General features: G+C 37.3%; 16 protein-coding genes, 1 long non-coding RNA gene and 2 pseudogenes across 26 annotated transcripts; 6 read left to right on the top strand and 13 right to left on the bottom strand.

The window, feature by feature from the left end:
* Positions 1–955: 955 nt before the first annotated feature.
* Positions 956–2,045, bottom strand: LOC137709275 (uncharacterized; annotated as a pseudogene).
* Positions 2,046–5,962: 3,917 nt separating this feature from the next.
* On the bottom strand, positions 5,963–7,168 carry LOC137709351 (metalloendoproteinase 2-MMP pseudogene; annotated as a pseudogene).
* Positions 7,169–11,179: 4,011 nt separating this feature from the next.
* On the bottom strand, positions 11,180–12,867 carry LOC137709276 (uncharacterized). The gene has a single exon (XM_068448365.2). The coding sequence runs from the start codon at positions 12,599–12,601 to the stop codon at positions 11,609–11,611; it is 993 nt and encodes a 330-aa protein (XP_068304466.2). The 5' UTR covers positions 12,602–12,867; the 3' UTR covers positions 11,180–11,608.
* A 1,426-nt stretch (positions 12,868–14,293) lies between these two features.
* LOC137708281 (uncharacterized) lies at positions 14,294–17,006 on the top strand. 2 transcript variants are annotated; one of them, XM_068447325.2, is made up of 6 exons: positions 14,294–14,698; positions 15,445–15,480; positions 15,933–16,134; positions 16,236–16,308; positions 16,427–16,544; positions 16,702–17,006. In XM_068447325.2, the coding sequence occupies exons 1-6, from the start codon at positions 14,514–14,516 to the stop codon at positions 16,739–16,741; spliced, it is 654 nt and encodes a 217-aa protein (XP_068303426.2). In that variant the 5' UTR covers positions 14,294–14,513; the 3' UTR covers positions 16,742–17,006. The 2 variants fall into 2 exon arrangements, with proteins under 2 accessions (XP_068303426.2, XP_088544787.1); XM_088688661.1 differs by lacking the exon at positions 16,702–17,006 and having other exon boundaries at positions 14,384–14,698; positions 16,427–16,548.
* A 443-nt stretch (positions 17,007–17,449) lies between these two features.
* On the top strand, positions 17,450–23,547 carry CFM2 (CRM family member 2). The gene is made up of 13 exons (XM_068446998.2): positions 17,450–18,224; positions 18,721–19,252; positions 19,338–19,468; positions 19,652–19,939; positions 20,027–20,183; positions 20,336–20,628; positions 21,058–21,117; positions 21,229–21,285; positions 21,592–21,906; positions 22,008–22,253; positions 22,339–22,573; positions 22,695–22,825; positions 22,924–23,547. The coding sequence occupies exons 1-13, from the start codon at positions 17,520–17,522 to the stop codon at positions 23,128–23,130; spliced, it is 3,357 nt and encodes a 1,118-aa protein (XP_068303099.2). The 5' UTR covers positions 17,450–17,519; the 3' UTR covers positions 23,131–23,547.
* A 7,330-nt stretch (positions 23,548–30,877) lies between these two features.
* LOC137707459 (ferredoxin-thioredoxin reductase catalytic chain, chloroplastic) lies at positions 30,878–33,246 on the top strand. Its single transcript, XM_068446335.2, has 6 exons — positions 30,878–31,212; positions 31,611–31,723; positions 32,165–32,214; positions 32,364–32,435; positions 32,937–32,997; positions 33,101–33,246. Exons 1-6 carry the CDS (start codon positions 31,113–31,115, stop codon positions 33,143–33,145), a joined length of 441 nt encoding a protein of 146 aa, XP_068302436.2. The 5' UTR covers positions 30,878–31,112; the 3' UTR covers positions 33,146–33,246.
* Positions 33,247–34,249: 1,003 nt separating this feature from the next.
* On the top strand, positions 34,250–37,091 carry LOC137707597 (uncharacterized). Its single transcript, XM_068446504.2, has 7 exons — positions 34,250–34,496; positions 34,839–34,972; positions 35,494–35,543; positions 35,647–36,140; positions 36,243–36,323; positions 36,573–36,635; positions 36,728–37,091. The coding sequence occupies exons 1-7, from the start codon at positions 34,452–34,454 to the stop codon at positions 36,785–36,787; spliced, it is 927 nt and encodes a 308-aa protein (XP_068302605.2). The 5' UTR covers positions 34,250–34,451; the 3' UTR covers positions 36,788–37,091.
* Positions 37,092–37,156: 65 nt separating this feature from the next.
* LOC137707598 (zinc finger AN1 domain-containing stress-associated protein 12) lies at positions 37,157–38,118 on the bottom strand. Its single transcript, XM_068446505.2, has 2 exons — positions 37,821–38,118; positions 37,157–37,740 (listed from the first exon to the last, which is right to left on the bottom strand). Exons 1-2 carry the CDS (start codon positions 37,923–37,925, stop codon positions 37,267–37,269), a joined length of 579 nt encoding a protein of 192 aa, XP_068302606.2. The 5' UTR covers positions 37,926–38,118; the 3' UTR covers positions 37,157–37,266.
* A 5,168-nt stretch (positions 38,119–43,286) lies between these two features.
* LOC137708422 (U-box domain-containing protein 40-like) lies at positions 43,287–45,663 on the top strand. Its single transcript, XM_068447500.2, has one exon. The coding sequence runs from the start codon at positions 43,832–43,834 to the stop codon at positions 45,503–45,505; it is 1,674 nt and encodes a 557-aa protein (XP_068303601.2). The 5' UTR covers positions 43,287–43,831; the 3' UTR covers positions 45,506–45,663.
* A 2,821-nt stretch (positions 45,664–48,484) lies between these two features.
* LOC137708500 (peroxidase 31) lies at positions 48,485–50,095 on the bottom strand. Its single transcript, XM_068447592.2, has one exon. The coding sequence runs from the start codon at positions 49,772–49,774 to the stop codon at positions 48,791–48,793; it is 984 nt and encodes a 327-aa protein (XP_068303693.1). The 5' UTR covers positions 49,775–50,095; the 3' UTR covers positions 48,485–48,790.
* Positions 50,096–52,811: 2,716 nt separating this feature from the next.
* LOC137708173 (senescence-associated carboxylesterase 101-like) lies at positions 52,812–68,755 on the bottom strand. Of its 2 annotated transcripts, none has more exons than XM_088689119.1 (5): positions 68,675–68,755; positions 62,996–63,036; positions 61,489–61,843; positions 54,148–54,711; positions 52,812–53,916 (listed from the first exon to the last, which is right to left on the bottom strand). In XM_088689119.1, the coding sequence occupies exons 2-5, from the start codon at positions 63,004–63,006 to the stop codon at positions 53,047–53,049; spliced, it is 1,800 nt and encodes a 599-aa protein (XP_088545245.1). In that variant the 5' UTR covers positions 63,007–63,036; positions 68,675–68,755; the 3' UTR covers positions 52,812–53,046. The 2 variants fall into 2 exon arrangements, with proteins under 2 accessions (XP_088545245.1, XP_088545246.1); XM_088689120.1 differs by having other exon boundaries at positions 62,996–63,043; positions 68,675–68,744.
* Positions 63,885–68,815, bottom strand: LOC137708172 (senescence-associated carboxylesterase 101). 3 transcript variants are annotated; one of them, XM_068447182.2, is made up of 5 exons: positions 68,675–68,815; positions 67,731–67,771; positions 66,342–66,696; positions 64,968–65,531; positions 63,885–64,748 (listed from the first exon to the last, which is right to left on the bottom strand). In XM_068447182.2, the coding sequence occupies exons 2-5, from the start codon at positions 67,739–67,741 to the stop codon at positions 64,011–64,013; spliced, it is 1,668 nt and encodes a 555-aa protein (XP_068303283.2). In that variant the 5' UTR covers positions 67,742–67,771; positions 68,675–68,815; the 3' UTR covers positions 63,885–64,010. The 3 variants fall into 3 exon arrangements, with proteins under 3 accessions (XP_068303283.2, XP_088545248.1, XP_088545247.1); XM_088689122.1 differs by having other exon boundaries at positions 67,731–68,056; positions 68,675–68,814; XM_088689121.1 differs by having other exon boundaries at positions 67,731–67,778; positions 68,675–68,761.
* Positions 68,816–70,415: 1,600 nt separating this feature from the next.
* Positions 70,416–71,501, top strand: LOC148689235 (uncharacterized). The gene is made up of 3 exons (XR_015958836.1): positions 70,416–70,813; positions 71,048–71,193; positions 71,286–71,501. It is a non-coding gene; the product is annotated as an uncharacterized LOC148689235 (long non-coding RNA).
* A 780-nt stretch (positions 71,502–72,281) lies between these two features.
* On the bottom strand, positions 72,282–78,030 carry LOC137708844 (senescence-associated carboxylesterase 101-like). Of its 2 annotated transcripts, none has more exons than XM_068448000.2 (4): positions 77,895–78,030; positions 74,643–74,997; positions 73,746–74,309; positions 72,282–73,560 (listed from the first exon to the last, which is right to left on the bottom strand). In XM_068448000.2, the coding sequence occupies exons 1-4, from the start codon at positions 77,996–77,998 to the stop codon at positions 72,694–72,696; spliced, it is 1,890 nt and encodes a 629-aa protein (XP_068304101.2). In that variant the 5' UTR covers positions 77,999–78,030; the 3' UTR covers positions 72,282–72,693. The 2 variants fall into 2 exon arrangements, with proteins under 2 accessions (XP_068304101.2, XP_088544754.1); XM_088688628.1 differs by having other exon boundaries at positions 72,369–73,551.
* Positions 78,031–79,575: 1,545 nt separating this feature from the next.
* LOC137708482 (uncharacterized) lies at positions 79,576–85,718 on the bottom strand. The gene is made up of 18 exons (XM_068447568.2): positions 85,416–85,718; positions 85,145–85,336; positions 84,906–85,061; positions 84,446–84,739; positions 84,100–84,311; positions 83,937–84,011; positions 83,711–83,777; positions 83,151–83,476; positions 82,712–82,945; positions 82,433–82,620; positions 81,848–81,986; positions 81,620–81,728; positions 81,373–81,475; positions 81,063–81,246; positions 80,815–80,913; positions 80,675–80,733; positions 80,368–80,473; positions 79,576–80,139 (listed from the first exon to the last, which is right to left on the bottom strand). The coding sequence occupies exons 1-18, from the start codon at positions 85,648–85,650 to the stop codon at positions 79,975–79,977; spliced, it is 2,943 nt and encodes a 980-aa protein (XP_068303669.2). The 5' UTR covers positions 85,651–85,718; the 3' UTR covers positions 79,576–79,974.
* Positions 85,719–92,009: 6,291 nt separating this feature from the next.
* Positions 92,010–93,481, bottom strand: LOC137749325 (uncharacterized). Its single transcript, XM_068489424.2, has 4 exons — positions 93,259–93,481; positions 93,078–93,116; positions 92,751–92,991; positions 92,010–92,453 (listed from the first exon to the last, which is right to left on the bottom strand). Exons 1-4 carry the CDS (start codon positions 93,313–93,315, stop codon positions 92,269–92,271), a joined length of 522 nt encoding a protein of 173 aa, XP_068345525.2. The 5' UTR covers positions 93,316–93,481; the 3' UTR covers positions 92,010–92,268.
* A 4,276-nt stretch (positions 93,482–97,757) lies between these two features.
* LOC137707915 (Heavy metal transport/detoxification superfamily protein) lies at positions 97,758–100,205 on the bottom strand. Its single transcript, XM_068446859.2, has 5 exons — positions 99,808–100,205; positions 99,335–99,388; positions 99,176–99,235; positions 98,621–98,792; positions 97,758–98,003 (listed from the first exon to the last, which is right to left on the bottom strand). The coding sequence occupies exons 1-4, from the start codon at positions 100,093–100,095 to the stop codon at positions 98,661–98,663; spliced, it is 534 nt and encodes a 177-aa protein (XP_068302960.2). The 5' UTR covers positions 100,096–100,205; the 3' UTR covers positions 97,758–98,003; positions 98,621–98,660.
* A 229-nt stretch (positions 100,206–100,434) lies between these two features.
* On the bottom strand, positions 100,435–103,935 carry LOC137708539 (uncharacterized). 5 transcript variants are annotated; one of them, XM_068447639.2, is made up of 10 exons: positions 103,578–103,935; positions 103,091–103,252; positions 102,829–102,972; positions 102,589–102,681; positions 102,405–102,497; positions 102,173–102,316; positions 102,009–102,084; positions 101,029–101,060; positions 100,831–100,882; positions 100,435–100,736 (listed from the first exon to the last, which is right to left on the bottom strand). In XM_068447639.2, the coding sequence occupies exons 1-10, from the start codon at positions 103,674–103,676 to the stop codon at positions 100,702–100,704; spliced, it is 930 nt and encodes a 309-aa protein (XP_068303740.2). In that variant the 5' UTR covers positions 103,677–103,935; the 3' UTR covers positions 100,435–100,701. The 5 variants fall into 5 exon arrangements, with proteins under 5 accessions (XP_068303740.2, XP_088545139.1, XP_068303741.2 ...); XM_088689013.1 differs by having other exon boundaries at positions 102,589–102,741; positions 102,829–102,969; positions 103,578–103,912; XM_068447640.2 differs by having other exon boundaries at positions 102,829–102,969; positions 103,578–103,912.
* Positions 103,936–105,896: 1,961 nt separating this feature from the next.
* Positions 105,897–109,286, bottom strand: LOC137708229 (xyloglucan glycosyltransferase 4-like). Its single transcript, XM_068447261.2, has 4 exons — positions 108,251–109,286; positions 107,397–107,705; positions 106,906–107,310; positions 105,897–106,799 (listed from the first exon to the last, which is right to left on the bottom strand). The coding sequence occupies exons 1-4, from the start codon at positions 108,884–108,886 to the stop codon at positions 106,158–106,160; spliced, it is 1,992 nt and encodes a 663-aa protein (XP_068303362.2). The 5' UTR covers positions 108,887–109,286; the 3' UTR covers positions 105,897–106,157.
* Between the last annotated feature and the right edge of the window lie 7,095 nt (positions 109,287–116,381).

Genomic DNA, 116,381 nt, shown 5'->3' with positions numbered 1-116,381 from the left:
TGCACACAACATGTGGGGTAAATAGGGTATGAAAGATTTGTATTTACACATGTCTTGAAGCAATTTGTCATCCCTCATTATATTCATAAGCCACATGTTATAAAATTTCTCTAACGCACACCCTCTTTTGTGTGGAGATTTTTCTAGTCTAATACATAGTCAATACAAATCGGGTGACTTGGAGCATATGCGGTCATTGGGTTTCACATGTAAGACAACATGTTCTTATGCCATTAAAAAATTGAATATCCATCGTAAAATCAGTTGACAATATAAGTTCACACATTATCGTAATTAACGTATCATATTCAAGTTGCCCTTTTGTTTGCCGTTTAATAAGAAACAAATGGTGGAAATGACTTGGGTTTTCCATGCATAATTTTCTTGGGAAATTGCAGGATACATACAGAATGGACTGTAAATACAAATCAAATTGACTATACATTAGATGCAGTGGAGTTTCACAAAGATTTACTACTGAATTTTTTTTTTTTTTTAAATTGTAGAGATGGATTAGGCGAGATTAGCTCTTCGTCAACAATCCTGTGCGAGGCACCAAGCCTTTCCCGAAGGAGAAAGGACCGTTGCACCCAGAAACCCCCCGCCCGTCCCCTCTCTACTAGATTTTATTAAGAAGAAAAAAGGAAAAGAAATACAAGCGGGAGAACTAGGTCAATACCCGCTACAAACAACTTTTGAAGCCAAATCCTAACAAGAAGTAGAAAACTGCTTGAGACAAGAAAACCCAATTAAAATCCAACCTAACAAAATCGATAATTGGGGCGAAGAGAAAGATTATGATGATACGCAGCAATAGCACAAGGAGGACAAGAGTCCCACTAATAAACCCCAGGATGGTCCACTCCAAAATTTGCCAAACGGTCAGCCACCTTATTCCCTTCGAGAAAAATATGTGTAACTCTTATGCACATAGAAGAGAGCAACGCTCTACAATTCAACCAACGAACCCACAAACGCCAAGGAACACGATTATGAGAAGCAGAAGTGAAAAGAACAGCCAAGGATGAATCACACTCAATCCAAAGGGAACGCCAACCTTCTCCCAAGCTAAGTTTACCGCATGAATTACAGCATGCAAGCTGACAACATGCAATTCAGCTTCAGCAGAGTTGGCCATCCCTAAAGAAGTAGCAAAACACCCTACACATGAACCAAAATGATCACGAAAGATACCGCCAGTACCAGCCAATCCTGGTGATCCACGAGCTGCACCATCGGTATTCACTTTGACCCAATGTAGAGAAGGTGGTCTCCATAAAACTTCAATAACACAAGGTGACTTGGCACGATGACCAGACAGGGAAGCCGTGATTTTCTCTCTCAACCATGATTGAAGCAGGTAAATCGCCAGAGAGATCAACATCAACCAAAATTCGAGCATAGTACCCATACAGACGTTCACGAATGGCCTTGTCAAGCTGCAGAGGGGTGCCAATGCCACGAGCAATTTCCATTAAATGACGTGGGTGCCATTACTCTTGGCTTAAGCCATATATTTTAACCCAAACCTGGGCATGCGATTGTGGGAGCACATTACCAGGTTTAAAATCTGGTTGCCATTGAGATAGACGAAAAATTCCTTGTGCTAACGTACAAGTGCCTCCACCCCAAACTCGTCTCATGTCGTCTTCAGTAGAAAAATGAATATCATAATAACCTTTGCCTAATGGAACAAGCCGCCATGACATGTTAAGAGACCACAGTGAGACAAGAGATGCTTTGAGATCAGCCGTCTTCAACGCTGCGGTTCCCTTCTTCAATAGCAAGCGATCCAAAAGATTGGTGCGGCATGATTTAATTTGTTCCTGATAGATGTCTTCACTGATCTTAACATAGGTAACATCTCCCCTAATCGTTGGAGTTGGTAATTGGCTAAGCGTGACAGAATTTTCTAAACCATCAGTCAAAATCGCAGCAAAGGTTTTGGGTTTGGGAACCGAAACCTGAGCGATGGGAGCAGGAATTGGAGAATTTGAATCAAGGAAAAACCATGGGCATACAACAGGAGGGGATGAGACAGCCATGGGCGCCGCCCCAGAGATCCGTCGACGTCCCAAAAAATATAGGAATTGGGAAAGTTGTTCAGCAGAACATGATTGGTTGCATAATATAGTCGTGTTCCTTAAACATCAAAGTTAAGTTCAACAAATAGAAGGCTAGACATCCACATACTTCTTAAAAAGTATCTATTGATGCACAAAATCTGGTGGATCTTAGGTCAACGTAAAGTGTGATGTAGTGATCTTTGCGAGAGTGATCCGGTCACTAAGTGATGAAGATATGTAAAAAGATAATAGTACAGAAGTAGATACAAAATATACGTTGTTCACCAAAAATTGAGCTACGTCCACAAAGTTAGAAGAATCTCATTGATAATTTGTACATGTTTGGGGAAAAACTCAGTAGGTAATAGACAAATATCAATGAAATTGAAAGCGATATAGCAATAGATATATTACTATAACAAAATTTGCAGAGTTATAATTAATGATAAAACTCTCGTTAATTAACTAATCGCCAATTAAATCGAGATTGAGTTGGGTCTTCCATTGTCATATGATGATAACTTTGACTGTAACAAGGTCTTTTGAGGTTCGAGAAACGATGGCCGTGAAGAAAAAACTAAGAACAAGACAAGTAAAATTTTAAAATGTAGACCCACTATTATAAGTTAGGTGTGTAAACTAATCATTCTGGGAGAGTGATTGGTGGAAGACTAGAGCAAGATCTAAAAACCAACGTCAAAGTTTGTTTTTTCTAGTCAAAGTTAATGTTCCGTATATATGTATAACAAAAATTAAAACATAATTTTTTTTTTTTTTTTTTTTTTTTTTTTTTTTTTTTTTTTTTGTGTTGGCATTTTAAACATGAGAAATGCTAAAAAGACTATCTCAAATTAGGTGGGAGACTCTTCATGGACTCTCTGTCACCTCATGTTTTTTACACAATGTTTTATAATGTTGATACGACAATTAACGTTAAACTGTGAGATGAAAGATAGTCCATAAAGAGTGCTAATTTGCGAGAATCTTCTTAGCATTGTTTTAAAACATTCGTAATGCATCTTCCACTTTCTCAATTAGAGAATAGAGATGGTTTTGAGTGCAAGCTAAAACGTCGTTTTGGGCACGTTTCTTACAAATCCATGCAATTTTCTCTTTTACAAATCCATGCACTTGAATTTGGAATATGCTCATGCGTGACATGCAGGTGTAACCACATCAGATTTCTAAAATTACCTAAAATAATCATTTTTAAAAGACCAAATGTAATTTTTTTTATTATTTGTTTTAAGAAGAGACTAGCTAGTGGCAAAGCCACAACTATCCATTGTTTCGGGACTGAAAGGACGTACAAAGGCATTTCAACCACCTCGTAGCGACCATCGAGTATTTCACTAGTACTAGGAATCAAATCCAGAATGAGCTGTATGAAATACAGTCCTGAAAGCTGCTCCAACCACTAGGCCATCACGTGATAGTTATAAAAAAGAAAGGGCTGACATCTTATATCATCTGTGATTATTCTCTATGTCGTCAATAATTAATGTTGATATATATATTTTTTTTTAAACTGTTACTAGTATTCCAAAAATTTCATTTTACACTCCTTACAAGTGTATTGTTTTTTAATTATAGAAAGTTTGGATGCAAAATTATATTTCTGCAGTACCAATAACTTTTTTTTTTTTTTTGATCGAGAATAATTTGACGAGTTTAACAATTAAGATTTATTAATATATATTCAATTTAGCCAATTTTTTTTCTGGTTAGTAGGAAACAAACGTTGAGAATGGCTTCAATTTGCCACTTTTCTGGGAACTTGCAGCTTGCAAGTATTCAACCCAGATATGTACAAAAGATTACCTCATACCAGTGGCCGATGCATTGAGGAGCTGACCCCCGGAACTTCAGTGAACGTCCATGAATACTTTAGATGTTGATCTTTCGAACTTCGGTGAATGTCCATGGATATCTTGGGTGCTGCCCTTTTGAGGATTAGAGTTGGCTTCATACATGCCCTACAACATCATCGTTTTTGGGCAAACATATTAATCTGAAATCATAACAACAAGACATTAGGATCACAAATAAATCAAATCAATATATATGAAATAGAGATCGACTAATTATATTGAACTTATCTGTAGAATTCAGAAGACATGGTTATGAAGATTAAGCCATTGATGAACTCTAGGTTGTCTTCTCCTTCCAATACTCCAAAATATCCCTCTACTATATGAATAGGTTTTAGTATTATGAGGAATTTAACATATGGAAGTAGGGACTTAACCTAGTATTTATATACCATTAGGGTTCCTTATTAGCCGGCCTATTAACAACTAAGAAGGTCAACCCTATCACCTTGATTGAGTCCTATCATGATGCAATATCTTTGTATTTGAACCTCTAGATGATCCTCCTAGATAGCTGCAATGATTTAAGACTCCACAGTTCTTACCTAATTAGGACTCTTAATTTACTCGAATTGCACATCACTGAATAATCAAATGATTTGTTCCTCAAGTAAACCAATTGTCACACATTGCCATTCACATAACTTTACACGATTCACTTTCAAAATCTCAGTTTATCAAGGATTGAAGAACTGTTACATCATTTTCCAAATCCCTACTCATTATCCATATAAGCTGAGATCATCCATAAAGAATATCTAGCTATAGAGAAGTTACAAAGAACTACTTTAACATTCAGTATTTCACCTGCCAACAACGATAATAGAGTTCAGGAAGTTGGTTGAAACTGAATGCATAAATGCAGCACGAAACCAGAAGAAGAGTCTTCCAACTCGCTTATAAGTTATAAGGGTAAAAAAAAATTGGAGTTCTACATTCAACATATCAAAATTTGGTAAGATATACCTCACTTATGAGAACCATAACCGTTGACACCCAATTCCACTTCGCCGGCTATATGCATTGCCAAATTCCCCTCCTCTTTGATCTCATCATCCCCTTCATCATAATCCAAAGTAAATTGGCTCTGATTATCAAGCTGATGTATTTCTGCGCTAAGCGGCTTAAGTCCAATTCAATTCAATCCTAGACGCTAAATAGACCTAAAATATTAAAAGCCTAAAACTAACTGATGCTTCGATAGCAAAAGAAATATATAAGCCAAATTACGCTTTGGTCTCTGTAATTTGAGCAATTTTTTCTTATTTCAGTTTTGGCAAATTAAGTCCTATTGTGTGCTTTTGCAATTTTGGTCACAATAGCTTTTTCTGTTAAAACTGAGACGAAAATTATTTGCATGGCGGCATGTAATATCTTGTGTGTTAGTTATTTTGAATTTATTTTCAAGGACTAATTTGTACTTATCACATTTTTCATATAACACTTCTACCACATTTCTAATATAGATAGGGCCCACCAATGTATGCGGGTACTATCTCTATTGGAGAAATGATAAAAATGTCATATGAAAAATGTGATAAGAGTAGTATTTTTTAATTTCAAGTGCGTAGACTTTGTAAGAATGCTTGCATCTGGAGGGAGAAGGGATTATGAGCGTTGAATTTGGCATTTGACCAAAAATACTACTTTCATTACATTTTTTATACCACATTTGTATCACCTCTTCTGTATTATCATTTTTTGTTTGTTTTAAAATTTATATCTACACGTGTGGACCGGCTTCATCTACTTTAGGACCAATTACGCTTTACAGTTTGCATCCATAGTTTGGGTAGTAAAATGGAAATAACACTAAAGTAAAATATTGAACCTGCTCTTATATAATCTTTCAACTTAATCATCAAAGTTGCTACGGTCTTGAATATTTCACTACACTTGTAAGTGACGCATCTTAAGTTTGAATCTGGTAAATGATGAATTCAATACTAATTTATTCTTCAAACCATAACAAATCTATGGTTTACTAAAAAAATTAAAAGTTATTAAAACTATCAAACATTAAAATACATAAAAAGAAAATTCATAACTTTGATAAAGAAATCAAATTTTCAGCATATATATTTATATGCTATTACAACTTTATTGATGCAATAATGTATTGCAAATCTCAGTACACTCCAGGTGAGGCACCATAATTATCTGATAAAGGAAAGAAAAAGTATGAAAAGTTGACTTTTGCTGAACTTTAATTATTTATCCTCTTGTACTTTTGATTATCTGATCATCAGGTGTTATATAAAGCTTTAATTCCTTGAATATCATCCGCATGCAAACTTTGGGTAAATCCAGTACGAACACCGGAAGACATGACAGCTCCTTCAACAGAGCTATGTCCTAGCCCAAGCAGATGCCCGATTTCATGCAAAGCCACGGTTTCCAAGTCATAAGCACCCTCCACAGCCCCCACAGCCCACGGCTCATCGGCGTCGTAGTGGAATCTCCCATTGGTTGGTGGAAATGCATGAGCAAGAGTCCCACCTCGGCCGTCAAATGGGCTCCCATCTCCATGATTTCCCCTGCCAAAACTGATCTTCAGATCCGCGTTTTCGTAGCTTTGGGCTTGACTGAACGAGAAGTGTGTGTTTCCTGCCCATGTTGCAAAAGCTCGTGCAACTGCGGCCTGAGCCTCAGCTGGGGTGCTTTGATCAAAAGCATAGGTGAGTTGGTACTTAGACGAAGGCCATTTAGGGTTTCCGTTTAAGAAAGAAAAATGAGCAACTGTGTGAGTCGAACCATTTCCGCCACGGTGATGAGGTTGCCTTTTCTTTCCCGATCGCATGGAGGTGGTACCATTAATGATATCTGGGACACCACACCGTGGCATCGTCATTCTCGACACTGTTTTGGCATCCAAGGTTCCGGTAGCCTTGAGGTGGTAATTGACTTGGTAGGTTTTGATCGCCGACTCCAAGATGTCGTCGAAGTCATCATTATCGGAATAGCTATTCAAATATCCAAATTTTTCAAGGTACTTTTTTAGGTCTTGGATGCCTTGGACTTTGTCACCCTTGTGACAGCCCTTGAGATGGTTAAGGAACTCGAATGGTGAAGTTGTTTGGTTGTGTGTTTCTGACGATGTTGCTTGGGAGAGGAGAGAAAGGAGGACGAGGAGAGTGACTGTGAAGAGAGAAAGGGTGTTTTGTGATGCCATTGATTATACTAGTAAAGCACTTATGATTAAGCAGATTCAGGATGTTGCAAAAGCTTTGCATTTGGAGGTCTATTTATAGGTCTAATGAGCACCCATAAGTCCTCATTATTAATGTCGAAATTGAGATTGAGCTGGGGTTTCATAGCTATATGATCATGACTTTGACTGTGCCCAAGTCTTGAGGTTCGAGATGATGACCCTGGAAAAAATATCCGAGGAAAAAAATTTGGAGACTTATTCTTATTAGATCGTATAAAACTAGTCACTACAAAGAGAGACTGTTGGAAGGTGAGACCTAAATTATAACTAGAGAACATATTAATATCGAGAAGGATAATGGTAGAGATACCAAATTTTTAAACTAAATTCTTAATTAATAATTCAAACATCAACATTCACATCCTTTGGTTTACAAAATTTTGTTTCCCTAGCATATTACCCTATGGATATATTTAACCTCAAGGCATGAGAGAGAAAAGGCCCCCACATATGCAGCAAATTAGGATTTTCTGGTCAAGTCTATGGAAGTATCATAGAAAAAATGGAGGTACATATTGTCATATGTCATTATACAAGTGGAATGACACTTGAAAAAAAAAACTTCTCTCCACTTGCATCGCGACATATGACGCACCACCCAGTGTTCCAATCACAATAAAAAAACTCTTCTAGAAATTGTGGCAAAATAAAAGATTTAAATGAAATAGAGCTTCTTTGGTTTACGGTGGTATGAAGTTTGGGGTTGGCGTTTAGGATATGCTTTGGTTGGATGAATTGCTAGCTACGAAGAAATGGATAGTAATTTTTATATTTTGTTCAAATTAAAGGAAGAACAATTTACTTCATAATTAAAAATAAATAAAAAAGTAGAATGGGGAGAACTAATACATTTTTAACCTAAAAACTTGGACAAGGTTTTTACTTGGCTGTCTAATTTTCTTTCAACATAGATTGACAAGTTTAGTGACAATTCTATTTCAATCAATTCAATCCTAGACATTGTACAAGACTTAAGATATTAAAAGCAAAAGAAAAAAAAATATGTATATCAATTGTAACAAGCATATTCCTATATACCCTCTGCACACTACATGTGCGGTAAATAGAGTAAGAAACATTTGTATTTACACGTGTCTTGAAGCACTCTGTCATCCTTTATTATATTCATAACCCATATGTTATCAAATTTCTCTAACACACACCCTCTCTTGTGTGGAGATTTTTCAAGCTTAATACATAGCCAATGCTAATTGGATGACTTGGAGCATGTGCGGTTATTGGGTTTCACATGTAAGACAACATGCTCCTATACCATAAAAAAAATTGAACATCCATCGTAAAATCAGTTGACAATATAAGTTCACAGATTATCGTAATTAACGTATCATATTCAAGTTGCCCTTTTGTTTGCTGTTTAATAAGAAACAAATGGTGGAAATGACTTGGGTTTTCCATGCATAATTTTCTTGGGAAATTGCAGGATATATACAGAATTGACTGTAAATACAAAACAAATTGACTATACATTAGATGCAGTGGAGTTTCACAAAGATTTACTACCGAATTAGGAATTGGGAAAGTTGTTCAGCAGAACATGATCGTTGCATAATATAGTCGTGTTCCTTAAACATCAAAGTTAACACGTTCAACAAATAGAAGGCTAGACATGTTAACACGTTCAACAAATAGAAGGCTGGACATCCACATATTTCTTAAAAAGTATCTATTGATGCACAAAATCTAGTGGATTTTTTGGTCAACGTAAAGTGTGGTGTAGTGACCTTCGCGAGGGTGATTCGGTCACTAAGTGATGATGATATGTAAAAAGATAACAGTATAGAAGTAGATACAAAATGTACGTAGCTCACCATAAATTAGGCTACATTCAGGAAGTTAGAAGAATCTCATTGGTAATTTGTATATGTTGGGGGAAAAACTCAGTAGGTAATAGAAAAATATCAATGAAATTGAAAGCGATATAGTAATACTACGTATATATATATATATATGTATATATATGTATATATATATATGTATATGTATATATATATTTTGTCAAAATAGTAATACTTATATTACTATAACAAAATTGCAGAGTTATAATTAATGATAAAACTCTCGTTAATTAATTGCTAATTAAATCAAGATTGAGTTGGGTCTTCCATTGTAATATGATAATGACTTTGACTGTAACGAGGTCTTTTGAGGTTCGAGAAACGATGACCTTAAAGAAAAAACTAAGAACAAGACAAGTACAATTTTAAGATGTAGACCCACTCTTATAAGTTAGGTATATAAACTAATCATTCTGGGGGAGTGATTGGTGGAAGATTAAAGCAAGGTCTAACCTTTAAAATTTAAAAAAAAAAAAAAAATTAAAAGGTATTAACTATTTTGGAGCAGAATGTCCACCTGTAAACACAAAAGACGAAGGGTCATACACTCTACAAGAATAAGGCGTATAAGTACCACAACGGATGAGAAAGATGAGACTCTTTTAAAAGTGTAACTCTTTATGAATTCTTTGCCACATCATATTTTTTTATAATAAAATAATTTTGACACTAGAATTGACGTTAAACTGTAAAATGAAAGAGAGTTCATAAAAAATGCGACTTTACGTGAATATCCTTAGCATTTCCCTTTAAACATTTCTAATGTGTCTTCCAATTTCTCAATTAGAGCTCAGAGATGATTTTGGGTGCGAGTTAAAACGCCGTTTTGGGCACATTTCTTACAAATACATTCAATTTTCTTTTTGACAAATCCATGCACTTGAATTTGGAATATGTTCACGAGTGACATGCAGGTGTAACCACATTAGATTTCTAAAATTACCGAAAATAATCATTTTTAAAAAGACCAATTTTTTTTTTAATGAAAAAAAGGGACCAGCTGAGCTACCATCTCGTAGCTACCATCGTGTGTTTCAGTAGCACCAGGAATCGAATCCAATATGAGCCTGGTGATATCCAAACCTGAAATTCGCTCCAACCACCAGACCACCGCGTGATAGTTATAAAAACAAGCGCCGACATCATATAGTTATGTCATGTTTGTTCTCTATGTTGCCAATAATTAATGTTGACATTTTTTTTAACTGTTATTAACACTCTAAAAACCTCATTCTACATTCTTCACAATGATTTTTTTTTTCTAATTATAGAAAGTTTAGCTGCAAAATATTATTTTTGCAGTGCCGATAATATTTTTTTTACGAGTTTAACAATTAATTTATTAATTTATATTCATTTAAGCCAATTTTGTTTTCTGGTTAGTAAGAAACAAACGGTGGGAACGGCTTCAATTTGCCACTTTTCTGGGAACTTGCAGCTTTCAAGCAGTAAACCCAGATATGCACAGGAGTACCTCATACCTTGTTTGTTTCTGTTGTACAACTACAAAACAAGTAACAAATTGACTGTACCCTTATGCAAGTTTGGTCAGTGTTCGTTATATAGGAAGAAGGATTCTCTCCCCTCTTTTTTTCCCTCTCCTTCCCTCCCCTTCCATTTAAACGGTTAAGCTACGTCAACATCTTATATTAAATTTTTATAGAAAGGGAAAGACAAAATAGAGAGTGAGAGCAGGGGATGGACAGGGATGGAAAGAGGAGGGGATAGAATCCTAATCCGTTATATAGGGGCACAAAGCATGAATGACTTAACATCGTCTCAGAGAAAATTTGCCTTCGTAGATCCATACGGAATGGACTACCAAACCCAACCATGTTTACGCTACTCCGATCACAGAGTAGAGTAGGCAAGAAGTCATGAAGAAAATCCAGGAAATTGAAGAAAACCAAACAAAAAGGTGGAGTTTCGTAAGGTCCTTCTGAATCCGCAATTCGGAAACTTGTTAGCTAACCATGAAAGTTAAATACTGAACCTGGTCCTGTGCAATCTTGCAGCTTAAACACCAAAAATACTACTTATATACTAACAAATATTCCTATATGTCCTTCGTACGAAGAACTTATGTCGATTCCAAGAGAATGTACATAAGATGCAACTGAACTCAGCAGCGAAATCGAATTGAGTTACATGATAAAAGATTACCAACACAACTACTGAAGAAAATTAAATTGGCAATCCATATTGCTTAACATTTTACAAAACTGATGAAACTTGGAACGCTAAATAAAAAAACCCGACATCGATTCACTTTCACGATCTCAATTTAGAAAAGATTTATGAAACTTAATGCCATTTGAGATCAAAGATTGAAGAACTGCTACATCATTTTCCAAATCCCTACTCATCAACCATACAAGCTGAGCTCACCCATAAAGACTATCTATCTATATGAATGTTACAAAGAACTACTTATCAGTATTTCACCCTGCCAACAACGCTAATCAAGTTCAGGAAGTCTGTTGAAACTGAATGCATAAATGCAGCACGAAACCGGAAGAAGAGTCTTCCAACTCGCTTATAAATTCTAAGGGTTCAAAAAATGAAGTTCTAGATTCAGCAGATCAAAATTTGGTAAGATATACCTCACTTATGAGAACCATAACCGTTGACACCCAATTCCACTTCGCCGGCTTTCTGCATTGCCGAATTCCCCTCCTCTTTAATCTCATCATCGCCATCATCAGAATCCAAAGTAAATTGGCTCTGATTATCAAACTGATGTATCTCTGCGCCAAGCGGTTTATAGTGCGAAACATCACCCCGAAATCCACCACACTTCCTAGCAATAATCGAGTACACTCCCACAACCACAACCACCATAAAAGCAAGATGGCAGTTAAACTGAAGCGTGACGATGGCTCTAGCCCTGTGATACTCAGGGTGCCCCTTGCATTTCACAGTGTAATTCCCTCTACTCTTTTCGTGCAACGAGCATCCGTGCGCCACGAAGTTGGTGTACAAAGAAATACCCATTTGCAGAAACCACATTCCCTGCAGAACCAGCCCAACCCCACGAGCCAATTTCGGATAATTCGATTTGGGGTTGTTGAATTCAAGCATTGTAGAAAATATACACACAGCAATCGGCACAAGCAGCAGATCAAAGTACCGATTTTCGATTCCGAAAGTGTCTTTTCTTTGCATGTAAAACATTAAAAATTCTTCAACAAAAGCGAAAAGACCGACCAAACTAAGCAACGAACAAGGTAGGGCTGAATTCGTGAAATTTACCACAAGACCCGTAATTGCGTAGAGCAAGAACAGCGACGCGATCGCCAGCACTTGCAATTGCATAGCTGAGCCGACTGGATCCGCTGAGTCCAGCGCGTCAAAGAACGAAACCAAAGAGTTCAAGATGAACAGCAACGAAATAACGGCGGCGGCCAGGTAATAAATCGACGACGACAGAGACTGGGTTTTCGCTTTCGACTGCGCCATCGGGGGACGAATCGGAGGTTGAGGCGGCGACGGCGGAGATGAATCTGAATCTTGGTTTTGGATTGAGGAGGAAATGGCTTCGTACGCGCCTATCAAGATCAGGCCGCCGCCTGCGGCGGCGAAGGTGAGAAACCCCATGTGCTTGATCTTCGGATTGGTGTTTTTTTTTTTACCTTGTCAGTGCAGAGACGTTGAGGGGCTCCAATTCCAACGGAGGGTTCGGATTTCTGAGGCGGTCGGGTGGTTGGTGTTGCTGGCGTGCGTCGACATGTCGGACTCTTTCGGAATTGTTTAATCGATGATGATGTTTCCGCTGACAATTCTCGGAGGAATCTGACTTTTCGGTTAGACTATTTGCATTTCGGAATGTGCTCTCCGCTGCTTCCGCGAACCTGTGGACTAGCTGGGTGGGCTTCCGTTAGTCCAACTGTTTTGCGGTCAAGTCCAGTTGTGAAGCCCAGCACTTATGGGCTTCTTGATTTGTTGTTGGCCCATTCTGAACTCGACAAATATTTGTGTGTTTTGTTGAATATAAGTCTCAGATCGGAAAATTAAGAAACAGACCTTTTATGTAAAGGGATTCTCATTTTTTTCAAAACATGGAGATTAGGTATGAGGCTCACTTCACATCAAATTTCAATGATTTGAACCGTCTATTTTTTAAGTTTCGATCCATAGATCATCCTTGCAAAAATTTAATTCAATCTGAAACTATTTGCCTATTTAATGATCAAGATAAAATTTCAATGTTTCTTATATAACAAAGTGTTCGTTAATTTCTAATGAACTTAATTAGATGTCTTAAACATTTATGATTTAGCTAATATTTTACAAAGATGATCTATGAGGTGCAACTTGAAAAATATACAGTTCGGATCGTTAAAGTTTGATATGATATGAACCCCACAACTAATCCTCATTTTTATAAAAATATGGGGATCCCTTCCTTAAAGTCAACACCTATCAATAAGTCTTTAATCTGGGATGATACCGGTGATGTTAGGAGTGAACAAGTGACCTGTCTCTCTGATTGCTTGACACGCTTATGGTTGTGGGTCCTTGACCTGTTAGTGTTGTATAAGTTCCAAGTGGACAATTGATGTGAATTTCTCCAAAAATAAATAAAGTGAATAAAAATGGATAAGAAAACAAAAAGCCAGATGAGAAAAAACGTGGGCCGGATAAGGTAGATAGAGGCATTATTCAGAATTAAAGTGATAACGGATAAGGCCCAAAACCATGCTGGGGGACCCACTCACGGGCCAGGAAGAAGCTACAATCAAGCGCATGCAAACTCTTCGGTCATCCTTGCAACTTTTTTTCTTAATTTTAATTTTCCACTTTTTTTTTTCCATTTTTTAGAATATTTCTGAAGACATCTCATTTTTTTAATAAATTTGAAGATTTATTTGCATCTATTTATTTAGAGCTAGCAATTTCTTAGACAACCAGTTATCTGACGTAAAATGAAATGCCATAAAAATAACGAGTTTCAGGTCAATTAGTTAATGAGTTGGGTCATTAACGGGTAATCCATTAAAACTCATTAACATGTAAGGTCATTATCGAATCACCTGTTAAGAACTCAATAAAATACTGTATGTCAGACCTAGACATTAAGCATAGCAATATCCTGCATAACTCGTTAACTCGACATGAAACAACACAACTAGTTAACTTTTCGAGTCGTCATTGGGTTACATATTAAGACCCATTTAGATAATAGGTTCAATACAACACAACTCGTTAAGATAATGAATATGATACGAAAACAACAAGATCAGATTTTCAAACCTATCTATACTGTTTATGAGGAAAATAAGAAATTTTGACAAAAACAGAAAAGAAGAAAAAGAGAGACCGGCGGTTATATCCGCTACACCCGCTTGCAGAGGATACACCTCCCTGTATGGCGAGCCCTCACAACTGGTAGTTGGGGGGTCGGTCAGCCCGTAAGATTACGGGTATAAATTGCACATGCCCGTACAGTATTATCTCCTTCTTTTCCTCTCTCTGCACAAAGACCGCAACAAAAAACAGACAGTGCCCGATGACGATGACGTCGATGATCAAAGGGCTTGTTCACTTCGTGTTCGCAGTCTACTTGGTTTCTCTACTGTCGGGTATCCAACTGCCTGTGGATGGGCGGGTTCTCTTGCTGAAGAAACCCGACCCGGAAAATGCTGCCGCCACTGCTCGTTGGTTGGTCGCTCAGAATTCCTGGGGCGTCTTGAAGTAAGAATCTCTTTACTTTCTTCTCGTAATTTCGTGTTGTTTCTGTTGGTTTTTTAACTTTTTACTGTCGTGGGAAGATTGCTTTCGGTTAATTTGGGGGCTTTTTGGCTATGATTATGTTTGCTGATTAGAGAACCAAATTAGTGTGATTTTAATTTGGTTCTTATTGGTCAAATTGGAGATCTGATTTCGAAGCTCATGTGTTTGTGATGAAATTCAAACATGTTTGGGTGTTGTAGAATTTTACTTGCTTGTAAATTGGTTCTTAGAAAGTGCTTTTAGCGACAGTAAGAATTAAAAGTGCTTCTGGTTACGGAAGCACTTGTTGGGGTCGTTTATGATTGCTTATCTAAGAAGCACTTTAGTTCATAAGTGTTTATAAACTCTTTTAGAATTCAATTTCAAATGACTGAAAGCCAGAAATGTTTTTGAGTTCCAAAAGTAGTTTCTGGGTTCCAGTTATGTGATTCTTGTAGGAAGCATTTCAAGTTCTTTTGCAGGATTCACATGCATTTTTCCTAAAGATTGGTTCCAAAAACATTTTCACAAAAACCGTTTTCTGTTATTTTAAAAGCAGTTCCAAACGAGCCGTATGTTAGAAGTGTTTTCATTAGAAAGTAGTTGATATTTTCTTTAAAATCCCAAGTGCTCCTTGAAAAATATCGACTAAGTTTTTGTAAGAAAAATATTTTTGTTTGGAAGCTTAGACATTTGATGCTTGCTTGTGATTTGTTTTTCTTTCACAGTACTATCTCAAGTGAATTGGGAGGAGCACCCTTCGGGTAAGATTTCTTATTTTTTCTTGTTATATATATGATCGCGTTAGATATACTACCGAATGCTAATGCTAGTATTTATGTCTAGTTTCCGCCCTCATAAGTACAAGTTTAGGTACAACTGCAAAAGCGAAATATTTTGCAGGGTTCACTTGAGGCAAGACATACAATCCTAATGTTTAGTTTCCTTTCTTTGTCTTAGTACTTGTGCCCTGTAGGAGGATCGAGTTTACATAAAGAAGAAAATTACCACCAGTAGGACAGTGTGCGTATTGCATAATGAAGTTTTCTTCGCTCTGCGATTCTTGTTTGAAAAGATCCATTTGTTATGCCTTTCCACACAATAGCGCTCTATGTTTGCCTCAAACTCTTGTATCTCAAATGGTTAATGAAACCTCCATATCACTACAACAACTATGATGTTTCTCGGATAAAATAATTTTGAAAATACGATGCAGGAATGTGGTTTCATTTAGCGATGGAGAACCTGGAAACGGCCGTGGTATCCCTTACTTCTACTTGACAACTCTTGATCCGACTGCAAGAAACGCATTGAATGATCCAAGAGCTTCGTTGACAATTAGTGAGCATCCTATTGGAACCTGCGGCAAGAGAGACCCAGAGAATCCCACTTGTGCAAAGCTTACACTTAACGGGAAGGTGTGTTGCACCATAGAATTTATTTATTATCCATATTATCCCGAGGAGGAGGATAAATCGCATTAATTATCGCTAACCTGGGATGCATGATATATTTGCAGCTGAAGCTTGCGGATCCCAAAGAAACAGAATTTGCTATAAGTGCCTTGTTCACAAAGCATCCGGAGATGAAGGGTAATACTAAATACACAAATATCACACACCACCTGCGGTTCTTTCGTAATTTCAGTTTTTCGTTTTATCTCTTGCTCAGCTAATTAAGTGATTTTTGTTTTGGTTGGATGGTTAACAGACTGGCCCAAGGATCACAACTTCCAGTTCTTCAAATTAGACATCGAGAATATCTTTCTGATCGATTGGTTTGGCGGTCCAAAACCTCTCACAGTCGATCAGTACCTTCATCTCAAAACGTGAGTGTTAAAGCATATCTCGTTCGCAATAGCTAAAACGTAGCCTCATGCTATCATATCTGAATGAAAAAACTTACTTTCACGTCTTCAAGTCTTCAATTTAAAAGTTTTATGTTTGCTTTTCGACTTACTGAAAACGAATCTCTGCAATCTACAGGACAGAGAACGCCTTGATTCGAGGATTACTCGTGTTCTAACTGTAATTCCTCTTGTATGTTTATGAGCTGGATGGATCTGCATTCAAATTGTGCATAATAACTCTGTTGTAAATCACAGGAGACAATTGTAATTATATATAATCATCCATGTAAGTTCTGTAAATCGTTCACGCAAATGCGCATAATTTGTCTGTACAAGGAACTGTTTTTTTCTTTCTGCTTTCTGTGGTTTAAGCTTAAAATGCAACTCGCTCTTTGTAATGATGATTTGTGGTTGATTTAAAATGAGTAGTCCAGATTTCTCTATCCTTCAGCTCTCGACTGCGAGATTTGGAGAGGATCTCGATTCGATTCACGCAATGACCTGTATGAATTTTCACAGATTTTTGAAGGCGTTCACTTAGTAACCCTTAGCAAACACAGCATTATCTAAAATTGTTTTACCCTCGTTCTAACAAAAAGATTATTGGAATAATTGTTGATCTTGGCCTTTCTTACTAGATATAGAAAAGTCATATGGCTTTGATTTAGGGAGAAATTTTGCAATGCCGGAAATGTAACTTGATATATTAAGTGTCATAATACAATTGATTAGAAACTTGAAATAAAAAAATTTCAATAAATTGTATTGTTAGTCTTGATGTACCGGACCGTGTTACCTGCAGACGGATGGTCTCAATTCTTTCCTTTTCGTGGGATTTCACGCGCGTGTCACGTGATTTGAGGATAGAGATAGATGGTCGTTAAAAATTGGCTCGTAAACGTTCACCCGCTTGAAACTTGATACCCTGCAACCGTCGGAGAGCTGAGCAACGAAATGTCGCCGCCGATGAGTCTCTCTGCAACTCACCTTACCACTTCACGCTTCCCGCCAAAAACCATAACCGACCACCCATCACTCTCTCCCTTCTTTTCCTTTCCCAGAGCCCTCCCCTCCCAAAATCCTAAATCCTCTAAATTCACAATTCGGAGCTCCGCCGCCGACACCAAAACACTTGCGCCCAAGTCTGCCATTCAGAGAATCGCCGAGAAGCTCCAAAGCCTCGGGTTCACCGAGAGCACCCAAAATCCCGACAGGCAGCCCGATACGAAGTCTGCCGGGAAAATCTTTGTTCCGATTCCGGAGAAATTGCCCAAGTACCGGGTCGGGCACACGCTCGATGCAAGCTGGAGCACGCCCGAGAACCCGGTCCCAGAACCGGGTACCGGCGGAGCGATTGCGAGGTTTCATGAGTTGAGGCGGGAGGTGAAGAAGCAGAAGGAATTAGAGAGGGAGGAGAGGAAGGGGAAGGGGGAGAGGAGGGTTCCGACATTGGCGGAGCTGAGCTTGGGGAAGGGTGAGTTGAGGCGGCTGACGACGGTTGGGCTTGGGCTGAGGAAGAAGCTGAAGATTGGGAAGGCTGGGATTACTGAAGGGATTGTGAATGGGATTCACGAGAACTGGCGGCGGTCGGAGGTTGTGAAGATTGTGTGTGAGGATTTGTGTAGGTTGAACATGAAGAGGACTCATGACTTGTTGGAGGTTAGGCTTCAATTTTCACTAGTTATTTGAATCACTCAATGTTTTTGTTTTTGACTTGTGCAATGATTGTTTATACTTGCTATCGATTTGAGTGACTTGACATTGCCCATTTGGGACTGCTTGCTCTTCTGGTTATAAGTGCTTTTACTAGAAGTGCTTTAATTAGAAACACTTTCTTGGAAAGGCACTTCGTAGTGCTTTCCCAGAAGCACTTTCTATGACCCATAAACAGTTACATTTTTTATCCAATATTACCAGAAGCGCTTTTGATGAAATTATTTTTGGAACCAATCCTTAGTAAAACGCAAGTGAATCCTGAAAAAGCATTTGAAGTTGCAGAAAGCACTTCAAGTGATTTTTGAACCCAAAAACATTTTCTCTAAAAGCGCATTTAGTTATTTTAAAATCACTTCCAAACGAACGCATAATCTAGTACAAAAGCAACACTCTGGTTGGATTAACAGGTTGGTAATATCCCTTGTCCTGACATTCTCAGAGAAAAACTGGAGGGCTGGTTGTCTGGAGGGCTGGAAGTAAGATAATTTTGTATAGGGGGGTGAACTATAAGTATCCATACTTTTTGCGTGACAATGTTTGCGAAGATTCAATGAGTGAGGCTAACTCTAATGCACTACCTGATACACACATCAATGATGGAGGAAATGAGAGTGGTACATCCAGCAAAAATGATGTAAACTCTGCTATAGTACCAAGTACAAGCTATGAACAAGCTCAACCAGCATTAGTACAAGGTGTTGGTTTGCCAGGTAGAGTTCGGTTTCAACTTCCAGGCGAGGCACAACTTTCAGAAGAAAATGACAGCATGTTAGAGGGACTGGGGCCGCGGTTTACTGATTGGTGGGGTTACGAACCTCTTCCCGTTGATGCTGACCTTCTACCAGCCATTGTTCCTGGATACAGGAAACCTTTCCGCCTTCTTCCCTATGGTCTGAAGCCTAAACTAACAGATGATGAAATGACCACAATAAGAAGACTCGGCCGACCCTTACCATGTCATTTTGCATTGGGTGAGTTTGGCTTAAGCTTTTATAACTCTTGTTTTCTGGCCAGTGTTTATTTACTATAATTTTTTAAATTTTTTCTTGTTTACAGGCAGAAATAGAAATCTTCAGGGTTTGGCTGCTTCCATTGTCAAACTCTGGGAAAAATGTGAGATTGCCAAAATAGCTGTTAAAAGAGGGGTACAGAACACTAACAGCGAGATGATGGCTGAAGAGTTAAAGGTTGAAGATAAGCTAGGAATTTCTCTTCAGTCTTACTTTTCTATTATAACTAGAATAAACTGCTTGTCCAGTCAATTTACATTTAAATTGATTTGAATGGGGACTTCTTCTTTAATTATCATACATTCATGTTGGAAGACTTTGTGACGATTGCTACTTTTAATTAAATGTACTCTGTTGCAGAGGCTGACTGGCGGAACTCTGCTTGCTCGGGACAGGGAATTTATAGTTTTGTATAGGGGAAAGGATTTTCTGCCACCTGCAGTTTCGTCTGCAATAGAAGAGCGGAGGAGGCTTGCAATACGTGTTGAGCGTAGTACCTCAGTTCCATCTAGACAGGATCTTGAACCCAGTACCGAGCCAGAAAATAAACATGTCTGGATCGATGATCATAAAATGGGGCTTCCATCCGCAAGAAAGCTAAAGTCTACCGAGGCAGCTGTCGATAGGACTAGCATTAAATTGTCCATGGTATGATTTCATTGAGATGCTACAGTTAGGTGAATTCTCTGCTTTGGCTGTTTTGTGTGTTACAAATGGCATATCTGTAATCAACAGGCTTTAGAAAAGAGAGTAAAGGCAGAAAAACTTCTAGCGGATCTGGAGAACGCAGCGAACCCCCAACAACCGGAAATAGATAAAGAAGGTATTACTAAAGAAGAAAGATATATGCTAAGGAAGGTTGGCTTGAGAATGAAGCCTTTCCTACTGATGGGTGAGTTGCCATCTTCTCTCTCTTGAACTCACTATTTTTTGCTTGTTACCTGATTATTTTGTTCTTTTGAATTAACTCATAGGTCATATTGGAAATCTATCAAAATATCTAGTTCCTTTAGAAGTGGTTTTAACTTATATTTTGATGCTCAGGAAGGCGAGGAGTATTTGATGGAACAATTGAAAACATGCATCTTCATTGGAAGTACAGGGAACTCGTTAAGATAATATCTAATGAGAAAAGCATCGAAGCTGTTCACCAAGTAGCACAAACCTTAGAGGCAGAAAGTGGTGGGATACTAGTGGCAGTGGAGAGAGTGAGTAAGGGTTATGCAATTATTGTGTATCGCGGAAAAAATTATAGCAGGCCTGCTTCTTTGAGACCTCAGACACTTCTGACTAAAAGAGAAGCAATGAAACGTTCTATTGAGGCACAGCGTCGTGAGGTAAAATTGGATTTTCTATCTGCTCACGTGCATTTAAGCTATTTGTCATTACCAACCAGCCTCCTGCAACCCAAAACGCTGCATTTGGAAAAGGAATCCGCCTAGTTCAAAGAGACTGGATTAATGACATAGTGATCTTATTCCATCATATACTATCAAGTACTTTTAACATACAAAGTCATCTCCCCTGAAACCTGATGATAAAGGTGCTTTTGGTTGGAAATATGTTAATAAAGTATACACCTATAGTTTCACTGCTATGGAATCCCTTATTCAAGGATCTTGGCTCAATCTACTTTCTTTCTTTTTATTTTATTTTTTTATCTATAACTAAACTAATTTGTCTATTTTCCGTTTTAAAATTTCCCCATCGTCATAACTACTTCATCATCTGATTCCTTTTTGTTTGTTTCCTGCTTTGACGTGCAGTCTTTGAAACTTCATGTTTTAAAGCTTAACGAAAACATAGCTGAATTGAAGCTTCAATTGGTGAGTTGTCCTGGGTATTTATAATTCTGTTTTATCAGTTTCTATCAAAATTTTATGTCCGTTGTTCCCATTCAAAGTGAGGCAAATTGTGCTATGTTTTTCTTGAAATAGAATAAAGACAAGGAATCAGACAATACGCACTCGGTTAACGAATCAAGAACTCAATTGGTGAGTTATCTCATGTTTATATACTTCCATGGGCTTCAAACCAAATTAAGTAATAAACTGAGCTAAAGTTAATAGTTTTGAAGAGGCAAACGTTGTAAAGTCCGAATAACGTTTGAGATCAAATACTGAATTTAACATGGTTCTCTCTCATTCTGTAAAACCTGCTTGTCATGAAGTGAATGTCAATCTACATAGTAAATACTATGCTAATTTGTCAGATGTTTTCATTCTATTTAAATATTTACCACCTCCTTAGTACCTTCTTCCGAAGTGCGGTCTGAAATAGTGCATTTTGTATCATTCAAGGCTAGAGACAAACAAGAAGCTCATGTGATTCCCATAAGTTTGAATGATGGAGTGGCACCTGTTGTGAACGGTCAATTAGCCACGCAACAAGACAATATGACGAGTTTCTCTCCGACCTGTGACGAGGATGAATCTGGGAAAGTTGAGCCAGGATCTTCAAATGAATCAGTTACAAATGAAGAGGATGACACTAGTACAGTTGAGACAGGATCTTCAAATGAATCAGTTACATATGAAAGTCGTGCAAATTCACTCAAGGATATAAATGGAGAAGTTGAAGACTTCCCATCTACGTGTTGTCCCGAAGATGTTCTGGTAATATCTACATCTATGCGTGTTTATATTTAGTAACTCCTTAGTATCTTCTGCAGCTTCGAAGAGCGGTATCTGAAACAGTGTACATCGTATTTGTTAAGGCTAGAAACAAACAAGAAGTTAATGTGACTCCCATGAAATTGGAAGATAGAACGGGCACTGTAGTAAACGGTCAGGTAGCCACACAACAGGATAAAGTCCTTACTTTCTCTTCGATCTGGGGTGAGGATGAAAATGGTAAAGCTGAGCCAGTATCTTCCAGTGAACCAACTAGAAATGAAGTGCATGCAAATTTGCTCAAGGATGTAAATGGAGAGGAGGGAGTCCCCGTCTCTAAATCTTTCTCGGTAAATATCAATTGTCATGAATTTCTATGCATGTTTATATTCTAGGTTGGAAACTTCTTATGTTGTATGATTTATGTGGTTTCAGACAAACCGTTTGAGCAGTTCAGCAACTGTGGTCAAACATCGTCGCATTTCTGATAATGAGGCCAGGGACTCATCACGCAGACCTGGCAATAGTGAATCAGAACCATCAGACCCAGTACTGGTAAGAAAGAATTTTAATGAGAGGCCCTCGAAGGTGGTTCATCTTTCCAACAATGAGAGGCTGCTTCTGCGAAAACAAGCCCTCAAGATGAAAAACCGCCCTGTGATAGCAGTTGGTAATTTTATAACCACTTTATGTTTTCCGGTTTACCTCTTCGTGTTCATCTATAATTTGCTAAAACGGTTGTTTTCTTGGTAAGAAACTTTAAGTACTTAGCTTCTGTTATCACCTTTTAGGAAGGAGCAACATTGTAACTGGTGTTGCTAAAACAATCAAGGCGCACTTTGAGAAGCACCCTCTTGCGATAGTGAACGTCAAGGGCAGAGCAAAAGGAACTTCGGTCAGGGAAGTTGTTTTCAAACTGGAGGTGTGCGCGCCCAAGTTCCTCCTATTTCTCTTATCCCCCTCGTTTTTCTTTGCTTACATTATAAATTGCTGATCTCTCTCTTTTTGCCTCTCTCATAGCAAGCAACAGGTGCGGTTTTAGTCTCCCAGGAGCCTAGCAAAGTTATACTTTACAGGGGCTGGGGCGCAGGGGAAAATCCTCGCCGTAATGGAAGTAACACAGGGAAAATTGCTTCTTCTCAGGGTGCCGTGTCTCCCGAACTCCTGGCGGCAATAAGACTCGAGTGCGGCTTTAAATCTCGCGAAGGCGAAGATGCAGCTGCTTAGGTTGGAGTCTTAGCTGGTGCCAGAAGGTACCGCTGGATCATCTATCCCTTGATCATTGCCTACGGTAGAAAGCTTGCACCTACACACACTGTCACCGAAGCCGATGATCATCTTAAGAGCGTGAGTAGACTCCGAAACTCATCTGTTCTTACCTCTTTTGGCATCTCAAATTCCAGGAATTGTGGAGATGATAACTTTGGAATGGTTAATAACCTTCGTACATAGATTGATTTAGTGCTTCAAGAAGAGAAATGCAGGCATTCCGTCGACACTTGACATCCAATGACCGGAAGTTTAACGCTAGAAGTCCAGAGAGCTGGTTGAGTTGAGGTTCAGATTAGGTTTAGTCAAATTGTAAACTCAGAAGCCACCCTCTGTATCTGTGAATTTTCGAAACATTTATAAACATTCATCAAATTTTGATTTTTTTTTTTTTTTTTTTTTTTTTTTTTTTTTTTAGGAATAAAGAGAAAAGAAAAAAGGTTAAAAGTAAATGTATGAAATGATCTTGTGTGTACATTGTAATGGTATTGACTCTAAAAATTACAATGTTTACGCAGAGCACATGTCGAGTAATTATAAGTTAATTATTTTCTTTTTGTGAATTCGAGCGTGCCAACTCGCAACCGAGCTCAGTCGAGAGAGTAGAATAGAGTTGGTACTGGTGTCGAATGCGCTGTTGATTTCTGTATTTGAGCGATTAAGGCTGAGGAAGGAACATATTTCAACCTTGGGTTTTAGAATTTTGAAAACTTTGCATAAAACAGGGACGCTAGGGTTGCGATGTTCTCAGCAAACTCAACTTATATCCCCATATAGGAGAATGACATTGCATTATTAACCCAAGATGTTACTCGTTTCACATAAATTTTTCTCGCACGTGCAAGTCCTTTTCTATATTTCAGCTTGTGTGAAACCCAGGAGCCTTTATATAGAGAATGACAAGACACTGCATGCCCCATCCGGCATATGCCGAAGCATGCGTTTTGTAACTTTGTTTCTCTGTCGACGTTGAAGAAATAATGTTACGTAGCCAGTCGAAGTCAAAATTACGTGGCTTCAAATGGTCCACCCGTCCGTCCGGAGGATGAGGAAAGAGGATAATAATCAAAGATTAGTGATATTTTCATCCAACTTTTGCTTTTTAGCTTTTGGATAAGCCTAGGCTAATATGACATCCAGGTGACCCTACTCGGATTTGTCACCCTACTCGGATCCGAATCCAACGGTGGGAAGCAGAGATTCCAATTCCATTTTCCATTTTCCCTTAATTTCTCTTGTACAAGAAGAATAAAACCATAATTTGTACCAAAGAAAACAAAAACTTTTTAGCTTGAGATCAACATAATTTTTTACCTTGTCCCTGAGATTTCAAGTCCATAGAATTAGTTCTTAAGTTTGTCCATCCTTAATTATTTTCGTCCTTTCATGAAAAATTTAAGTTAAATTAGCAAAAATGACAAAAAATGCCCCCAAATTTTATAAAAATTATTTTTGCCCATTGTTTATTAAATTGAGGATATTTTTATTATTTTGGTTCTTATTCAACAGAGATTTTCTACATAATGACCAAAATAATTGACGATGGACAAACTCATTGACCACTTTTATCAATTTCAAATATCAGAGACCAAAGTGAGGAGTTATGTCAATCTCAGAGACTATTTTGACTAAAATGTCCAAAACAAAAAAAAATAGAAATCCTCTCTCAGTACCGGTTTGATAATTACTTAGTTTTTAATTTTGTGTTAGATTGGAGGAGGGGATGAGGTATAAGACTGGAGGAATAATGGTGGAAGATAGATGTAGAAACAAAAAAAGTAAAAACAAAATAGTTATCAAAAGGTCTCTAAGTATTTCGAAAAATTCAATTGCTAATAAGAAAGATAAATTATTAGACTTTATTTGATAACCATTTTATTTTTATTTATTTTTAATAAAAAATTCATGTGATAACAATTTTTAGTTTCAATTAATTAAAAGGTGAAAATAAAAAATTAAACCAAAAAAGTTCAAACGAAAACTAAAAGTTAAAAATTAAGGGAATTTTAACGAAAAGCTCCCGGTACTGTTTACTTTAACGAAAAACCATATTTTTACACAAAAAAGTCAATCATAGTACTATTCACTTTACCCTTTATTTTGTCATTTTTGTTAAAACTCAAATTTTTCAAACCCTTTTCATTAGTTTTCCCAAAAATTAAAGGTTTGTTTTATTAACACATCACATTTTGTTGACTACACTCCACATTTACTTTTTAAATTAAAAATTTTCTTAACACACCCCACATATTTTCCAATACTACCCTCACACCTCACACCTCACACACCTCACACATCCCACAATCATCAACTAATTAACCACACATCAAACTCTTCATCTCTTTCAAACAAAAGAATAACCACATTTTAAAGACAAGGAAGAAGAATTAAATTGTGGTATAAAATCTCCATCTTGCCGTTTGATTTATAAACATCCGTCAAATTTTCTTGAACAATCACGTTGGATTCTAAAAAGCTTGATGGACAAATGGTAGGAACGGTTCTTATAAGGTCATGTCTCAGTTCCAACCAGCCAAAAAAACATTGATTTTCTTCATCATCAAACAACCACAAGAATATTACATTTAATTACATCTTAAAATTTTACAACATTCTCTAGTTTTCTTCCTATTTCTTGGATTCCAATTAGAACAAAGCTTTGCAAAAAGTCAAAATTTTATTCTATTATTTAAATAATTTCTTGAATGTGAAAACCAACGAATGAATGAGGAGCAAAACTCCATTTTTTGTTGTGTTCATCAAAAGATATTTTTTCATCAAAGTGTTTTGTGTTTTTAGAGTCTTGTTCTACAATGGAGAGTAAAAGTAGCTATAAGGGCTCGAATAGTCATTTCATATTAGAATTACAAATTGTTTAGTATTGCATTTTTAAGTGGGGTGTATTCAACAATATGTGGGGTGTTAATAAAAAAAGAAGAAGGAAAACTAACAAAAAGTTGTAGTTAAAAATAAAAAAATAAAAAAAAACTTTCGTTTTAATGAAAAATGACAAATAAAGGTGTAGTAAATAGTACCAGAGAAAGGTAAAAATGTGGTTTTTCGTTAAAAGTGAACAATACCGGGAGTGTTTTATTAAAACTCCCATAAAAAACCCAAAATTCAATAAGTTATCAAACGAGCCCAAACTAAAGGAAAATGATAGTTGTTCATCATACATTGTGCGGTTAGAAATCATTTGAAATTTAAAATTAAATATAAATAGTACTTAACGAAAACTGATGATCACACAATGTATGATGAATGACCACATGATCCCCAGGAAAAGAGATCATCTTCGGATCCCTTCCACATAATTCTCCTAATCAAACAATCCGGACCCTTGAAATTTGATCCAACGATTAAAGTTATTATAACTTTTAAAGTGAGCCCATGTTTGTAGCCGTTAGATCAAATTTTAAAAATCCGAATTATTTGACGAGGAGGATTAGATGGAATGGATCAGGATCTCTTTCCCTTTTCCCAAACTAATGAGATGAAACTGTGGGTTTTATTTGACACGTACGAGCCTTGAATTCAGATGAAGAGTAGCTAGGGTTTGGCTTGATGAATGGATGTCATCATCACTCACACACTCTCTCTACTCTCTCTCTCTCTCTCTCTCTCTCTCTCTCTCTCTCTCTCTGCATATGTGTCAGAAGAAAGAGGACACAAAAAACCTAGACATTTTCTTTGCCTTTCCTTCAACGCCAGAAGCCAAACAGCAATCATCATGTCCTCTCCTTACCTTCTTTATCGCCATCATTGCTCCCACACCATCCCCTCCTGCAACTTCACCACCTCCTTCAACCACCCCACCACAAACCCCAAGACCAAAGCATCATCATCACTGTCTTTGAAGTTACCACCAAGAAAAAAGAAGAAAAAGAAGAAGTGACGACCCAAAACGAAAAGAAAACTTTCTCATCATGATTTCTAGCGGCCGGCTGAAACCCTAGCTCAGCTCAGCTATAGCTATCACCTTTCTTACTCCTTGGTGGTGAGAGAAAGTGAAGAGTCTGATGAGTCTCTCTCCTCTTCTTACTGTATTTCAAAGCTTTTGTGTAAGTCTTTGTGCTTTTGGGGAATCAAGCATCTTGGTCCGACGACGACGATTTGCTATCAAAGCAAGCAAATCTGGAGTTTTCAAGTTATTGTTTCTTTACGTACTTTATTTTGTGTGAAGAAGTTTAGATCTTGTGTATTAGCAGGGATTTCTGCTCTGGTTTTGTTTGTTAGGTTATCAAGAGAGTACTCGCTATTTTGGAAAGAAACTCTTCGCTCTCTCTCTCTCTCTCTCTCTCTCTGCCCCTCCCCCCCCCCCCCCCCAAATCTCTCCCTTTATGTGTACGAATTATTTTGCTTAAATGATCAGAATTATTATCTGTGCAACTTAATACTAGCTTAAGCTTGAAGACATATGTGGATCAATTTAATTTATTATATATGGTTCAAATTTCATCATGCATGGAATGCAAGTGTATTATTAATATATATGTACTGCTGAAAGAATTGATTTATTTATGTTAATTAATCAGGTAACTTAATTGCTTGAAACTTGACTCTTGTCCATTTAGATCTTTATTAGGGTTTGCACTGACGGATTTTCATATTTGAACAAATAGATTGAGTTTAATCCATTATCTTTCACCAAATATACATGATACAGTTTGATGATTAAGGCAAATGCCATATCTTGTTATGTGGCTTTGATGTTCCGGGAATACTGAATAATCTCTTGTTTGATATTTTTCATATTTGTTCATTTTGTTTGTGGGATATTATTCATTTCATGACTACACGTGATAAATATAGAAAAATGTTATTCATCCATATATTTTTACTTCTCACACGTTTGTTAATTTTTTGTTATTTTTGTTCTTCAATTCATTCGATTTGATGGTCAAAATTTGAGAGATGAGTGAGTCGCAAAATAGGTGTGTAGATAACACTCTCCTAAATAAAAAGGCAGGAAAACTTGATTCTTACATAAGGGTGTAATAATAATAATAATTTAGAACAGCTAGCAAGAAGCTATACTATTACTAGGAAATGAGGAGTAATTAACTAATACACTTGTATAATATGTACTGGTTTTGCAAAATCCAAGTAATTTTTTTTTTATCTAAAAATTGAAATTAATTTATGAAATATATTTGCTTGTGGTCTAGTGTATCAAAAAATTGAAATTAATTAAAGAAATATATTTGCTTGTGGTCTAGGTAGCTACTAAGTTCATCCCTTAAGCAGCGAATCTCATCTGTCCAGGTTGTGCAGTCATTCGACCGTTTTGAAATGAATATTGTTGAATGTTGGGTACAATTTGTCTGGATAGGATTTGGTTAAGTTGGCTTGCCATATGTATATGGATGATGTACTCCTGGGCTTCATGTCTATATATATCCTGCACTTGAGGAGTTTATTAGTATAACTAATGAATTTGAATCTTGTCTATAATACGCTGGAGGTCCCAAGCTCGGATAAAGGAGGAGGGAAGGGCGTTATGTAGTCGATAGTCGGTACTTCGCTTTCACGTCGAATTCCTATAAATACATACCTTAAGTTTACAAAATACACACACATACACAGAGATGAAAGGGAAGAAAGTGCTCTATCTACAGGGCTGCTTCTCTGAGTTCTCTCAAGAATAATTTATCCATGAAATGATGCCTTGCCCTAGTTAGGTTCTATTACCAAGGGATAGGTACTCATTCCCGGCCGCTTTCAGCTAGTGTTCCTTGTTGAGTAAGCTCACTATTTGGCTGGAAAAGGTGGTCTGGAAGCTTTCTCTCTCCCATCAAGCAAGACAAGATCACCACTTCTCTCATTAATGAACTTCCTTGAATTCTTGCTTAGCTAGTGATGGGGACAACACTTTTTCTGGCCTTGTTTGATAGCCTGGACTAGACAACTAAGACTATTTGAACTAAATAATTAGTGTGATGTGTTCATGTGTGATCTCTTAATAATACAAATTAAGAAAACTCCACTCGTTAAATTGGGCAACAACATCACATTTTAGAGAAAAACAAGTCCCAAACTCGCTTGTAGATAGTCTTCGTATTATGTAGATGTGGTTGATGCATCTCTCTTGTATTTATACTGTTGGATGAGAATTGAAGTAATCTACATCGAGACTAATACACGAGTACCTCCTGTTAATTTAGTGATAGTTCTCTTTCCAATATCAAAATTTTGATGTAGCAAATTCAATTCAGATGAATTATTATTATTATTATTATTATTATTTAGGGTAGGTTCTTACGCGTTACTCACCCGTCCATCATTGAAAACACCACTTTCCATCCGACTTGCATGTGTGAAGCATTCCCCAGCGTTCATCTTGAACCAGGATCAAACTCTTCACGAGATTCATAGTTGCATTACTTATAGCTTATATCCATACAACTTCATATTCCAAGGCATAACTTATATCCATACAACTTCATATTTGCCTAGAGTTCGCTCCTAGAAATATAGTCATCCTACCTAGGGATGGGCAACAGTTATGGCGGACGGGTAACCGCGGTTATTTACCCATAACCGTTTATGTTCATACCCGCATAACCGTTTATCCATTGGGTAATTGCATAAACGGTTATATCCATACTCATAACCGTTTATAAACGGTTAACCATACTCATAACCGTGTACCCATTTAACCATAACCATTTACCCGTTTAGCTGTTTTTGAAGCCGTTTATCCTTTTTTTACCCATTTATCCCTTTTTCACCCGTCTACATGTTTTTTTTTTTTTTAACAACTTGAAAATTATAAAAGAAAAATTTGTCATAATTTTCGTTTTCTGACAATTAAACACCATTATAGGTACATTTTAGCATGCATTTCCCTATTTTAATAATTTAAGTCCTCATACAATCCAATAATTGAAATAATAGTTAACGAACGATATTTTTCTGCTACACCTCAGCAAGTCTTTAATTATAATCCATATGATTACAAAGTAAAGCTTCTAAAAATAAAAAGTAGTCATTATCTTGAATACTAGATGATTCAAAACTCCAAAATATTCTGATGGATACTCATTATAACTGCCACCTCCAGGCTTTGGAACATCAGTTAGTACTCCCTTATAAGCATTTTCAGAAGCTGAAACATGATTCGTAAACACACAATAACAATTTCATTCCCCGTTCCTAATAGCATCAATGGCAACTGAAACATGATTTAAGAAAACCATTTCATTTCATTAGTCCGAACACACAATAATCATGTGCGCACCGATTATTTTGTAAATGGATACCCGTTATAACCGTGGAAAATTCAAAGCTCTAAAATGTTACATATATTAAATTAAATGGGTAAATGGATACCCGTTATAACTGCGGGTAATACTCATAACCGATGGATACCCGTTATAACCGCAGATAACACCCATAACCGTCCATTTAAATTTCACAGATAAACGGTTGTACCCATAACCGTTTGTTTGTCTAAACGGTTACCCAAAACCCTAACCGTAAACTTTAAATGAACGAATAATCTCAGTTACCCAAACTCATACGTATCTTACCCATCCCTAATCCAACCCCTCGCGATTTAGGGACTGTCTTTTAGGTCAAAATTGAATTATATCCAGATATAAATGGGCTGGGCTCATAGCTAACCCAGAAAGCAAAAGTCCCAAGGCCTTATAACAAGGAAGGAAGGGTTCAGAAGGAAGGGGGTTAGATTCGTTGGTATAGCGGTGAGCGGACCGAGTGGTTGGTGTGTTTCCTTAACCGATATTCTCAACGTGTGGCGGGCAACGGCTTTTACTTCCACAACTTTATTAAATGCCAATTACCAAATTAAATCATAAAATCCCCAAACTTCCAGGATTAAATTCCTCAAAAATTATATAAACGAACGGATTATTACCCAGAAAGTATAATTTAATTTCACAGTGCTCCACTCCACACTCTCATCAGTCTCAGAGGCCATGACTCTGCAACTCCAAGCTCCGTCGTTCGGCGCCAGCATTGCGTCCTTCGTTTCTCCTCTCAACCGCTCCACGCGCCGCCCTGTAATCATAGCTAATGGTTAGCAATTCTCCAACTTCTTCATCTTCTTCTTTTTTTTCAAATTTTTTATTTTTTGAGTTTATAATTATTGAGCTTTCAGATTTATAGGACCAGCTGAACGTTGTTAGATTATATGCGATTCCAAATTGTAAAAATTTAAACTTGCTTGATTAGTAGACTCGAACTCTGTGGGAACATTGGGATTTCATAATTTTGTTGTTTGATTAAAAAAAAAAATTAAACTTGCTTGATTAATATACATTTTTCAGCTTGAATTAGAATTAGAAGTTGGGATTTCATAATTTTGTTATTTGATTGCAAAGATCGTGAACTTTTGACATTTTTGAGCTTCGGTCAGAATTTTGCTCGTGAATGTTGCACTAATGGATGCTTTAAATTTTGAATGTTTCTGGCAGCGGAGCCGTCAGATAAATCTGTTGAAATCATGAGGAAGTTCTCTGAGCAGTATGCTCGCAAGTCCGGAACATATTTCTGTGTCGATAAGGGAGTTACTTCTGTTGTTATCAAGGTGTGTATTAATTTACTTATGTTGTATGCTTAATTAGAACTGTCTGAAGTATTTTCGTTATCATTGTATACTGGAAGGACTCAAATCGACTTCAAAGCCGATTACTTTATGATCTTCCGGCCTTCCACCAGGGGTTGGAACGGTAAAGAACATGTACCCCTGACCCCCTAGATCCTATAGACTATCAAACACCTTTGAATTGTTCTCTTAAATCGACCCCTATATGCGTAGTTCTTTGATTCAGTATCTTGCTGCTGTAGTTCTTAGTCTTTTGCATCACAATTCACAAGAGAATTCGTTTGGGGCAAAAAGATCCCTTACAAATGGATATGGCATCCTGAGATTATATATACTTGGATCCTTCATTATCGTAATTCGGTTTACTAAACTGTATTTGTTGGATAGTCTATGTGAAAGAAACTCATCCTGGTATCTCAACAGGGATTGGCAGACCATAAAGATTCATTGGGAGCTCCGCTCTGCCCTTGTCGGTAAGCATCTGTTCTTTGGTATTTTTTTCTTGACTAGGAGTCTATGGTGTTCTTACTTTGCCCTCTGCCTCAAACACCTTAGCAGTGTCAAAGTCGATTCATGTTCATGTCATGTCATGCTTTCCAAGTCTGAATCTATTGTGTTGCAGGCATTATGATGATAAACCTGCCGAGGCAGGCCAAGGCTTTTGGAACTGCCCATGTGTTCCTATGAGAGAGAGGTGATATATTTTAGTATTTTGTGAAATTAGTATACGAACCAGTTTTTCTCTACATTTTTCATTCCGTTAGATTATAGATTTGTATACCTGATATGGAAACGTAGTGTCAAAGGCTTTGAAGTACTAGATTACGATTGGGATATATCGGTAAATCATTGTGGGCAAAATATTTTTGGTACTCGGTCTGAAATCAAAGATAAGTAGGCTTAGTGTTATATTTGCTAGCTAGCTAAAAACATAATAAGGAACAAAAGCTACTTAGAAGTTTCTGGTGAAACGCCGATAGTTCTTGCAAATTTCAACCAGATGGCCGTTGGAATACCAAAACCAAAATTGTATTCTTTGCTGTTGAGGTTCTTGTGTTTATGTTTTCCTAATCTGAATTTTCTGCTCAAAGCCAGCTTTAACTCTCAACATTTGCATTCAAGCGATCGTCATACGAAAATGATGTCTGTATATGTAAACCTGGTTCTTACGAAAACTGTGAATCTGTGTTGGCAGGAAGGAATGCCACTGCATGCTCTTTCTCACTCCGGACAATGATTTTGCCGGACCGGAACAGGTACTTCATACATCATTCTTTGAGAAAATCTCACGTAGTCCCGTTCATCCGTTACGGTTTTAATAACCTAATTGCTTACCTTCACAACTGTTGTGCAATGCAGGCAATCTCCCTGGAAGAGATCAAAGAATCAACAGCAAACATGTAATAAGCTTTAGTGCGTATTAACAAGTATGTGTAAACAGTCCACTTCTGTATTTGTAAAAGAAAAAAGAAAAAAAGAAAAAAAAAGCTCATATTTTGAATCTCTCCGTTATCTCCTTTTACGGACCTCCGTTTGTTTCTGTCTCTTGACGTTCCTTTCATTTACTCAATCTAGAGGTCAAAATTAACCCGGGAATGGGATGCGTAGAGAGAGAAAAGAAGTGTACGGAAATTACTTCTCTTTTATGGTGACGTACTAATCCTTTTAATGCAATTATTCAAGAATTATGGTGCAGCCCCTGGACTTTGCCATATTCTCAAGATTTTCTTTTAATTTAAATTTAACTGATCTCCTTATCCGCAAACCCAAATGAATCTTTGCCACCTGGCTTTTGTGCTCCAAAGTCCAAACGAAATTCCCATGGAATGATGCCTTTTGGATTTGTTCATCTGACACGTGGACGGTTACAATTAAGAAAAGAATTATATGCTCTTTAAAACTGGGAATGAGATTCACTTTAGATCTCTTTTTTCGCAGCCTGCAGATTAAGAGATCCAAGTCATTCAAAAGAGAGACAAAGAGATTCGGGTTGTTTAAGTTTTTGAGTTTTTGAGATTCGAGTCGTTTAAAATTGGGAATGAGATCCACTCCGGATCTGTGTCCGAAGCTGTGGACCAAAAGACTCGAACTGTCTAATGAAGGTCGTAGGATAGGATAATGAAGGTCGTAGGATTGAAAATGAGTGATTTGTATCTCTCAGTCTGCGAGCTCCAAACACAGGATTCAGACATTAACAAGAGGTATGTGAGAAGTAAAACGTGGTGTATAAAGAGAATACCTTTCTTTTTTTAGTACCTCGATATTTTTACACTAAGGGGGGGGGAGTTCGACTAACCCACATAATGGACAGCTTAATTTGGTATCGAATTCACCATCCATGAGATTCAAACCTAAGACCTCTCACTTCCAAGTGAAGAAGAATATCACTATACCATAGTACTGAGTGGCAGAGGGCATACCCCTTGGATATTCGGTAAAATTAATTAAAAATCAGGCTAATGGGCCTCAACGTTTCTAATATCTAAAGAAGTGGGCTTTGAAGGCTGTGGGGCCGCTGGAAAAACATAGGCCTCCATTCCATCGGATTGACCTGACCGGGTGGCGACTGCCAACTCCGCAGCATGGATGGCATCAATGGATTATACCCTTCTTCTTTCTGCAAATCGCAGCATCTGCACTGCACAGAGAGAGAGAGAGAGAGAGATTAGGGTTTCGCTCTGAAATCAATTGGGGATTTTGACTTCTAAGTATGTCGAATTCGAGGGTTACCATCACCCTCGGTCGCTCTGGCCAGGTAACTTTTCTTCTCTGCATTCGTTCTTGTTTCTGTGTTTTTCTTCGCCAATTGAATCTGTGAGGAGGAAGGGGATGGTTGCAATTATCCAAATTGTGTAATTTTCCACATTAATCAGCTTCAAAGGGAAAGGGATCAATTTTATCTTACGTTTGCTAAATTAGATTCAATTTCTTGAGCTTCAAATTCATCCTATTTAGCTATTTGGAATGCTTTGACGAACTTTTGGGTTGTGCTGGACTTGGCTGAATGGCTCATAATATCCTGTGCTGAAGAATCGTCTTGAATGTGAATTCGGGTTGATTTGTGTGTTTGGTTGCTTATTTGTTGAAATATTTGTAGGTTGTGGAGAGAGGAGGATTTGTATCCAACTCTGGGAAAATGCGTGGTGATAGTGGGATGGTTTCTGGAAGTAAACGAATGGCAGACAGACTTGGGAGTAATGCTCATGGTTTTTCGTTTTCTTCGGGCAAGCGGTACATTGTTCTATCTCGTTTATGTCCATAACTTTTGCCTGGCATATCAGCATACTACTTGTTTCAGTAGTTCTTCAGATGCTGTGTGTTGAGGATGCTTGTGATTCTCCAATAGTTTGTTTCCTTCTTATGGTTGTTATTAGTTATTACTGAGAACTCGTGGTATCCAATGCCCAGAATTGTTTTAACATCTTCTACCGTGCAAGCCACCGCCAATGCTAGAACTAGCTCTTGAAGCATTTTCATGTTGAGAACGGTCTGAGTTAGGAGTAGGCTGGTGCATTTTGTTCATTAATTAGAAGGGTAGTTTGAAAAATGTGAAAATAATTTATTTGTTTTCGCCTCTCTTTTTAAGTTTGTTTGGCGACAATCAGAGATCTACGTTTCTCAGTTTACAGAAGTTTGATAATGATGGCAGTAATGTTTTTATGGTTGTCCCATTTCGAGAATTGGTATTTCAGGCAGTAACATGGCAGATGCGTCTTTAGTCCTATCATGATGTGTTCAATATCAATTTTCAGGCAACGAGGAGATGGCATAAAATGGAATGAGGGTGATAGAACACTGCAAGGTAAACTATCTTATCTGATATCACTGATATTACCATGATGTATCGTTTATTGTTCTTTATATGGTTTCCTTGTATTGACTCTGGTGCATTAAACCAAGTGAAGATTCACGAATCAGTCGAAATGACCTCAGATTGAAATTGTTGCGTAAAAGATTATTTAAGAAGCAAATTGGCGGAGTTGTTGAAGAGCACAAGCAGATGGACCCTCGTGCAAAGCTTTCAAAACCTGTTCATCCTTCACTGAAATACCAGGTGTTGCAGCATAATTCAGAAACAAATGGAAGTAACACCATGAGGCAGGTTCCTCCCAGAGAAAGTCCCGCTGATCTATACCAGGTAAATTCTCGAAGAAACTTCTACTCTTCTCCAACTACAGATGGATTCAGAGGTAGATCCCCACCAAGAGAGCTGCACCCACCATCATCATTTAGGCCAGTTGACGCTTCTAGAGCTGGCCAGTTCCCGAGAAATGGTATGGTTGGTTCTTCTCAGCCAACAGACTCCTTTATTTTCACAATGAAAGCTAACCCTCAAGCTGCCAGGCCAATAGCACAGTTTGCACCACCAAGAGCCAGTGTGCAGAGAAGTTCACAAATGGTACTACCTTTTGGCGATTGTACCATTTTAGCTTCAATTTTAGGAAATCTGGTCTTGTATTGCTACTTCAAATTTGATGAGTTTATCTCTGCGTTTGTACAGGTGGATGAAACTCTAACTGTTGCTGGCTTGTTGCATAGCCTTGGTTTGGGAAAATATGCCATTATTTTCCAGGCTGAAGAAGTAAGTTACCTGGCCGTTTTGAAATTTTCATTTAAATTTGCTTTCCTTAATTTGGATGAAGACTATAGGCCGTCGTTGTCTGATTTTTGACACAGCATCTAAAATAGGGAATAATATCTGTGTTTTTAAAGGGGAAATCTGATCAATCCAACGAGAAATACTAATATAACTGAAGACGAATTTAGGTTCTATGTTTCGTCTTTGGTTGTGGACGTCAGGTTTCTCAATGCTCGGTTGTTGGGTTTGCAGGTGGACATGACTGCTTTGAAGCAGATGGGGGATAAGGATCTCAAAGAGCTGGGCATACCGATGGTAAGTTTCATTCACTCTAAGCTTCCTCTTTTATCCGCATGCTCGTTGCAATGGAACTTGACCCGTTCTCACAGAGGTTGCTTAATATTCAGGGACCAAGAAAAAAAATCCTTCTTGCACTTTTGCCCCGTACTAAACGGCAACCACCATAATCTTTACTTTTAAACGATGCAACAAAAGATCTTATTAAGAACGAAGGATAGAAGATTGCCGCTGTGCCACTGTACCGCTGTGCCAATCGCATTTCATTTGTTTGTACTTTCACCCGTTGTATCCGAAATATAGTTGAAGTTGAGGTTCGAGAGGGGTTGATTAGTTTGAATAATTCCTCCTCCTCTATAGGTGTCGTGTTGTCGATTTGAAAGATAGGGTTTGTGCTGTTGTATTTTATACATAGAACTAAGACATGAACAAATGAATGTATGAATTTAATGTTTAGTTACTTTGTACATTGCACGTCGGTTTCTCGTTTTGTTCATGCATTTGTGTCCGTATAATTCTCAGAATACTGTGATTTGCGGTTAAGGATGAATCAAACGTTTATTCGTGTACTATAATTGAATCAAAGAATTACAACGTAACGATGTCGTTTCGGACAAACATCAAATTGTGGAAGCAGATGAACAATCTCTCAATAAGCTCGAACAGAAGGCGCTCTCGAAGCCGAAGACTTGGAATCCCGCGCACTCTTCCCACATTCTTTCCCTTCCCTCGAAGCAAAAGCAGCCATGAACTTGTCGTTCCAGCTCACAGCCTTCCCCGCCAACGACGGCTGTGCCGCCGTCTGCTTCCTGCAAACATGGTCGGCCGGGAACCGGTGCTTGAGGCAAACCTTGATCTGGCAAGTCTTGCAGGTGCTGGTATTCGAAAACGTGAGAATCTCCTTACACCGCCGAACCGGGCAGGTTGGTTTCTTCTTCTTTCTGGGGTCGCAATTTCCGGACTTGGCGTGCTTCTCCAACAGCAATTTCTGGTCCTGTTCGCCGTCGCGGCCGGTGGTTTCTATGGAGGCCGAGCAGATTTCGCAAACCACCACCTTTCTGCTGTTGTGGTCCGATTTCGGGCACTCGTGGGACTTGTAGGACCGATGCTCAACGCAGAAAACCTGCACATTCGTAAATTCAAGGCAATCAAAAAATGCAAAACGCTTGATTTTCCGAATCGAATCCACGAAGCCCAACGTACCTTACTACAACCGTCACATTGGAAGGGGAGGAAATCGAGCTGGTGGCAATCGGAGAGCTGGCAGTGTCTTCCCAAATCCGGGAAAGCTTCTGTTCCTCCTGTCATCTTGTTCGTAATCTGAATTCAATTCCCTTGGAATCTCTAGTCTTGGATTGGCAGCCGGCCCCTCTTGGAAGGTTAATATATAGAGGGAGAGACAAGGTCGGTAGGTAGGTCTGGGGTTGGCTTGGGGCGGAAGCCAAAACCAGGTTTGACGCGGATTGCAGGAGACGCAAGTTTCTAGTTTCGCACGACCCCCTCTTTCCTTTCCTCCTTTACGGCATATATCCCTCCAAAAAATACAAGATAGATAGACCCACAAAAATTAGAATTTTTTTGAAGTCCGTCGATGGTTAATCTAACATATAATCTAATAAAATCTATCGGTCGACAAAAAAAAGAAATAAAAAAATAGAGCATGACAATTGAAATTATAAAAAGTTTTTATCCAATTAAACTCTTGAAGGTTTTCCACAAAAGTTAATAGTTATTGTTTTTTTTTTTTGAACAAAAAAAAATAGGGTAAATTGAATAGTATCATGATTGATTTTTTAGTATAAAAATATGATTTTTTGTTAAAATAAATAGTATCGGAAGTTTTTCATTAAAATTCCTAAAAAAATAAAAACCATTGATTATTCAAGGACAATAAAAAATGGACATGGATGTGAAGTCTGACAGCCTCTCAGAATATCTGTGTCTGGAGTCCAAATACGTGAAGATGTGGACCGTTAGAAAGGGAAAAGAGAGAGATCCAAATACTTGTTTTGTGTAATTCGAGCAAACGGAATGGGTTACCACCTAATTTAAAACTCGGATTTTAAACTTGGCATTTGCCAGTGACCAATTAATCCTCAGTAGCCCACTCACAAAAAATAGAACGCCAACTTTGCAGCCCATTCTTAAGGTTGTATATGTTTTGGATCCTTGTATAGATGATAAAGATCAAGAACGAATACTAGCTACAAGTTTCATAAACATCTAAAATAGTGTATGATTTGTTGACGTTGCATAATATCATATGACTTATGTACTCGTGTTTCGAAGACATTTGAAAATCTCTCCACATTTGTAAGGATGAATGGCTCTCCTATATGCACCTGTGTTCAAATTTCTCTAAATACAAATGTAGATTAATTTAAAATAAAATATCGCTTGTATAAATCGAAATGGCATTTGAGAGAGGTTGGTGGAGCCAAAGGCGTTTCCTTTTTTTCTTTCGGTTTCAAATTGCCCGCGAGAATCCAATGCCCCAAGAGAAAATCCCCTTCTTTTCTTTATGTAAATTACGTTCGAATTACCCTGTTTCCCCTACTCTTCATTCCTTGAAGCTCATAGCAGGAATGTTCACAAGTGAAAATACTTCCCTTTCCCGTGGCAGTATCGCTCGCTCTCTGTCTCTATCTACCATGATTGATCACGTCACGTAAGGAGAGAGATAAAGAAAAAACACACTGTGACGGAGATAGATAAGTCCATCTCCGTTGACAAGACATGAAGGATTAGACAAAAGCTAAACATAATGCGCTTTTTACATGAAGATGGTCACCTACCTGGGAAAGGGACTCCGGATCCCTTCCTCCCAATCCACCAAATCAGGGAATTCATGTCATTGAAATTTGATTCAACGGCTACAAACAGGGGTCCACTTTAAAAGTTAAAATAACTTTAGCCGTTGGATCAAATTTCAATGGTACGGATCCACTGATTTGGTAGATTAGGGATCCGGAGAGGACCCCTTTCCGACCTACCTAACAGCAATATTATAAGAGTAATGTTATTCATATCATGTTTTTATACCACATTTCTATACCACCTTAGGTGACATTTGATGTGGACAACCACATCATTTGAAAAATTTGCAAAACCCAAGGAAAGGAAGGAGAAAGACTCCTCCTCGTACACCACAATCATCATTTAATTAACTAATTTTTCTTAATTATTGGTTTATTAAATAATGAACTGAATTTAAAAATCTGATTAATTCAAATGATGTGGCTGTCCATATCAAATGCCACCTAAATATGAAAATATGGTACAAAAATATGGTATGAATAGTATTACTCATATTTTAAGGAAACACAAAGGTCCATGCCAAATTGTAAAGTTGGAAAACACTCTTTCTTTCCATAAAGCTTAAACCACATCAACATTCTCTAATTCTATGGGCACACATAAATGTATATATTTATATATCAAAAGGGGACGAAAGAATCAAAATTCTTCATGTCCAATATCCAATATTATATAGTACTAGTACACACAATAATATATATATATATATATGAGCAGATTTGTAGCATCACTTTTTTTACATAATTTTTAGCACACATTTTTATGGGACTCACTACTTAATGTATTTTAACGATCCAAATCGTTTGTCTTTTAGAACATCATTCATATATCATATTTGCAAACAATTAGACAAATCCAAAATCATTAAGGCATTCATTTGTAGTGAAGAAAATGGACGAATACGATTCTACAAAGAAACCGTAAACCCTTAATCCCACAGTCCTACTGTTTCAAGGATGAGTGATTTTTGATAGACGTGATATTTGAGAGAAAACCTAAAAGATAACGGTTCAAATATATACATATCCGTCCCCACATATATATTGGGAAAGGGATCCTCTCCGGATCCCTTCCTCCTAATCCACCAAGTTTGGGGATCTGGACTATTAAAATTTGATCAAACGGCTACAAACAAAGGCCCACTTTAAAAATTATAATAACTTTAGTCGTTTGATCAAATTTCAATGATTCGGATTCCCAAACTTGGCAGGATCCCTTTCCTATATATTGGATTAGACTCCTTGCTGCCAGTGTCAGAAAGATATATATGCTGCCTCTATGATTGGATCTTAATGGAAAGATTATTAGAGCTAATTAAGGACACAGTTAGAACCCGCTCTTCGTTAAAGTGTTGGTACTACTAACTAAATCATGCAATCATGCGTTGCTTATTGGGTGCCAGTGAAAACCACAAACTCTAAATATTCATCTTCTTCAGCTGTTTTCAGGTCATAGCTTCAAATATTAGTGGCATACCTCACGTGAAAAGTGCATGTAAAATACAACCAAGATTTTTGATAACCTAGAAAGATGGGGCATTTACTCCAAGTCCAAGGTGAACAAGAATTTAACGGTTAAAATCTCGACGTAGATGTCAAATAATTAAGAAGATGATTAGTTTTCTTAAGTGTGTTTTAGAAGAAAACCATTTTGGAAGCAAAATATTCATATATGTGTGTGTGTGTGTTTAATTAAAAACTTGCAACTCCAACCTTAATTAGATTAAGAAGGACAACAACCAAATCATGGATCAGAATCTGATCTCCCCATGAAAACATGAAAGCAGTGTTCAACCAAAATAAATGGAAAGATTACCTCTCTTAACTAACTAAAATTATTAACATAAACTAATCTCAAATCTTGGAACTAATTAAGCACTTGGTTTAATCTAACAAAAGAAAAGTGAGAAGAAAGAAAAAACCCTAGTTTATGTGAAGGGTGGGTGGGCCATGTATTGAATAGAAAAAAGGAATCAATCACTTTGGTAAAGAGGGAAAGGGATATGTTATCCAGCCTAGAACAATGATATAAAGGAAGTAGGTATTTCTAATTTTATATGGCTACACAAACTTAACTAATAAGTATATGTAATAAGAGAAACGTAAAGGGGCCTCAAAAGTGAGATATTTTTCGTGAATTATCTGATACCTCACAGTTTAACGTTAATTTTCATATCAATATTATTAAAGGGAATTATTATTGGCACTCCAAACTTTCTAGAATTAGAAAGAAAATAACACTTGTGAGGAATGTATAAAATTTTTTTTTGGAATGCTAATAACAATTCCCTTATAAAATATTGTGCATAAAATATGAGATGACAGAAAGTTTATGAAGGATTCTACTTTAAGAGAATTCCATTAGTATTTCTTATGCAATAATGATCAGTGGTGCTCTTCTTCTTTGTGACTTAGTTGTACATCTCCTCCATGCATAGCAAGTCAAGAGACATATACTGCCCACAAAAACAACACTTTTGAAGAAAAAGGAGGACGTGAGAGAGCGTGAGAGAGCGTGAGAGAGCACCTTCTTCTTTAAACTTTCTCAGAGGTGGAATCAAACGGCTGTAGCAGCATGTATTTGTCTGCAAAAGTGGTCAATGAGATGGTGTTAATGTATGAGATGGATGGTCCAGAAATTTCCACATCATCCCTTCTCTAAGCTTCTGTTAATTCACGGATCAACATCTGTTTAGAATGGGGTTCTTGTGTACAACCGATGTACATCATACTGTCAGTATTTATCTCGTCACAAATTACCACATAATATCAAAATGATTTACAACCAGTTATATACTCTATTGATATCTCTCTCGTTACGTAATGTGATTGATTATAAAGAGGAAATATACACCCAGTAACGTGTTAGAATCCATCATGTTTAGACCCAACAAAATATACTTCCAAAACCAAACATGTTATTCATAGCAGAATATTGTCATATATCCTCTGAGCAGCATCAATCATTTACTTGACATTAGAGAGCAGAAGTAAAACAAATCGCCCATAAATTTCGTCTAAACTTAGAAAGGTGTTTTTAACTTTTAGACTTTCCATGCTACAAAATGATGCGTGGAAAATTGGTAAAAAATAAATTAAAGAATAAGCTTCACGGATATTCTTCTCCACAGTTTTATTTAATGAAACCTGTAAGAAATTAGTCAAAAAATTTGACCGCTAAGCTTCATTTCATGGATAAAGCAATAGAGTCGTGTCTAATGCCTATCACAATCAGTGGATGCAATCCTTGAAGTTGAGTAAAATTATAAACTTTCAATCTTTCTTGTCAATCATAGAAACCAACAAAGATTCTTACTTAGTTAAGGTTTTAAAATACGCTAAGGGCTGATTAGGTGGTAGGCAGAGACCTAGGTGTTTAGACGGGACCTATGCGGTTTTTTTAAGTTTTAATTAAATTTATTACATACCATACAAGCAAATGTCTTATTATACTTAAAAAATACATAATTGTATAGAAATGCACAAATTGTAAAATGAAATGATATATAAATTATAAATTATTAAAACATATTGAAAATATGGCAAACAAGTATATATCGAGTGTTCATTCAATTATTCAACAAGTCTCTTACAATTTATTGAAAAAATAAAATGCAAAATGAAAGTTATCAATTTTCTGTCTAAGTGATAGTCACGATCCAGGCGGGTCGAGGGCATAGTAAGCGAGCATTTAGGCAGGTCTAAACATTATTTCTTATTTTTTAAACACTTAAAAATTAATCGAATGAGTGATCAGTAACCTAACGCCTAAGCAGTGATTTTTAGAACAATCTATAGTCGACATGCTTACACAATTAACCAAAAAAGTTCGAAAAGTCCACTAAATTTTAAACAGTGTCAAAACTTTCGGAAATTTAACCACTCGCGAGAGGCTCGAGCACACTATAGAAGGGAATTCATACAAATTTTAGTATCCAATTATTGAAGGTGAAAAATGAAGGGGAAATGAGTTACTTACAACACAAGTGAAGCCGTTGGAGAAGAACAAGAGATTGTGTTGTTGATACACCTCCAGCTTTTGTTTTCTGATTGCGGCTAATTTTTCCAAACCAGAGGAATCGGAATCCCAGTCCTTTTCCCAATCTCCTCCATCAGACAAATAACACCAATCTCTCTCTCTCTCTCTCTCTCTCTCTCTCTCCGTATCCCCACCAAACTCTACCTTCAAATGTTAGCAACCTCCATATCTCTGCTCAAATTATCCAAACCATAATCCCATCTGATTAGCCTCGCAAAATCCGATTAAATTTGAATTAAGGATCATGGGGTTTAGGCATAATCCTTACTTGAGCTTAAAGCTCAGAACTTTTACTAAGATGATACGGAATTGAAGAAAGTAACTTGCTTTTTTCGGGTGTGGAGTTTCAACAAGCTTTGATGAAGCTGATGGTCCACAAATCAAAAGAGAACGAATGGGCTTTCGCGACGCCGGAGAGAGCTGCGGAGATGATCAGCAGTGCAAGCACGAGTCCCCGGCGGAGATGGAAGCTTTTTCAGAGGTCGTCGTCGGCAATTCCGTCGAAAACCTCAAAGCCGCAAGCTCCCAAAGAGTTCGTTTGTCCAATCTCCGGTTCTCTCATGGCGGACCCGGTCATCGTTTCGTCCGGCCACACCTTCGAGCGCGCCTGCGTCCAAGCCTGCAAGTCCCTCAGCTTCACGCCTGCTCTCCCGGACTATCCGCCGCCAGATTTCTCCTCCGTAATCTCCAACCTCGCCCTCAGGTCCGCCATTCTCAGCTGGTGCCACAAGTCCTTCGTCGATCCTCCCAAGCCCCTCGATTTCGCCTCCGCCGAGAAGATCGTCCGCGCCTCCATTGGTTCCCGGAACGAAACCAAGCCCCAGAACGTCGTAGTTTCGGATAATCAGCTGTTGATCAACGGTGTTAAGGACACCCCTAGAGTGAATTTCACTATCGCGGCCACCGAGCTGACTCGGCGCCCAACTCACTTCCCCTCGAGCTCCGACGAATCGGTCACCGCGGCTCCGCCTCTCCCGTTCTCAACTCCACCGAGTTGCTACTCTTCCCCGTCGTCTTCATCCTCGGAAATTGAAACTTTAAATCCTAATTGCAACAGCAATCCCTCCCTCTCTGTAGAAGACGAAATCTCGATCAAGCTCAGAAGCTGCCACGCATTCGAAATCGAGGAGGCCCTGGCCTCGCTCAGGAAGATCACGAGGACGAGAGAGGACGCCCGGGCCCGTCTCTGCACCCCGCGGTTGCTCTCCGCCCTCCGCCCTCTGATTATATCCAGGTACACCGCCGTTCAGGTGGACTCCGTCGCAGCCTTGGTCAATCTGTCGCTGGAAAAGTCAAACAAGATTAAGATCGTACGGTCAGGAGTCCTCCCTCCTCTGATCGACGTGCTCAAGGCCGGAACCCCTGAGGCGCAGGAACACGCTTCCAGTGCGCTCTTCAGCTTGGCACTTGACGACGACTGCAAGACCGCCATTGGCGTTTTGGGCGCGTTGCCGCCATTGCTGCACTTACTCCGGTCCGAGAGCGAGCGGACTCGGCATGACTCGGCACTCGCTTTGTACCACCTCTCGCTCGTTCAGAGTAACCGGTCCAAGTTGGTCAAGCTCGGCTCGGTTCCGGTTCTTTTGAGAATGGTGAAGTCGGGTCACATGACGGGTCGGGTATTGCTCATATTGTGTAATTTGAGTTTATGTGCCGACGGGCGGGCCGCATTGTTGGATTCGGGTGGGGTGGAGTGTTTGGTGGGTGTGTTAAGGGGAAACGAGTTTGACTCGAAGGCGACACAAGAGAGCTGTGTGGCCACATTGTATGGGTTGAGCTACGGCGGTTTGAGGTTCCAAGGGCTGGCGAAGACGGCGGGCGTGGTGGAGGTGTTAAGAGAGGTGGAGAAAAAGGGAAGCGAACGGGCGAGGGAGAAGGCGAGGCGGATGTCGGAGATGATGAGAGGGAAGGAGAAGGAAGAAGAAGATGAAGTGGATTGGGAGGAAGTGCTCAACTCGGGGTTTGGGAGCCGAACTCGGTGTCAACCCGGTGGTGAACTGGAGGGGTCGAGTGTCAACTCATTGGACTTCTGAGTACATAATTTGGCGGTTTTTTTCGAGTACAGGTTTTTGTTCATGATAATTTTTTGAGTGTTTTCAATTTAGTTCATGCGTTTTCAATTTGAACAAATATAATTGCATAGTTTTTAATTTATACCAAAAGCATAATGAAATTCCATTTTCTTCACAAATTTGAAAATTGCATAGCCAAAAAATTAATTACCTAATTAACATTTGTAGTGTCGACATATGTTCAATGGACGCAGTCGTTCTCACTCAACTCTTTTTGTCATTAAAAATGCTCAAATTAAAACAATAAATTATCTATATACTTAAAAATGAAGTCTCTGTTCAAACACTCAACTAAAAAACCCTCTCATGTTCTACATTTTTTCCACCCTCTCACCCTTCCGAGCCATGTGATTTTTCCATTAGCTAATGGTTTACAATTTTACTGTTCTAAACATTAGTTACCCAAAATCATGTTGGACAATAAGTCAATAGCATTGCATTAAAAATTTAATTTATTTCATCATTCAAAATTGTCCCAACTAAAAGATGTTTCTAGCTCAGTCCATGCGTGTACCAAATCGTAATATTTTAAAATGTAGTTTTTGTCAGGAGAATTTATGTTTAAATGTTGTGTACCATTTAAAGTAGTTAGGGTTTTTGGGTTTTGCTTGTGTGTGTTGGGTAGAATCGAACATAAGTCCTCTCAATCACAAATAAAGAGAAATGCCCTTAAATTATAGTACTAAATAGCAATTTATGTAGGTGGTGAACTTAACATTATGCATTTAGTGATTTAGGGCTTGAGCTTGTGACCTTTTCCGCCTTAAGTTTGTGGGTTGACATAAAGTGCAAGTAAAAGAGCTTTTTGGAGAGGGAAAGAACATTTAACCAAGCCCTGGGCCATCTGAACCATCCAACCAGCCTCATAGTAGTGGCCCCAATCTTCAGCTTAGCTTTGGATGCCACATCTATCGCCATCTAAACGTCCGTTGAATTTCGAGTTTCAACATCCAATGGTGTTCTGCTGAAAATTTGCATTTAAAAAAGAGCATTTGATGGAGCACACGGTGAAAAATAGTCATTTACTTGTGAGTAATGCTATACTTATCATCTAATTGTACCATCATTTGTATCATCTTTCTAATAGAAATAAGGTCCGCCAACGTATCTAAGTCTCATCTCTATTAGAGAGATGGTACAATTAAATGGTAAGAGTAGCATTTTTGCTTACTTTAACTCAATTGCAGCAAACTAGCAACCACAACTGGGTGGCCAGTGGTTGTGACGAATTCCAAGCTCGTATTTCACATGGTTCGTTTTAGGTTCGATTCTTGACATCGGTGAATCACATGATGGTGCCCAAATGAAGGCTGAAATGCCTCTATGAGTCTTCTGGGTTCAATTCCTAGCGCTAATAAATTGTGAACTGACGTGACTTCGCCTCTAGCTGGTCCTTTTTTCAGAAAAAAAAAATAAAAATAAAAATTGCAACAACTGTTCACTTTTAACGAAAAATCACATTTATACCTTTTCCTGGTACTATTCACTATACCTTTAAAAAACGTTTTTCGTTAAAAGGAAAGTTTTTTTGAACTTTTCGTTAACTTTCCTTTATTTTTTATATGGTAGTTTGTAATCTAGGGTTACCAAAGAACTCTTAAACCATTTTAACTTTCAAGATATAACAATTTTCCGATGTCAACAATTTAGGCCCTAACATTTCATTACGCTTCCGTGGTCAACGTCCTCTTGGCCACTCTATCAACACTCCTGTAGGTCTCCCGTTTTAATTGTATTGTGAAACCAACTTTTATACCAATTGTTAAGAGCTATAAGAGTTTGGTTTATGAGTATAACTTATCATAAAAATCGGCTTCTAAGGAATGGAGGTCCAAAAGCTCTTATAAAGATGTGACATTATTTGATGGGGGACTTGCCCTAACACTATTTTTGAGCTTCGTGACAAGTAAGAAACTCACATGGAAATAAATTCTCGATTACGATGAAGCTTTCTTATAGTTTTAATTTCTTTTTCTCTTATTCTATTTATTTTTTTTTATAGAGATTCAATCGATATTTTAATATACGCGCCAACACTGTTCTAATTAGCATGACCGACTGTTAGATGTTTAACTGTAACCTTCTCCTCCTCAAGAGAAATTTTTAGAATGTCAAGATTAAGGTCCGGTCAACTAAGTATCATAATATAATTGATTAAGATTTTTTTTTCTTTTTCTAAAGCTTCCAATCAGTTACATTATTAAACTTAATGTATCGGTACGTGTTCATAGCACATTTAAAATTCTCTCCGCCTAAAGACGAGAATCTGTTTTCCCAAATTTAAAAATGCAAGTTTTGGAACATCAATTACGAAATGCACATGCAAATTTGCAAGCAGATTTTAAATCAAATTCTTCTTGTTTTTGAAAACACCTTAAATAAATAAGTTCTTGAATAAAGACGTAAAGAAGAGACAAAATTCAACTTAATACAATAAAATGATCCGTTCAAAATTAAAAAGCTTTGCCCTAATTTGTTCATCATTAAATTATAATCTTGTTTAATGGAAGCTACAACCCTAGTTAATTAGTTAATTGTATTCAACAATGCCATATGCTGACATCGTGTTTTCACAAACGGAAAGGGATCTGTCTTCGGATCCCTTCCACCAAATACATTCCGTTAATAAATTCAGATCCTTGAAATTTAATCCAAAGGTTAAAAATAAAAAATCTCCACAAATAACGTAGTTGAAATGTCCGTGCTCAAGTTTTTGTTCGCTTCACACTTCAGTTTGAATGCCACAATTGTAATTAGATTATATTATGGTATCGATTGAACAAAAACAAATCTTGAAGTAGTGTATTACAATAAACAAGACAAACACTTCCCCATTACCTTAATTAAACCACACAATTTCCAAAATCAATACACACAATACGAGGATTTATCTTAAAACCAAGACTAAAGAGAAAATTGAACACAAAATTTTTACAAATATTACAAAAGAAAGATGTAGTGTATATTTCAGCTCAACAAATATCCCGATACAATAACAATAAATATTTCTCTTATCTTGTATAAATCCTAAAACATTATTATGTTCGATTTTACGCAAAATCAGAACATATATCCCAGTAACAAAAAAAATTAAACGTGTATACATATTATCAGCTCTTCTCACAAATATTGGATCTCACAACAAAATGCACTTAAAAAGCGCCAAAAATAAAATAAAATAAAATAAAAACAACAACAAAGAAATTAAAACGAAGTCTAATTTTTTCTTTTGAAATGATTAATTAACTAATAATTAGACTCGTCGCATCTGTGCCTAATCTCTCCGCGTCTTCCGGTCTGAATCCCTAACACGCCGAGCTTCTCCATCGCCTTGGCAAAATCCCGAAAAAAGCGGTTCTGGTCGTTGGCGTACATCTCGACAAACGGCCGCGTCCTGGCGTCGTTAAACAGCGCGTGGTCCGATTTCAAAACCCCCAGACCCTTTGGCAAGTTCTGGTAGTAGACATTGTCGAATTTGTTGGGCGTCATAACGTCGTTAAAGACGGAGAGCGTCGGGTTTTTCTTGATATCCGCGCAGGCCTGCTGCAACCCGGATGCGAATCTCGGGTTGTAATTCGGGTCGGACTGCGCCGACTTGCTGTAGTTGTAGATCGCCGAGCTGAACTCGCTGCAGTGGGAGAACCCGATGGTGTGGGCCCCGCTGAGGGCGACCATTTCCTGGACGGAGAAGCCCCTGGACCCGAAGATCTCGATGAGCTGGGAGATGGACATGGCGGGGCGGGGGAGGGTGCCTTCGACGGCGGAGGCTTTTGAGGAGCGGCCATCGCGGCGGCCGAGGGGGACGTTGTAGAAGGGGCCACCCATCATGGTTACGAGATCGCGGGTGGCGACGGCGAGGATGTCGGCGCAGGAGACGGTGTTGGGGCAGGCGAGCTCGAGGGCGGTCTTGGCGCGGACAACGACGTCGAAGGCGTCTCCGGGGAGGGAGAGGTTGATGTCGGCGTCGCGCTCGGCCTTGTTGAAGGGGGTGGAGGAGAGGAGAATGGAGCCGTCGCAGCCGTTGTGAAGGCAGTCGTGGAAGAAGAGGCGGAGGGTGCCGGCGGCGGTGGTGGGGTTCGTTATCTGCTTGTTGGTGACGGTGTCTTGGACGATTTGGGCGAATCTCGGGCACGACTTTTGGTAGTAGTTGGTGTAGAGTCGGGATTCGGCGGCGGGGAGAGTGGGGAGAGCTAGTAGATATGTGAGGAGGACAATGAGGAATGCCGCCATACTTAGCTTCTCTCTGCGGCGGCTGTTGCTTCTGCAACTACTTCAGCTGGCGGGCGGTGGATGTTTAACTAGCTCGGAGGAAGAACTGAGCTCTTTGGATTTCAGCTCAGAGGAGGAGGAAGAGAACAGAGAGAGAGAGTGAACTAAATGAGAAGGATCTACGGGGACGGGGGGAGAGAGAGTGGGGGGAAGCGAGTGACCACGCGGCACTCTATCCACCGTCAATCACGGGAATCGTGGTCAGGAACAATGGACGGCCCACTTAAATTATGGGCTGGACTTCGGTTCGAGGTTTATGGAATGACGGAAATGCCCCTATTCCATGGCAAAAGATTGTAGATGATAAGTCATTAAATGGAGGCTTGGTTAGGTGGATACTGGGGAGAAAGGGGCAAGGGCAACGTTGTATTTGCCGCTTATATCGTCGGTCACGTGATACATCACTGTCGCCAATCAAACGGTCCAACATCAACGTGGACTGGCGATTTCCATCCCATCCCATCCCAGCTCAGCTCTTTCGTGTTGTTATTGAATCATGTAATCGTCGGTGATCCAGTTGTATTTTCAATTCCAAGGGCTAAACATGAGTTCTATTGTTAATTAACACTTATTAATAAATTTAATTTTTTGTAACTTTTTTGTTATAAATTTATAACTCGTTACTAGGACGAGTAACTTAACTTTTTATAAGTTCATGCAAAGTTCATTCTCTTATCAATATGTGACTCATTCTCAACACGTCTCCTCACATGTAACGAATTTTCGAACCTAACATATGAACAATACAACGGGATGACACATAGCACATGTAGCCGTTTGGCTTCACACGTGGAATAATCTGGCTTTATTACCTTTGTTTGGATCTAAATTTACACCATTGACCTGTGCAATCAAGACCGTTGAGTGAGTATAGCTCTCAATTGTCGGATGAAAAAGTAGAGATAATTTTTATCATTATTAAAGAATAATATTATAATTTTTATCATAATAATTATGTTTTAATGTGAATTATCCTAACATCTTCTTCCAGATAAATATGATGTAAATTATATTCCAAGCGAGCAGAAGAATTCGAGTTGATTTGGAATATCTGCCGGCACATGAAAGTTAAAAATGAATTTGAAATGCATTCAAACAGGGTTAGGATGCATGGCACAATAAAGGTGATGGCTTTGGATGATGGGACAAGCCTAGAAAAGCTAGGTTTGTAATGATGACATAGGAAATCTAGGTAGGCTAGGTTTTTATTTTTGCATGGTGATGGAAGTGATCGAATGGTTTTAAAAAGGCTTCTGATGGCAGTTTTTTTTATGTGATCAGAACCCTAGGTGTGCTAGGTTTCTGGTGTGATATGGAAGCTTAGATAGGCTTTATTTTAGAAGTCACGAACTACATTCTGAGGATATGCTTGGCTTTTGACACGGATAAACTTCAAGGATTAGAGCTGCAATTAAACTCTGCAATATTATCTGACCGTGCAAAGTAAATACTTCAGTCCTATAAATACAAATGCAATGGCAGTGGGAAAAAGCATATCCAATTCAGACATCTTGAGAATTTTTATTTTCTTTTTCCGCCAACACACCTTCAGTTTGGATAAACAGTATTGTGAAGACAACCAGCGAATATCTTAAGTTTGGATAAACAACACCGTTGCCGTAGAATCAGCCGACCGAGGATCACGTTCAGTTTGGATAAACAGCACTGTGTCGAGGCTGACTGGTTACCTATCCAAATCTCGGTCGAGAAGGGTTTTCGAATCCTTATTGGCAGAGGTCGTCTCATTAGCCTTCTCGGCGAAGTGAGATGTTATAAATTACTACATTTGGCACATTGAAAGCTAAATTTGATATTGAAATTCGCAGAACTAACAACCTTGTCTTCAGGCTCTAGAACCTGAAGACCGAGACGTGTTCCTTCCTCGGCCGCAGTCGCAATATCAAGAAGTCAGTAGCGCGCTCAACGCAACATCAACAAATTGTACTCCTCGGCCAAACTCGGCTGACGAGTTGGCACACCCCGCATCAACCGAATGACGTAGTTAGCTCATTAGTTACTCGGCCTGCACGCCACGTAGGCTTTGTAATTTTTAGGGTCAACAACCATGAAGAAAGTTGAGATTCCACCATAAAACTAATTGACAATATGGAGAGTAACCCAACATGTTACAAGTTTTTCTTATAGCTTGTTTTACACCATTTCTAATTTTTTGTCTCTTAATTTTCTTTCGATCATTTAATCGATTAAACTAGAAGGAAAATATAATGGAGAGTCTATAAAGTTGAACGAGAAGTTGAAAAATAAAGACCGGAAAACATATATTTTATCGGGAAATTTTAAAATAGGTCCAATTTTATAGGCCACCTTTTGAAATATGCTCAATTTTTAATGACTTTTAAAATAGATCCAATTTTTAATTACTTTAGATCTATATAAAAAAAACCCCTATTTTTTATTGGGCAGTTAAACTTAAAAAGAAAATGGCCCTTGCCCTTTGAGCAGAAAGCACGAAAGCACATTTACAGTAGGACCGGAAGATCAAAAGTGGAAAACTGTCTGAACCAAAACAAAAGGGTTTGTTGAAAATTACAGAGATTACTTGTACAGATGAGAAACAGATGCGATGAGAACTGCATTTTTGCATGTGCATGTGCATGCCGGTCCCATCTAAGCTGGGTTTTGTTCCCATGTTTAGTTATTTTCCAAATATTTGGCAGTGATGGCAATGTCTTCGGATCTCTTTCACCAAGTTCACCCAATCAATCAATTCGGGTTTTTGAAATTTGATCAAACGGCTAAAGTTATTTAAACTTTTAAAGGGCCCTCTGTTTTTAACCGTTGGATCAAATTTCAAGAACCCGAATTGATTGATTGGGTAAATTTGGTGAAAGGGATCCGGAGAGGAGCCCTTCCCATCTAAATCAACGGCTCATCCAAAACATTCATATATGTAGTTGTCATATAAGTACTGTGTCCCCAGGCCTATCTATCTTGACGTATATATCTTTTTGTTCCGTTATAACATATTACGTATTGTGTGAAAATTACAACATCATAATTAAACAATACCCCACGCATTCTTTTTCTTTGTACAAGAGAGCTAGAGCCCAAAACAAAATGAAACCACAACAAAAAAAACATTCGAAAGTAGTAGCACCAACAAGCCCTGCAAGTACTGCACATCTTTCTCCATGAAGATCATGAGTAATACAGCATAACTAATCTTGCTTTATCTGATTTAATTACTTGCTTAAAACTTAAATTTTCTTGGATTATATATCGGCAAGAACCGAGATCCCCTCCGCATACTTGGTATAAGTGTGACGCTTCATGACCTTGGCGAGTGGTGAGGAATAGTCATTTCCCACCCTTTCTTCGTACTCGTTCCACCATTGCATGTAGCTGCTTTGGGCCAAGAAAATATCAGGTGTCACTGCAAACTTCTCGAGATTTTTCAGCACGTACTGCTCAAATTCGATCAGCATTTGCTTGGCATTTGGATTACTCGCTTGTTCATTGCATAAGATACGCGCTTCCTCGACATGCACCCAAAAACAAGAATCATCATTCAGACTTGAAGCCACATTCTTCGCTTTTGAGTTTGACTTGCTTTCGCTACGCAGTTGGGGGTTCTCCTTTTCTTTCTGCTCCCTCTCTGGCTTCTTCTTTTCCGCGTCTTCATTGAACCATTGCTCCAACAGAACGAAATGTCGAGGCCTTTCCTTTATGTAATCTTTTCCACCTTCCTGGTAGTACTCTGCAATGTGAAGCGGTTCGATCATCCTTCTGTAATTCGTTCCACCAAATAGGAAACGAGTACGCATTGCGGCTCCTTCTTTCTGGGGATTGCCCTCAACTTCTGCAACCGTGTCCTCCCAGTAATTCGAGAGCTTCTTCTTGTACTCTGCGGCATTAATCTCACCCGAGTAACGCTTGTTTCTGTAACTGTCATAGTATCCAATTCCTATCTCTTTGGACTCCTTCTTGTACCCTTCCATGTAGACCATGTACTTTTTAATCTCATTCAATTTCCAGAAAGAACTGTAAACCTGTGTCTTCTCGATCACGTGGTTACGTTCTTGAGTTTCCATCTTTTGTATCAGATTGCCGAAATTTATGTCGGGTTGTTGCTGCTGCAATGACTTTTACAAAATGATTTGCGAAAAAAGTTAGTAGAAGCAAAAAAAAATATATATATATATATAGGTCGAAAAAAACATGGGATGTGATTGTCCCCAGCACACCCGTGTTTATTTCCGATCTTCGGATTAAATAAAGTAAAAGAAAATCAAGAGACAAAAATAAACAGGTTTGTGCAGAAACCATTCTCTGAATCATCATCAAATCAAACATTTGTGTGGAAAGTTGGATACCTGTGAGCTATCAACTCCAAATATTGCTGCCAATTGTGTTTTAATTCCAGCTTTAAGTGGAACTGTATCCTCTTCAACCAACTCAAAGACATCTCTAGAAAATGCCTTGAGCTTGAGATCACTCAAAATCTGTCCGTAATCGAAGTACTGAAACCCCAAATTCGGACCTTGAATTTGAGCACTCTGAGAGCTGGTTTCCACCAACAGTTGCAAAATGGCATCAGGGTCCTCAAAGCAAGAACCACCCGAAGCGGAGCACAATAGGAATGTTCCGAAGGGCTTGTAATCACTCGCTTGCGAAGCGGTTAGGAAGGCTTTAGGTACAGGATCATTGATAGAGGCTACATTCAAGAAGCAAGAACTCCATGTTGAGAATTGCAACACACATTGTCGGAGTTGTTCGTTACCGGTCAAGGGTGAACCGAAAGTGATGCAAAGGGGACGCTTCGCTTTCGACAAGTTGAGGCTTTGTAGCAGCCATAAGGTGAAAAGGATAGCCACACAACCTCCAAAAGAATGTCCAGTGATAAGTATCGATGAGTTGGAATTGCTGCTTTCTACCAGCTGAAATATTACATTAAGTTAGTCAATTACTGAACCGCTATATAATTAATTCGGAGACATCTTTACAAATAAGTTCCCCAAAATACATTCGTGGTGAAAAAATAAACATTCAACTCCATTTTGAACAACAACAAAACAAAATAGAATCGACTTTACAACATTCGGTTCTTATTACACTAATAATGAGGTGTTTGTAAGTGTTTCTCGCTAATATTAAGAGTTGTCAAAGAAGCCAAACTAATTAAGTAGAAAGTAATCTAACATTATAAATATAATTTATAACTGTTTCTTGTTAGACTACGTGTGAATGACAATGAGATAACAACTAGATTTCTTGAATTACACGTAAACTCATTATGCGAGTTGTGTGGTTGAAGAAATTTGAGATCCTTGATATAATAGGAGTTGTGGAGTTTAATTATTGTGCAACCAATCTAAAGGGAGTACTTATCAAGTATTTATTAAGAGATAAGAATCACGATGGGACTTGAATTTGTTATGAGGATAGAGTTTATCACTCCTACTCATAATAGGCCGGTATTAGTGGAACTCTGATAGAATAATTTGGTATATATATATATATATATATACATATTGAAGAAGTCCCTGCTTCCACACAATAAGACTCTCGAGAACTAAACCCTATTTACTAGTAGAGGTCATCGCTGTGTGCTGGAATTAGAAGACTGATTCACTTGTTCATTCAATGGCAGCAACATCATGTAAGTCGCTTTTGCAGATTGCATATAGGGTTATGTACTGAGGTTGTTCATGGATGTAATCCTATCACTACGTTGATTATGTTGATGGCTTGTGTGTGTATATTAATTCTTACATGTGGTATCAGAGCCACTCAACATGGCTAGGGTTCTTCACTCTCATTTAAGACTATGATATAGTTTTGATAAATACAAAACCATGTATGATCCTAGAAAAATATCGCTTCCACCTTATGTTCTTGCGTTATCAATTTGTGACTTAACTATCAATTAAAATATGATGATAGGCTACCTGGTTTTCCTCGAGTTGTTTGCTATGTTTTGCAGGTAACCTATTTTCATGCAGATGAGGACAACGTTGGAAAAACCAGCAATAACAGAAGACCTTCTGGGTTCATAATATGCTTGTCAATACTGAACTGACAAACATAATATGAATTATAAACAAGGATTATGACATCTAATCTGCTCAAAAGTGTTTGGATTGTTGTTTTTGGCTTGTTGATCAACTAAATGTGGATACGTGGTTTATTTGTATTAAGTGAATAATAATCTGCTCAAAAGTGTTTATTTATTCAAGTCAAACAAGTCAATCAATGTATAATGAGTCATTAAACTAACAAGATTGCATTCTTCATCTGCTCGAAAGTGTTGAAGTTGTGTAAATTGCCCTTGTGTTAAATGACTCAGTTATACAAACATAATATAAGTGGTTTCTGTCTAGAGATGATACCATGTTTATATGACTTTGGATTAGGAAATATTGTAACAATAGTTGTCCATGTTTGATAAATTAGCTACTGAATAATATTGTTTTCGTGATCTTCTTCAGCACCTCACATGACGTCTCTCAACTTCAATAATATAGAGACTTTGATTGGCTCCAACTTCAAGAAATGGAAGGAGGATGTCGAGATTGTGCTCAGTTTCATGGATCTTGATCTGGCACTAAGGGAAGAAAATCCTGAAGCCATCACTGTCGAGAGTATTGCAGATGAAAAGATAAAGTTTGAAACATAGGAGACGGCGAATCGAATATCCATGATGATCATGAAGAAAGCAATGGCTCAGTCAGTCAAAGGGGGAATTCCTAAGACTGACAATGCAAGGGAATTCTTGGCTGCAGTAGGGGATAAGTTCAAGGAGTCAGAAAAGGCAGAAACTAGGACCTTCCTTACACAAATAACATCAATGAAGTACGATGGTGTGGGAAGTGTCAGAGAGCACATATTGAAGATGGTCGATCTTGCCCAGAAACTGAAGGATCTTGAGGTACCTATGACTGTCCAATTTTTAGTCCACATGGCTTTAAATTCCTTACCTCTTAAATATGGGCAACTCAAAGTCTCATACAACATTCAAAAGGATAAATGGGGTATCGATGAACTGATTTCGATGTGTGCTCAAGAAGAAGATCGGCTCAAAAAGGACAAGGGTGTGGATGTGAATTTTGTGCAAGCTGAAAAATGCAAAAGAGACTATACTTTTGGTTCAACCATACTTGCTGGTAAGAAGAAGAAGAAAGAAAAATTTTCTTCATTTAAAAGTACTAACCCCTTTAAAGGATCTCACAAAATTAAGCCTGTTAATGCCGAGATTGAGAAAGAAAAAGAATGTTATTTTTGCAAAGAGACAAGTCACTTAAGAAAGAATTGCAGTGGATTCAAAAATTGGCTTGTCACTAAAGGTAAAATCATAAATTTTTTTGCATGTGTTGAGTCAAATTTAGTTTTTATTCCCCTCAAAGTTGGTGGTTTGACACTGGGTGCTCCATTCATATAACTAATTCCTTGCAGGGATTCTCCAAAAACAAGGGAGATAAACAATGAAGTCTACAAGGAGCAAAGTTGCTATTGAATCCATAGGGAGAGTCGAATTAGTCATTTCATCTGGTTTTGTTTTAGAATTGAGTCCAGTACTTTATGTACCTTCCATGAGAAGGAATTTGATTTCTGCATCTAAGCTAGTTAAGTCAGGTTTTATCTTTGTTAGTGACAATCATTGTGTGAAGTTTTACCATTTGCATGATATTAATAAATTGCTTGGGAAAGCTTATCTTGAAATCGATATGTGGCAACTAGACTGTTCATATAAAAATGAATGCTTTTGTGTTCAAGCTGTTGGTTCAAAATTATCGTCCACTTCTGAAAAATCCTCAATGCTTTGGCATAAAAGGTTGGGACACATATCTAAAGAAAGAATCATCACCTTGTCAAAACAAAACATGTTGCCACAACTTGATTTTAGTGATTTCAAAGAATGTGTCGATTGTTTTAAAGGAAAACTCACCAACACTGGAAAGTTAGGTTCAAATCGTAGTAAATTCGTGCTAGAAATCATACATACTGACATAAGTGGACCTCTTCCAAACAAAACCATTTGTGGAAAATCTTATTTCATATCCTTTATTGATGATTTTTCATGTTATGAATAAGTTTATCTCATCTCGGAAAAATCTGAAGCTTAGGAGTGTTTTAAATCTTTTCATTTAGAGGTCGAAAAACAAATTAAAATTGTGAGATCCGATAGAGGTGGTAAGTATTTTGGCAGGTACACTGGGGTTGGACAACACAAGGGGCCTTTTGCAACTTATCTTGAACAAAATGGCATCGTAGCACAATATACCATTCCAGGGACCCCTCAACAGAACGGGGTGGCAGAAAGAAGAAATCGTACTCTCAAGGATATGATAAGGTCTGTGTTTGCACACTCACATCTTCCTATTTTTCTGTGGGGAGAGGCATTGAAAACCGCAACATATATTTTGAAACGAGTGCGGAGCAAGTCGGTTAGCTTGGTGCCATTTGAAGCATGTACTGCAAGAAAACCGAGTTTCAACCATTTCTATGTTTGGGGATGTAAAGCCAAGGCAAGATTCTACAATCCAATGGAAAAGAAGCTTGATTTAAGAACTACAAGTTGTAGGTTTATTGGATACTCTGAAAAATCAAAAGGGTTTAAGTTTTATTGCCCTAACAATCATTCCAGAATTATGGAGACACACAATGCTAAGTTTCTCGAGCATTTGGATGGAGATGGTGACAACTCTTCACATTTAATACTATCATATTTTGAATAATTGCCACAAGAAGGTGAGTTGCTTGAGCAACAAGCAATTGCCGTGTGCATTCCTTTCGAGCCACAAACATTTCCTACACCTGATAGTCTCCCTGAGCAGCAAGTAGATGGAATGATGAATGATCACCAAATTCCCCATGATGAAGAGCAAGGTCCTAACATTGCAGACGTAGAAGATAATAATATTAATGATCATATACACGGCATAGCTGCTGCATCGATTCAGGCACTAGTCAGAAAGTCACAGTGAGTTCGCAAGGCTGTTACGTTACCAGATTTTGTATATCTTAATGAGGCAGAATATAACGTAGGGGATGATGATGATCCTACATCCTATCATCAAGCAATCTCAAGTACAAGATCAAGGTTATGGAATGAAGCCATGCATGAAGAATTACAATCTACGGAAAAGAATAGAGTGTGGACCTTAGTACCAAAACCGACAGGGGTTCACAAACTCGTAGGTTGCAAGTGGGTCTTTAAAACAAAGAGAGACTCAGAGGTAAAATTGACAAACATAAAGCGAGACTAGTGGCAAAAGGCTTTACATAAAAAGAAAGAGTCGATTACAACGAGAAATTTTCTCCTGTCTCAACCAAAGACTCCATGAGAATAATACTAGCCCTCACAACTCATTTTGATTTAGAGCTTCATCAGATGGACGTTAAAACAACCTTTCTTAATGGGGATCTTGAAGAAGACATATACATGAGCCAACCACTAGGATTTGTTGAAAGGGGGAAATAATTAATGGTTTGTAAGCTGAACAAATCGATCTATAGGCTGAAACAGGCTTCGGGGCAATGGAACAAAAAGTTTGATAGTGTGATGGAGAAGTCAGGTTTTCAAGAGAATAAACTGGATGAGTGTGTGTACTTTAAAGTCTGTGGTACCATGGTAATATTCTTGGTATTGTATGTAGATGACATATTAATGACGAGCTCGGATATGTTTTTCTTGCAGTCGACCAAGGGCATGTTAGCTCAGAACTTCGATATGAAAGACTTGGGAGAGGCTCGGTTTGTTTTGGGGATAGAAATCATTAGGGATCGTGCCAAGAGATCCCTTGGTCTTTCACAAAGACAATATATTGATAGGGTGACTAAAAGATTTAACATGGACAAATGTTCAAATGGAGAGCTACCTATTGGAAAAAGAGACAAGTTGACTTGCGAGCAGTGTCCCAAGAATGATCTGGAGAAAGAAGGAATGAAAGACAAGCCGTATATGTCTCTAGTAGGGAGCTTGATGTATGCACAAGTATGTACAAGACTGGATTTGGCATTTGCAGTGAGTGTATTAGGCAGGTTTCAATCAAATCCTAGTGTATCTCATTGGGTTGCAGCCAAAAAGGTCTTAAGGTATCTTAAAAGAACCAGGGATTTTATGTTGACATATAGTCATATGGACAAACTTGAGTTGGTGGCATTCTCCGACTCTGACTTTGCAAGATGTATAGATAATAGGAGGTCAATTAACGGTTATATCTTCCTGCTAGCTAATGGGGCAGTTTCGTGGAAGAGTTCAAAACAAAAGAGTATTGCATCTTCTACGATGAAGGCTGAATACATGGGGTGTTATGCAGCAACTCAACAAGCCATTTGGCTTAAAAATATGATGAAAGGACTGGTGATTCTTGACAACATTAAAAGGCCTCTCAAACTTTATTGTGATAATAAAGTTGCAGTCTTCGTTTCGAAGAATAATAAGAGGTCTTATGCGAGCAGGTTAATGGACATAAAGTTTCTGAAAGTGAGAGATGAAGTGAAGAAGGGGACTATTGATGTTGAGTATATCAACACGAGTTTAACGATTGCTGATCCAATGACAAAGGCCTTACCAGTGGGAGTCTTCAAGAGGCATGTTTTTAACATGGGAGTAAGAGAGTCCTTTGATTCAGTTAATGAGTAGAAGTAAGCACTCTAAAGACTGTGTTGAACTTGTTTTTATTTGGTTGTTTCTTTTGATGTCAATAACTAGTTGCAGAACAATGCTATGAATTATTATTGTTTTGATAATCTATGCAATTTGTCATTTCAAACAGTTTTGGTACTGAAAGTAATTTTCAGTTTGTTTTGAGGAATTAGCGTATTGTTTGTTGGTTCTCGACATCGTGATTCTGGTAGTAACATAGTGTTTCATGATAAATGTGTATGTAATTATAGAGTATCAAGTACATGTTATTCGTACTTGGGATTTCTATGGTTCTGCATTTTTCTTGGAATGACAGGTTACTAACTAGAGTGGCAGCAAGCTTTTGTAAACTCAATGATCATCATGATTTTTGGGAGTTGTGTAGTTGAAGGAATATGAGATCCTTGATATAATAGGAGTTGTGGAGTTTAATTATTGTGCATCCAATCTAAAGGGAGTACTTATCAAGTATTTATTGAGAGATAAGAATCACGATGGGACTTGAATTTGTTATGAGGATAGAGTTTATCACTACTACTGATAATAGGCCGGTATTAGTGAAACTCTGATTGGATAATTTGGTGTATATATATATACATATTGAAGAAGTCCCTGCTTCCACACAATAAGACTCTCGAGAACTAAACCCTATTTACTAGTAGAGGTCATCGATGTGTGCTGGAAGTAGAAGACTGATTCACTTGTTCATTCAATGGCAACAACATCAGGTAAGTCACTTTTGCAGATTGCATATAGGGTTATGTACTGAGGTTGTTCATGGATGTAATCCTATCACTACGTTGATTATGTTGACGGCTTGCGTGTGCATATTAATTCTTACATTTCTCACTAAAATTAATAATCGTCAAAGCGATGAAAAAGTTTGATTCAGTAGGAGAAGAGTAGACAAAAATTGGAAAAATAAAATAAAATTATTTGATTCGTCCTTTCTTCCGTCTTTATGTCTATTTTTAAGTAGGCAATAAATGAACAAGTTCTTATATAAGGATTTCTCGTAAGCGAATAAACTTCTTTTTTAAATATTATCAGAGAAAACAGTACACACCTTTGTTCGCAGAAGATTGAGGCTGGTGTGATTCAAGGCAAAGAATTTGATTGCCAATTCATTGACGGAGAAACTTGGTGTTTTTTTGCTGCACAAAAACTCGAAGACGAGAAAATTTGTGTCCTTGAGAGTCGTCGATGAAATCATCGCTTGTGGATCTTGAACCTTGACTGGTGAAGTAAGAAAAGATATGATGGTGGTGTTTGAGTGCTTCGTTTCACTAATGTACAAGGCTATTTGTGCATTCAGATCATCAGCTGTCTGGAGCTTTTGCTTCTGAACCGCGTCCCATGACTGGTGCAGGGGAGGAGAAGTCACCAGCACATTTGCTAGTTCAAGCCCCGCACTGCTAATTCTGTCCATCACCAACAAAAAAAATGAAGCAAAGTTAAATGGAGGGAATGCTTTTGAAATAGTTAAAAATGTCAGTGGAACAATCAAAAGTACTTTTTTTTTTTTTTTTTTTTTTCAATATTTGATAAATACTAGAGTACTCCAAAATTGAAATTCAATTCCGCTTTTTCATTTCGTCTATCCTTACGTAAACGTGTCATAAAAGTGTGTACGAATCATAAAAGTGTGTACGAATCATAAAAGCAATTTCTATAAAATTTCATTGTGCTTCTAATAAGGTTAGTTTAGCAAAAGACTTGTAAGAATGAAATTCCACTTTCTTAAAGCATATGAACATTTATTAAATATTGCCTCCGCGAGAAACTTTACTCATAAGCACTTATCTTTTACCTTACTCATAAGCATTTTTCTTTTACTTTACTCAAAGTGTTTCTCAACAAAGCACTTGGAAACTTGGAAAATGCTTCTTAAAGCTGCACATAGCGCATATGCTTCTTTAAAAAAAGCTTCTACTATCTAGACGTGCTTTGTAAGTTTTTTCCCCAAAATTAACCCTAAGAAGTTTCATGCAAAACACTTATAGCCATTCCAGAAGCCGTTCTAGACATGATCCGCTGTGGAAATTTGCCAAACTACATTGAGCAGAATCATACTTAGGTCTAATAAACGAGCAATACTTAGCTTTTTAAAGATGAGTAGAAATTCCTACTCAAAATTTCTCAAAATTATTTGTTATCAATTATAGAAGTTCGTGTTTATAATCAGAATCGTTCATATTATAAATCTCCCTACACAGATTGCCTCTGCAAAAAATAAATTAAAACTAAAGTCGTTTAGTTATCAAACTGTTTAAAAACAAATGAACGGTATTGATAAAAACATTACGAACCGTCTATGCATTTGCTACAATAGATTGACTAAACGATCTTAATTTTAATTTATTTTTTACAAAGATGATCTTTACAGTGTGATTCATAGTATGAACGGTTATGATCATAAGTACAAAGATCTATGATTAAAACACTAAGAGTTTTGTATATGAGTTTCTACTCATCTTTAAATAACCAAGTATTATCCTAATAAACCATAAGATAAATCAATGACAAAGGATTCAAAGAAAAACAAGGATCGGGAGAGTTTGAAATTAACTTACTGGTTGTTCATCTTCAAGCTTTTGGCGATCTGCTTAAAACACTGTAGATTAAGAGTTTTGGAAAACAGGATGGTCAGTGTCCTTTATACAGAAGAGGAAACAGTTCTAAAGCTATTATTATTCTCATGGGCCCCACGAGGGAATTTCCCAACAAGTGAACAAGGGATTTTTCATTGTGTTCTCGAAGTCGACAATGCACAGGAAAGTCTACGTCGTCGTCAACGGATCTTGTTCCTATAAGGTTCCCGGAGGAGGGAGGGATGGACCTTTCCCTCGATGCTTTGCCTCTGGTCCTGTTATCTACGTTTACGTGTTAAAGTTCAGATAATTATTTATTACCGGTTGCTTCCAGCTTATTCATCCGTAACAAAAATTCCAGAGTAATTTAATACATGATTTGATTTTAGCAACTAAACATTCGCGGAAGAATACAAAGAAATTTACAAAGAAATCTAACGAGTTAATCTGAGGGATAGGGAATGGCCTTGAGCTTTTTGTTAATAACTCGTTAATATAACGAGTAACTCAACATCTTATAAGTTCATGCAAAGTTCTTTCTCCTATCAATGTGGGATTCATTCTCAACATGTCCCCTCACGTGTAGCGAATTTTCGAGCCTAACACATGAACAATACAACGGAGTGATATAGAGCACATGTGGCCGTTTGGGTTCACATGTGGGACAATCTGGCTTTAATACTATGAAGAAAGTTAAGGTTCCACTATAAAATCAATTGACAATATGAGAAGTAACCCAACTTCTTATAAGTTTTTCTTATAGCTTGTTTTACACCATTTCGTGTTTTTTTTTTTTTTTTTTGAAAACTTAAAAAACCTTTTTTTTTTGGAACTAATTTCAATTTTCAAGAAATAAGAATTGAAACTATAATTTAAAAACTATAGTCTATATAGTAATCAAACGAATCTTAATTCTCCTTTTTATTTTCCTTTTTTTACCTCTTGCACTCTTTTTCTAATTTTTTGTCTCTTAATTTTCTTTCGATCATTTAATCGATTAAACCAGAAGGAAAATATAATGGATAGTCCATAAAGTCGAACGGCATTTGCTTGGCATTTGCTCAAATTCGATCAGCATTTGCTTGGCATTTGGATTACCCGCTTGTTCATTGCATAAGATATGCGCTTCCTCGACATGCACCCAAAAACAAGAATCATCATTCAGACTTGAAGCCACATTCTTCGCTTTTGAGTTCGATTTGCTTTCGCTACGCACTTGGGGGTTCTCCCTTTCTTTCAGCTCTCTCTCTGCCGCCTTCTTTTCCACGTCTTCATTGAACCATTGCTCCAACAGAACGAAATGTCGAGGCCTTTCCTTTATGTAATCTTTTCCACCTTCCTTGTAGTACTCTGCAATGTGAAGCGGTTCGATCATCCTTCTGTAATTCGTTCCACCAAATAGGAAACGAGTACGCATTGCGGCTCCTTCTTTCTGGGGATTGCTCTCAACTTCTGCAACCGTGTCCTCCCAGTAATTCGAGAGCTTCTTCTTGTACTCTTCAGCATTAATGTCACCCGAGCAACACTTGTTTCTGTACCTGTCATAGTATCCAATTCCCATCTCTTTGGACTCCTTCTTGTACCCTTCCATGTAGACCATGTACTTTTTAATCTCATTCAATTTCCAGAAAGAACTGTAAGCCTGCGTCTTCTCGATCGCGTGGTTACGTTCTTGAGTTTCCATCTTTTGCATCAGGTTGCCGAAATTTATGTCGGGTTGTTGCTGCTGCAATGACTTTTACAAAATGATTTGCGAAAAAAGTTAGTAGAAGTAAAAATATATATAGGTCGAAAAAAACATGGGATGCGATTATCCCCAGCACACCCGTGCTTATTTCCAATCTTCGGATTAAATAAAGTAAAAGAAAATCAAGAGACAAAAATAAACAGGTTTGTGCAGAAACCATTCTCTGAATCATCATCAAATCAAACATTTGTGTGGAAAGTTGGATACCTGTGAGCTATTAACTCCAAATATTGCTGCCAGTTGTGTTTTAATTCCAGCTTTAAGTGGAACTGTATCCTCTTCAACCAACTCAAAGACATCTCTAGAAAATGCCTTCAGCTTGAGATCACTCAAAAGCTGTCCGTAATCAAAATACTGAAACCCCAAATTCGGACCTTGAATTTGAGCACTCTGAGAGCTGGTTTCCACCAACAGTTGCAAAATAGCATCAGGGTCCTTAAAGCAAGAACCACCTGATGCGGAGCACAATAGGAATGTTCCGAAAGGCTTGTAATCACTCGCTTGCGAAGCAGTTAGGAAGGCTTTAGGTACAGGATCGTTGATAGAGGCTACATTCAAGAAGCAAGAACTCCATGTTGAGAATTGCAACACACATTGTCGGAGTTGTTCGTCACCGGTCAAGGGTGAACCGAAAGTGATGCAAAGGGGACGCTTCGCTTTCGACAAGTTGAGGCTTTGTAGCAGCCATAAGGTGAAAAGGCTAGCTACACAGCCTCCAAAAGAATGTCCAGTGAGAAGTATCGATGAGTTGGAATTGCTGCTTTCTACCAGCTGAAATATTACATTAAGTTAGTCAATTACCGAACTGCTGTATAATTAATTCGGAGACGTCTTTACAAATAAGTTCCTCAAAATACATTCGTGGTAAAAAAAAAACATTCAACTCCATTTTGAACAACAACAAAACAAAATAGAATCGACTTTACAACATTCGGCTCTTATTGACAAGGTTTACTATGTGCTTATATGGTCTTGAGCTACTCCTCATATTGTCAATTGATTTTATGGTGTAACCACAATTTCATCGTGGTATCAGAGCAAGTTGTCCACGTGTGAAGCCCAATAGCCACACGCGCTCAACGTTATCTAGTTGTTCACGTGTAGGCTTGAAAATCTGACACATGCGGGAACGTGTTGAGAGTTATCCCACATCGGTGAGGCACAAGGTTTGTTTTGTGCTTATATGGTATTGAGCTACTCCTCATATCGCCTATTGGTTTATGGTGAAACCTTAAATTTCATCACTTATAACACTAATAATGAGGTCTTTGTAAGTGTTTCTAGTTAATATTAAGAGTTGCCAAAGAAGCCAAACTAATTAAGTAGAAAGTAATCTAACATTATAAATATCATTTTTAACCGTTTCTCGCTAAAATTAATAGTGTCAAAGTGATGAAAAAGTTTAATTCAGTAGAAAAAGAAGAGACAAAAATTGGAAAAAAAAAAATTATTTGATTCGTCCTTTCTTCCGTCTCTATGTCTATTTTTAACTAGGCAATGAATGAACAAGTTCTCATATAAGAATTTCTCGAAAGCGAAGAAACTCCTTTTTTAAATATTATCAAAGATAACAGTGCACACCTTTGTTCGCAGAAGATCGAGGTTGGTGTGATTCAAGGCGAAGAATTTGATTGCCAATTCATTGACGGAGAAACTTGGTGTTTTTTTGCTGCACAAAAACTCGAAGAGGAGAAAATTTGTGTCCTTGAGAGTCGTCGATGAAATCATTGCTTGTGGATCTTGAACCTTGACTGGTGAAGTAAGAAAAGATATGATGGTGGTGTTTGAGTGCTTCGTTTCACTAATGTACAAGGCCATTTGTGCATTCGGATCATCAGCTGTCTGGAGCTTTTGCTTCCGAACCGCGTCCCATGACTGGTGCAGGGGAGGAGAAGTCACCAGCACATTTGATAGTTCAAGCCCCGCACTGCTAATTCTGTCCATCACCAACAAAAAATTGAAGCAAAGTTAAATGGAGGGAATGCTTTTGAAATAGTTAAAAATGTCAGTAAAACAATAAAAAATGTCAGCGGAATTTAATTTCCATCAGGTTGTAGAGAACCAAATTTCTCCAAATTTTGGAATTGGATTACAAAATTTGTGTCCGAACAATTTTTTTATTATCAATATTTGATAAATACTGGAATACTCCGTAATTAAAATTCAATTCTGCTTTTTCATTTTGATTAGCCTTATGTAAACATGTCATAAAAGTGTGCGAATCATAAAAGCATTTTTCATAAAATTTCATCGTGCTTCTAATAAGGTCAGTTTAACAATAGACTTGTAAGAATGAAATTCCACTTTGTTAAACCATATGAACATATATTAAATATTGCCTCCGCGAGAAACTTTACTCATAAGCACTTATCTTTTACTTTACTCAAGCATTTTTCTTTTACTTTACTCATAAGCACTTGTCTTTTACTCTGCTCATACGCATTTTTCTTTTACTTTACTCAAGTGTTTCTCAATAAAGCACCTTGGAAACTTGGAAATGCTTCTCAAAGCTGCACATAGTGCATATGCTTCTTAAAAACTTCATGCAAAACACTTCAATTTATAAAAGTTCGTATTTATAATCAGAACCGGTCATATTATAAATTATCTTATATATATTGTCTATGCAAAAAATAAATTAAAACTAAGGTTGTTTAGTCATCAAATTATTTAAAAACAAATGAATAGTATTGGTAAAAACATTACGAACCGTCAATGTATTTGCTACAATAGATTGACTAAACGACCATAATTTTAATTTATTTTTTGCAAATATAATCGTTACTTTGTGATTCTTAGTATAAACGATTATGATCATAAGTACAAAACTCTATGATTAAAACACAATTTTGTGTAGAAGTTTCTACTTATTTTTAAGTAGCCAAATATTATCCTAATAAACCATAAGAAAAATCAATGACAAGGGATTCAAAGAAAAACAAGGATCGGAAGAGTTTGAAATTAACTTACTGGTTGTTCATCTTCAAGCTTTTGGCGATCTGCTTAAAACACTGTAGATTGAAAGATTTGGAAAACAGGATGGTCAGTGTCCTTTATATAGAAGAGGAAGCAGTTCTAAAGCTATTATTATTCTTATGGACCCCATTGTCCCCACCAACCAAAGGGCCCAACGAGGGAATTTCCCAACAAGTAAACAATGGATTTTTCATTGTGTTCTCCAAGTCGACAATGGACAGGAAAGTCTACGTCGTTGTCAACGGATCTTGTTCCTATAAGGTTCCCGGAGGAGGGAGGGCTGGACCTTTGCCTCGATGCTTTGCCTCTGGTCCTGTTATCTACGTTTACGTGTTAAAGTTCAGATAATTATTTATTCCCGGTTGCTTCCAGCTTAGTCATCCGTAACGAAAATTCCAGAGTAATTTAATACATGATTTGATTTTAGCAACTAAACATTCGCCGAAGAATACAAAGAAATTTACAAAGAAATCTAAGTCTAACGAGTTAATCTGAGGGATTCGGAATGGCCGTTGAGCTTTCTGTTTTTTTGTCTGAATTCACCTACTAGCAATACAATATGGTCAACGCAGCCTTACCGATGGACTTTCGTCGCCATGTTCGGGTCAGGCTCCGTTGCCGACCGAATTCCGTCACCTTAAATGTTTCGCGATGAACTCGTTGGAAACTTACTAAATTTTAAATGTTCATAACTTCTTCGATACTCAACGAAATCGAATGATTCAAAAACGAAAATCATACTCCTCGATGAGACCAAAAAAAATGGTACATTTCTAAATGGCTAAATTGTCATGGTTTGGCCGGAAAATGGCTCGAAAACCGCGGTGGTCGCCGGAAACTGGATAAACTTTAAAAGGTTATAACTTCCTCATTTCTTAGCCAAATCGAACATATAATATGTCAAAACGAAGCTTAAGACGAGAGGAATAAGATTATACCTATTTGTAAGCCAAAAGGTGGCCGAAGATGGCCGGAAAATGCCTGCAAACTCACGGGTCTCGCTAGAAAACTGGGGAAGAATCCCTCGCCGTTTCTGGGTTCGTGGGGTTCAAATAGAGGGTGAGGGATGGTGGTGTGCTGCAGCTGCTGCTGCTGTTGTTGTGTTTGTGTGCTTTCCTGATCAGAGGAAAGAGAGAAGAGCGTGAAGAGAGTGAAAGAGAGTGATGGGGATAAGGAAGAGAGAGAGGCGGAGACAAGGGAAAACATGTGGACCTAAGTAGCTCACAAAACAGGGTTCAATAAAGACAAAATAACAAATATCTCCTCAAAATTGACGAATCTACTCTAAAAATTTTTCTGTTAATCACTTTATATTCAAGATAAATTCACATGTCTTATAATTAAAATATAAAACAAAATATTAAAATTCAATCAATAAATTTATATCTACTAAAGCTCAGTTGGCCTTCATCATGTGAGAAGGGCGACAGTTCACCAGCAGTGAACTTCCCAAGCTGCCCTCCATTCCTTCCTTGCCGGGCCCCTTTTCCCTCTCTGTAGGAAAGTGACCTCCTTACCCTTATTGTTACCCTTTTTTTCTTCGGAATTCTTTCACTCTTTGGCCACGTGTTAATCATCCTAGGTATCTGTTTTTCCATTCTGACTCTCTTTTCGATTCCAACGTTTTATCCTTACCTAATCCACACCTGGCAGCAATAGTACATACCTTTCCACCAAAAAATAATTAAAAAACATTGCCTCATCACACCTGGCAGCTATGGTGCCTGCCTTGCCATCAAAAAATAATTAAAAAAACAAAAATCTGGAACACGCACAGAAAAGCTGAGCATGGATACTGAGCGAGATAGGACGGATTTGGATCCTCTCCTGAGCTCAAGGAGAGGATCATCCTGATCAAATAACTTGGACCGTTGGATAAAAATCTAACGGTTATAATTATTATAATTTTAAAAGAATTCTTCTATTTGTAGCCGTTAGATTTTCATCCAACGATCTAAATTATTTGGTCAAGAAGATCCTCTTCTTTGGCTCAGGAGAGGGTCCAGTCCCAATTAACACCCCCAAGACTCTGTTTCCTTCACTGCAATTTCAGTCACAGACCTCTATGCAATTACACCATGCTTCTTTGCAAGACCCAGTCGCAGAAGCAGCACAGCACTAAGCTCCAGAAATTGAAAATATTCAGAGCAGCATTGGAAAGATTTTTCCTTTTTTTATTTCAATAAAAAAATCATATGAAAATTTGCCACAATTCACCAAAATCTACAAATTAAATTCATTTAAATTCTTTAAAATCCATATGAATTTTGTAGGAATCTTAAATCTTTTTAAATTCTATCAAATCTATCACTTTTAAAATCTTTTAAAATCCTTTAAAATCTTAGTTTGACTACACCTCCTTTAAATTAGAAGCAAAGCAACATTGTTTTATATTTTGGTCGAAAGAAGCAAAGCAACTTCCCCCCCCCCCCCCCCTCCCAAAACAAAAAACAAAAAAAACCCAATCCACCCTCTTATCAATTGCGTTGAAAGAAATGAAAGATTATGCCTTTGTTTTATATTTTGGTCGAAATCCCCCCCCCCCCCCCCCAACAACAAAAAAACAAAAAAAAATCCAATCCACCCTCTTATCAATTGCGTTGAAAGAAATGAAAGATTATGCCTTGGTCCAGTTACTTTTTTAATTCGATCTTTTTATGTAGACACTGGTTGGCAAGAAAGAGTTGGAAAGGCAGCATAATTGGAAAATTGGGTTATCACGATCACCCCCTTAACAGAGGAGTCTGCATTTGACGTTACTTTCAACTAGGGTATAGCATTCATAATTAAAAATGAGCATCATAGTAAGTTATACTCGAAGTCCACTTTGTTGTAATTCATGGGTCTACCTTGCTAAGTACAAAAAAGACCGTGTCTTCTTTGTTAACAAGGTAAGCAAGTTATGGAATGAAAGCATGCTGTTCAAACTTCAAATCCAATTTAAGAGTCACTCAAAATTTCTCTGCAACGACATACTCATTTAGCTGTATCTCATGCTAAAATACTGAAAAGAATCATTTCAATGTCGGCCTTCGCCATTGACGTATACCTTGCGACCTCATCATCATGTACTCAAGGTATAGATTTAACTCTGAATCTCCCTTGCAAACTGTTTACAGTTTTTCATATGGGTTTTTTGGAATTACAAGAAATTTGGTCTTCGTAAGATTTAATTGTTGTTAATTTTACGATTTAATTGTTTTCCACAAATATGATTGAATGGTAAATTAGTTGTATATATATTCAAAACAAAAAACTTTGAATCTGTCGCTCTCGAACTTGCCTCACCCTAGGTTTTCGTTTTATTTTAGGTTTTTGTTTGCAGCTCTGGAACTTGCCTCACCCACAAATTTGGCTTTGACCGTTATTTCTCCTCCTTGGCTTCTGCTTTCGTCTCTGACCCATTCAGCTGAGTAAGCAGTCCACGCTGGCTTTCTTTTACGTCCAAGGATAATTGGTATCAAATATTTGCATTTTCATTGTTTCTTTTTTTTCATCTGATTTTCCTTTTTATGAAACTTAATGGTTTTGATTTCAATCCTCTTGCAGAAGATTGAGAAACAGAAGGTAAGAGGACTAGATGATCAAGTATTAACTCATTTTAAAAAAGCAAAGGTAAACCATGAAAATCTTGAAGTGATATCCCATGACCTACAACTATTTTCTTATCGATCAAATCATCATTGGAAGGCTACTCGGAGTCTCCATCTCTTGGAAAGTAATTTTGGAGTTGTTATTAATTTTTGTGAATTATTTGATCTGCGTTTTGTTTATTTGTGGAGTTGGATAATTATTTATTGAAATTTTTTCTTTACTGTTGATTTTAGTAATTGATTAATAGGTTTGGTTTCTGGATTCTCTTTCTTTGTTGAATTTTTGATGATTTTAATTTTTAAAATCTGGGTTTTGTTTATTGATTGTAGTGTTGTATTAACTTGCATTTTATTTATTGATTGCAGAGTTATATTATTTGCGTTTGATTGGAAGAGCTGTAGAGATTTGATACAAATTAGTGCATTTGGGTAAGAAAGAAACCTAAATCTTTTCTTTCGATTTTAAGAGCTGAATGGACATGCTCTGTTTGAAATACATGTTTAGATTTGCAAAATTTTCTTAACATGCATGCTTCAATGGTAGAATAGAATTGATAGAACATGTACGGTGGCTAGCTGTTCGATCTTCATTTTAGGTTGAACAATTATTTTCTTATATATCTTAATGGTAGAAGAGAATGGATATTTCTCATTGGTTGTAATGGTAGAAGAGAACGGACATATACCATCAGCTATAATTTATGTTCACAAGATTTTCTTATCATCCTTTTGAACGTTTTGCATGAGAATGGATATATAGCAGAATGGATAGTTGTAGTGGACAGTCAACTTTAATAATTGTTAATTCCATTGGCTATATATCTGGTAGAAACACTATTAAATTGTACGTGCGGGCATAAATCTCTAGTTATAACTAAAAATAAGATAAAATAAACAGTATAATATCGACTCATTAGAAGCATTTACATTAACACATACAAATTGATAAAAGAAAGAATCATAAGCAGTTACCAAATATTTAAACTTCACTAGTAGCAATGTGCTGAAAGACTGAAATTAGAGTAGGCCTCACACTTAGTGAAATCGAAATGCAACGAGTGTCATTGCTTTATGAAGTGGAAATTACAACATCATAATTGAAACAATACCAACCACCACACCCCCCCCCCCCCCCCCCCCCCCCCACAAACCAAAAAAACACATTCTTTTACTTTGAACAAAGAAAGCTAGATGCTAGAGCCCAAAACAAAACGAAACCACAAACAAAAATATTCAAAAGTGGTAGCACCAACAAGTCCTACAAGTACTGCACACCATTTTCGATGAAGATCATGAGCAATACAGCAAAACTAATCTTGCTTTATCTGATTTTAATTGCTTGCTTAAAACTTAATTATCTTGGATTATAGATCAGCAAGAACCGAGACCCCCTCCACATATTTGCGATAAGTGTTACGCTTCATGACCTCGACGAGCGGTGAGGAATAGTCACTTCCCACCATTTTTTTGTACTTGTTCCACCATTGCATGAAGCTGCTTTGGCCCAAGAAAATATCAGGCGTCACTGCGAAATTCTGGAGTGCATTCAGCACGTAACGCTCAAAGTCAATCAGCTTTTGCTTGGCATTTGGATTACTCGCTTGTTCATTACACAAGATAAGCGCTTCCTCGACGTGCGCCCAAAAACAAGAATCATCATTCAGACTAGAAGCCACAGTCTTTGCTTTTGAGTTGGGCTTGCTTTCGCTGTGCGGTTGGGGGGTCTTCCTTTCTTCCTTCTCTCTCTCTGCCTTCTTTTCCTCGTCTTCATTGAACCATTGCTCCAACAGAACGAAATGTCGAGGCCTTTCCTTTATGTAATCTTTTCCACCTCCCTTGTAGAAGTCTGCAATGTGAAGCGGTTCGATCATCTTTCTGCAAATCGTTCCAGTATATAGAAAAGCAGTACTCATTGTGGCTCCTTCTTTCTGGGGCTTTCTCTCAACTTCTGCAACTTTGTCCTGCCAGTATATCCAGAGCTTCTTCTTGAACCCTTGGGCATCACTGTCATATGTGTCACCCTTGTTTTTGTAGCTGTCATAGTATCCAATTCCCATGTTTTTGGAATGCGCCTTGTACCATTCCATGTAGGCCATGTACTTTTTAATCTCATTAAATTTCCAGAAAGAACTGTAAACCTGCGTCTTCTGGATTGCGTGGTTAAGTTCTTGAGTTTCCATCTTTTGTATCAGATTGCCGAAATTTATGTCGGGTTGTTGCTGCTGCAATGACTTTTACAAAATGAGTTGCGAGAAAAGTTAGTAGAAGTAAAAATATATATAGGATGAAAAAAAAACATGGGATTTGGACTAAATAAATTTAAAGGGAATCAAAAGACAGAAATTAACAGGTTTGTGCAGAAACCATTTCTCTAAATCTCTTCAAATCAAATGATTGTGTGTGGAAAGTTGGATACCTGTGAGCTGAGAACTCCAAATATTGCTGCCAATTGTGTTTTAATTCCAGCTTTAAGTGGAAATCTATCCTCTTCAACCAACACAAAGACATCTCTAGAAAACGCCTTGAGCTTGAGATCACTCAAAATCTGTCCGTAATCGAAAAACTGAATCCCCGAATTCGGACCTTGAATTTGAGCACTCTGAGAGCTGGTTTCTACCAACAGTTGCAAAATGGCATTAGGGTCCTCAAAGCAAGAACAACCCGAAGCGGAGCACAATAGGAATGTTCCGAAAGGCTTATAGTCACTTGCTTGCGAAGTGGTTAGGAAGGCTCTAGGTACAGGATCGTTGATAGAGGCTACGTTCAAGAAGCAAGAACTCCATTTTGAGAATTGCAACACGCATTGTCGGAGTTTTTCGTCACCGGTCAAGGGTGAACCGAAAGTGATGCAAAGGGGACATTTCGCTTTCGACAAGTTGAGGCTTTGTAGCAGCCATAAGGTGAAAAGGGTAGCTACACAGCCTCCAAAAGAATGTCCAGTGATAAGTATCAATGAGTGGGAATTGCTGCTTTCTACCAGCTGAATTATTACATAAAAGCTACTTGTTACTGAACCAACCGGAGAAGTCTTTTCAAATAAGTTCCTCAAACTTCATAGTGAAAAACACTTAAAACTCGGTTTTAAAACAAACAAAAAATGGACTCAACTGTTACTATATTCGGCTCTTGTAACACTATTAATGAGGGTTTTATAAGTGTTTCTCACCAACGTTAACAAATGTCTAAAAAGCCAAACTAATTAAGCGACGAGTAATCTAACATTATAACTTTGATTTTTAATTGTTTCTCACTAATATTAATAGTTGTCGAAGCGGTTTAAACTTTACCAGTTATCATAGAGAACAATACGCACCCTTGTTAGTAGAAGATCGAGGGTGGTGTGATACAAGGCGAAGAAGTTGATTGCCAATCCATTGACGGAGAAACATGGGGTGTCTTTGTTGCACAAAAACTCAAAGAGAGGAAAATTTGCGTCCTTGAGAGTCGTCGATGAAATCATTGCTTGTTGATCTTGAAGCGTGATGGGTGAAGTAAGAAAAGATATGATGGTGGTGTTCGAGTGCTTTGTTTCACTAATGTATAAGGCCATTTGTGCATTCGGATCAGCAGCTGTGTGGAGCTTTTGCTTCTGAACTGCATCCCACGACTGGTGCAGGGGAGGAGAAGTCACCAGCACATTTGCTAGTTCAAGCCCAGCACTGCTAATTCTGTCACCACCAACAAAAATTGAAGGAAAAGGAGTGTGTAAGAAAATACCACTCAACCATAATGACAAACATGCTTGGAACTGCTTTTGAAATAGTTAAAAATGTCAATCTAACAACCAAGAGTACTTAGAGTACTTTTGATTACATTTGGTAGGAAAATTTAATGGCTCGTTTACTAATTCGTAATCAGAATAAGAGGGATTGAGAAGTTAAAACGGGGTGAAATTTGAATTAAATTCATGTTGAAACTGTTTATTAAATTTTTCAAGAATTGAAGTAAGAATAATATCGAACCATATAAGTTGTTTACTAATTCACATGAATCGGAATGAAAAATAATGTGATTATTAAAATACCTTTATTCTAGTAATATATTTTATATGTTATTTTTTATTGGTTAATACTTTATTTTATTTTATTTTAAACTTTGTGATAAAATATTTAGTTTTGTATTTGAATTTTTTTTTTTTCGCTGAGAGAATAAAATTTGGGATGGGGTACATACAAAGGGCAATTTTGAAGTTTCAGAAATAAATGAGGGTATAATAAGAAGGAAAAATTCACTCCAATTCCCCAATAACCTGGAGTTCAAATGAGAATCTATTTTGGTTTCCCCAATAACTTGGAATCCAATTCTTCCAAATTTTGGAATTCGATTCCAAAATTTGCATGGATCCCACGAATTTTTTTATTCCTTAATATTTGATAAACACAATAATATTTTGTAGTCAAAATTCAATTCTGCTTTTTTATTTCAATTATTCTTACGTAAGCATGCCATAACAGTGTATACATGGATGTTCTAGAAATATTTCTTTGTGCTCGTAAGACCAACTCCAATGGTGGGCTAAATGCCAAATTTTTCCCCAAATCCTCCCCCCCCCCCCCCCCACAAAACACTCTCCAACTCAAGCTAAAACATTGGACTAAAAGCCAAATGCTAAAATTGGGCCAACTCAAGCTAAAACATTGGGCTAAAAGCCAAATGCTAAAATTGGGCCAAATAGCTCCCCCCCCCCAAAAAAAAAATTCCCCCTCGTGCGAGTGGACTAGCTGGCAATTGGGCCAGTCTCGGACCATCCCCGCTCCAACGGGCCCCACCCGTGCGCCTGCAAAGGTTTCCTGACAGGGTGGGCTCCTCTGTCAGGTCGTGTGTCGGCCGCCCACATGGGCTCTCGATGGCTATAATTACATCCAAGGATTGTTATTCAAGGACCGTTGGTTGATCCAACGGTCTAGATTCAAATTTCATTTTTTTATAATATGTTATTTTAAATATATTGAATCCAATGGCTAAAATAATTTAAAAAATATATTTAACTCAAAATTCATCCAAAAACTCTATCAATACCTATGTATTTGTTCAAATATCCACACAAAACTCAATTTTCTTCTACGATTCTTCCAATTTATCTTTCTACCATTTCTTTCAATTTCCAAATTGTTCAACATGGCAAGAGAGCAAATTAGAGGTCGTAATTGGACCTGCAAAATTGAACGAAACCCATAGCACTCGCCAAGAAGAAAAGACCCGAATGTGTTTGCAAATGAAGGAAATCTCAGATAGGGAGCAAGAGAGGTTGAAGTTAATTTGATGATGGAGGACCTCAGCAAATACACACCAGAGAGGAAAAAGTTCTTACGTAGTAAGTAAAAGGAAATTTTGCGAAAGTCTGCCTCAAGCAGTACGTTTTAAGATGATGAATCCTCTGAACCCTATATCCCAATTCAATCACAAAGTCCATCCCAAGTGAGGATGGTGGATATGATTATTAAGTTTATGTAGTACATGAATTATGTGCTTTATTAATTAAGTTTATTAATTGTCATTTGTATTAAGTTTATATAGTTTATTAATTATGTGATTTATGAATTATCGGTTGTATTAAGTTGACAGCTTGCTTTGTGGAAAATTTAGTGATTTTTCAATATTTATCATAATTTAAATATTTTTGGATTAAAATATTCATAAAATTAATTTACGATAGTCTACATATTTATTTAAAAAAAAGTAATTTAAGAAAAAAAATAGCCTAAGTTCGTTCTTTAATAATCTCAGGCTAAAATTTTAGGATAGAAGGGTTGGAGCAGAAAAACTGTTTCTAGGCTAAAAGCTAAATTTTATGGGCTAAAAAATTTGGCTTTTAGCCCAACCATTGAAGTTGGTCTAATAAGGTCACTTTAGAAAAACACATGTAAGAATGAAGTTTCATACTTTGTTAAACTCTAGGGATAATTATTAAATTATTGCTTATGTGAGAAATATTTTACTCATAAGCTCTTCTTTTTTACTGCAAACATAGAGAAATGTTTATAAAATATTCAAGTGCTTCTCGAAAAAGTACTTGAAAACTTGGAAGTGCTTTTTAAAGCTGTACATAGCTTATGCTTCTCCAAAAAGAGCTTCTACTATCTAGAAAAGTTTAATAAGTTTTTCTTCAAAAATTAACCACAAAAACTTTCAATTATTTGAAAATACTTTTAATCATTCCAGAAGTCGTTCTAAAAATGTCTGCTTAATCACGACAATCGACACTACATGGATCGAAGTGGGATTTCACCAAACTACATTGAGCAAAATCGTATGATTCGTTTGGAACTGTTTTTAAATTGACTAAAATCATTTTTTTTTTTATAAAAATATTTTTAGAACCAATATTTAGTAAAAATACAAATGAATATTGGAAAAACACTTGAAGTACTTCATATAAGAAGCACATAACTAGTGCTTCTTACAAGAAGCATTCATAAATAGTTTCTTTAAAAGTGTTTTTAAGTCATATTAAAAATCTTTCCAAACGAGCCTGTACTTTGATCTAACTAAACATAAGAAAAATCAATGACAAGGGGTTAAAAAAAAAAAAAGCCAGGATCGGAGGAGTTTGAAGTTGACTTACACGTTGTTCATCTTCGAGCTTTTGCCGATCTGCTTAAGAATACAGTAGATTGAGAGATTTGGAAACCAAATGGTTCGTGTCTTTGGAAACCAAATGGTTCGCATCTTTCTTTATATAGACGAGGAATCAATACTTTCTTATTACACTTGTGTGAACAATCTCATTTCATTTGATTTTTTGTTTTCAATTAAGGAGTGTGATTAGTCAATGAAGGGGCAGTTTCTTCGAAAGCAGACATATTATTTTTCTGGATAATGCAAGGCAGATTAAGTTTGTCGATAAAATTTACAAATTAAATAATGTATCACAAATAAAAATGAACACGTTTATCAACGTTTAAGTAATGAACAAATTATCAACTTACATGCTTATAAAATTTTACCTCCAAATTTAATCTAACATTACCCTTTTTTATCTATCTTTAGTTTTTAAATAGGGCATACTATGTTAACATTATTGCAGTAAGGTTGGTGTAAAAAAACAGTAAAATTCATATTTATGTAATTACTAAATTTCCCCTATTGTTTCATTTTTGTTCAATTTTAACGAGAGAGTTCGAATAATAATTTTATGAAATTATTATGGACGACGTTGTTCCACCACTTAAAATGGCCCAACGAGGAAACTTCCCGCCAAGTCATGCACCGGAAAGTCTTGGTCGTGGTCGTTTTTGAACCCCTTTTGCTACCTGCTTCGTTCCTACGCAACGAAAATATCCAGAATATTTAATTTAATTTTAACGACTGAACATTCGCGGAAGAATACGTTGAAATTTCCAAAGAAATCTAACAAGGAAATCCGAGGGCTGTGGAATGTCCGTTGACCCTTCTGTTTTTCTCTGAATTCGCCTACCGATAATACAATGTTGTCGTTTTCCTTTCTTCGACTTTACAAAGGAGCAATCGTCAGACGCTCGTACGCGTGCGAGGGTCACAGGGTGGGACCATCGGCGAGAATGGGTGTTTTGTTTGTGCGGTTGGACAACCATGTGGTGGTCGTTCATAGCCAAGAATTTTTTCTAACAGAGGGCCGACCTTTATTGTTTTAAAGTGGAAGATAGTAATACTTAATTTATCACAATGTTTTAAAAGGCGAAGGCGAAGTCAAGGTTTTTCATGGATAACTCCGCCAAGTTAAAAGTTTCGAGGTATGAGACTATTGTCTCACGCAACCTAAAATTGTTAATATATAGTCTAGTTGGAGGGTATGCCATATAGTCTATTTGAACTTGAACTTGGAGGGATATGTCATATAGTCTAGTTGAATTGAACTTGCGCGGGTTTTTTTTTTAATTTTTTTTTGAAGACCAGTCCAACATCTTAGACACGTTTCGACCACATCTAGACAATTTTAAGTCTATTCTAACTACTTGAACTTGGAGGGGTATGCCATATAGTCTAGTTGAAATGAACTTGCGTGTTTTTTTTTTTTTTTTTAGAGGCCCAGTTCAACATTTCAGGCACTCTTCGACCATGTCTAGGCGAGTTTAAGTCTACTCCGGCTACTTGAACTTGGAGGGGTATGTCATATAGTCTAGTTGAATTGAACTTGCACGGTTTTTTTTTTCAAAGGCCCAGTCCACCATCTCAAGCACATTTCGACCACGTCTAAAGCGAGTTTAAGTCTACTCCAGCTAAGCAAAGGTGTTTTCATCACCGCCCCACTTCCAAAGCCGCCCAGGTGCACCTCAAGGCTCGTTTTTTAAAACATTAATCCATGTTCAATCAAATATTTCAGACAGCCAAAAGAGGAGTTTCTACTTGAAAATTTTAGATACAAATTGATTAATGAATATCTAAACAATCAGGACATGTGAGAAGAGTGCCAAAATTTCAATCGAACTTTGTAAGATGCCATCCCATTGCGCTGCGGACGACCGAACTTTGGGGAACACTTGGAAAATCCCGTTGCTGGTTCTCTCTTCCACTAGCAATCAGCAATTGTAGGAATAAAGGGCAAATTATTGTCGAATGGGAAGCTTCTCTTCGAATCGCAAGGGTGCGCCTTGGCAACGTTAATGCTCGCTTTTCCGGAAAACTGGTGAATTATTTTGATGCCCAAAGTCCCAATTTACCACGACTTACATTGCTTTCCGAGAGGAGCGGTCCACTGAACCAATGTCGATATCCTTTGTGTATATGTTTGTGAGAGCAAAGAGCAAAAGCACAAAGACAACTTGAGCACTCATGATTCCGAAATGGCTGATACTGTTACCAATTTCCATCCAACTTCCTGTATTCCGGACCTGATAGTAATCAAAACGGTCAGTAAGGTTTGCTAGAAATTATTGATCGGATGCTGTAAAATAAGAAGCATTCGTCCATGCAAGTGTGGTATGTATAGTATGGTATGCGGTGTGGATCAGATATCTGTGTTTAAATGTTACTTTGTTGGGTAATCTCGTATTGTTATAGGAGACGGAAGCAGCGAGAAAAAGTTACAAATTCAAAATCTGAAGAATATAGTAACTTACCAGGAAGAAAAAATGCATGGTCATTACATCCGAAAATAGTATAACGAGAAAATAGCATGCCAAACGTGGAAGTCGGTTTAGCTTTGTTATTGCACTGAATACGCATCTGCACGTCAGTCGAACACAAATTATATGAGAAGTTGAGAATCACAATTGCTTACAACTTCTTATGGCTTAAAAGAAAAACAATTTCCTATACATGCTAGTAAAACGCATTTTCCAATGGCATAATTAACAGCGTCAATAAAGAAGGATGTTTCGACAACTTGTAGCCACGCATCACACGCAAAATTGTAACTGGACTTACATGACTAGCAGGAATGGAATGAATAACTTGAAGATAAGTAAGGCGGCCATGAGAAACGGCTGAAATTAGAAGCAAATGGTATCAGGTAAGTAGTGACAATTAATCTGATAAATGCTCAGGAAAGTTCAACCTTCACTTACACTGAAGACAGTAATGAACCGATACACTGATGAAATCTCAAAACTTGCTATACTTGCAAAGTTTCCCGTTCCAAAGAAAGCAACATTGAATAAAACCATCTAAAACCACAAAAGACATCGGAGACATACAATATGAATGATGAGCAGTTACATTATTAAAAAAATTGGGCAATGTATATAGTTAAATTTCTCGAACAATCAGATAAATCTTTCAGTATTTTAACAAAAAGAAAAAGGATAGGACTTACAAAGATCAACGGAATTCTCACATCAGACAGCTGTAAGTATCTACCATCAAGTATGACATTTTCCTCCATACCACTAAAGGAACTTGACAACCTTCTCACCTTACTTGAGTAAATAAGTGTGTTTTCAACTAGTATCCAAGAGATGAGTACAAGAGCCAGAGCACCGTAGAAAACAGCTTCATATCTGCATAGGTCTAGAGAATGAGCAAAAAGATAAAAAATAAAAAAAAAATTCAACCTAACATTCCTCATATTAAAAAAAATCTGTTAAATGAAGTCAACTATAAGCTAGCATATAAACGGAATGTACCCGATAGATAATAGAAGAAAAGTGGGCGCAAAACCGAGAAATATGGAAGTAAGACGGGACAAGAGGCCATTTGCTGAAAATAATGGAAGTACCATCGAGAAACCTATGACCAGACAAATTAAAGATCAATATAAACAGAAATGATATTTGCAGTTACCTGTAAACTGACATACCAATTACAAAGAGAAAAGAACTAACAAGTCGGATATGTAAAAAGGCCCTAAAAGGGAAGAGTGAAAACCCATACCAGCGAAGGACCAATTTATGATCTGGTGCAAAGCGAGTAGTTCTTGGTTCTCAGTTCTGTGAGAGGTTGATATTGACACCATCACGGATGACAATCCAACCAAAAGAGCCTAATTCACAAAGTTCCAAAACATTCCATAAATATCAAATGTATCTCCAGATCTGTTAAGTTACATGATACGTTAAGCTTTGTTTCCATACCAACCGAGGACAGAGATAGGTTAAACACCTGTAACTGGAAGAGCATGGGAAATTTAGGTTTCTTCTTGTCATGATTACAGATACTTAGCCAATACTTTCCTTCAGTACGCAGATCTAGCAATCTAGCAGCTACTCCGATCATAATAATCATAACTCCACTCCAAATCCTGCAAACATGATTTGTCACAAAAGGTTCATAATTAGCATAATCTTTTCAAGACGATAATTTAACTTAATCTTAGTTGATTAATCATAGCTGCATTCAATTTATTTCTTAATTTTACGCAAACCTAACCAACACAACTATCAAAGCTGATTTAAGTTCTTGCAAATAGTAAAATTGGCACGTGCTGGGTTCTGCTTTGAACACATATCAGGTTTACCCTCCCTTCTGGCAATTTGTATTTCATTTAAAAAGTTAACAAATGAGAAGAAAGAAGGAAATCTCAACTAAACCCAGCTTGCCCATAAAAAAATGTGAGCACAATAAGGGTATTGTTTGAATTAGAGATTGGGTTCATTTCTGAAGTTCGTTACATTTATAATTGAAGTAACCCCCACCCCAACACACATACGCACCACAGAGAAACATTCAAGAATTAAGATGACTTACACTAGATGATTATTATCGGGAATTTCTGCTGGCATCAATGTAAACACAGACAAGAACCAACATGCAGCACAGGCAAAGATTGGTATGCCAGATCTCCGGGGAATCGATTTTAAGAGATAAAGAAAGGATACGACTCCGGAAACTAGGAAACACCAAGTGTATAGCTTCCTCTCAGTAAAGCTATTAACCTGCAGAAATTACCAAAATACGCTGTTCAGGATTGTAGAGTACAATTTCCCATGGCTTGCAGTGTGAAAAAATATGGTTCTGATTCAATACCAGGAATTCAAGAATGAATACTGAGAAAGCACCAGTGGCTAGAATTTTCACAAAGTAATTGATTCTTCTTCCATGTAACTCTTTCCATAATGCTTTGATGAACCGATATTCACTAAATATTTGTGTCCACAGGAATACTGTCATTGACGTGTATGCATGGTAAAGAGGAGGAGAACGCTCCATAAACAGTACTATACTGAGTAGTCCCAGGAAAAGGCATCCACAAAGTTGTACCTGCAGCAAACAATGAGATTTGTGGGTTACATTACATAGTGAATATTAGCACTTCTAGTTGTTCAGATTTCACATGTAATATATTCATGAACATATTTTAGTTTCTTTCTTTTAGAGAAAAACATCTCTGTTTTCAGAATTCTGTCCTTCAATTTAGAAATCACTATTAAAGCTTTACAAGAGGTCAAGACTACACAAAGATTACCTTTCTGGTATTATCTGTTGGGTGATCTGTTTGCTCCTTTCTAAACATATACCCTGCCAATGGAGTATAAGATTGCAGCACATGGAGAAGAATATAGGTCATCCAACCAATATACCCAAGAATAATTACTGTCATGAGCATCAGCCAATCATAAGTTTGGAAATAGTGAAGTCCCTTCAGAGCCAAATCCCTGAGATCTTCAGACAGCTTCCTTGCAGTTTCATAGTCTCCATTAGATATTAGATCCTCAATCTGATCCAATAGGGAGGAATAATCGGCCAGTGGTTTGAAAGGCTTAAAATATAATGAATTTGCCTCCTTTGTTTCTAACTTTGTCAAGAAATCCAAGATATAAAAAAGGGCGTCTCTACCTCCTTTCGTTCCTCAAAACTCCAGTAGAAGCAGATATAACAACAGTTTTAAGTTTTAACCTTAATATGCTATTTCGTTAAACGAATTGGATATTTTATGATTAAAGAAAGTGATGCCTTCTTGTCATATATAGCACATAAATATATTTATGTACATATATAAATATATAATCAGAAACAAAAGGATACGTGACTTCCGAAGGAACTGGTTGAGAATTTGCTTTGTGTTGGCAACCACAGCTTCAACTTCATCTTCCTGGAAAATGAAACAAAAAGAGAAAGCTCAGTTGTCTACCAATTAACCATAAAACTCATCCAATACAATAGGCGTATGCAGGCAAAGATAAAAGTGATAACATTACACATCCTTTACAACAAAAAGAAAAAAGTCTTCCATCAAACTGGTTGACTATACCTTTGACATGTCTATGTAATCAAGAGGTAAACTTCCAACTGAGTTTACAGGACCAGGCAAACCGAGAAGAGATGACTGCCAGAAAACTCAATCAGCAAATAAGAGTGATACAACTTGAAAGGGAGTTTAAAGGGGGAAAAGTTGGGAAAACAAATTGTACAACCATGAGAGGGGCAATATCAGCTTGATTAACATCCACCCTTTCAATGCCATGAAGGCCCCATTCCTTAGGTGTCGGCGCATCATGCATATGATCATCGACAAAACGAAAACTGCAATCAGAATGGTTGGAGACTGGCTTCGGATGTTTAACACCTGCTCCCCAAACAACTAGGGGAGTATCAGTGTTTGAAGGATGTCCATCTCCATGGCTGCCTATCAGTAAAATTATAACACGTAAGAACTGTTATAAGGGAAAAAAATGATGTATAAGTTCAAAACTTATAACAATTCGGTGAGAAAAGAGAAGCAAAAAGTTTCTATAAAAGTGAAAACGAATTAAATCCAACCTTTATCATGCATTCCATGATCAGCAGTAAACACGTATGCAGTACGATTGTCCTTGTAATAATCTTCCAGAAGATTATAAACCCTTGCAGCTATACTATCAACAACCGCAACATTATTGAGATATATGGACGAAAAAGGCCTATGCGCATGACCATTTGAGTCACAGCCGAGTAAGTGCAAAAACACAACAAGATTATCCTGTAAGAGTAACTCCTTCAACTTTTGGTCTTCTTTGGACCGATTCAGAAGGCTCTGAAATTGATCGAAAGACCACTCATCCAAAAAGGAAGCATCTGCATGCCATTGACACATACAAATTGATAAAAGAAAGAATTATAAGCTATTAACAAATATTTAAACTTCACTAATCAATGTGCTGAAAGACTGAAATCAACCAGTAAAATAAAACAGAGATAACATGTTGTAATTGAAAAATGTGATGAAAGTTTGAAATCAAACCAGTAGCAAAGTCTTCAAATTCATGAGGGTAACTATTCCAGGTGGTGTGAGGCAATGCAGCACAGAAAATGGGGACTATATCGGGACTACCATAAGAGAAAGTATGCCGGCTTCGATTAAAAACCGAATCGAATTCAACAGGGTTAGCTTTCCACCCTGAAAAAAACGATTTTGGTTTCTTCAGAAAACCAATTTGCATCTGTATAAATGCTGGCCAAAAAAAAAAAAAAAGATTGAACCTTTCGTAACAGCACTGGGATCCTCATAGAACCCAGCAATGATAGCAACATGTCCAGGCCTCGACTCCGTCGGCGGACGAGCGTGTGACACTCCCCACCGACCTTTCTCTATCATCACGCTTCTCAGAAACGGCGCTCTGAAGTTCCCGTCGGAATCCGACTCGAAGAATTTGTCGGCTCTCAGCCCATCAGCTGCAGCAGAAGCTCCAAACTTTTCAAAGCCCACTCGAATGATAAACAGAGGGAATTTTAGCGGGAAAATTGGACGTACCGACGAGCAAAACGAGGCGTTTTGCGGGGGCGGAGAAGCGGGGGGTGACGGGATCCATGCCGTGGACAATGGGGGACTTGAAGTAGATGTCGAAGATGCTGAGCATGTAAACGGCGTGGAGAACTACGCCGAGCACTACCAACCATTTCTCTTTCCTCTTCAACCATGTCCGTCGTCTTCTCCGCGTGCTTGCTCTGGCGTTGCTTCCTTCCGCCGCATTCCTTTCTTCCGCCATTTTTACACCGCCGCTTTTCCTCCCGATCGTCACAGTCGTCGTTCAACTCTTTCGCTCCTTTTTTTAGTTCTTTCTCCTAGTCTCATTCTTTTTAGAAGAATTGTGAGCACATTGGGCCTTGGGAGATAGTATTGTTGAACGAGCCGAGGCCCATAATCTGAATGTGTACTATTATGATTTTGTTTAGAGATATTTGCCAATTTCTCTCCAATTTGTAAGGCGCATTCAATTTTTCTTTAAATTTAATTTTAACCAATTATCTTTCTAAATTTTTATAGTTGGCCAACTTCCTCTTCAACTTTAATTCTAGCCGATTATTCTTCTGAACTTTTGTAATTGGCAAATTTCCCCCTTAACTTTCATTTTAGTTGATTCCTCCCATGAACTTTTATAATTGGTCACTTTTCATTAATGAATTTGTTGAGATAAGTAATTACTTTTCTTATTCGAATTTGGATCTTGAATTAATATAGGTGAACCGAGATGGTCATGTGAGTCAAGTCACAAGGCAGGCTAATGAAATGGCGTCACGACCCCAATATGTTGCTGAAAAAGCAAGACCATGGAGAACATTTATAGTTGTCCATATTAGGGTAAAATTCAAAGAAAAAGTATATGTAGTGAACTAACGGAAGAGAAGAAGAAGAAGCAGAAGAAAAAACATATGTTGACCACATACTGATAAAATTACACTTTTACCTCAGACAATTGTCATTCCCATGCACATGACCAAGATGAATAAAAGTTCAAAAATCTAGCATCATAGGGTAAATTGGCCAATTATAAAAGTTCAAGGGAGTATTTGACTAACATTAAAGTTTAGAAGGAAAATTGGCCAATTATAAAAGCTCTTAAAGGTAATTAGCTAAAATTAAAATTTAAAGGGAACGGCAGCTCCTTACAAGTTGGCTTTTCAATTCACTTGGTCGAAAATAGGAAAGTTTGGGGAGGAATATCATCCGAGCTACTTGCAGACTTCGTCTTTAACTTGTTTTGGTTCCCTATATTGAAGGAGAGGAAGTGCCTCCTTATTCTCCTCTGCCGTTGTCTTTTGAAGCACAGTCGATCTACTACAAAATTATTGTACGATAATGGATGGTCTCACTAGTTCAAAATACGAGTGGACAACGAGTTTATACTTTAAAGTCTAATATCAATAACCAATTCACAGAATGGAATTGATTATACCACACAACGTGTTCCAGTACTACACAATACTAACTCAATATATGGAATTCACTTGATAGATAATTATACGGAAAAATTACAACAAAAAAGGGGAAAATCGTATATGAAATGCGTAAGCAAAGCTGCTACACACATTATTTCAGAAAACCGTATATGACATGTTTGGCATGCACATCAGAAGATTCAGCAGCAACACAAACATGGTAACGTAGCCTAAGCCAAAAGGCTTAAAAGAGAAAAATGATGAACCCTAGAAAACCAATCAGCATCCACACTGGAAACGCTGTAGTTAGAGAACTTGGTGCTGCAGATGGGGGAGAGGCTGGAGAGCTAACTTCTGCAGAAACAGCCAGCACCATGCTAGCAACTGTGACCCAAATGAAGAAAATAGCTGCAAGCTTTTGGTTCTGGAAAGTCATTTTTTGTATAAATTGTTGATGCACGAAAGCTGGACCGACGAACAGTGGAAAGCTGAATTGGTTGGCAATTTGTTGGGTTGGTTCTCACCTATTTATACATGCAATTTCATATATTTTTCTCTGTGTACTTGTGTGTATGTAGATTCTGGAAAATTTCAGTGAAGCTGATTTCGATGATACAATTCTTGTTTTTGTTCTTGTTTTTGGGGATAAAACAAACACTATAGGGTTCAGATATTTGCTTGAGCATATTGCATGATGAGTTGTACCAATGTGTTTTGCTGGACTGCAAGGGTGACAATTCCAAAGAGGTTTTATTATAAAACTAAGAACCGATATAAATATCAAAGAGGTTATTCAAGACAACATTCAAGAGGTTATCAATAAAATAAATAAATTTTGACAAGCAACGATTTATTAAGTACGAATGGAACAAATACATAAGGGTGTCGCATGGGTACAACTTTTTCAGTGACCAATTTCTTAATGTGGAAATTAATTTACACAACTAATAAATAAGTTAAACCCCTACATAACTACCAAACTAAGTGGAGGGGTAAAATTTTGCCACAAAACGATAGAGGCGACAAATCTAACACCAAAATTACACAACGAAAAAGAGGTCCTTAATCCAAAGAAACCTTAACATAAAATAAAAGTACAACATGGCCAAACTAATTGTCATCGTACATGTAGATTTTAGAGTGAGACATGCTTGAGAATAAGCAAATGAACGCATCCAAGTCTTGAAGTCATCCACACTCAAACTCAGATGATTGAAATGGCACTCCAAAGCCAGAAAAAAAAATCCTTTATTGATTAAAACTTCTACACATATACCCATAAAGACACTATTTGACAACAAGCAATACCAACTCCAAAAATGAACTAACAATGAACCAGATATTTAATCAAAAGGATTTATTATTTCATGTAAAGATAGTAATACGACTTCTGTAATTATCACTTTAATTGACTTTGATCAATTAAATTTATGCCATTGACAGTGGACATTTGAACATAATTTTACATTTTACTATTGAAGTTTCAAACAAACAAAAACTACTATATATTCTTGCACTGGTGCTGTTATCACGTGCGATGCCATGAAACCCTAGTCAAATGACGTTAGCTACAAGTTTCGAAATAGAATATTAAAACAAAATATTTGGACCTAGTTTCAACATAGGGCAAGGGCCATCCAACCTATAAAATAGGTCCAACTGCCCATCGCTTAATTGGGGGCCCACAAATTATTACTATGGCCTGCCTCTTTTTTTTTTTTTTTTTTTTTTTTTTTTTTTTTGGGGGGAATTGAAACTGGCCAATTTTTGGGAAAGGAGAGTTTGTCTCCATGATTTCATGATATACCAAAAATTTTTATTATTTATTTTTATACAACCATATTTTTTATTAATTTCATGATAGCCTAAACTATACAATTATTGAGTCACAATTTAGCATCAAACTCATCAAGAAATGTCAAAAAAAATTTAAAAATTTAATCACAAGCGAAAACAAATATCACTAGCTGTAAATAGACAAACTGAAAAAAATAGTGTAACGATATAGGACTAAGAAGAGATTGATTTCTTCCCATGTAACCAAAACACAAAGATATCAGATAATTAGGTAAATTACAAAAAATCACCTCAATTATAAGTCGCATAACAATTGTATACCTCATATTTTAAACATTGCAATGTCACATCTCATCTTTTGAATTTATTGCGATGTCATACATCCGTCAATTTTTCTATTAAATGCTGATGTGGTGAGAGTAGGGTCCACTCCTTCACTAATTGAAATAAAAATTAAAAAATAAATTATTTGTTTTTTATTTAACAATAAAAAACAAATAATTCTTGGGCCCCATCCCTATCCCTGTCTTTCTCCCTCAACTAGAACACAAAACCCTAATTCTTATGCAACCTCCTCCCCCTTCCCGGCTGACACCCACAACCGCTCTTTAGTAACCCTAATTTTCCCATCAACCCCAATTTCTCCAATAACCCACATCGACACTCCCCACTCCCCACTATTTTGTCCTTATCATTAAAATTCAAATTTTTCAAACTATTTTCATTAATTTTTTCTAAAAATTAGTACGTACCTTGTTTATCTTGAGATAAGATCCTCGTCAATGTGATCCTCGTCAAATGAAGGTGGCTTCAAGTTATTGAAAAAGAATAACAAAACAAAAATATTTGGACCTAGCTTGAACATAGGCCAAGGCCCATTGCGCAATTGAGGGCCCACATACTGACCAAATTTGCTTTTTTAATTCAAACTGGCCCAAATTGGGTAAGAGAGCTTGTATCTATGATTTCATAATATACCCATTTTTTTAGAGAATTTTAACGAAACAGTCTCGATACTGTTCATTTTAACAAAAAATAATAATTTTACTCTAAGAATTCATTCCAGACACTATTCACTTACAACACCTTTTTGTTCTTTTGATTAAAACTCAAAGTTTTCAAGCCCTTTTCATTATTTTTCCTTTTTTTTTTTAACCAATTTTTATACAAAGATATTTTTTGAGAAATTTTTTTTATACTAAGATATTGAAGATGGAGAAGTAACCTAAACCACATTCAGTCACAATTTAGTATTGAACTTATCTTGAAAGGTTGAAAAACTTAAGAGCCCGTTTGGTATTCCATTATAGTTCCAAGTTTTTAACCAAAAAACTATTTCTCAATTCACAACTCAAAAACTTGTTTGATAAGCCTGTTTAGTGACATTTAGAACTCCAAAATAGCTAAAAAAATTAGCCTAAAATTTGAGAACAACAAAAGTTTGTTTTTACTGAATTTTTTTCTTCTTCGCAACATCCGCAAGACCTTGGCGATGAGGCCAGCGACATCGAACATCAACTGAGAGTAACTAGTGATGATGAGAGATATGTTTTCGGGATTAAGAGAGATTCTCCGGCGACCGTGACATGTATCTTTCCGCCGACAGAGATATTTTCTTCCCACCATCCTCTCACTCTAATAACACAAATGCCCCAACCTTACCTCTTTGCCATTACCAAAGCTTTATTTCAAACTCAATTTGCTCAATTGCAATGGCAACATTTGAAATTAGCAACCCACCACCATATATGTGAACAAAACCCACCTGAAGACAACATGATTTCATAGTATGATGTGTGAAATTGAGAGTTCCAAATCAAGTCGTCAAGATATTGGGTCTTGGTGAGTATTTTCCGGGTCGTTTATCGGATCCCCGCCAGACCTTAATATCCTCCCTCAGCCACCGCCACCTAATGATTTTGTATAGACAAGTTTTTGAGTTACATTGCCTAAGTCCTTTAAGATTAGATATCAAATAAGTTTTTGGGTTGTAGAAAAAACTGTTATAACAAGAAGTTCATCCGAGTTGTTTTTGAGAATTATAAATTTTTTTAGTAGGATACTAAATAGGCTCTCAATTTTAGTATATAAATGAAAATAAATACCACTAATTATAATAGGCAAACTAAAAAGAATAGTGTAACGAGATAAGACTAGAAAGAGATCGATTTCTTCCCGTGTAACCAAGACACCAGAAAACATATTTAGATGGGATACGGCATCTGACAACCCCGACATGTTATTCATTAGAGTAAGCAATCACTATAAATATCGTTACCAAATCTTCAAAGGACAATATATCATTCAGTGTTTAAAAGTAATGAAATTGGTAAAAATATTGATACGTAAATTTATAAAAATATCAATGAATATATTGTTATTAATTATGAACAGGGTCGGTCATGAGAATAACTCAAGTAGGCGCCCATTTAGGGCTCACACCTTGAAGGGGCCTCCAAAAAAATTTTGTATCTTGTAAATAACATATAAATACAAAAAAAATTAGAAATTTCATAATTCATTTGTTGGTACAATAAAAATGTTTGGCTTCTTTTTTCTTTGGGTTGTTGAGTTCGAAACACAGAGCTATCTTTTTAGTCACTAGATTTTTCTTGTTTGCAAATTTATACCAATCCATCTATCCAAATGCATATAAAGTTATAAAACTCAAGTTCATTTGCAATCTTTTTTTCTTTCAACTTCCCAATCTCTCAATTTTTATCGAATGTTTAAATTAACTATCATATGGTCTTGAAGATTGTACTTTAAGGTAATCAAAACTTTGAATTTATATTTTGCTTTTCAATAATTTTTTATTCAATGAATTATTTTAATATTTGATTCGTTAGTGTGATGTTTATTTTAGAAAAAAGACACAAGAAACAATTGGCGACATTGAATTTATTATACTTGTCAATCAAGTTTTATTGTTCTTTACTCTCTTGATCATCAAGTTTTATTGTTCATCATTCCCAATCTTAGACTCTTAACGACAGACATTTAGTACATTTGCATTTAAAAACGTGAGCCGTATAGTGTTTAAATAATGCTTGTATATTTATCTTTTTTTTATATTAATTCTTAAGGATATTTGATGTGGAAATAATTTTTTTTTAAGTATTTAACGAATTCATTTTTATACATATCCTGTACAAAGAATCCGAGATCAGAAAACTTTAAAACCCGGCTTCAAAAGCTCACCAAGGACTCTTAAATTTTCAGGACCAGCAATTTAAAATAAAACTTTAAAAAATGTCATACTTGTCAACATAGAGCTGTCAATTCTAATCGAAATTTAAGAATTTTTTCAATATGAAATGATGTTCCTCTTTTTTCAAATATTTCTCTGTTTCAAATACTGATATAATGAATATCATCTGCCACATGACAATTGAAATTGAATGCATGCTCCTCCAATTTAAATCTCAAGGCCAAACAAGTACGAATTAATAATTAACCCATTCAATACACATGCAGCAAGCAGTAGAAACGAGAAAGGAGAAAGGTAGAAAATCAGTTATTTTCCTCCCACCCTCTCTCATAATTATTACATACAATGCTTAAATATTACCTAATCAAACGCCTTGCTAATTTAACCTTAATTAACTCTAAAAATATGATTGAATATATAAACCAGGGTTTATTTAAATTCAAGGGCATTTGGTTCTGTTGCCATGGGTGACCATATCGGTGTAGCACTTGCCGCATCTTTCCTGGTTGCCGAATGTTCCCGGAGGAACGCAGCGGCAACGGTCGCAGCACGTCATGCAAGCTCTCATGCACAGCCTTTTCCTTGAATGCAGCATGCACCTCTTGTCACACAGTGGGATGCAATCTGCCCACCAAAGTAATAAAACAAGTTTACTCACAAATTAACCAAGTACATTTATGGTTTTTAATTCCTATAGCGCACGAGTTACATTTCAGTGCAAGAACTTGTTCACGTGCGACGTTCTTAAGTGATACGTGAACTTAAATCAAGTTGACGGACTAAAATGTAACTCGTGAACAAATCCGCGGGACTATAGAACCAGTTAGGCATAACATTTTGTGATTAGTACAAGATTAAGGGTTTAGATTAGTAAAGAAAATAAATTTCAGTTGCCCATATGGTAGTGAGAAAAATATTTACCTGCTTTGGACCTAACCGGAGGAAGTGGTGGATAAGTGGGTGGCATCACTGGGGGACTGACAGGAGTTGGTGGCTTGGTATATGGTGGAGATGGTGGCTTGGCAAGTGGTGGAGACGGTGGCTTGGCAAGTGGTGGAGACGGTGGCTTGGAAAGTGGTGGACTGGGTGCCTTGACCACAAGAGGCGGCGGAGCTGGAGCCTTGACTAGAGGTTGCGGAGCTGGTGCCCTGACATAAGTAACCTGAAATTAAAGAATTTCGCAACATTGAAGGTCAAAATTTCCAGCAATAATTGAACTTTTTGTTTAAAGTATATAATTAAAAGTACCTTAATCTTGAGTTCCTCATGATCATCAAGTGATGAAGCCTACAAAAACAAGTTTATCAGATCACTTTAGACAAGCCAAAATTTATTGGAAATTAAACTGAAAAAAAAAATTCAATAATACTAATTAATGACGGGGAAAAAAAAATGAAATGCTAGGGTTTGGAGGGATGTTGATAATTACCCTAGCAGTGAAAAGGAGAACAGTTGCAAAGAGAAGGAGCATGGTTTTGGAAGCCATTGTTAAACAGCTGGAGAGGCCAAGAGCTAAGAAGAAAGTACTGACTACTGATATAATGATGATTTTAGGAGAAGCAGGGAGGTGGTATAAATAGTGTTGAAAGGTTGGGCTGGTCAACTGCAGAGGCAGAAGAAATACTTTCCTACACCAATTAAGTCATTCATCAATATTTCAGCTCAAGAAAATGTTTAAAAATTAAACAAATGAAACTATATTATTAATTTTAAATAACGTTAAAGTTGTGTTATCTGATTAAGATAAGTCTCTCTCAGGCCGAGAGAGGAGAGAAGAACATCACTGACGACTAAGGTTCGTATCTCAAATTTATTACAACTATCTTGCGTTAGAGGCTAGAGCAACTCCACCTCTTCCAGTCACTCTTGTAATCGGGTGATTATTCACTTAGAAAAAATTATAAAAAAAAATACAGAAAAATGGAAAAAATTAAATAGAGATATTTGAAATTAAACATAATATTATTATTTTATTAATTAAAAAAATAACAATTTTTTAATGTCAATTGCTCAGCCAATTCATTTACAGAATGAAGATGCTATCGGATAATTACTATGTGCTAAGCAATAATTATCGATTATCTAATAACTCGAATAATTATCATCATTACAAGTGGAGTTGCTCTTAATAATTCGGAACTCAGTAGCAGTTGCATAGTTGGTGTAAGTAAATTGTTTCAATATTTAAAAAGGACATACTCTACTTTTGTATTTCAAACTTATTATACACTATTATTTCAAACTTATTATACACTATTAATTTAGAATACTATACATTAACTTGTAAAAGAGAGATGAATATCTACGCTATATTTACACAAAGTGACATGCATGCCAGCTACTTGATGAATGTGATCATCACAGAGACACAAGTTATGGGTTTGCTGTCCCAAAATCTGACTCGAGAGTTCGACCCACCTTCCCCTAGGAGCAGAAACCTGTCTACTAAATTATTATATATATGTATTTCCTTCTCGCTTATCTCCTCGAATCTCATCCCAAGTAAATTAATATCCTCCACACGAGGTCTGTCGCATAAAAAACCTTGAAGCAAAAGTTATGGGAATTTTTTACAAGGCCGGAAGTATGAGATCTTTTAAATGTTTCGATCGTATTGGTTTAATATTGTAAAAATTATGAGTTAACAGTTAAAAAATAGATGGTTTTGTTGGCATATTTTTAATTTTCTTCTATTGATTTGATTCGACAATTAAAACTTAAGCGGAACAGATTGGTATCACCTTCCTTGAAAAGTTTAGTGATATCTTGTACCATGAAACACCATATATTTTTGAAGCTGCGTTTCCTCTAGTAAATTTCATTAGTTGATCTGATCTGATCTGATCTGACCGGCCGACCTTCCTAGCTTTTTATTAGATTCATTTGTGTTAGAATAACATAGACAGTCTTGGGTTCTGGGTTTATGGCTTCTCGCCACTTGCTACTTCAAAGTTCCTTTTTAAGAAAAAAAAGTATTAGATTTGAACGTGTTAGGTTTAGTTAATAAACACAGCTGGTTTTTGAGCAAGATCCGACAATCCAATGGGTAGATCACAGTAACAATTTGATTAAACAAATCACGGAATCATAGATTACAACTGGTTTCGTTTATGGACAAGGATTGTCTGCCCTCCGTGCCCTTTTGTTTGTGTGATCACGGTTAAACCATATTAATATTTTATATTACTATTTATTTTTATCTTATTATCTCTATAAAAAATAATATAAAATATTATAATGGCTTAACCGTGATCACACAAAACAGAAGGGCACAGAAATGCATTGGAAGTGGAAGGGCAGACAATTCTTGTCTTTCGTTTATACCAATTGATGAAAACATGTTTCAGGTTTAGGTATAATTGAGAATATATTATTACGCTTATGGAATGCTATTTAGAATAAAGATTATCTGAAAATGATTTAATATTATATATGTCACATCCCAGTATAGTAAATTCAGGATTTGAATTTTTGGGGTCTCAATGTTAGAAGTCTACATTTTTCAAATAGAAACATAGTGCGAAGTGCATAAACAAATTTCAATTTCTTCACGGAGACATTTCGTCGAACACTTGATGGCTTGTTGTATTGTGCATATGTCAACAAATATGACATTTTCTGAAACAACCTGATAGTGCTCTCGAGAACATTTGTCGAGTATTGTTGATGCAACATGTCAAGTGCTGCTGAAATGTGCCTAGCAAGCATTTGTTGAGTGGAAGACCTTCATATGCTTGTTTCCCTGCTTTCCGTTAGTCCTCGGACCACATTGGTCACAATGTACATTTGCTCTTGATCCCGATTCATCAATTTAATGCCTTACATATATATATCTCTACATGTCCTTATACTACTAAGCCAAAAATACTACAGTAACGATAAACTCGTTTTATCTAGATCCTTCTTGCTATGTAGAAGCCCTCCCTACACAAGATTAAACCCCTCAGGCTTGACACCAAATTAGATTTTTCATGGCAAACGTGTTTGGTAAGGATATGTCGGATAAAATCCTATTAAATATCAGTCTTAAGCCTTTTAGATTTGGGCTAGGGCCCTCAGTTCATCTTAATACATGTGCATGCTAAATGAACCCTAATTATTATCTGATGTTTTTGTAGCGATTTATGAAAATGTTTAGCCAAGTTGCACCTATATTATGGGACCATATAATATATAAACGAAGACATATAATATACAGCCCCTAAGTTCGAACAACAGACTAGATTACTCCAATTCCAATTTGGCTAAAGTATAGTTAGCCATGCAATCACGCACAAGGATAATTGTAGAATAAGAGTGACTGGTCATTAGCATGGTTGAGTTGATCACCTGGTCATTCACATTCCGTCATGCACGATTGGACACTCAAATGTGTGAGAATATTTACGTGATTAATCGGTCGGTGCACAATTGAATTGATCGACTGGACGCAAACATATCACACGCGATTTAAATGAGAAAGTTGGGATTCCCTTCACATATAAACACATAAGATTTCTAATCTTATTAATGTAATGTTGAAAATTCTCAACACATCCTCTTATCTACGTGAACAATGCAACTCAAATAACGTAAAACACGTATAGCAAGTTAGATTTTATTAAAAAAATCAATTGATAATATTAAAAATAATCCAATCTCATCAACGTGAAAGGAAATGGATCATTTTCGGATTCCTTCTTTCTAATCCATCAAATTAGTGAATCCGTATCATTGAAAATTGATTCAACGGCTGAAGTTATTATAATTTTTAAAATGGATCCTTATTTGTAGTTGTTAGATCCATTTTTAATGATACAAATTTTCTGATTTGATAAATTAAGAGGAAGAGATCTAGAAAGGATTGCTTTACAACGTGAAATTCTTTCTTAACATAAAACCCTAGCCAGGTAAATCCAGCTGTATGATGCAGGGACAATTACTTTTTCCTTTCACATTTGGCAGAGAGGATGACTTAATTATATATCACACTACCCAAAAAAATCATGAAGGAGTGGGAAAGAAGTTAATTCTATGCCGTGGGATTTTCCTCTCAAAGGAACTTCACTCCAGGCGGGAAATGCCAAAGGAGCCATCATCATCATCCATGGACCATGCATGCTCATGCAGCAGTTGAGTTGAGTGTGACAAATTGCCAGTTGCCACCAGTGAGGAAATGACATGATATCTCTCCGAGTCTGCACCGGTCCTCCACACTTCACGATTTACGGTTTATATACACACATGTATATCGGCCCGCCCAACCCCAACCTGTAAACGCAAACATACAAATTTGTACGGACGAAATTATTATGTGAAATGGCCAATAAAGCAACAGAAGAAAGTTTGTGTTTCATCGTAAAACTAATTAGCAAATTAGTAATATGGTAAATAGTTTAATTGTAAATGCTTGTAAAGTTTTTTCTTTTACCTATGTAAGACTCTTTTACTTTCAGATCCTCATACGGCTCCTCTTTCAAGCCAAATATGTCAACAACACAAATTAAGTATGGCCGTTGGACTGCACACGTGAGATAGCTTGATACCATAAAAAAAATTGAGGTTCATCGGAAAATTAATTGTCAATATGAGTAGCTCAACCTTTTATACTCTCTTGCAAGGATTTTTATTCATCGATACGAGACTTTTTTACATTCACATCCTCCCAGTAAGTAAAGTTGCAAACTGCAACTCAGCGAGCATGCGTGGTTTATATCAATATGTTCTAACAAAAATTTCTACATTGTTCCGGAACATGAAATAATCTGTGTGTGGTTTATGTCAATATGGTTATCAAATAATCAAAATAAAATCAAGTTCCGAATTAGAGGTTGTGATTCCCTTTGTTCTCTGAACTTTCAATTTGATTACGAGTCCCTCGTATTTTCAATTCATGGTAGTCCATTCAATTATTTGATCAAATTTATGGTCACATTTGAAGCCTTTGAGTGTACCTTAAATGTGCGACATTCAATACTTTTTTTTTGGCTCCTCCAAATGTTTCGATTCCTTAATTTTGTGACAAAATTGGTAGTTGGAAGGACATTAATACAAAGTGGAAGTTCCGAGTGAGACGCAACCAAATAGAAAATTCAGAACACAATAAGTAGGTGGGACAACGCCAGAAATTATGGCCTGGGCCGGTCTTGACTGATCTGATTCGAAAACCCAAGAGGGTCGACCTATCGCCGGGCCCTGGACCAGAACAAAATTAATCTCAGCAGTCCCAGTTGGACCCATTGAACAACAATATTCCAAATTAAAGCTTGGTCAACTGTTGTTGAACCATCTGAACTATTACTCAAGTAGAAATTGACCCCTTGAACAATTTTTTTTTTGATAAATTAACCTTGAACTATTTGAAATCAGCCAATTAACTCCTTACCGTCATATTCGATGAAATATATATTAGCACTCTTTTATCCTCAAGAGTGAATGATGTGCTGGTCATGTGCCAATATTTGGCGGCAAAATGGATGAAATTTCTTTGAACTTACGATGGGAGGTTAATTGGCTGATTCCAAATAGTTCAGGCGGTTAATTTACTAAAAGAATAGTTCAAGCGATCAATTTCAACAGGAGCAATAGTTCAAAGGGTCAAATGGCAGTGTACCCCAAAAGCTTTGCCCAAAGTCAACTCACAAGAACAATAATATTGTCCGTGTTTCTTTTTTGCGAGGTCTGGGAAAGTGATTATGTTTATCCACCCTGTCTGAAATACAATTTCAATCCTTCTTCACTAACTACAGAAGTACAAAACATGGATACGAGGAAATAGATTCAACGATATACTTGTCGTTTTTTCGTTTTACCTCAAATTCCTCAAATCCTAGATGAGCAGCATTACAAAATTCAGACAGCAGCAACTTCCTCTTCCTCATCAAAGCTTAAATTCAATGTTTGTAGCTTAAATCCCTTACTCTGTATGGTCTCCACCAAACTGGAAGCCACCCCGGTAGCTTGTACTGTCGTCTGTTTCGACAACTGGAAACAAGAGAAGAAGTTATTTACCTATGATTCTCAATAGAAACCTGAATGCATCTCACACAACCTAAAACACCTGAAATTGATAAGATGTGATCATAGTACATAGAAATTTATGGGAATGCATCTCACACTGCCTAAAACACCGAAATTAATCAGATGTGATCGAAGTACATAGAAATTTACGGAAAATCTCGTATTGAGCAGATCGTAGACATTATCTTTGACAAGTCGATATATAACATATACTACTCTAATCTATGGGAAGGGGGATTCGAAATTGAGTGCAACGGAGGATCGGCAACACTACTATTATGGATAATCGGATAACATATATTTCGCTATTTGTTACAAGACCCAAGATTGGAATTTTTCATACGCACCTCCACAGTTGCAATACCCTCAATCACTTCAACTTTTAAGTTGGTAATGCCTTCAGTTTCCTGCAACAAAGTCCATTATTTGTAACAAATTACGAAGAAGAATCCAGAATTCAATTCAGAATTTCGACATTGGCATTACTAAAAAAATGGAAATTGTACCTGTAAGGCTTTGGTTACTGATGGGATAGCTGCATCACTCATCGTTCCATCTGCCTTCAGATATTATACAGAACAAAAGACATGTCATTCATCAATGTATAAATTGTTAAAACCCCCCAAGTAAAATAATTTCTTCAAAATTTGCAGGGCACCAGTGAAATTAACTCCAAAAACCCACTTCAAGTTCCAGATTAATGCAAATGAAGATGCTTGGTATTGCTTCTACAAGGCCTAGAAGTGCTTACGACAACCAGAAGCGCTTGTGACTTTTGGCAAAAAAACTTAAAATGCTTCTAAGTCAAGAAAGCGCTTTCCGGAAGCACCTGCTAAGTGCTAGGTGCTTCTCAATTGGATTTTCAATAACATGTTTATAGCAAAAGCGCTTTTCAGCAGAAGTACTTCCTACATAAGATTCACAATTTGATCATGATTCCTAAAGTTACAAACTTCAAGAAAATTCCTAGCTGGGTTACCTGGAAAACCATGGTGAGAGTATCGGAGGGCGAAACGGGGACCGAAACGGGCAGCTCGCTGCTGACCGCTGCTTCTTCTTCAGCTGGAATTGGGGTTTCCTCTTCGACGGCCCTCAGAATTGTGGGTCTCCAGGACCAGCGGTCCTTGTGCGTTAAGCGCCGGAAAGAAGCGGAAACGTTCCGAAACGAGACAGTTGGAGAGGGAATCGGAATCCCGACGGAATGGGAATGGTTCGGGGTGCGGAAGGATGGGATAGGAGAGAATGCGGAGGCTGAAACGGTGGCCATTTGTTTGCGGTGAGTTTTATCTTCGTTTCTGATTCCTCTGTGTTTTTTCTCACCAAAGCGTTATCCAGCCAACTGCTCTGAGACGTTAAGTCGAAGAAGTGTGAGGGAGAAAGTGGGCATTGGGCCTTTTGGGCCTTTGGCACCCTATCTAGTTTCCTAGAAATTGGGAAATCAATCCCGGCCGTCCATTGTTTTTCATCTTCTCAAATTTACACCCACGTTTGAATCTCAGTCTTCCCGTATACTAGAATACTTCGATATAAAACGCTTTTAACTATGTTTGACAGAAAAATACAGAAGTACTTATGGTCGTAAAATTGATTTGAGGAGCAGAGGCAATTCTAAGAAAAACACACGAAATTTAATAAAAGTCTCAATGTGTTTCTTGTAAATTCACTTCCAACAAAAGCACCTACGAGCAAAAGTGCTTCCAACATACTCTCAGCCGAGCCTTACGTTAGCAATAAATTTTGGGTTCCAAAACCATCACTGAAAACATTACATCAAGGAGTTGGGATGTACATAGCAAGGAGAGCTCTGCTATTTCCATAAAAAATGTTTTGGGTTACAAAACAATGCCGTCCCCTTTCCGGCATTTTATTTGAGCTACTTCCCATTCCAATCCACTTCAACTTGTCCATCTGTTCAAGCATAAGATCCGATTAGTTCGAATAAATGGGAGCAATTATAAACCATCAAAACTTGATGAATTCAATTGAGCCGGAAGCCACTCACCTCGAAGATTTATTGCTCGATTTGCTTGAACATCAGCCTCAGAATTGTATTCCTGCAACAAATAGCAGATTGTCACTTTCGAAAGAGTTCATATTTAATCCCTTCTCGTACTCTCCTCAAATCAAGTTCTTCTACTCTTGAAGATTTATCACACAAAGTATTACATTACAAATTTTCTTCTAGCACAACTGAACTCACCCTAAGAACATGATTGATCTCAAATGACGTAAGAGCAACTCCAGCGTTGGAGCCCTCCCCCTTGGCAATACACTATTCAATCCACCTAATGAACAGTAACTGCCCTTAATGAACAGTAAGTAGCCCTGGCAATAGAATTTGCATCTCCACCGTTACACTTCAATAGCCCTGGCAATAGGTAATAAAATATTAATATTTTTTTTATTTATAAAATAATACAAAATGTCTTCGTATTGCCCTGCAAGCTCATTAACAATTACAAAACCCCGGTTCTTTCGCTTCCTCGTACTCCCACTGCCAATACCACGAACAGCTTTCATCGAAAATCGCCTGTCGTGCCCGGAATCAATGAACGAACTGACCAACTCCAAGGAACCTGGTTTCACCACATGCTTCTTGGCCATTGAATTCCTCTGCAAAACCATTTCTCCCCCGCTCTTGAGATTCATCGCCGTAGTCGGCAGCGCATCCAAACACAGGCAAGGACTAGTGTGCGAGTCCACCACCGACGAACCCACCACAGACAGAGCAGCCCCCACCATCATATCTCACTCTCTCTCAAAAGCTCAAACCACCTTTTTGCGGAACACCCAGATCAGAACTCTTCCCAAAAACCAATCTTTGCAGCTGGATTCAGGGAAATGCCAAGAATCTGGTGATGGGTTTTCCGAGAAAATGGGAGATTTTGATCAGAAATATAGCCAAAGATTCAGGAGTTATGAAGAGAGGGAAAACTTGATGATGAACAAAGATGGTGTTCTGGTGCAAGTTAAGAGGACGACGATGACGAAGAAGAGGACGACGACGTCAGCCCACGTCAGACAGCCCTCGGGCGCTCGGGCTGGCAGGAATCCACCGGCCTGGAGCTCGGGCCTGCTCGGGCTCGCTCGCCAGCCAACGCTGGACTTCCTCCCTCTGGCAATCAGGCACTGTTCCGCAGCCTGTCCCTCGAGCAGTTGCTCCCGCTGGAGCTGCTCTAAACATGTCTTTCAGCTCCTTGGCCACTTCACACAGGTCAACCATATTCGGATTTTTTGTTTTCCAGAGACCTTGGACCTGTTATATCAGAGAGCGTCGTAAGACTTATCGACAAACGAAGGACTTAAAAAAACTCAAGTGCTGTAACATAAACAAAGTTACGAACCTGCATGCAGACAAGTTTAGAGTCTCCTTTAACCCGAATGTGTTTATATCCCTTCTCAAGAGCATATTTCAATCCCAGAATTACAGCTCGATATTCTGCAAAGTTATTTGTTGCAATTCCCACCCCTTCACGCAAGTGGTACACCTATAAAACCCAATGATATAAATAAGGAGCTAGATTTTACAGAAAAATATGCTGTAAAAGAACTAAACTGTTTCAATGAACTGCATACAGCACTTCCATCTTCAGCTCGTAGCACAGCTCCTGCACCAGATTGTCCAGGATTTCCTTTTGAAGCACCATCAAACTCAAGCATACAGGTTTGCTGAAAAAATACATTGGTCACAAACATTTTTCAACTTATCATAACCATAACAATGTGATTTGACACATTCGATTTCACAAATAAAACTTACACAAAAAGAAGAAATTCCTAGATTTTCAATGTAGTTATCCGGCGTGAAATGCTTCCTCTGAGATATTGAGAATGGAGTAGATCCAATCATGTCCTGCAATCTCTTAGGTGGTGAGTCCTTAGCATCTGATTTTACTATAGAAGAATCTGGCTGCTGAAAATTATGAATATGCACAAATAGAAACGTAGGTAGATTAAGTTTACTACAAAGTATTAGTGGACGTGACAAACGGAAACTTACACAACTAGATGAATTTTCAAGAGCTTCAGGTTGATTATCAGATTTGAAATGCTTTCTCTGAGTCTGAGAGATTGGGAATGCAGTAGTGCCGGCCACCTCATGCGACCTCTTTGGCGGTGAGTCCTTGGCAGGGGAATCTGGCTGCTGAAATTTATGAACATGCCCAATTACACAATCAGTAAACGAATATAAGATCGTCTATGATACAATTACCTATTTCCATGCCAAATGCCATAGAAAAGAGCAGAGCAAAACATCAAACCTGGTAAGGACAAGCAACGAGCTTTCCAAAAAGATCGTCATCCTTCACATCACTAGCACTGATAGTATATGAAGCATTCTTAAGGCCGTGCGAGACGAGGTACTCCTCAGCTTCCTTAGGCAAACAGTGGCCTTTGAACACACTTACAGAAGGATTGCATACCTAAAAAGCAAAAAACCACCTCATATGCAAATGAACTTTTCAAAAAAGCACACAATTATTAATCTGTAGAAGCATATTTCACACCAAGCATATTTCACACCACAATTTGTAACTAGAAGCAAAAATCTCACACTACCACCAGAAAGCACAAGTCTTTAACATAGCATACACCATAACCAAACAATAGGAAGAAATTACGGTTATTTTAACAAATTTAAAGAAAACCCAAGTGAGAATTCAACTAGGTTAGCCAAAATTGATCAAGAAATTGGGAAAAATCAGCCAAGTTTTCTTTAACATTGATAAAAAGGTGGTAAAGTTTTACCGAAGAACCGGCTTGGCTTTGGCAATCCGTAAAGTTTTTGTAAATGCCAATGACGTTCCCCTTCCGAACAACATAAAAAGCATCACCTTCTTCCGCCATTGAAGCTCCAACTTCCAACTTACAGCACAACTGCAATTCCCCCAAATGTTAAAAAGCTTACGATGATGAAACCCTAGATATTTGTGACGAAAATAAAGTTTGAATTTTTGAAATTTGCATAAAGCATGCGTCTCGTCGAGTCTCTAGTGAGTCACTCTGTTGAAAGGAAGGGGTCCGGACTCCGGACTCCGGAGGATCCACTTGGTGAGGTTCTCGGAATTCGTGAATCGTGTTAGTTCATTGTACATCATATAGTTAAAAATTATTTTAAATATTTTTATTTAAAAATAAACATAAATAATACTTGATAAAAACTGATCACACGATGTATAATAAACACACAATTCACGGATCTCTAAGATTTACACCAAAAAAAATCCAAAGAGAATCCTGTTAAGAAACGAAGAAACTCTCGTGGCTCTAATGGGCCGAGCTGTGGCTGAGGACCTGGGCTTCGGGCCCAACGTGTTTTTCTTTTTAGATCGTTGATTTTGTTTGTAGTTTTTAGTTTTCGTCTTGGATATGAAGAAGTATAAAGTTGTAAAAGAGGGTGAGTAGAAATGATGGGGAAATGCATGAAATATAACTTGAAAGTGAAAATAACTTAAACTTTTATTTTTACTGGTTTTTGGTTTTTTCTGTAACTCAACGGTCAATGATCATCAAACAAGCTTTAAGAACAAAAAACAAAATAATTATCAAACGCTCTAAATTAATTAAATATTAACCCTCACATGGGGTAATTTGAAATTAAAAATACTTGCCACTTCTTGAGTGTAATTCCTCTTTACAGACAAATCAAAGATTTTCGTGAGCATAGAAATTTTTCTTCTTGTGATTTTAGTAATTTACTTTTGTATATATTTAGCTTTGATTTGTAGAATCGTAGATATGTTGAAACTAATGGCACAAAAATTATTTGCCCGCCGGTGAAATGTCCTGAACTCATAATCTCAACTTCACTACGATACAATCAAATAGATTGCCTCCAAGAACTTCGATTCCTATTGTAAGGAGTCAAACAGTGTTTTGAGGCTTTTTAGCCAAAATGGTTTCTGAGATTGACATAACTCCTCAGTTTGGTTCAGACATTGAAAATCGACAGAAGTGGCAGTGAGTTTGTCCACCGTCAATCATTTTGGTTTTTTCGTGACAAATCTTTGTTAAATGGAGAAGCAAGTGAAGGGCTTGAATGGACAAAAATACCTTAATTTACCAAAGGTTTTTATGAAATGATCAAAATGATTGATGGTGGACAAACTCAATGACCACTTCTTTTGATTTTCAATCTCAAAATTAAAGTGAAAAATTATGTCAATCTCATAGACCATTTTAATTAAAAAGCCATGTAATAATAACTCCAAAATACATAGGAGGAACACCGAGATATCTCAATTCTTAGTTGCGGACATGTCAACAACAGTTGTCACGGACTCATTTTAGTTGCCACCAGATGCAGACAACCTGACACAAAAGCATCCTTTGTTTGCTCCTTGATTGCCTGCACCTCCCTACGTATCCGTCTACGTCTAACACCTAACACGTTGCTCAGAAACCATATGAGATTAGACTTTTGACATCCAGGACAATGCAATTTGACCAAAAGGAATGTAAAAGTCCATCAATTTTGCAGCAGTGGGATCCTCGTTCTGCACACTCATGGCATATAAACATTGCGGAAATGAACACCTTCTTAGTTTCGAATCTCGGTAATAATTTACGTAACACAAAGTTGCTGCCTTTGACAAAGAATCCGAGTCCGGCTTGAGTTTAGGTTACAAATTATGCTTCTCCTTCAAGTCTTGACTGATTTGTAGTGCTAAGTTTTGTTCATTTTGTTTCTTGGTTGTGTTAGGTGGTATGTGTTTTTTAAAGTTTGGGCGATAATTTTCTCACTCCCTTGGTTTTTTTAGGGTTTAGGTTTTATGCAACACAAAGTCACTACCTTTGACAAAAAATCCAATTCCGGCTCGAGTGTAGGTAAAAAATTATGCTTGTATTTCAAGTCTTGACTGAATTATAGTACAAAGTTTGGTTCATTTTGTTTCTTGGTTGTGTTGAGGTGGTATGTGTTTTTATGTTCCGGTGACAATTTTCACGCTCCCTTGTTTTTGCTTATGCCTTGATAATTCAATATATCAAAGAGTGAACGTATAGAAGCAAGAAGAGGTGCACAAATGGAGGAAAATGGAGCGTAAAAGACCGCAATTTATAAAGCAATGAAAAAATAACTAAGTTGTTTATACTTTATTATCAATACTTCATACACTGATGACATATACCGTTGTACAATAATTTATTTCTTATACTATCTAACAAAATGGAAAATATTTCTACATGAAAAAATGAATTCAACTTTTGAACCCCATTTGATGTGGTGATACCGTCCCACACAGTAACTTCTTGACCGTAATTAGGGTTCATCAAAGCTGTCAAAAGAAAAAAATATGGGAAAAAAATATGAACTTTGTTTAGCTTGTTTTAGCCCATCTGCTCACCTATTAAGTCCAACCCTACAGCAAGAAATGACAAGCCTTGGAAAAGCAAGAAGTAGAAGTGAACTCCATGAGCAGATAAGAAGCTTCTGGCTGCTGCAGTGAGCAGCAAGAAAGCAAGAGCAAGCTCTTTCCTGTAGATCCCATTCTTCTTCTTTTTCTTGGGTACTACTTCTTCTTGTTCCTTGAGTTTGCTTAGTAATTCTAGACCCGACTCGGAGTTCCTCCTCAGGATCTTCTCTTCATTCGCAGACAGCGATTCCCTCTCGGAATAGGCTAGCAAATCCGACTCAGATGATCTTCCGGTCTTCTTTGTCACCACCCACTCGTAGGAACTTCCGAGCTGGAATAGCCCTGAGACCATGGCGTTGAACTTTGTGACAGACATTGTGTTCTCGAAAAGAAGGTAGGGGACCAAGAAAGGGAATGATTTCGGGGACGGGAGGATGTTTAGAAAGGACATGAAAATCGGAATGTAGCAGATTACCCAAAGAGGCAGTTCTGCCTCAGGTAAGAACATGGTCAGTGGGAGTATGATACAAAACAATGTGAATGAGTAGAAGGGAAGAATTAGCTTCCTCAACAGAAAGAAAAGAAATATCAAGTTCGACTTCTTCCACATCGAAATCTGCACGCATAATTTCGCAGGATTAAAACTTTGATACATAAACCTACAATTCAAGCATTTCTTCGGAAGCAATCAATCACACAAAGTTGGATGATGAAATCTATACCTTGGAAGTCAAGATAGCAGGAAGACACAATCTGAAGAGCTGCATTGGACCCGAATGCCAACGGTGCTGCTGCTTCTTGTAAGTTTCATAAGACTCTGGCAATTCACAGAGGACTCTCACATCATTGAGGAAGATCATTTTCCATCCGCTCAAATGTGCGCGAACTGCAATGTCCATGTCCTCAACTGTTGTTCTCTCCAGCCAACCTCCTGATTCTTCCAAAGCCTTAATCCTCCAAACTCCCGCGGTTCCATTGAATCCGAAGAAATTGAGAAAGACACCATTCACTTGCTGTTCCACTTCAAAATGGAAGCACAAATTGATGTTTTGGAGCCTCGTGAGTAAGTTCTCGTCCTTGTTCACGAAAGACCATCGAGCTTGGACAAGTCCTAGTTCCGGATTTCCCTGCAACAAAATCTCAGAATCGTTAGTCCAAAGGTCGATTCCCTCCAATGTTACCAAAAAAAGATCGATAACTAAGATGTCCTCACCTTGAAGTGAGGAACTGTCCGCTTAAGGTAATCAGAATTGGGAGTGAAATCAGCATCGAAAATTGCCACAAACTCATAGTCTTTGACATAATCACAACCCATGGCGGATTTAAGGTTGCCGGCTTTATAGCCGGTTCTGATCAATCGATGTCTGTAGATTATATTCACACCTTTCTGATGCCACGACGAGACTTCGTCTTTGATCAAATTCTGTAAAATTATGTCATCCGAGTCATCTAGGACCTGAATCAAAAGTCTGTCTCTTGGCCAATCCATCTGGCATGAAGATGCAATTGCTTGCTCATACACCTACAAGTTAAGAAAGATAGATAAGCAACAGAAGGCATCATATAGTTGGAATTGAATGAAAACAGAACGCAGGAAGGTAACTAAAGATAAAGTCGATGTAGAACATATGGCAGAATGGATCGAAGAATAGCTTGAAAGACGTTAGTCCATAAACATCAAAATCTCGGGGATTTTAATGTTCCTGAAGTTATGCCTATCAAGTAATTCTTCGATCCATTCGGTCATCTGTTCTAACAACAAATGCCAATTCACCTAGAAAAACAACCCAAAAAGTGGAGGAATGAACTGAAAAGCAACTTGACAAGCGTAAGTCCATAAAAATAGCATCCAAGCTTTGCCGGTTTGAGCTCCGAGCTCGGAATTGGGCCCACAATCCACTATCAACCTGCAAAGCCCGAATTTTGTTGTTTTTAAACTTTACGCCTATCAAGTTGCTCTTCAATCCACTCCGTCATTTGTTCTATATCCGATAACAAATGCCAATTGCCAACGTACATAAAAAGTAAAGAGGAAGTGAAATTCAATGAGCTAGTTTGCTCTGTTACCTCTCTCTCATTACACATAGGGATCTGAATAAGCACCATTGGAAAACTAGAAGGATCTTCAATGTCAAAAGCATCTTCTGCAATTGTTGGCTTTATCTTCTTGTACTTGATCCAGAAGCATCCGACACACAGAACCAATCGATCAAAAGATTGAATCAGAAAAAGCACAACGCAGAAGTTGGACATGGCGATGGCCACCGGGGAAATATAGTCAACTCTGAAAGTCAACCAAACCATGTAGCACCACTGCACCAGACCCTGCGCCTCCCACGGCTGGTACAAACTCAAATTCCAGTTCTTGTAATGCGCAATCACTTCGAAGACGAGAGCCACAATCGACAACCCGAGGAAGGCTTTGATGAATCTGTACAGCCTTCCTCGGGTTTTGGGCTCTTCGTCGGTCAAGTCAGATAAAGCAATGCGCTTTTTAAGCGAAAGGAACGTTGCCTTCAACGCCATCGGCAGCCATGAGAGGCAGGCGAATACTCTGTTCACCTTGAGGAGAAGAACCCATGTGAATTGCTTGGTGCTCACGGCTTTTTGTTTCTCCAAAAAGGCCGAGGAATCCAGAAGATTGTGCTTTAGTGACGGATTTTCGGGCTTTTCGATTGTGACCACGACGGAGCTCGGAGCCATTGCTCGGGAATCCGATTCCCCCGGAGGAACAGGAAACCAAACGCCAATGAATCTTTAAGCTGAAGATTTACTGGGTTTTCAGATACGGGAAGAACACATGAAAGTTTTCAACTTTTTATGCAGTTTCCATGAAATCTGGATCTTTGGAAATATTGAATTCTAGAGAGAGAGAGAGAGAGAGAGAGAGAGAGAGAGAGAGAGAGAGAGAGAGAGGAGAGAGTCCGAGCTGACTCTCCTGAGCTGCGGTGAATAACAAAGGAAGCAGGAGAGAGATATATAAATTCCCTTTGATCAGTAAGAAATGCAAGGTCCAAGCCAGCTTCTGATCTTTCACAATTATATATATATTTATATATTTCTTAATCAGCCAATGATGATCAGACACAGTAAATTAAGCTTATTCAATGTAAACTGGCACCTAAATCTTTAATTTTTTTTTTTTTTTAGACATTCCAGTCTGGTTATGAGAATTATCAAGATATTTTCTTAAAAGTATGATTCTTTATGAATTCTTTGTTAATTTAAAATTTAACGTTAATTCTCTTGTTAATATTATAAAATATTATACAAAAACATAAGATATTAAAAAGTATATATAAAATTGTACTTTTGAAAGAGCCCCTTAACGATTTTTTCTGATTTAATTTGGTTTTATGAGGAACAACCTTTGGTTGTCTGGTTGCAGTGACAGACAGCCAGGTTACAACCATATGGCATCCTGGTAGATCACAAACCCAACATAAAAAGTGGTTCTTGTCTGCTTATTTTCCAGCACCACTTGCACGGAAGCTTCGGTTCCTCTTTTCTGTTAAATAATTTATTGTATGAAGGTAAAGGGAAATTCTTTTAGGAATTTTCCATGAACTTTAGACTTGTTCCATTTTGTCTATAAGAATTTTCAATTTAGTTTTTAGATGCCTATCCTCATGATAGTCAATGCTGTCACCATATTCTATTAATTAATGATGTGGAACATATAACTAAAATAATCGAATAACAGTTTAAAAGACGTAAAATTAGCTGTAAATTTTAAGCATTTCAAATTTGATTTATGGTATTCGATTTGTGCTCATGACTTGTTGTTTTGATGAGAACTACAAGGTAAACAAGACTCAGCACTTCATCTTCACGTACGGGTCATTTTTGGCTGAATATATTCCATTTACTTGCCCAAACTGAAATTTCAAGATTTTTTTTTTTTATACCTCTTCGACATGTTATTTGTTTAAAGGAAAACTAATAAAAATGGTTTGAAAACTTTGAGAGTTTTAATCAAAATGACAAAAAGGTGTTGTAAGTGAATAATATCAAGAGTGACTTTTTAGAGTAAAAATATCCTTAACGTTAAAAGTAAACAATACGATAAGTGTTTCGTTAAAACTCGCTTCCTATGTGTACTTCTACAAAGTCTAGAGCTAAGAGGCACTATATAAGCAATCTCTAGGATGCTAGGGTTGGAATCTTTTCATATCATTCAGTAATAAACTTTGAAGTTTTGTCGATTCCTCGAAGATTCTAGTTTGCAAGTGAATATTTAAAAGCAACACGTCTACAAGCTATAGAACATTTAAATAAGAGAGAGGAATTGAAAAAGCTTCAAAGTTTAATATGTAGCCATTTGAAGGTTAATTAATTAATTTCACTAATATAGGACATTGCCATTTTTCTTAAATAATATATAAAAAACTATACTAGTTAATTAATTTCTGTCAACATCTTTGATGTGGTACGGCTGTCATTAAGTGAGATCTAGCTTGTATTATATTTGGACTTTTGGTTGTAACTTGTTTAGTTAAACTTGAATTAATTAGTTAGTTAATTAATTATTTAGTAATTCTTTCATAATGTAAACATCATGAAAAAATAAGCACCGCATGCAATCACGAACACATAAAAGTCTTAGATGCATGTTCATATCATGTGCATGATTCATACGTACTACCTACCACGGGAGGATTAATTAGTCTCCCATGTTGACAATTTCGATTTAATCTTCCTATTTCGTTTTCATCACGCCAACTTTCTGTTCTGACGAATGATAGTAGTCGGTTAATTTGTTAAATATTAGAGAGAAGGAGAATAAAAGGAGATTGAACTCGCATCATAATGCATAAGAATTATTGTTTTTTGCCACTGTACTAAAGCGTCGTCTGCTTCAACATGTCAACTTGAATAATATTGTATAGATATGAGAGTCTGAAACCTACGAATCAAAGTCGTGAGTGCCAAACATATGTAGGGTTAAAAAAAATGAGACAAATCAAACCAGGCGCACGTCGTTGCCTTATGCCTGGACCGCGTACGGGGCTGCGGCCATTTTCAATATTATTTGCATCTTGCAATACAATATTCTGAAAACTTGAGTGGCAAAACAATGATCACACTATTTTAATTAACTGAGATAGTTTACGTTAGCAGAGTGATGCAAGATTAGTTTCAAAACCTTAATTGATCTCCAAAACACAAATGCTTTCATGTTTTAGAGACTTGATAAGCATCATCCCTTTATTAGGGGAAAGATTTCGGGGCATGGCTGTTCATGAGGATTGTGATGTAGGACATATGCTTCAATACCCTTACTCATGTGGAATCATTTTTAGTGAGCCACAGCTCACAAGATCTGTCCACTCTGATATCATTTGAAAGTTTCAAAGACGGTTTAGTGACTCACTACTAATCACATTGATATTGTCTTTAACTTAACCATGTACATTTGCAATCCAATAGGTGTGACTTGAATACAAAACGAGTTTTGAGATTTTTTTTTTTGGTGTGTTGGTTGGCGGGAATTAGTGGTATGAGCTGAGTTTCATTCGTTGGTCGAAAAGCTAGAGAGTTGTTTCTCCAGTTCAGATGGCAGCCGAGTTCTCGATAACGCGACCCGACTAATAATACACGTCTTTTGGCCAGTATTATTAAGCGGGTGTAATCATATAAAATAAGTGGAACCGGTTAAATAGTGTGTTGCCTATTTAATGTGGGAGGGACCAAACGACCCGATTTGTATTGGTAATTCTGTTCGGTCCTTATAGTCTTTAAATGAGCTGCCAAGCGAGGGCTTTGTAGTGGAATCAGTCAACTATAACATAAAGAGGGATTTAACTTCATGAAGTTTATGATGTGTGACGCATATACTTCAACAAATATGACACCGCTCATGATACTATTACAACTTCTTATTAGACGGCTTTACAAGTCTGATTACGCAACACTCTTACTGAATATTCACTCCTTAATTAGTTACCTATTTCATCCAAAGAAATAATTAATTGAAAATTTGAAACCAAAGGAAAAAGGAATGATAGCAAAGCTTAGATGTGTCCAAATGGATCCTTCTAATAATCTTCACTTTTATAAAACACAAAAATAAGACCCAGAGAAATCGAGTATATTAGTAATTGAATGCAGAAGAGAAATGTCTCTGTCTGGTGTGAAACTTGGAAGTTAGCGGGCATGTGGGTCAAAACATTTGCAGGGCTCTTTCTGGTGGAAGTTTCTCTCTTCTTCCTTGTTTTTGGTCAACCTTTCCGGGCCGCTGAAGTTGCTCGGCAGAGACTTCAAAACAATCCTAGTCTTTGAATAAAATTTTAGTTGTGACGGGAACACAAATGGTACATCATGTGTTTGAATGGGAGTGGAGATAAATTTTATTTTTTTAAGTTATTAATTTTTTAGCATGCATATCTCACCATTTATATAATGACATATGTTGTATCATCCCGTATATCGATCACACTGAAAAATCTCTATAATCTTTGAAGTTAAAAGCGTCGGTTAAAACGGTTATTTACCCACGTGGAGTAGACACATAAATGCTTCAAAGTACTTTGCACTAACTAAAGCTCCAAGCCTAACAACCTTGCTGCCCTGATGAGATATCGAAAAAATGTTTTTAAAAGTGAGACTCTTCACAGATTCTTCGTCGCCTCACAGATTAACATCAATTATCGTGCCGATGTTATAAAAAATTATGCTAAAAATATAAGGTGATAAAGAGTCTATGAAGAGTCTCAATTTAAAGGAGTACCCTTAGCATTTCTCAATCGAGAAAACTCCAATATATCACGTGGTTTGAGATATCTAAAAAAAATATATATATATGTGGATAACATTACTCTCGATTCCGCATCGAAGGAACATAAGCAAATGGGGATTGCAATTTATTGATGTGGTTGGATGAGAGTGCCTGCATATTTTATCTAGCAGCCATTTAAGCCCTGCAAGTTAACCCTAAAACCTCGAATGAATCGTTAAAATGTGAGCATTGATCAAAATATTGAGGGTTTTCAAACCCCAACCCTCTTAAGTGTTTCTTTGACGGTCTCGACTCTCAAGACGATGAATCTGATTCGGAGTTGATAAACGCTGCTTCTCCTGATGCCTCACGGTGGCCTGAGAAGATTAAGGGGAAGAACTTTGATGCTGTTCCTAACAAGGCACTATGTTTAATCATGTGTTTTAACCATGAAGAACAAAATTCATGAGTCCACTGATCTTGATGCAACAAACTTCAATTCCATTTTACTTCTGTTATTGCAGATGATTTATCAAATTACTCTTAAATGTGTGGAGTTTGATATTTGTTTTCATTTTTTGTGGAAGTTTGTACGGCAATATTTTTTAAGCTTCCACATAAATCAGATGTATGTAAATAGGATAATGCTAGAGAAATAAAAAATTTAAATCAAATTTGCAAAGCAAATTATGTGTCATTAATAAGAAATAAGCACGTTAATCAACACTTAAGTTATAATTCAATTATCAACAACCATATCATTTGGTTTGCAAATTTGGTCTCCCTAGCATTATCCATGTAAATAATACTGTCTATTGTATATTACGAGAAAATTGTAGTAATGGTCTCTCAACTAAAAATATGTGATTGTTGGTCCCTTAACTCATCAAAACGTGCAGCTGCGGTCATTTTCGTCAACTACGTTAGAACTTCTGTCAAAATGAGTCACATGTCATGCACGTGAGGCTGAATCAAGGAACAAATATGGAAAACCAAAGAAGAAACATTGTAGCAATGATCCCTCAACTTTAACTCAATTGGAGAAATGGTCCCTCAATTTTAACTCAGTTGGAGCAATGATCCCTCAACTTTAATCCAAATTGTAGCAATAGTCCTTTTAACATAACTCATTTTGATGGAAGTTTTGACAGAGTCGACGAAAAGAACTATAGCTATACATTTCGATAAATTAAATGATCAATGATCACAAATTTTTTAATTATGAAAACCGTTACTCCAATTAAATCAAATGTGAGAAACTATTACTATAATTTTCTCATATTTAAAACTTTCTACGTACTTGTTATGAGTTTAAAATCCATACTATCGCACGATCACCCTCGCTAGTTAACCCTAAAACCTTGAAACATCGAGAGCCACCGACACTGTGGCAGCGGCAGAAGATGATGTATATGGCAGATAATATGGAATATCCAAGTGATTCTGTCCTGGCCGTTTGGCCAAGTCCCATGTGTGCGTGCTCCTCTACTAGAAAATTAGGTCCCCATGTGATTATCCACCCTGGACTTTGCTGTACACGTCAACATATATACTATATAGTACTATATAATAATATTATTAATAAAATAATAATAACATCACACTGCATTATTACAGTGAAACAGTTTTTTTTTATCTATACCACATAAGGTATGGAGGTTTCATGTGCAAACATTATTATATTCTCTTTTTTTTTCCTTTTCTTGTCCTTTCACATCGATTTTTTTTCTTTTTAAAACTTTAACGAAACACTTCTTATACTGTTTATTTTTAACAAAAATGACATTTATACTCTAAAAAATCATTCATGATACTATTCACTTACAACACATTTTTGTCATTTTGATTAAAACTCAAAATTTTTAAGCCTTTTTTATTAGTTTTCTTTTTTTTCTTTTCTTCAGTTTGTTCAGACCATGGAGTGACACATTACATGTCGTTATATAAGTGGAGAGTGGGTTATGATGTTTTAATTGCTCTCCTTTTTTTTTTTTTCTCTATCTCTGGCCGATGTGGGGATATTTCAACGCGTCCCTCAAGTGAGGGTCAAGTAGTGGATCACACGTGAGAAATCCATACATCAGCAACCAGGTGAAGCCAAGGAGACTCACCCAACACGCAGGGCCACGGTACCAACCATCATCGCACTAGGCTAAAGGGACTCGCCCATCACGTGACAGTACGGGCTCACTCTCTTACTCTGTTACCATGTCAAATTATCAAAAATACGGGTCATAGTCCACTTCTAATAGCACAGATATTATCCTTAACTTATTAATTACTCTTAGTACCTACACAATTGAGGTTTTATCATAAAAGATTTTAGTATTAGTTAAAATTAAGTTATGATATTTACTCTCTTCTTTAGACATGTCATCAAATCTCTCCTGCACCACCTCGATGAACGCTATTTACGTTGCATGGGATTAATCATTGACCTAATTATTGCATGCCCAATTCTCCATGTAGTATTTCGAAAGAAAAAAAGAAAAAAAAAACATATATGTCCATTATATATACAAAAAGGATACTATATCCAATAGCAAGAAGGAAAATGTGGATAGGGAATTATTGTTAATGTGTGCAACCCACCCTAGACCCGTATGCATAGACATCAATGATTCAATATGAAGTTACATATTGGGGCGAGTTATTTTTTCTTTTGTTGCTTATACAAAGCGATATTAGGGCACAAAAAATGAAACAAAATATCTGAAGTGTAGTACTCGAGGTGCCTGATGGGCGGGGCGGCACGAGTACCGCACATGTACGACCCATTTAAATAGGTAAACATGGTTTAAGTTCACTTAAATAGAGCACAACACGACACGATTCATGAGAAGTGGGCAAGTTGAGCTTAAGATTTAGACCCAGTGGGCCTACCGTCCCACGACCTGTTGGGCCCATCATTGGTCGAGCACGGCCTGCGGCCCTGGCCCATTATGAATAAGCTCATTTATTCATTATTTTTCAATTATATACGTACATTTTAGGGAACTTCAACGAAAAGCTCCCGGTACTGTTTACTTTAACGAAAAACCATATTTTTATACTAAAACGTTAATCCTGATACTATTCATTTTACCCTTTATTTTGTCCTTATCGTTAAAACTCAAAGTTTTTAAGCCATTTTCATTAGTTTTCCTTACATTTTAAGGTTAGTAAAACTTAGAATTAGTGATATTATAACTAAAGCTTGTTTTGCCATAGTCATCCAGTTTACTGACCCAACCTAGCACAGCCCATGTCTTAATGGACAAGGGTCATGGGTTGAGCTTAATGTTTTATTAAATGGATCGATTCAAGTACGATTCATTTATTAAGTGAGCCGGTACAAACACAACCCAAGCTCACATAGCCTGATTTTAAATAGGTCGGACCGAGCTGGACCGTTTGACACCTCTATGTAGTACTTATTTACATAAGGTATAAACTACAACACGCGTTAATGGCCTATCCTATATAAGATGAAATTTTCAA

The sequence above is a fragment of the Pyrus communis genome, chromosome 17 (assembly GCF_041283825.1).
Source record: "Pyrus communis isolate YQ-2024b chromosome 17, ASM4128382v1, whole genome shotgun sequence".
Lineage (NCBI taxonomy): Eukaryota > Viridiplantae > Streptophyta > Magnoliopsida > Rosales > Rosaceae > Pyrus > Pyrus communis.
This window is presented reverse-complemented; position numbering and strand designations above follow the sequence as displayed.

What these genes read in the sequence shown, in the direction of transcription:
- LOC137709276 (XM_068448365.2), bottom strand. Translation starts at nt 12,601, where the DNA reads ATGGGGTTTCTCACCTTCGCCGCCGCAGGCGGCGGCCTGATCTTGATA.
- LOC137708281 (XM_068447325.2), top strand. Translation starts at nt 14,514, where the DNA reads ATGACGATGACGTCGATGATCAAAGGGCTTGTTCACTTCGTGTTCGCA. An exon ending in AATTCCTGGGGCGTCTTGAA is followed by an intron (nt 14,699 to 15,444) that starts GTAAGAATCTCT and finishes TTTCTTTCACAG; the next exon opens with TACTATCTCAAGTGAATTGG. An exon ending in CAGTACCTTCATCTCAAAAC is followed by an intron (nt 16,545 to 16,701) that starts GTGAGTGTTAAA and finishes TGCAATCTACAG; the next exon opens with GACAGAGAACGCCTTGATTC.
- CFM2 (XM_068446998.2), top strand. Translation starts at nt 17,520, where the DNA reads ATGTCGCCGCCGATGAGTCTCTCTGCAACTCACCTTACCACTTCACGC. An exon ending in GAAGCCTTTCCTACTGATGG is followed by an intron (nt 20,184 to 20,335) that starts GTGAGTTGCCAT and finishes TTTGATGCTCAG; the next exon opens with GAAGGCGAGGAGTATTTGAT. An exon ending in ACGAATCAAGAACTCAATTG is followed by an intron (nt 21,286 to 21,591) that starts GTGAGTTATCTC and finishes GTATCATTCAAG; the next exon opens with GCTAGAGACAAACAAGAAGC.
- LOC137707459 (XM_068446335.2), top strand. Translation starts at nt 31,113, where the DNA reads ATGACTCTGCAACTCCAAGCTCCGTCGTTCGGCGCCAGCATTGCGTCC. An exon ending in TGTGTTCCTATGAGAGAGAG is followed by an intron (nt 32,436 to 32,936) that starts GTGATATATTTT and finishes CTGTGTTGGCAG; the next exon opens with GAAGGAATGCCACTGCATGC. An exon ending in ATTTTGCCGGACCGGAACAG is followed by an intron (nt 32,998 to 33,100) that starts GTACTTCATACA and finishes TGTGCAATGCAG; the next exon opens with GCAATCTCCCTGGAAGAGAT.
- LOC137707597 (XM_068446504.2), top strand. Translation starts at nt 34,452, where the DNA reads ATGTCGAATTCGAGGGTTACCATCACCCTCGGTCGCTCTGGCCAG. An exon ending in CCCTCGGTCGCTCTGGCCAG is followed by an intron (nt 34,497 to 34,838) that starts GTAACTTTTCTT and finishes AAATATTTGTAG; the next exon opens with GTTGTGGAGAGAGGAGGATT. An exon ending in TCGTTTTCTTCGGGCAAGCG is followed by an intron (nt 34,973 to 35,493) that starts GTACATTGTTCT and finishes ATCAATTTTCAG; the next exon opens with GCAACGAGGAGATGGCATAA.
- LOC137707598 (XM_068446505.2), bottom strand. Translation starts at nt 37,925, where the DNA reads ATGACAGGAGGAACAGAAGCTTTCCCGGATTTGGGAAGACACTGCCAG. An exon ending in AATGTGACGGTTGTAGTAAG is followed by an intron (nt 37,741 to 37,820) that starts GTACGTTGGGCT and finishes ACGAATGTGCAG; the next exon opens with GTTTTCTGCGTTGAGCATCG.
- LOC137708422 (XM_068447500.2), top strand. Translation starts at nt 43,832, where the DNA reads ATGAAGCTGATGGTCCACAAATCAAAAGAGAACGAATGGGCTTTCGCG.
- LOC137708500 (XM_068447592.2), bottom strand. Translation starts at nt 49,774, where the DNA reads ATGGCGGCATTCCTCATTGTCCTCCTCACATATCTACTAGCTCTCCCC.
- LOC137708173 (XM_088689119.1), bottom strand. An exon ending in TCAATCTTCTGCGAACAAAG is followed by an intron (nt 54,712 to 61,488) that starts GTGTGTACTGTT and finishes GTAATATTTCAG; the next exon opens with CTGGTAGAAAGCAGCAATTC. An exon ending in TTGGAGTTGATAGCTCACAG is followed by an intron (nt 53,917 to 54,147) that starts GTATCCAACTTT and finishes ATTTTGTAAAAG; the next exon opens with TCATTGCAGCAGCAACAACC.
- LOC137708172 (XM_068447182.2), bottom strand. An exon ending in TCGATCTTCTGCGAACAAAG is followed by an intron (nt 65,532 to 66,341) that starts GTGTGCACTGTT and finishes GTAATATTTCAG; the next exon opens with CTGGTAGAAAGCAGCAATTC. An exon ending in TTGGAGTTAATAGCTCACAG is followed by an intron (nt 64,749 to 64,967) that starts GTATCCAACTTT and finishes ATTTTGTAAAAG; the next exon opens with TCATTGCAGCAGCAACAACC.
- LOC137708844 (XM_068448000.2), bottom strand. Translation starts at nt 77,998, where the DNA reads ATGCGAACCATTTGGTTTCCAAAGACACGAACCATTTGGTTTCCAAAT. An exon ending in AGCTCGAAGATGAACAACGT is followed by an intron (nt 74,998 to 77,894) that starts GTAAGTCAACTT and finishes TGGTGGTGACAG; the next exon opens with AATTAGCAGTGCTGGGCTTG. An exon ending in TTGGAGTTCTCAGCTCACAG is followed by an intron (nt 73,561 to 73,745) that starts GTATCCAACTTT and finishes ATTTTGTAAAAG; the next exon opens with TCATTGCAGCAGCAACAACC.
- LOC137708482 (XM_068447568.2), bottom strand. Translation starts at nt 85,650, where the DNA reads ATGGCGGAAGAAAGGAATGCGGCGGAAGGAAGCAACGCCAGAGCAAGC. An exon ending in ATTACATAGACATGTCAAAG is followed by an intron (nt 83,778 to 83,936) that starts GTATAGTCAACC and finishes TTCATTTTCCAG; the next exon opens with GAAGATGAAGTTGAAGCTGT. An exon ending in CCCGATAATAATCATCTAGT is followed by an intron (nt 81,987 to 82,432) that starts GTAAGTCATCTT and finishes TCATGTTTGCAG; the next exon opens with GATTTGGAGTGGAGTTATGA.
- LOC137749325 (XM_068489424.2), bottom strand. Translation starts at nt 93,315, where the DNA reads ATGGCTTCCAAAACCATGCTCCTTCTCTTTGCAACTGTTCTCCTTTTC. An exon ending in TTCTCCTTTTCACTGCTAGG is followed by an intron (nt 93,117 to 93,258) that starts GTAATTATCAAC and finishes TTGTTTTTGTAG; the next exon opens with GCTTCATCACTTGATGATCA. An exon ending in ATGAGGAACTCAAGATTAAG is followed by an intron (nt 92,992 to 93,077) that starts GTACTTTTAATT and finishes CTTTAATTTCAG; the next exon opens with GTTACTTATGTCAGGGCACC.
- LOC137707915 (XM_068446859.2), bottom strand. Translation starts at nt 100,095, where the DNA reads ATGGCCACCGTTTCAGCCTCCGCATTCTCTCCTATCCCATCCTTCCGC. An exon ending in CAGTAACCAAAGCCTTACAG is followed by an intron (nt 99,236 to 99,334) that starts GTACAATTTCCA and finishes ACTTTGTTGCAG; the next exon opens with GAAACTGAAGGCATTACCAA. An exon ending in AGGGTATTGCAACTGTGGAG is followed by an intron (nt 98,793 to 99,175) that starts GTGCGTATGAAA and finishes TCTTGTTTCCAG; the next exon opens with TTGTCGAAACAGACGACAGT.
- LOC137708539 (XM_088689011.1), bottom strand. Translation starts at nt 103,676, where the DNA reads ATGGCGGAAGAAGGTGATGCTTTTTATGTTGTTCGGAAGGGGAACGTC. An exon ending in TCGTTGCTTGTCCTTACCAG is followed by an intron (nt 102,973 to 103,090) that starts GTTTGATGTTTT and finishes CATAAATTTCAG; the next exon opens with CAGCCAGATTCCCCTGCCAA. An exon ending in TTGAAAATTCATCTAGTTGT is followed by an intron (nt 102,742 to 102,828) that starts GTAAGTTTCCGT and finishes CATAATTTTCAG; the next exon opens with CAGCCAGATTCTTCTATAGT.
- LOC137708229 (XM_068447261.2), bottom strand. Translation starts at nt 108,886, where the DNA reads ATGGCTCCGAGCTCCGTCGTGGTCACAATCGAAAAGCCCGAAAATCCG. An exon ending in GGACAGTTCCTCACTTCAAG is followed by an intron (nt 107,311 to 107,396) that starts GTGAGGACATCT and finishes ATTTTGTTGCAG; the next exon opens with GGAAATCCGGAACTAGGACT. An exon ending in CTGCTATCTTGACTTCCAAG is followed by an intron (nt 106,800 to 106,905) that starts GTATAGATTTCA and finishes TTATGCGTGCAG; the next exon opens with ATTTCGATGTGGAAGAAGTC.